We start from the raw sequence: 121,570 nt of genomic DNA on the forward strand, positions 1-121,570 counted from the left end.
TAGTGCCCGAACCTTACCAGGGCCGGCTATAATACAACTAGGGGCACTACAGAGCCCAGCATTCCTCCTTACCAGGGCCTGTTATACTACAACTAGGGGGACTACAGCTGTAGTCCCCCCTAGTTGTAGTATAACAGGCCCTGGTAAGGAGGAATGCTGGGCTCTGTAGTGCCCCTAGTTGTAGTACAGTAGGCCCTGGTAAGGAGGAATGCTGGGCTCTGTAGCTCTGTACAGAGCCCAGCATTCCCTCCTTACCAGAGCCTGTTATACTACAACTAGGGGGACTACAGAGCCCAGCATTCCTCCTTACCAGAGCCTGCTATACTACACACTAGGGGCACTACAGAGCCCCAGCATTCCTCCTTACCAGGGCCTACGGTACTACAACTAGCATCAGGTAACTCTTCTAACCTGATGCCCGTGCCTGCATGATCGGTCTCAGCAGTGCGCAGCATGCCCCAGCCCGCCCGGGTTCCAGCTTGTCATTAGAGACGTCACGTGAGTAAATCAACTCTTCATTCATACTGCATTGTGAGTGTCCGCCTATAACAGTGATTCCAGACTTTAAAATTTGAATGGATCATTAAAGGAGAAGTGGGGGACCCCTGCCTAGTGCCTTGTTTGCTCAAAAGGGAATATATGGAGGAACCCTATGTGGCCTGCTCTACTAAAGGGGAATCTATGAGGGGACCTGCTCTACTAAAGGGGGATCTATGAGGGGACCTGCTCTACTAAAGGGGGATCTATGAGGGACCTGCTCTACTAAAGGGGGATCTATGGGGGGACCTGCTATACTAAGGGGATCTCTGGGGACGCTGGCCTGCTCTAAAGGGGGATCTATGGCGACCCTGCACTAAAGGGGATCTATTCCATAGATCCCCCTTTAGAGCTCAGTTCCCCTGGAATCCCCCTTTAGGGCAGGCCTAGGCTCCCCATAGGATCCCCCTTTAGAGCAGGCTCCCCATAGATCCCCCTTTAGAGCAGGCTCCCCATAGATCCCCCTTTAGAGCAGGCTCCCCATAGTAATCGTGATGCATCGCGGAATCGAATCGTATTGAATCGCGACCCTAATAATCGCATCGAATCGTGAGGTAAGTGAAGATGCGCAGCCTAGTATATGTGTGTGTGTGTGTGTGTGTGTGTGTGTGTGTGTGTGTGTATATATATATAATAAAAAATTAAAAAATATATATAAATTATAGTGTGGTCCCCTAGGGTGGGTGCATTCCGCCTCTAGTACTATTAGCTTTGGGAGAGCACGTTGGTCAAGGGCTGTCACACGTTGGTGGGCAGAGAGACTTCAGCATTATGTAAGCTTGAACTATAGTAACTGATCGCTTACCACAGGGCTTCCTTTCCTCCCCCCCCCCCCCCCCCCCCCAGGGGCTATACTGAGCAGCAGATAGTGAAGGGGGGATAAATGTGAACCTTTTTTCTCCTCCTGGTATGGATGCAGCACAAGTCTATTCTGTCTTCTGACGTCTCTCTCTTCCCGTAGATCAGAGTCTCTCTTGCTAAAGATGAACCGGACACAAACTTGCTCAGTCTGATGAGAAAGGACGGCGTGCAGAGGATTCGGGAGGCTGTCGCCAATTACATCTCAACTCTGAAGACAGGTGAGAGCACTTTAATTATATAATCCTTATTGCCCGTATGAGGTCCTTGAGGATAGATGTAGAACACTGAGCTGCCTGTACTGGGAACAGAACCTGTATAAAACAAAGGGACAGCACATGTCTGCCCATATCGCCATTCTCTTCATTATTCATCTTTCCCTGCAAAATTTAGAATTTTTTTTTTTTTTTTTTTGTCAATTAATGAAGCAATTTTTTTGTTTATTTATCCAGTTTTAGTAACTACCAAACATTTCAGAAATCTCCAGCAAATCCCCCTCCGCAAACATTCTCTAACCCACTCTGATAGTTTGGTGCTCCAGATGTTGGACTTGTCTGTGACGGCTGGTTGGTGGGTTAGGATTCCTCTGTCCCCATTACTTGTCTGCTGATGTATGTCAGTTCTCTGGAGGGTTATAATCGGGTTGCATAATCCCCGGTTCTGATCCCATTTTCCGTCTGCTATTCTAGAGTTCACACAAGGAATGATCCTGCCGGTCACCAATGGTGTCTCGCACATGGCTGTTGACAATATCAAGCAGAAAGTGCCTCCGCCAGAGGTAATTGATTTTTCTAGAATGTGACGCGTTGGGACTCTTTCTGCCACTTGATGTATTATTTACAGAACGTTATGATTTGTTCTCCGCAGACACAGAACGCCAAACCAATAACGTGTCAGAACACAGGAGTGAAGATTCCCACATGTAAAATCTCCATGAAGGAGACCTTCCTGACCTCCCCGGAGGAGCTGTACAGGGTGCTCACCACCCAGGAGGTAACGACTACTTGGGGCAGCCATATCCTGGTCGGAGGGGGGTCCTGAGACTGGTGACTGTTTAGCAGATTTCTAGATTGTCTGCCTTAAAGTGCTGGTTAATCCACACTAAGTTTATATAATCCTCTTTTTTTTTCTAATGCTAGGTGCTCCTGTCACTGTGTTTTTATAAATAAAATGCTGTTTCTACCTATCTTACAGAGCGCCGATTGGCCGTCACGTGACCCGCTGCCTCTCTCCTCTCCCCGCCTGACAGCTGCAGTGGGCAGGGCAGAGATTCCTCTGCTGGCGTCAGTCAGGAGGAGAGAGCCGACCGGTCAGGTGACTGGCCGAGCCACGTTCTGAAAACAGGTAGAAACAGCATTTTTTTAAAATAAAACACAGTGACAGGAGCACCTAGCACTGGGGGGGGGGGGGGGGGGGGGTGAAGAGGATTATATAAGATATAAAAAGATTTTTCAGCAGCAGAAGGGAAGGGGGCGGGCACCTGACACAGGAGGGGAGGGGGGAGGACCGAGGGAGACAGAGGAGGACTGAGCAGGGCTGCAGCTGACTGAGGCACGTAAGCTGACCGCGGTGTCAGGGCTCAGCAGCCATGATGCATTGTAGTCAGTTTACAGTGGGAGGGCAGAAACTGGCAGGATCAGCCAGGTGTTTTAGGTGATAAGGGGGGGGGGGGGGGCAAAATTACAAAGCACAAGCTTTACACGAACAGGATCTTTTATTTATTTTCCCTATAATTTATTTATTTTTTTTATTGTGAAAATAACGCTTTAAACTCCTAGTGTTTCCTGTAATGTTCAGTGTTTTTCTACATACTTTTGAGGTGCAGAAGGAAAACTTGAAAACCAAGATTCATACAAAACAAACGCAATAGACTTGAGGAAAAGGGAACACATGGTAGGAGTTGCATATCTGGGGCCCCTCCTTCATCCTTCACATGAGTCCTTAATAAATTCTCACTGTGGGGGTTACACATCCTAGACTCCCCCTCTTAGTATCTTGGCTCCTATATTAAAATTGCAGACTGGGTGCTCCATACCCCAGGGCCACCCTTTCCTTAGTAACTGGGCTCTTATATTGAAATTGCAGACTGGGTGTTGCATATACTACCCCCCTCCATTGGTAACTGGGCTTAAATGCATGAAGTCCGGTTTTTCAAAGCACTGCACCATAAAGATGGTTGACGGTGGTGTGTTGGGTTGTTAATTAAAACGAATGTTGCTGCAACGCACCACACAGTGTATCATGGCAAACCGTATATTATTGCACGTTATAACATTTTTTGTTGAAACAGAACTTTGTCTAACAGTATATTTCATAGCACTTTTTAGAGATTATCTATTTTTGATACATTGGCATTCTTTAAATTGACAGCACACCATTTCTTATATAATTATCCGAGTTATCTTGTTTTCAGATATAGTGGCTGCAGCAGTATGATTTTTACATACCAAGCACAGTTTGATTTTTCATTTTTGTACATGCTATATAAAGTATATGTAGCCTCAGCCGTGTTCCAGCAGTGGGATGAGAATTTCCCATCTCGGAAAAAACCGAGGCTGAGTTAAGGCTGAGCGTTGTTCAGCCATACATAGGCAGCTTTTTGTTCTTGGAATTAATACAAAGCTTCTTCTGATTGGCTGAGTTTGAGATCGTGATGTCATCTACCAACCTCTCTGCCAATAAAAGGAACTTTTTTATATTTGTTCAAAGAATATAAAGCTGCTCCTGAATGGCTGGACGGTGCTCAGCTTGACTCAATTTTGTTCTGAGTGTGGGAAGTTCCCATCCCACTGCCAGAACACAAGGCTGTATGTCAGTGGTAGGAATGGTGCACCATTGTTGGTTTCAGTGTGAAGAATATTGCCCCATCATTGGTGTCAGTGTGAAGAATATTGCCCCATCATTGGTGTCAGTGTGAAGAATATTGCCCCATCATTGGTGTCAGTGTGAAGAATATTGCCCCATCATTGGTGTCAGTGGGAGGAATAGTGCCCCATTGTTGGTGTCAGTGGGAGGAATAGTGCCCCATTGTTGGTGTCAGTGGGAGGAATAGTGCCCCATTGTTGGTGTCAGTGGGAGGAATAGTGCCCCATTGTTGGTATCAGTGGGAGGAATAGTGCCCCATTGTTGGTGTCAGTGGGAGGAATAGTGCCCCATTGTTGGTGTCAGTGGGAGGAATAGTGCCCCATTGTTGGTGTCAGTGGGAGGAATAGTGCCCCATTGTTGGTGTCAGTGGGAGGAATAGTGCCCCATTGTTGGTGTCAGTGGGAGGAATAGTGCCCCATTGTTGGTGTCAGTGGGAGGAATAGTGCCCCAATCGTTGGTGTCAGTGGGAGGAATAGTGCCCCCATCGTTGGTGTCAGTGGGAGCAATAGTGCCCCCATCGTTGGTGTCAGTGGGAGCAATAGTGCTCCAAGGGCTGGGTAAAGGCAAACAAAGGGCCTCAGTTTGAAGACCACTGGAGTACAAATAGTTGCAGCTTGGCCCAAACAAATTAGTTAAAGGGACAGTAAACCCGGAAATCAGCTATCATACTTGGCACAGAGATATTCTTGTGGCCATCAGGGGGCAGTATTGTGATTGATTTTGTCCTAAAAGGGCTGTATTGCACTGATGTCTTGTTGTCTCTCTCTTCAGCTGGTTCAGGGTTTCACACACGCACCAGCAACACTCGCAGCTGAAAAGGGTGGAAAATTTCAATTACTGGGAGGAAACGTCAGCGGAGAGTTTGTGGAATTGGTGAGTTTTTTTGGCGTGATGATGTAGTAAATATGAGGGGAAGGGGTTGTTGTACATTATAGTAGGGGAATGATCTGTATATTGTAGCGGGGGGGAGGGGGTAACGTACATTGTAGTGAGGGTAGGAAGGGGAAGGGTCTGTATATAGTTGGGGGGAGGGGAAGAGTCTGTATATTATAGTATTGTAGCGTGGGGGGTACTGTACATTGTAGTGAGGGTAGGAGGTGGAAGGGTCTGCACATTGTAATAAAGATCGGGGATTAATATATTGTTGCAATGTATGCTATTAGTGAGTGTGCATACATAGAGCCTGCCTGTTCTCCTGAGGCAATAAGATGTAGGTGACTATAGAAGCCATGGTGGAGGACTGTGGTGGCTACAAATATAATGGAGGGAGGGAGGCTCTGGGTGGGTCCAGAGGCCCTAGCGGAGGAGGAGGCTCTGGGTGGGTCCAGAGGCCCTAGCGAAGGAGGAGGCTGTGGGTGGGTACAGAGGCCCTGGCGGGGGAGGAGGCGGTGGGTGGGTGGTTGGTTGTAGAGGACCTGGCGGGGGAGGAGGCTCTGGGTGGGTGGGTACAGAGGCCCTGGCGGGGAAGGAGGTGGTGGGTGGGTGGGTACAGAGGCCCTGGCGGGGGAGGAGCCGGTGGGTGGGTGGTTGGTTGTAGAGGACCTGGTGGGGGAGGAGGCGGTGGGTGGTTGGTTGTAGAGGACCTGGCGGGGGAGGAGGCTCTGGGTGGTCCTAGCGGGGGAGGAGGCGGTGGGTGGTTGGTTGTAGAGGCCCTGGTGGGGGAGGAGGCTCTGGGTGGATGGGTACAGAGGCCCTGGCGGGGGAGGAGGCGGTGAGTGGGTACAGAGGCAATAAGATGTAGGTGACTATAGAAGCCATGGTGGAGGACTGTGGTGGCTACAAATATAATGGAGGGAGGGAGGGAGGCTCTGGGTGGGTCCAGAGGCCCTAGCGGAGGAGGAGGCTGTGGGTGGGTACAGAGGCCCTGGTGGGGGAGGAGGCTCTGGGTAGGTGGGTACAGAGGCCCTGGCGGGGGAGGAGGCGGTGGGTGGGTGGTTGGTTGTAGAGGACCTGGCGGGGGAGGAGGCTCTGGGTGGGTGGGTACAGAGGCCCTGGCGGGGAAGGAGGCTGTGGGTGGGTGGGTGGGTACAGAGGCCCTGGCGGGGGAGGAGCCGGTGTGGGTGGGTGGTTGGTTGTAGAGGACCTGGTGGGGGAGAAGGAGGCTCTGGGTGGGTGGGTACAGAGGTGGTGGGTGTGTACAGAGGCCCTGGCGGGGGAGGAGGCTGTGGGTGGGTGGTTGGTTGTAGAGGACCTGGCGGGGGAGGAGGCGGTGGGTGGGTGGGTACAGAGGCCCTGGCGGGGGAGGAGCCTGTGGGTGGGTGGTTGGTTGTAGAGGACCTGGCGGGGGAGGAGGCTCTGGGTGGGTGGGTACAGAGGCCCTGACGGGGAAGGAGGCGGTGGGTGGGTGGGTACAGAAGCCCTGGCGGGGGAGGAGCCGGTGGGTGGTTGGTTGGTTGTAGAGGACCTGGCGGGGGAGGAGGCTCTGGGTGGGTGGGTACAGAGGCCCTGGCAGGGAAGGAGGCGGTGGGTGGGTGGGTACAGAGGCCCATGGCGGGGGAGGAGGCTGTGGGTGGGTACAGAGGCCCCGGCAGAGGAGGAGGCTCTGGGTGGGTGGGTGCGTGCGGGGGAGGAGGCTCTAGGTGGGTGCAGGGGGCCTGGCAGGGAAAAAGGCGGCGGCTCTGGGTGGATGCAGGGGAGGGAGTAGAAAAACACTGACCTCTGTGTGGGTTTTTTATGTTTTTATTTATTTTTTTTTAGGAGGAGGAAAAAAGAATTGTTATGTCTTGGAGGTTCAAGTCCTGGCCTGCAGGTAAATCTTGTATTTATAAATACATTTTCCCCTTGGTTCGAAGGGGAAAAAAAAAAAAACCCCAGGACCTTTTTTTAAATCAGTCAGAATCTCATCTGACCAGTAGGTGGCGCCTTGTTACAGAGAGGAATGTGGAGCCATAAAAGGCTATATGTCCTGAGTCTGGTTCAGGAATTAATTCCGATTGGCTGCTGAACTTTGCTTCACCTTCCTAAGCCTGAAGGTGACAAATAGCTGTCATTTCACCTCTCTGCGTCCAGAATGAGAACTTTGATCTGTTCCTGTCCTGTGTGTTTGGATCCATCATGGTCTACATTTATAGTGCCGAATTGTGCTTTAGGGAATGCTTCCTGGTGCCTCAGCCATTCTCCTGATCTATGGGTTGTCATATTGTTCCTCTCACACTCCCATTGCTTTGTTTTACCCCCACAGGACATCACGCCACCATCTCCCTGTCACTGTCAGATAAAGGTGGAGAGACGGAGTTGAAGATGGAGGCGCGGGGCGTCCCGCAGAATGAGGAGCAGCACACAAAGGATGGATGGAAACGGTATTACTTTGATGGCATCAAACAGACCTTCGGCTATGGGGCGATGCTGTTATAACTTGGGGGGGCTCCCGATTTGGGGGGGGGGCGGGGGTTGGGCAGGGGATTTTTTTTTACCAATGCATAAAAAGAAAATATTGTCTTGTGGACTGAAACTCGTATATTTAATGTTTGGGGGAGGGGTGGCTCCGGATTCAGGTTTGTTTGCACTGAGCCCCAGTCAGTGGGGTGTAAGCTGTGTATATTGTCGGTCTGGCATCGCTGTGTATATTGTTACACCAATAAAATAAATTATAACTCTGAGCTGTCTGTTATTATACAGCCTGTGCTGTCCAGTTTCAGCTGGCCTATCAGTTGCTTGAGAAATGATGACATCACAGTGCTGTATGGCTGCTGGGAGTCTTGGCTCTGCCCCTGCAGAGTGCGCCAACAGTTAACGTGTTGTGCAATCCGCCGCTGGGACCACTTCTATGTGAAAAAGCGATTTGCTGCCATAACACTGGTATTTAATGTAAAACTGCGGCGGACGGTCCGAAGTGGTAAAATAAAAAGGCAATTTATTCTTAAATATCTATATGCAGTGGTAAATATAAATAACCAACTATATGGATAGGGAGCAAAATCTCTAATCCACTCTAATAACAGACAGAAGAGATATACTGTATATACTATTAGAGGTTGAATCTGGTAAATATCATCTGACTCTGATAAAAAAATGTATTTATGGAATAAAAAATGGAAAGTCTGTTTTGCCGATTTTCAGACAGAAGTGTAATATATTCTGTATGACAGACTCCCTTGTCAAAGGCCGGTGGGTTGATAAAAAGCTCCCTGCGCCTGCCGTCACTTATGCTGGCCATACAAAAACAATGTCTTCCTTCCAAAAACATTTCATTTTAAGAACTTTCGTTTGATTTTCTAATCGTTAGCGGAGTCAAATTGACCTTGCACTGGTGCGCAGTCATGTTGGAACAGGAAGGGACTGTTCCCACAAAGTTGGGAGCATGAAATTGTCCAAAATTTCTTGGTATGCTGATGCCTTAAGAGGTCCCTTTACTGGAACTAAGGGGCCAAACCCAACCCCTGAAAAACAACCCCACACCATAATCCCCCCCCCTCCACCATATTATTTGGACCAGTGCACAAAGCAAAGTCCATAAAGACATGGATGAGCAAGTTTGGGGGGGGGGGGAGGAACATGACTGACCTGCACAGAGTCCTGACCTCAACCCGATAGAACAGCTTTGGGATGAATTGGAGTGCAGACTGTGAGTCAGGCCTTTTCATCCAACATCAGTGCCTGACCTCACAAATGCGCTTCTGGAAGAATGGTCAAACATTCCCATAGACACACTCCTAAACTATGTGGACAGCCTTCCCAGAAGAGTTGAAGTTGTTATAGCTGCAAAGGGTGGGCCAACTCAAGATTAGGAGAAACCTCTTCTATTCTCTCCTCTTCCGGATTCCAACTGTAAACCGGGGAGATCCAAAATCCCTCTAATATAGAAATCTGCTGTGTGGCCACAGGGTGGTGCTATGAGATGGCATGAACCCAAAGGACTCTACAAAGTGATAAGTATGGCCACAGAATGGCCCTTATATGCTGTATTCTTATAGGGTGATAGCTAGGTATAACCACAGAGTGGCGCCATTGTACTGAAAGAATGCAGAGAAGCTTTTGGAGCATGTTCACTATTAAAGCGGTAGTAGCCCGCTTTTTGACACTTTTACCTACAGGTAAGCCTATAATAAGGCTTACCTGTAGGTACAATTAATATCTCCTAAACCAGCACGGTTTAGGAGATATTTGCAGTGCATGCAGCCGCTCACGCGAGCGGCGCATGCGCTCTGAAGGTCCAGGGGGATCTTCAGTTTTACTTGCCGGGAGCTTGCCGGAAAATCACTCCTGCGCGGCTCCGGCCAATCACAGCGCCAGAGCCGCCGAACCCGGAAGAGGCGACGAGGGATCATGGCAGCACCCACAGCGATGTCCGGGGGTCCGTGTCGGGGCTTCGTTCTAAGGTAAGTAATACATAATGAGCTAGTATGCGATGCATACTAGCTCATTATGCCTTTGTCTTGCAGGGTTTTTTTTTCAATTTTTGGGTTTACAACCGCTTTAAGTGATAGCACCATCCTGTGGCTACATTTAACTATCACTCTATAAATGCAATCCAGAAGACCTTCTGTGGCGTTGTAGTGTATTAGTGCCACCCTGTGGCCATACAGCTGGTTACATCCAATGCAGAATACCATCTCTGAACACGCAACACATCAAACTTTGGAGCAGATGGGCTACAGCAGCAGAAGACCACACCAGCTGACACTTTTTTCAGCTAATAACAGGAAACTGAGGCTACATTTCACACCAGAATTGGAAAAACATTGCCTGGTCTGATGAGTCTCGATTTCAGCTGAGACATTCAGATGGAAGGGTCAGAATTTGGCATAAATGACATAAAAGCATGGATCCATCCTGCCTTGTATCACCGGTTCAGGCTGGTGGCGGTGGTGTAATGGTGTGGGGGATATTTTCTTGGCACACTTTGGGCCCCTTAGTACCAATTGAGCATGGTTTAAATGCCACGGCCTACCTGAGTATTGTTGCTGACCATGACACAGACCTGACAAGCAGCAAGTGGAGGGGGGAGGAGGACAGAGGGAGACACAGGAAAGCTGTGAACTGACCACGGTGTCAGGGCTCAGCATCCATGATATACCGTAGTCCTTTTCCAGGGGGGAGGGCAGAAACTGGCAGGCTCAGCCAGGTATTTCCGGTGTTACAGGGGGGCCAAATTACACAGCACAAGCACTGTGCTGTATAAAATGCTTTAAAAGAGCAGGATCCAATTCCATAACCTAGTCTGTGTTCCTGCAGTACAATAGCGCTACCCAACTGCCACACACATCCAGTTTATGAATGAGATATACAGTGTATATATAAAATATATTTTTCTTTCGTTCATTGACGGACATAGTTCCTAATCTTCTTAACCGTTGGGTTATACTGCCACCTACAGGAGTAGAACACTAGGCAGAAAAAAGTCTGGCTATGCCTATGGGCAGTCCCAGGGGGTATACTCCCACACGAGCTATAGGTACTTTTTTTTTTTCTGCCTAGTCAGGAGTAAGGACCTAGTTCCTTGCTGGGATCTCTGTTCCTGACAATTTTTTTTTTCTTTTCAGATAGAAATTTTTCTACTGTTTGTTTTTTTTTTTTTTTTTTTTTTTTCCCTGTGAGATCTACAATCCTCTGCTGGACTGGGCGACGGGCTGAATAATGTAGATCCAGTGGTCACCCCAGTCTGGCCAGCGAGCACGCACAGACCTTAGCTCTGCGCTAGGTCAGCCGTGACATAGCCCCACCGGACGGGGGGCTCGCCTGCGAGTTAAACGCCTTGCGAGGTCGCATACGTCTGGGCCTGGCCCGAGTCGCAGTGTTCCTCCTGGCCTACAGCCCCCCCCCATTTCGATTGGAGATGAGGTTCTGTCTGGAGCGCTGGTTCCTGGTATGGTGAGTAGCTGCAACCACGCGCCCGGAATACTCACCTAGTGGGGACGAATCCTCCACATCTGCAACCGTGCACAAAAAGGCACCAGCCTCTGTGTGTTTAACCTTTAAAGATGGAGGACGCAGCTGCGACGGAGGCGCAGGTTCCCTTTGGCACTCGCAAGCTATCCAGAGCGGCAAAGGTGTTTCCTTTCCCCGCCTACCTTGACAGAATTGTCACTAAAGAGTGGGGATGACCAAAGCATCCCCTTGGGGTCCCTAAGCGATTTGCTAGGGGATACCCCTATGAGGAGTCCCTTATTAAGAAGTGGACTATCCCACCGGTTTCCAGATTAAACAAGGCAACATTCTGGTTGTAGAGTCCCGGCCTTTAAGGACCTGGCTGACAGGAAGGCGGAAGCTGTGACCCGCAATATGTACACTCTGGCTGGTTCGGCACAGAGGTTGGTATTTACCATTGCCCTGGTGTTGAGAACTTTGAGTGGGTTAAGCTTTTATGTCATGACCTGGAGGGGGACCCCCTCCCCTCGCTGCCTTTGTTGAGCTGGCGGACCTTCTAAAAAGGCCTTAACTAATCTCCCCTTTCAAGGAGATTACCTGTTTGGAGCTACCATGGATGACATCATTAAAGGTTTCACAGGGTAAGAGTACCTTTCTTCCGCAGGCTACTAAGGACAAGGACCCTCGTCATAGACGTGTGCCCTCCTCAGCTCAAATGAAGTTTTTTTTCGTCCCTCGGGGTCCACTGACAAGGGCTTTAAGCCTTTCACAGCCTCCTCTGGAGGAACCAAACATACCTGGTCTAGCAAGGCTCCTTCAGCATGAAGGTACGCCCTCACCCTTATCGGGATGTCTTCGCTAGTTTCTGGACCCGTGGACTTCCCTAGTACAAGACAAGTGGGTCCATAAAGTCATTCGGTCCGGCTACAAGATCGAGTTTTGCTCCTGTTCCCCGGCAAGGTTCTTTCCTTCCAACTTGCGCCTGTCCCCGGACCGCTTACAGGATCTGTTTGCGGCGATACAAGACCCGTTCCTTCAAGAGGTGATTGTCCCGGTTCCAACTTCGGAACGTTTTCAGGGTTTTTAGTCAAACTGGTTTACAGTCCCCAGGAAGGAAGGCAAAGTGCATCCAATCCTGGACCTCAGGGCGCTGAACTGCTTTATTTGAGTTTTATCCTTTTATTTTTAATAAATCAATTTTTAATCGAACTTCACTATGAGGCTTCCTTATATTTTTTCTGCATAAACACCTGCAGTCTGCATATTCTTGGGTGCCATATAGGAGGAACGGGAACCAGGAAAGGAACAAGGGAGATCCAAAGTGCCTCCTTGGTGGAGGAGACCCTCCTGAGCCTTACTGATCCCCCTTGCCGTAGGGCAGGAGGGGATCCAACATTTCTGGTGAGTTTTCCTTACACACCCTTTGAGCATACGGCGGTGCCTTCTTTGACTGTTACCCTCACCACCTCACTTCCTACCCCTGGGAGCCGGTTCCGTCCATTGACCTACAGCCTTGCACGTTTACTTGTATATCACTGTAAAGCTTTGGTGGACTTATTGCAGATCTGTGGACATATATATATTTTTTTTGCAATAGTACTCATTTGTACCATCACACCGATCGTTTGTCTGGTACTGCTTATATTTGGACTCTTCACAGCTTATGAATATTGCATATTATCGCACTACCCAGGCATACATAGTATGTGTGTAGACTAACTACCTATTTTTTTATAGTATATTTGCATATTCCTATGGATATATTTCTGCTACTGCTGGTATCAGTGACTTTCCATAAGCTTCCTGAAGGTATCTGTGCAATTCACCCTTGGGTATTTTCCTTATTTAAACAGCACATTTAAGTATATGGTGCATTAACCATATATCTTATATACACTTGTTCATTTATTCATGTATATCTTGCTCACACCTTTTAGCACATTGTTTATATTTGCAAGCACTGAACCTATTTGCAAGCACTGAACCGTGAGGTGCTATCACCTCTTTTTCTTTTTTATTTCAAATTATCTCCGTGGCAGGAGGAGGTTTAGCAGCTGCTTATTTATTATTTAGAATCATTCACTAGCACTTTATAGTAGGTTTACATCATAGAGGTGATCCATTTGGCACGGGTGAAACCCCCCTTTTTTCATGCTCCTAATGAGACGATGGATGGTGTCCTGAGCAGGGCCATCTTACCGAATGGGCACGCATGGGCATCTTGCCCGGGGGCCCCACCTGCCCAGCGACCCAGCCCCAGCCAAGCATTAGTCCCGATTACCGTGTGCATCCCGCCACCGAACTTAGCAGGTGGCAAGTGCCTGTTGGCCCTGTGCTGCTGTCAGGCCATTTTGGCCGTGAAGAGGGAGCCCACCAGAGATGTATAATAACTAAGTAGAACTACTTCACTACTGTACTTAAGTACCGATAGGCGGTATCTGTACTTTCCTAGAGTAGAATTTTTTTTCTCCTACTTCCACTTTTACTTCACTACATTTTTTTCGATGATTTCAATACTTCTACTCCAGTATTTTTTTTTTGTGCTGCATAGTTACTCGTTACAATTATAAAAATTACCACTGCCAGAACAGTAGATGGGAGGTTTCATGAAGCTCAAAACATGTGTATTATCAGCGCATATGAAAATAAATGCTACTGTATGCATAAATAAAAGCTGCATTTGAAATAATAAAAAACAATATGATGTTCAAACTTTTGACTTCTTTCTTTAATAACTACATAACACAGTACTTGTACTTTTACTTTCAGTACTTGAGTAGCAATTTTTTTTTTCAAAACTACTGGTACTTTTACTTTCAGTACTTGAGTAGCAAAATTTAAAAAAAAAACTACTTGCAATACTTAAGTACAAAAAATGTTGAATACTTTAGTACTTCTACTCAAGTCACTTTTTGATCGAGCACTTGTACTTTTACTCAAGTATGGGTTTTGAGTACTTTATACAACTCTGGAGCCCACAACTGCAAGAATGCCTGTCCGCCTCCACAGGAACAGGCACACACAGGACAGTTGAATCTGACTCCCGTCCCTGTTTGTGTTCACCGGACCCAGCTGCCCAACTTGGAAGCTGTCCTTAGCCTGGCACTGCTGTACCAATAAATATCGCCTTATCGATAATTTGCATTTTTATTCTGGTCGGTTATTGTGTAGGCAGGGCCCTAGTGCACTGCATTGCCCGGGGCCCTTTAATGCTCTTAAGATGGCACTGGTACTGAGGTATTTCCTCCCAGATCTGGACCAGGGCATCCTGAACAGACTGAGGTGCAACCTGGTGGCGTTGGACAGGAACTGGCTGCATACTCTCACCACATGAGGCCGGGAATTGTCGTGCACTAGTAGGAACCCAGGACCCACTGCACCAGCGTAGGATCTGACAATGGGTCCAAGGATTTCATCCCAATACCTAATGGCAGTCAGAGTGACATTGTCTAGCCCAAAGGTCTTCAAACTACGGCCCTCCAGCTGTTCAGAAACTACAATTCCCATCATGCCTAGTCATGTCTGTGAATGTCAGAGTTTTACAATGCCTCATGGGATGTGTAGTTCTGCAACAGCTGTAGGGCCGTAGTTTGAGGATCCCTGGTCTAGCCTGTAGAGGTTTGTGCATCCCTCCATGGAAATGCCCCCACAGACCCACCACCAAAACGGTCATGCTGAACAATGTTACAGGCAGCATAACGTTCTCCACGGCTTCTCCAGACCCTTTCATGTCTGTCACATGTGCTCAGGGTGAACCTGCTCTCATCTGTGAAAAGCACAGGGCACCAGTGGTAGACCTGCCAATTCTGGTGTTCGATGGCAAATGCCAATCGGGCTCCATGGTGCCAGGCAGTAAGCACAGGGCCCACTGGAGGACATTGGGCCCTCAGGCCCCCCTCATGAAGTCTGTTTCTGATTGGTCAGAGACATTTCAACCAGTGGCCTGCTGGAGGTCATTTTGTAGGGCTCTGGAAGTGCTCATCCTGTTCCTCCTTGCACAATGGAGCATATATCGGTCTTGCTGATGGGTTAAGGACCTTCCAGGGCCCTGTCCAGCTCTCCTCGAGTAACTGCCTGTCTCCTGGAATCTGCTCCATGCTCTTGAGACTGTACTGGGAGACACAGCAAACCTTCTGGCAATGGCACATATTGATGTGCCATCCTGGAGGAGTTGAACTGCCTGTGCAACCTCTATAGAGTCCAGGTATGGCCTTATGCTACCAGTAGTGACACTGACCCTAGCCAAATGCAAAACTAGTGAAAAACAGTCAGAAAAGATGAGTAGGGGAAAAAAGTCAGTGGCCTCCACCTGTAAAACCATTCCTGTTTTGGAGGTTGTCTGATTGTTGCCCATCTAGTACACCTGTTGTTAATTTCATTAACACCAAACCAGCGGAAACTGATTAACCACCCCCTCTGCTTCTTGACTGACCAGATCAATATCCGAAGACTTATTTTTAATTGATGCTATACTCTGATCAAAAAGTGTTCCTTTAATTTTTTTGAGCAGTGTAGACTCAGTCCATATCAGTATGGGTATCCAGCATGACATTTCTCCCAGTTGAGATCTGATGTGTTTTTAAAGTGTTTCTTTATTTTTTTTTTTAGCAGTGTGTGTGTGTGTATGTATATATATATATATATATATATATATATATATATGTGTGTGTGTGTGTATATGTATGTATGTATGTATGTGTGTATATATATATATATATATATATATATATAAAATGTGTGTGTGTGTGTGTGTGTGTATGTATATGTATATATATATACATATATACACACAAACACAGTATATTAGAACACACTCCATAAGCTGTGTTCCTGCAGTATAATCATGCCATCCTGTGTTCTGTAATGCGGCCATTGGGTGTCACTATTGTACTACAGGAACACAGACTAGGTTCTGGAATGTGTTCTATAATAATATGCAAACTTGTATATGGCCACAGGGTGGTGCTATTATACAGCAGGAGAACAGCCTCCTGGGTGCGTATTATAACAATAAAAAAATAGAATTGTTTGTATATGGCTAAAGGCTGGCGCTATTATACTGCAGGAACACAGAGAGCCTGAGCTGTTGGAAGTGTGTTCTATAATAATGATAATACAGGATTTGGCTGTGTGTGGCCACAAGGTGGCGCTGCCATGCTGCAGTAACACTAGAGCTTTTGCAGCATGCCCTATTGAGAGTGACAGTCAAGTGTGGCCACAGCGTGGCGCTATTACACTGCAGGAACACAAGAGGATTATCTGGAGTACTTTCTCCAGCGGCCTTTCTCAACCTTTTCAACACAGAGGAACTCTTGAAATAAATTTCTGGTCTCGGGGAACCCCTGCTAAAAATTAAATCTACAACTCATAACACATTAGTGTGACAGTCAGTGGGAAGAATGCTCCTTACTCTTGTCATCATTGGGAAGAATTACCCCCTTACAGATAGCTAAGAGGAACAATGGTGTCATTGGAAACTTATCTGAGAGGCAGAAATAGCCCATTGCTCAAGGAACCCCTAGCAACCTCAGGAGGAACCCTGGTTAAGAAACCCTGGTCTACAGAGACTGACAGGTGAGTGTGGCCACAGGGTGGCGATATTATACTGCAGGAACACTAGAGGAGCCACCAAGTGCATTCTACAGAGCCTGACAGGTGAGTGTGGCCACAGGGTGGAGCTATTCTACTGAAAGAACACTAGAGGAGCCTCCGAAGTGCGTTATACAGAGACTGACAGGTGAGTGTAGCCACAGGGTGGCGCTATTCTACTGCAGGAACATAAGAAGAGCCTCTGGAGTGTGTTCTACAGAGACTGACGGGTGAGTGTGGCCACAGGTTGGCGCTATTCTACTGCAGGAACACTAAAGGAGCCTCCGAAGTGCATTCTACAGAGACTGACAGGTGAGTGTGGCCACAGGGTGGCGCTATTCTACTGCAGGAACACTAGAGGAGCCTCCGAAGTGCATTCTACAGAGACTAATAGGTGAGTGTGGCCACAGGGTGGCGCTATTCTACTACAGAAACACAAGAGGAGCCTCTGGAGTACATTCTACAGAGCCTGATAGGTGAGTGTGGCCACAGGTTGGCGCTATTCTACTGCAGGAACATAAGAAGAGCCTCTGGAGTACATTCTACAGAGCCTGCCAGGTGAGTGTGGCCACAGGATGGCACTATTATACTGCAGGAACATAAGAAGAGCCTGTGGCGGCGTGCATTCTACAGAGCCTGACAGGTGAGTGTGGCCACAGGGTGGCGCTATTCTACTGCAGGTACACAGAGGATGTTGTGTGAAAATACAGTGCTGGATATCTAGATCTGATGCATATCTGCCCCCACATTTTCCACCATATGTGAGCTGTGGGAGGCAGTGAGTGACCTGTGAGCCCGCAGCCCCAGTGCTGGTATCTCATCACACTAATTATAAAAATAATCTTTATAGAGGCTCCCACCATTCAACTGACCCCTCCTCCAATGAGACCAATAACAGACCATAATGGACCTGAAATAAGAACTGTCTGTTTGCAGGAGCCATCTAAATAAAAGGATGAATCTTGACAGCACTGGGCAATCTAGACAGTTTCTATTTCAGGCACATTGACTGATGACACGTCAGTTAACAAAGAAAAGGGACACCATTGTGATTATATAAAATTTGTATAGAAATGGATTTGAATATATTACAACTCCGCTCTGATCCCCCCCTCCCCCGCTGTCCTTGCAAAGTGCCACACGAGAGGTCCTTGGCCGGGCCTAGAACTCGCGGGCCTCCTGCAGCTGGGCCAGGTACTCCTCCTCGGGGGGGTTCTCCGCACAGCCGCGCCCGTTGTTTGGGGGGCGCAGGGAGTGGATTCGGCTCCAGTCACCCTTACACAGAATCCATGGCAGCACATCGGCCTTGTAGTGAAGTTCGGGGGAGAAGTCGGCACTGATGAGGTTGGGGATGGCGGCGGCGCGGCCGCGCGTTACCAGTCTGAGGGAATGGTCGTAGCAGCAGTGCTGAGCCCCCAGGCTGCTGCTGTCTCGGGTGAGTAAAGAGCGCAGACAGAAGCGTGCACCCGGATTGTAGATGTCCAGCCTCTCCCGACCGCCACTTGCGTCTCTCCACCGGAAACTGCGCGCCAACTTCTCATCCCGCAGCACCAACGCGCTGTACACGGCCTCCGAGGGGTAGGAGCAGGGGCAGCTGGGTAATTCTGTCAACACCCGGTGCAAATAGTTACTGAGGAATTCACTCTTACAGGTGAGCCAACGATCGCAGCTGTCCAGGTGAGCTGAGGGCGAGAAAAGAGAGAAGTATGAGATATGGAGGGGCAGATATGAGGGTGAGAAGTATAGAGACAGGGTGACATGGGGGAAGGCAAGTATAAGGGTAGCACATGAGGAGACGAGTATGAGATATGAGGGTGGCATAGGGGGAGACAAGTATAATATGATGGTTGCATGGGGGGGAGACGAGAATGAGATATAAGGGGTAAGACGAGTATAAGATACAAGGGTGGTATAGGGGGAGACAAGTAGGAATTTGAGATATGAGGGTGGAATAGGGAAGAGAGGAGTATGAGCTAAGAGGGTGGCATAGGGGGAGATGAGTATGAGATATGAGGGTGGAATAGGGGGGAAAAGAGTACGAGATATGAGGGTGGAATAGGGGGGGGAGACGAGTATGAGATATGAGAGTGGCATAGAGGGAGATGAGTATGATATATGAGGGTGGAATAGGGGGGAGAGGACTACCAGATATGAGTGTGGCATAGGGGTAAGACGAGTATAAGATACAAGGGTGGTATAGGGGGAGACGAGTAGGAGATTGAGATACGAGGGTGGCCTGGGGGAGACAAGTATAAGATATGAGGTTGGCATAAGGGGAGACGAGTATGAGATATGAGGGTGGAATAGGGGGGAGAGGAGTATGAGATATGAGGGTGGAATGGGGGGGAGAGGAGAATGAGATATGTGGGTGGAATAAGGGGGGAGTGGAGTATGAGATATGAGGGTGGAATGGGGGGGGGGGGGAGTATGAGATATGAGGGTGGAATAGGGGGGAGAGAACCATGAGATATGAGTGTGGCATAGGGGTAAGACGAGTATAAGATACAAGAGTGGTATAGAGGAAGACAAGTAGGAGATTGAGATAGGAGGATGACATAGGGGAGACGAGTATAAGATATGAGGGTGGCATAAGTATGAGCTATGAGGGTAGCATGGGGGAGACATGTATAAGATATGAGGGTGGCATAGCGGGGAGAAAAGTATGAGAAATGGGAGTGGCATAGGGGGGGGGAGACGAGGGTAAGATATAAGGGTTGACGAGTATGAGGGTGGAATAGGGGAGAGACAAGTTTAAGATATGAGGGAGGCATGGGAGGAGAGGAGAATAAGATATGAGGGTGGAAAAGGGGGGAGAGGAGTATGAGATAGGAGGGTGGAATGGGGGGGGAGAGGAGTATGAGATAGGAGGGTGGAATGGGGGGGGGAAAGGAGTATGAGATAGGAGGGTGGAATAGGGAGGAGAGGAGTATGAGATAGGAGGGTGGAATAGGGGGGAGAGGAGTATGAGATAGGAGGGTGGCATTGGGGGGAGAGAAGTATGAGATAGGAGGGTGGAATAGGGAGGAGAGGAGTATGAGATAGGAGGGTGGAATAGGGAGGAGAGGAGTATGAGATAGGAGGGTGGAATAGGGGGGAGAGGAGTATGAGGGTGGAATAGGGGGGAGAGGAGTATGAGATAGGGGGGAGAGAAGTATGAGATAGGAGAGTGGCATAGGGAGGAGAAGAGTATGAGATAGGAGGGTGGCATAGGGGGGAGAGGAGTATGAGATAGGAGGGTGGAATGGGGGGGGGGAGAGGAGTATAAGATAGGAGGGTGGAATAGGGAGGAGAGGAGTATGAGATAGGAGGGTGGCATAGGGGGGAGAGAAGTATAAGATAGGAGAAGAGTATGAGATAGGAGGGTGGAATAGGGAGGAGAGGAGTATGAGATAGGAGGGTGGAATAGGGAGGAGAGGAGTATGAGATAGGAGGGTGGAATAGGGAGGAGAGGAGTATGAGATAGGAGGGTGGAATAGGGGGGAGAGGAGTATGAGATAGGAGGGTGGCATAGGGGGGAGAGAAGTATGAGATAGGAGAGTGGCATAGGGAGGAGAAGAGTATGAGATAGGAGGGTGGCATAGGGGGGAGAGGAGTAGGAGATATGAGGGTGACATAGGGAGGAGAGGAGTATGAGATAGGAGGGTGACATAGGGAGGAGAGGAGTATGAGATATGAGGGTGGAATAGGGAGAAGAGGAGTATGAGATATGAGGGTGATATAGGGAGGAGAGAAGTATGAGATATGAGGGTGGAATAGGGAGAAGAGGAGTATGAGATATGAGGGTGACATAGGGAGGAGAGAAGTATGAGATATGAGGGTGGAATAGGGAGAAGAGGAGTATGAGATATGAGGGTGACATAGGGAGGAGTATGAGATATGAGGGTGGAATAGGGGGGCGGGGAGAGGAGTATGAGATATGAGGGTGGAATAGGGAGGAGAGGAGTATGGAATATGAGGGTAGAATAGGGGGGAGAGGAGTATGAGATATGAGGGTGGCATAGGGAGAAGAGGAGTATGGAATATGAGGGTGGAATAGGGGGGAGAGGAGTATGAGATATGAGGGTGGAATAGGGGGGGGAGAGGAGTATGAGATATGAGGGTGGCATAGGGAGAAGAGGAGTATGAGATATGAGGGTGGAATAGGGAGGAGAGGAGTATGGAATATGAGGGTGGAATAGGGGGGAGAGGAGTATGAGATATGAGGGTGGCATAGGGAGAAGAGGAGTATGAGATATGAGGGTGAAATAGAGAGACAGGTATGAAATATTGGGGGGGAGGGGGCATGGTATGAGATATGAGGGAGGGGGATGGAGCATGGGAGGAGTCAGGTATGAGATACTGGGGGGGGGGGATTGGTGTGCAGGGGGCATGGTATGAGAAAATGGTGGGGGGGGGGTGACAGATCACATGGTGGATGGGTGAGTGCAGAGGATGAGGATATAGAACAGGAAGGCAGCAGAGAACTCACCATTGTCTGGAGTCGGAGTCCCCCTGCTGGCCCACCATTGGGTGGAGTTCTCGGTGTCGTCCTCCCCTGCAGAGTGATAAAGTGACATAATATAAAGGGGCACTGACCATAATATGACATCACTGAGCGCCAAGACAGACATTCCACATCATCTATGAGTAATAGGCGGAGCATGAAATGGGGGCGGGGTCACATGGCTCACCTGGGCACGGGAGGAGGTCACACACACGGGATTCGGTGGCGGTGCAGGAATAGCCGCAGGAGCGCGTGCGTTTCTGGCTTGGGCGACCACAGGTAGCGCTACATGGAGACCAAGAACTCCACTCCTCCTCCTCGTAATCTGCCCAGGAACAACAAAAGCTTGTGTCATACATAACCCTAAAATGGGAGGAGAAAACCTCATGACTGGGAGGAGTCAGACTCCATTTCTCATACCTTCCCCTAGGTCACCCAATAGTGGGAGGAGTCAGGCTCCAAGTCTCATACCTCCCCCTCTGTCATCTTGCAGTGGGAGGAGTCCCAGTACTCCCGCCTCCGGGTGGTTCTGGATATTTCTAGACTCACCGTAATGATATTTGTCTTCAGAGATCCAGTTCTCTCCATTCGGATCTCGCCCGCTCAAGATGTTGTCCTCCCATTCATACTGCGAGGAATAGTCGCCCACATTCTCTGACCCTGAGGGGCCGGGGGTGGAAGTCTCCTCACCGGGGAAGTCATTGTACTCCCAGAAGAGCGGCCAGAAGAGCTCATGCTGAGACACCCAATCCGGGTCCGCCCAGTCCGTCCGTGTATCCGACAAATCCAACTCCACCTCTGCCTGGGACGCCGGATCCACCTCAATCGTCACCTGGAGAACGAGAACCAGAACTGTCACCCCAACAGTGACCTCAAAATACAAGAGTGACATCACCACTCTCCAGATATATGATATATTATACAGGAGTGACATCACTACTCTCCAGATATAAGTTATATTATACAGGAGTGACATCACCGCTCTCCAGATATAAGATATATTATACAGGAGTGACATCACCGCTCTCCAGATATAAGATATATTATACAGGAGTGACATCACTGCTCTCCAGATATAAGATATATTATACAGGAGTGACATCACCGCTCTCCAGATATAAGATATATTATACAGGAGTGACATCACCACTATCCAGATATAAGCTATATTATAGAGGAGTGACATCACTGCTCTCCAGATATAAGATTTATTATACAGGAGTGACATCACCGCTCTCCAGATATAAGATATATTATACAGGAGTGACATCACCGCTCTCCAGATATAAGATATATTATATAGGAGTGACATCACCGCTCCTCAGATATAAGATATATTATACAGGAGTGACATCACCGCTCTCCAGATATAAGATATATTATACAGGAGTGACATCACCGCTCTCCAGATATAAGATATATTATACAGGAGTGACATCACCGCTCTCCAGATATACAGTGGGGAAAATAATTATGTGACCCCCTGCAAATTTTGTACATTTGCCCACTTACAATGAAATGAAGGTTCTATAATTTTATCATAGGTGTATTTTAAAGGATAGAGACAAAATATCAGCCAAAAATCCAGAAAAAACACGATACAAAACACGCCCCTAGGACACACATAATCCCTTCTTCCCCAATAAAGTTAACCCCTTCCCTGCCAGTGTCATTTTTACAGTAACAGTGCATATGTATAGCACTGATTACTGTAGTAATGTCACTGGTAACCCCAAAAGTGTAAAAAATGTCAGTCAAGGGTCCGATCTGTCCGCCGCAATGTCACAGTCCCGCAAAAAAAAATTGCAGATCGCCGCCATTACTCGTTAAAAAAAAAAACAACAAAAATTACAAAAATCTTTCCCTTAGTTAGTAAACGCGATAACTTTTGCGCAAACCAATCAAAATACGCTTATTGTGATTTTTTTTACCAAACATATGTAGCAGAAAACAAATTGGCCTAAAATGTTAAAAAATTTTGATTTTTTTTTGGGGGAATCACATAAAAAAATGTGAAAAATTTTGTTATTTTTGCAAAATTGACGCTCTTTTTTTGTTTATAGCGCATGATCAAAAAATCGCACAGGTGATCAAATACCACCAAAAGAAAGCTCTGTCTGTGGGAAAAAAAGGACGTCAAATTAGTTTAGGTACAGCGTCGCATGACCGTCCGTTAAAGTCACACAGTGCCGAATCGCAAAAAAACCTCTGGTCAGGAAGGGGGTAAAATCTTCCGGGGTTTAAGTGGTTAAGGTCCTGGAGTGGCCTAGCCGGTCTCCAGACCTTAATCCTATAGAAAATGTATGGAGGGAGCTGAAACCTCTACTTGCCAAGCGACAGCCAAGAAACTTTAAGGATTCCGAGAAGATCTGTAAAGAAGAGTGGACCAAAATCCCTCCTGAGATGAGTGCAAACCTAATAACCAACTACAAGAATTGTCTGACCTCCGTGCTTATCAACAAGGGTTTCTTCACCAAGTACCAAGTCATGTTTTGCTTGGGGATCAAATACTTATTTCACTCACTGAACTGCAACTCAATTTATAAACTTTGTTTCGTGTTTTTTTTTTCTGGAATTTTGGTTGATATTCTGTCTCTATCATTTAAAATTCACCTATGATAAAAAATTATAGACCCTTCATTTCATTGTAAATGGGCAAACTTAAAAAATCTGCAGAAGGATCAAATAATTATTTCCCCACTGTAAGATATATTATACAGGAGTGACAACACTGCTCTCCAGATACACTATATTGTCAAAAGTATTGGGACGCCTGCCTTTACACACCCATGAAATTAAATGGCATCCCAGTCTTAGTCCGTAGGGTTCAATATTGAGTTGGCCCACCCTTTGCAGCTATAACAGCTTCAACTCTTCTGGAAAGGCTGTCCACAAGGTTTAGGAGTGTGTCTATGGGAATGTTTGACCTTTCTTACAGAAGCTCATTTGTGAGGTCAGGCACTGATGTTGGACGAGAAGGCTTAGCTCACAATCTCATCCCAAAGGTGTTCTATCGGGTTGGGGTCTGGACTCTGCAGGCCAGTCAAGTTCCTTCACCCCAAACTCGCTCATCCATGTCTTTATGGACCTCAGTTATATGATCCCGTTGGTTATGGTTCAGTGATGCCCTCTTCCCCCCCCCCCGCATTGGTTGTCTGTGTTGGGGTCTCACCTGGATGTTGGGGTTCTCAGAGGTCAGGTTGGCCCCTGATAGGCTCTGCAGGTCCAGGATAAATGGTGCCGCCTCCTCCCGGCTTTCGTCTTTCCCGTGTGATGTCTGGTCGTGGCTCCCTGGGTTGACCTCTGACTTCTGGCTGTCCTGTACAGAAGGGACAATGTCAACATGGATCCCCCACCTCCTACCAGGAGCTTACACTCTAATCCCGGCTTTGCAGATGATTACTTGAAGCAGCCAATCAGAATTCAGCTCTCATCAGCCAATCAGAATTCAGCTCTCATCAGCCACCACCAGAAATCCCCGGAAATGCTTGTTCTAGGAGGTCGCAATCCAATCTGACAGCTCAGATGGCCAAATCAGGAGAAAGATTAAACCACTATGGGAGTGCCAGGCTGGGATTGGGGACCACCTACCCATTGTCATCACCATCCTCACATCACTTGGTGGTCATACACACTTCCATTTATTTATCTGATCAAAACGATTAAATCTGCAAACAACTGAAGAGTCATGACTTTCCTTCCCATCGATTTACACTCTATTTCCACCAAATGGAGTTGATCGCCGGGGAGGAATGTTATCGATCGTTATATATTCATCACCACACTGAGATACTTTGCTTGTGAATACGTTCCTATTTCCATCCATCAGATTATAAGATCTGTGGTGGAAGCAGACATGATCAATGAACTATGAAAGCCACTTCCCTGTGTGTCCCATCCATCCATCCCTCCAACTATTCTATCCATCCAACTATTCTATCCATCCATCCAACTATCATATCCTACCCATCCCTATACTATCCTATCCATCCATCCATCCAACTATCATATCCATCTCTCCAACTATCATATCCTACCCATCCCTATACTATCCTATCCATCCATCCATCCAACTATCATATCCATCTCTCCAACTATCATATCCTACCCATCCCTATACTATCCTATCCATCCATCCATCCAACTATCATATCCATCTCTCCAACTATCCTATCCTACCCATCCCTATACTATCCTATCCATCCATCCCTCCAACTATTCTATCCATCCAACTATTCTATCCATCCATCCAACTATCATATCCTACCCATCCCTATACTATCCTATCCATCCATCCATCCATCCATCCAACTATCATATCCATCTCTCCAACTATCCTATCCTACCCATCCCTATACTATCCTATCCATCCATCCCTCCAAATATCCATCCATCCAACTATCATATCCATCTCTCCGACTATCCTATCCTACCCATCCCTATACTATCCTATCCATCCATCCCTCCAACTATCATAGCCATCTCTCCAACTATCCTATCCTACCCATCCCTATACTATCCTATCCATCCATCCCTCCAACTATCAATCCATCCAACTATCATATCCATCTCTCCAACTATCCTATCCTACCCATCCCTATACTATCCTATCCATCCATCCCTCCAACTATCATATCCATCTCTCCGACTATCCTATCCTATTTAAAAGAAATGGGTACAGCGCTAAAAGGCCAATATATAAACCCATTCGTATAATATCCTATCCATCTCTCCAACTATCCTATCCATCCAACTATTCTAGCCATTGCTCCAACTATCCTATCCTACCCATCCCTATACTATCTTATCCATCCATCCCTCCAACTATCCATCCATCCAACTATTCTATCCATCCATCCAACTATCATATCCATCCCTCCAACTATGATATCCATCCAACAATCCAATCCATCCATCCTATACTATACATCCAGCTTTCCTATCCATCCCTCCAACTATCCTATCCATCCATCCCTCCAACTATCCTATCCATCCATCCTTCCAACTATCATATCCATCCATCTATCATATCCATCCTATCCTACCCATCCCTCCAAGTATCCTATCCATCCATCCATCCATCCATCCATCCATCCAACTATCCAATCCATCCATCTATCATATCACTCCAACTATCCTATCCATCCATCCATCCTTCCAACTATCCTATCCATCCTATCCTACCCATCCCTCCAAGTATCCTATCCATCCATTCCTCCATCCATCCAACTATCCAATCCATCCATCTATCATATCACTCCAACTATCCTATCCATCCATCCTTCCAACTGTCCTATCCATCCAACTATCCTATCCATCCTATCCTACCCATCCCTCCAACTATCCTATCCATCCAACTTTCCAATCCATCCAACTATCCTATCCATCCCTCCAACTATCCTATCCATCCCTCCAACTATCCTATCCATTGAACTATCCTATTCATCCATCCCTCCATCTATCCCATCCATCCTTCCCTCCAGCTATCCTAACCACCCATCCCTTCCCCTAACTATCCCATCCATCCCTCCAACTATCCTATCAATCCATCCCTCCCTCCAACTATCCCATCCATCCCTCCCTCCCTCAAACTATCCTATCCATCCATCCCTCCCTCCAACTATCCCATCCATCCATCCCTGCCTCCCTCCAGCTATCCCATCCATCCCTCCCTCCAACTATCCCATTCATCCCTCCCTCCCTCAAACTATCCCACCCATCCCTCCCTCCAACTATCCCATCCATCCCTCCCTCCAACTATCCTATCCATCCCTCCAACTATCCTATCCATCCATCCCTCCCTCTCTCCAACTATCCTATCCACCCCTCCCTCCATCCAACTATCCTATCCATCCCTCCCTCCCTCCAACTATCCTATTCATCCATCCCTCCCTCCCACTATCCTATCCATCCATCCCTACCTCCATCCCTCCAACTATCCTATCCATCCATCCCTCCATCCCTCCAACTATCCTATCCATCCATCCCTCCCTCCCTCCAACTATCCTATCCATCCCTCCCTCCATCTATCCTATCCTTCCACCCCTCCCTCCCTCCAACTATCCCATCCATCCCTCCAACTATCCTATCCATCCATCCCTCCAACTATCCCATCCATTGCTCCCTCCCTCCAACTATCCTATCCATCCCTCCCTCCCTCCCTCCAACTACCCTATCTATCCATCCCTCCAACTATCCTATCCATTCATCCCTCCCTCCATCCAACTATCCTATCGATTCATCCATCCATTCCTCCCTCCAACTATCCCATCTCTCCCTCCAACTATCCTATCCATCCCTCCCTTCCTCCCTCCAACTATCCTATCCATCCATCCCTCCAAATATCCTAGCTATCCCTCCCTCCCTCTAACTATCCTATCCATCCTTCCCTCCAACTATCCTATCCATTCTTCCCCCCAACTATCCAATCCATCCCTCCCTGCAACTATCCTATCCATTCATCCACCCCTCCAACTACCCTATCCATCTATCCCTTCCTCCAACTATCCTATCCATCCATCCTTTCAACTATGCTATGCCTCCCTCCCTCCAACTATCCTATCCATCCATCCCTCCCTCCAACTATCCCATCCATCCCTCCCTCCCTCCAACTATCCTATCCTATCCTATCCACCCCTCCCATTATGCTATTCATCCTATCTTTTCAACCCCTCCAACTATCCTGTCCATCCATCCCTCAAACTATCCTATCCCTTCATCCAACTATCCTATTCATCCATCCATCCTATCTTATCCATCCATCCAACTATGCTATCCATCTCTCCTATCCTATCCATTCCTCCAACTATCCTATTCATCCATTTATCAAACTATTGATTGAATAATCAGAAGAGAATGATTAGAAAGGAAATCAATAATTCATCAAAGGATCTGTGTCCACCATGACTTCCCCTGCCATCATCATCCCCATCACTATCCTCTCTACTGTCATCACTCACCATCACCCCCTTCAACATCCTCTCTACTGTCATCTCCATCCTCACCATCACATTTTCATAATCCCCTCTACTGTTATCACCATCCTCACCATCATCATCCTCTCTACTGTCATCATTCTCACCATCAACCCTGTCATCATCCTCACTATCACCCTCTTCATCATCCCCATCATTATCTTCTCTACTGTCATCACCATCCTCACTATCGCTCCCTTCATCATCATCCTCTCTACTGTCATCACCATCCTCACTATCGCTCCCTTCATCATCATCCTCTCTACTGTCATCATCATCCTCATCATTATCCTCTCTACTGTCAACACCATCCTTACCATCACCCCATCATCATCATCCTCTCTACTGTCACCATCATCCTCACCGTCACCCCCTTCATCATCCTCTCAACTGTCATCACCATCCTTACCATCACCCCCTCTACTGTCATCGCCATCCTCACTATCGCTCCATCATCATCCTCTCTATTGTCATCATCATCCTCATCATTATCCTCTCTACTGTCAACACCATCCTTACCATCACCCCATCATCATCATCCTCTCTACTGTCATCATCATCCTCACTGTCACCCCTTCATCATCCTCTCTACTGTCATCATCATCCTTACAGTCACCCCTGCTCATCATCTTCTTTACTGTCATCAGTATCCTCTCCATCACCCCCCCCCCCCCCTCATCCTCTCTACTGTCATCACCATCGTCCCCTTCATCGTCCTCTCTACTGTCATCTCCATCCTCACCATCACCCCCTTCTCATCCATTCTACTGTCACCATCACCCCCTTCATCTTTATTCTCTCTACTGTCATCATCCTTATCCTCACCATCATCATCATCCTTATCTGCTTTCATCATCCTGATCAGTATTCTCTATACTGGAATCTCGATCCTCGCCATCATTATACTCATCCTCATCATTATTATACTCATCATCATCTGCACCATCATTATACTCATCCTCCTCATTATCATTATACTCATCCTCATCATCGCCATCATTATACTCATCCTCCTCATTATCATTATACTCATACTCATCATCACCATCATTATACTCATCCTCCTCATTATCATTATACTCATCTTCATCATCATTATACTCAAATATATCATCATTATACTCATCCTCCTCATTATCATTATACTCATCCTCATCATCACCATCATTATACTCATCCTCCTCATTATCATTATACTCATCATCACCATCATTATACTCGTACTACTCATCCTCATTATACTCATCTTCATCATCATTATACTCAAATATATCCTCATTATACTCATCCTCCTTTATCATCCTTATCCTCCACTGTCATCATCATCCTCATCATTATTTGTCATCCTGGTATTTATGCTCTCCACTGTCATCATCATCATCACATTTCTTCCTCTCTCCACAATCTTCCTCATCCCATGTCTGTCATCCTCATCCTCGGCGTCCCTTTTCTCTCTCTCTATGACTTTCTATTGTCATCTCCGTCCTCCTCTCCCTCATTATTCGGGTCACTGTCTCCCCTCCCCCCGGACTCGTACCGGTCGGTATTATCCCGTGTTGTAGCGCTCACCTGGTGGGGCCCCGGGCGGGGGGGAGGGGCCCCCGGGAGGGTCTCCAGTCGGCAGCTCAGGAAGAAGAGGATGAGGATGGCGCCCCACATCACTGATCACCCGGCCGGGTCACTCTGCGCCCATCTCTGTGGGCGGGGCGGGGTTAGGGTCGGTGTCGTCATTCTCGGGGGGAGGAGCCGGGATGGACGGAGAGGGGCGGTCACGTGTGCCGGGAGATGAGGATCGGGATGGGGCGGGGAAACAACAATAAGAGAGGCCCCCCCGCCCCCCAACACTGACATCTGAGTTCCGGTCTCTATCCTCTGTGATGGGTGAAGATCTCTGTGACCTGGGGGGAGGGAGCGGCTCTGCCTGTGACGCCGCCCATATATATCCTCGGGGGCGGAGCTGGAACTCCTTGTGGGCAAAACTTACACTGTGGGTGGAGCTGAAAGAGCCAACACAGCCAATCAGCTGCGGAGATCTTTTTTTTGTTTGTGCATTGTGTGTCACTTCCTCCAGCACACTGATGGCCCATTGGTGTTTTTCTCCCTTAGGTTTGGTTATTCCCCACCATGTATTAATGTGTTGGTTCTCCTCCAATCCCCCGCTCCTCTGCACACCATGTGACCCCAGACAAGGATAGGCATGTCTTACAGCAAGCTCCGCCCCCTCATGGTGGAATGTGAGGACAGGTTCACTTTAACTGGAGCAATCCCCCTGGAATCAGACCTGTGTTCACCTTCCCATGGAACGCTGGGAGGGGGAGGGGGGATTTACACTCAGCGGCCACTTTATTAGGTACACCGTGCTAGTACCGGGTTGGACCCCCTTTTGCCTTCAGAACTGCAATAAAATGATTGTAAATGATCTTTGTATGAAACAATCCATTCTGTTTAAAATAGAAATGAAAGGCAAAAGATTTGTGTATAGATATAAAAAGTTTGTAACAGGAAAAAGCAATACACCGAGCTTCCCAGTGAATGGCTGTGCAACGGGGGCGTGTCAGGACAAGTCTGATCATTGGGGGAGAGTACACTGAGTTCCCAGCATAGCTAGAGAACTGACCACTGACAATCCAATAAGCATATTTTGATGGGTTTGCGCAAAAATTATCGTGTCTACAAACTTTGTCATTTTTTTTTTTTACTAGTAATGGCGGCGATCTGCAATTTTTAGCGGGACTGCAACATTGCGGCGGACAGATCGGACCCCTGACTGACATTTTTGGGGGGACCAGTGACATTATTACAGTAATCAGTGCTAAAAATATGCACTGTTACTGTAATAATGACACTGGCAGGGAAGGGGTTAACACTGTGGGTGATCAATGGGTTAAATGTGAGCCTAGGGGAGTGTTTCTAACTGTATGGGGGCAGGGCTTGTGAAATGATCCTAGAGACATGTGATCCTATATAGAAGGATCACAGGCGCTCTGTGATCATTCCAGGGAGAAGAACTGTCAGCTGTGTTTACAACAGCCGAACGTTCTTCTCAAGGGGGAGCGATCGCGGGTGTCAGGTGGCAATCGGAGCCGCCAGCCCCCTGCATCGGAGTCCCTACTGCCAAATGGGGGCAGGAGCGCGCCACGACCTACGTATACCTACGTCAGTTTGCACAGGAGGGGCTGCTGCGGCAGGCGGTCCTTAAGTGGTTAATAGGAAAGTAGAGGGACTGGTAGAGGCAGCAGAGATTTCACACAAAGGAAGCAAAGAGAAGAGGAGACTTTCTCATACAAGTACATGGCACAGGCAGTCACGTATCTGGAATATGAAGTGTTGGGGTAAGCACCTTCATTCTTCGTGGCATAGATACAAGGTGTTGGAAACATTCCTCAGAGATTTTGCTCCATAGTGACATGATAGCATCACGCAGTTGCTGCAGATTTGTCGGCTTAACATCCCTGATGCCAATCTCCCATTCCACCACATCCCACAGGTTCCCTATTGGATGAGATGTGGTGAGTGTGGAGGCCATTGGAGTACAGTGACCTCATTGTCATGGTGAAGAAACCAGTGGTGAGATGATTGGAGCTTTGTGACATGGTGCATTATCCTGCTGGAAGGAGCCATCAGAAGATGGGGACACTGTAGTCATAAAGGGATGGACATGGTCAGCAACAATACTCAGGTAGACACTGGTTTGGAAAACCATGCTCAATTGGTACTAAGGGGCCCAAAGTGTGCCAAGAAAATAGAGGGAGGTGGTCCATTTTTATCTGATCTCACATAGAGGAGAGCGGGGCTCTGACAGTTCTGTCTCTGCACAGTCATCGGAGACGGCGCAGTCTTCTGTCCGCTGAGCAAAACTGAGTGCGCCCAGTGAAAAGCCCATATGAAAGGACCCATTGACCTAACAGCAGTCTGATTCGCAATCACTATATTGCAACACCTTAGCGAGGGGACATTCCCATTATTCTGTGCTTTTCCCTGCAAGACAGGTTCTCTGTAGGTGTTCAGCCCCTAAGTGGAGCACTGCATTACCTAAGGGGAGAAGAGCCAAAGCAGAGGGCTGAGGGATCTTCTCTGCCATAGATAATAAATCTATCCACACAATGATGAATAGACGTTCCACTGTGGCAGCAAATTCCTTCTTCTCCTGTGACATCGCCAGACTTGTATAAAGTACTCAAAATTTCTACTTGAGTAAAAGTACAAGTGCTCGATCAAAAAATTACTTGAGTAGAAGTGGAAGTGCTCGCAGAAAAAGTTACTTAAGTAGAAGTACTAAAGTATTCAACATTTTTTTTACTTAAGTATTGCAAGTAGTTTTTTCAAAAAATTTGCTACTTAAGTACTAAAAGTAAAAAGTACCAGTAGTTTTGAAAAAAAAATTCTACTCAAGTACTAAAAGTAGAAGTACAAGTACTGTGTTATGTAGTTATTAAAGAAATAAGTCAAAAGTTTGAACATCATATTGTTTTTATTATTTCAAATGATTTATTCAAATGATTAACCTGTGTTTGTTAGTAGTTTCTTGATGCACTTTAAGCGCTGTAGCACCATTTATTTGTTTGTTTCATATTTTCTTTTTATTGGAAAGATTTGGTATAGCAGCTTTTATTATACACAGCCTTTATTTTCGTATGCGCTGATTTACAAATGACATTATACACATTTTTTTGAGCTTTATGCAACCTGCAATCTACTGTTCTGGCAGTGGTAATTTTTTTAAAAGTAACGAGTAACTATGCAGCACAAAAAAAAATACTTGAGTAGAAGTATCGAAATCATCAAAAAAATGTAGTGAAGTAAAAGTAGAAGTAGGAGAAAAAAATTCTACTCTAGGAAAGTACAGATACCGCATTTCGGTACTTAAGTACAGTACTTAAGTAGTTCTACTTCGTTACTATACATCTCTGGACATCGCTAATATTAATGTAAAAATGTTCCATATCGCTACTGCATTATCAACATGTTGAATTTAGGAATATTTGCAGAGATTTTAGTGTAATAAAATTAATTTTTTTTACTATAGTAAGGAAAAATGGGATTTTGGATTTACCGTAAATTCTATTTCTCTGATGTTCATTGACGGACACAGCACCTGATATTCATAACCATTGCGTTATACTGCCCCCTACAGGGGTAGGGCACCAGGTAGAAATTAATTCTGGCTACACCAATGGGTAGTCCCAGGGGTATATTCCCCCTCTCTGCTATAGCCACTCAGTTTTGTTACAAGCAGTGGCAGAATTATAAGTCCACAGAGGGGTGGGTGCTGTGTCCGTCAATGAACATCAGAGAAATGGATTTTACAGTAAGTCAAAAATCCAATTTTTCCCATTCATTCATTCATTGACGGCCACAGCTCCTGTTCTTCTTAACCAGTGGAACGTCCCCAAGCAATGTTAAACATGAGGGGTAAGAACAAAACAAAAAAAAATTCCCAAAGCTAAACATTAGTCAACCAGGCAACAGGCACTCACCTGAAAAAAAAACAAATACACCCTCAAGAGGATCAGCTCCTCCTAAACCGCAGCCTGCAAAAACCTTGCGGCCAAAAGAAGTATCCGCAGATGCCAACACATCCACTTTATAGAACATTGTAAAAGTGGGCACAGGCAACCAGGTGGCCACCTTGCAAACCTGCGTCCGGAAGATTTTGCTGCTTAATGACCAGGCCCTATTTTGCGATTCGGCACTGCGTGACTTTAACCGACAATTGCGCGGTCGTGCAAAGCTGTACCCAATCTAAATTGAAAAAAAAAAAAAAAAAAACAGTATTTTTCACATTGTGCTATACAACATTCTCAAAAAAAAAAAGTAAAAATCTAAATTTTTTTTAACATTTTAGACCAATTTGTTTTCAGCTACAAATTTTTATTAAAAAAAAAGAAAAAAAAAAATCGCAATAAGCGTATTTTGATTGGTTTGCGCAAGAGTTATTGCGTTTACTAACAAAAGGTATTGCGTTTACTAACTACAGGAAAGATTTATGTAATTTTTATTGCTTTTTTTTTTTTTTTTACACTAGTAATTGCAGCAATCTGTGATTTTTTTGCGGGACTGCGACATTGCGGCGAACAGATCGTACCTCTAACTGACATTTTTGATCACATGGTCTCTGTGATCATCTCAGGGAGAAGGACAGACGGCTGTGTTTACATCAACCGTCCGTCATTCTCTGTCAGCGGGGGGGGGGGGGGGGGAGATCGCGAGTGACCAGCGGCCATCAGAGCCGCCTGTCACATGCACTGGCTCCCCAGCTGACGAGCGGGGGTGGGAGCGCGTCGCGCGCTCGCCCCCTAGCTCCTCCCAGGTGAGAGCCGTACATGTACAGGACTTTGCCTGGGAGAGCCAGCCTGCCGCAGTACATCTGCGGCGGCTGGACGTAAAGTGGTTAAGGACTGCGGTCAGTGCATGGATGGATGGTTGGGACCCAAAGGGCCCCGCAGCCTCAGAGAGGGGATCAGGTGCGGAAATGTGCTCCAAAGACTCCATGAGTCACTAGGGGGAATTCCACAAAAAAAAGTGTTACACACTGCGAAGGGACAACCCCCACAGCGCTGGCAGCACCAACCGGTGGCCAGGCACAAAGCACCAAGCGATCCTCAGCAGAGAAGGAGAGGACCCCACCAGACTCGCCATCCACAAGGAAAATCTGCACTACACATGCAGCGAAGAGGAAGTAAAATGATCCAGGAGTCAGCACCAGGAGATGAGGAGGGGCTCCCATCACCGAAATCACCACCCACAGGGCACAACTGTCATGGCCGCCGTGTATAGAAACACACGGGCTACAAATAAATGACGGCACCACAAGGCTTACAGGGACCCAGGAGGGAGACAAGGCCTCAAGGCCAGATCCAGGCAAGACTGGGGACCTTGGCAGGAGCCCCCACCAGGTAAAACCCCCCACCCCACACAGTCGATCTTCTGGTCCCTGGTGGTGCACCCCCCCAGCCCCCATCGCCAGTTAGCACCCTGCCCCCATCCCATCCCATGAAAGTGGCCAGACCACCCAAACAGCCCCAGCGTGGAGGGGGGGGGGGGAGCAGGATGAGGGACTTGGCAAGGGGGGGGGATGCCTATGGGAAGGAGGGGAACCCGGGGGTCGGACCGTCCCAAGGAGGGGCCCACGTCCATCCCAAAACTATCCAGTGGGAGGGGACAGCTACTCAGCATACCAGGAACCAGGTGGACACCGCTCCAGGACAGAACCCCTCTCCATCAAAATAAGGGGGGCTGTCGGCCAGGAGGAATGCTGCCTCCTGGTACACAATGCTGTTTAGGCCTGGGACACAAGGAAGGCAACACAATGTCTTCATTCAAATGAAAGTCAGAGATCACCTTAGGAAGGAATGACGGACAGGGGCGAAGCGCCACCTTATCCATGCGATTTACCAGCTAAGGTGAACGACAGGATAACGCTGCCAGTCCATACACCCTGTGCGCTCAGGCAACAGCCACCAAAAAGGCCACCTTCTGGGACAGCGTAAGCAGACCATTTTCAAAGGGAGGTTTCTGTAGAGCTGAAATCACCAAATTAAGATCCCAAGGTGGCAAATGAGCCCGCACTGGAGGAACCCTGAATAAAAGTATACACCAGGGAGTGTGTGGCCAAAGGTCATTGGAAAAAGGCCGCCAAGGCCGATACCTAGCCCGTGATGGTACTCAAGGCCAATTTCTGTTCAACCCCCAGTGGAAGGAAGGTTAAGATCTGAGCCACCGAGAAGGAGCGAGGATGAACCCCAAGAAACTCACACCACGCATTGTACGTCTTCCACGTACGATGGTAAATCTTCCTAGAAGTAGATTTCCTAGCCTTCAACAATGTAGGAATCACAGACTCAGATAAACCTCTATGCTTTAGCACCTAGCATTCAACAGTCATGCCCGTCAATGACTGTAAAGCATGATGGATGATCGTTTCTTGGGACAGCAGATCCTCCCTGAGAGGAAGCTTCCAAGGAACGTCGGCGACCAGCCACACCAGATCAGCGTACCAAAGCCCGGCGAGGCCAGTCCGGAGCCATTTAGATTACCGGAATCCCTTTTGCCTCGATCCTGCGTAGAAGTCTTGGCAGAAGCTTGAGAGGATGGAAGGTGTAAATCAGAGGATACTGACCCCACGGGGCCACCAGTGCATCTGTGGTGTCCGCCAGAGGATTCCTTGACCGAGCCACAAACCTCTGCACCTTTCTGATGAGCCGAGATGCCAACTGATCCACTTAGGGGGGTGCCCCATTGGGGAAGCAGCTGATGAAACCCTGCCGGATGAAGGGACTACTCGCTTTGGTCCAACGCCTGCCAACTGAGGTAATCCGCCTGACAATTTTCCACCCAGGAATGTGCATGGCGGCGAGAGCTGGAAGGAACCGTTTTGCCCACCTTAGAATGCTGGCTACCTCCAGAGCCGCCAGGGCACTTTTTGTGTCCCCTTGGTGAATCATATAAGCCACAGCCGTGGCATTGTCCGATTAAATGCGCAGAAGGCATCCCTGAAGACGATCCGTCCAATGATCCAGACACAGTTCGCTCGGAGTTCAAAGACATTGATTGGTAGATTGGACTCTTCCAGTGTCCAGATCCCCTGAGCAGGATGTTTGCAGAGGATGCCTCCCCAGCCAGACAGGCTGGCATCTGTGGTGACCACTGTCCAATACAAGGGGAAGAAATATTTTCCCAGCCGAAGTGCCAGAGAGCGAAGCCACCATATCAGGGACTCCTTTGTTCCCCCGACTCAGCCGGATCTGATTGTCCAGAGACTGTGAAGTCTTGTCCCATTTGGTCAGAATCTCCTTTTGCAGGAACCTCGTATGGAACTGCGCAAACTGAATCGCCTCGAAGGTAGATACCATCAGACCCAGCACTTGCATGGAAGGGGTGACCCGGAGGGATGACCATTTGTTGGGCAGCAGGAGCCGAATTGCAGCCTGCAATTTCTTGAGTTTGTCCAGAGGAAGGAGTCAGAGTCCAGAGTCAGGCTTAACCACTTAACTACTTGCGGCGGTCAGCCCCTCCTGGGCAAAGTGACGTAGTACTACGTCGCTCGCCTAGGAGCCTGTAGGGGGCGAGCATGCGCCACCCATTCACTGAGGTCCCCGCACGAGTGACCAGCGGCTCTGATGTCCGCTGGCCACTCACTATCTCCCGCTGGAGAGGGAGAAAGGCAGGCTGCTAATGTAAACAAAGCCGTCTGTCATTCTCCCTGGTGTAACAGCAGAGACTACACGACCCTGCTATGTAGGATCGTATGTCTCTGTGGTTACATCAAAAGCCACGCCCCTCTACAGTTAGAAGCACGCCCCTAGGGACACACTTAACCCCTTGATCTCTAATAAAGTTAACCCCTTCCCCGCCAGTGTCATTTTTACAGTAACAGTGCATATGTATAGCATTGATTACTGTAGTAATGTCACTGGTACTCACAAAAGTGTCAAAAATGTCAGTCAGGGGTCCGATCTGTCCAGTCCAGCAAAAAAAAAAAAAACCATCGCAGATCGCCGCCATTACTAGTTAAAAAAAAAAAAACAATAAAAATTACATAAATATTTCCCTTAGTTAGCAAACCCAATAACTTTTGCGCAAACCAATCAAAATACGCCCATTGTGATTTTTTTTTACCAAAAATATGTAGCAGAATACAAATTGGCCAAAAATGTTAAAAAATTTTGATTTTTTTTACATTTTTTGGGGGGGGGGAATTTCATAGAAAAAAAAAGTGAAAAATGTTAATTTTTTCAAAATTGACGCTATTTTTTTGTTTATAGCGCAAAAAGTAAAAATTGCACAGGTGATCAAATACCACCAAAAGAAAGCTCTGTTTGCGGTAAAAAAAAGGACGTCAATTTCATTTGGGTAAAGTGCCGCAAGACCGCGCAATTGTTGTTAAAGTCATGCAGTGCCGAATCACAAAATAGCCAAATCCTCCGGGGCTGAAGTGGTTAAATAGTCCAGCTTTGTGGAACCAGGACAGACTTCTGAAAATTCAGAATCCAGCTGAACTCCTGCAGAGTTTGTATTGAGATCTCCAGGTTCGCCATCAGAGCAGATGGACGATCTCCTTCTGCGAGCGGAGTCTCCAAGAAGCCCAGTGCTGCGATCCCCTATTGGTGCAGCAAAGCTAGCACCGGAGCCAACACTTTTGTGAAGAGCTGAGGAGCGGAGACGAGACCAAAGGGTACCACCACAAACTGATAATGCTCCTCTCCAACAGCAAAGTGGAGAAAACGCTGGTGACTGGCACATATTAGAATGTGAAGGTAAGCATCCTTGATGTCGATAAGAGGCAAGAAAATCCCAGACGCAGGGATGCCACCACTGTTAGAACAGACTCCATTCTGTACCCGCGCAAAGCAGTTTAGCGCCTTGAGGTCCAGGATTGGACGCACTTTGCCTTCCTTCCAACTGTGAACAGGTTTGAGTAAGAACCCTGAAATTGTACCGAAGTCAGAACAGGGACAATCACCCCTTGAAGGAACAGGTCTTTTATCGCCCCAAACAGACCCTATAACCAGTCTGTGGGCAGGCGCAGGTTGGAAGGACAAAACCTTGCTGGGGGACAAGAGCGAAAACAAAATGGCAGCACCACGAGGCATACAGGGACCTGGAATGGGCGGGGGGCACCAGGCCTCAGGACGGATACAGGCAGAATGGGGGGCCCTGACTGGAGCCCTCACCAGGTACAACCTCCCTGCAAAATCCATCATCTGGCCATCACCGGCACACCCCCCCCCCCATCAGTGACCTGCCCCCACCCCAGAAAGGTGGCCAGACCACTCAAAAAAAACATCCCCAGTGTATGTGGGGGGCAGAATGAGAGATTTGACGGGGGGGGGGGGGGTGTGACTGCGGGAAGGAGGGGAACCCGGGGGTCTGACCGTTTCAAGGAGGGGCCCACGTCAACCCAAAAACCCACCAGGGGTAGACAACTACTTACCATACCAGGAACCTGGGGGGGCACTGCTCCAGACAGCCCCCCATTTCGATGGAGAGGAGGATCTATCGGCCAGGAGGATTGCCATGACTCAGGCTGAGGCCAGGTCGCATGCGACCTTATGAGACGTTTAACCTCGCAGGGCCAGCCCCTGTCCAGTGGGGCTATGTCGCAGCCAACCTAGTGTGCAGCAGAGGCCTGCGCTCGCTCGCTGGTCAGACTGGGGGTGACCACTGGATCTAGATTATGCAGCCCGTCGCCCAGTCCTGCAGCTGATTGCAGATCTCACAGGAAAAATCCAGGAGAAAAAAAAAAATGTATCGAGGCGTTACTTTGACCGCCGATCTGCCCTGTGAAATCAGCTGGAAATTGGCATCTTTTGTTACAAAGGACATAAACTGCAGCATAAGAGGCTTTATAACAGAGGATACTGTGTGTAGTTTATGAAGTGGCTTAACCACTTTAAGCAGACCATACATGGTGCAAATTTCTTTGCTTTCTTCATGGGTTGCAGGAAAGAAATTTGGTTGATTTCCCCATCAATACAGACAGTGCTGACCGGGGAATCCATCCTGCCAAGTCATGTATTCTTCCAGCGGGGGAAGCAGTTCTCACCGGGAGAAGACAGTGATTATTGCTAGCGGCTGAGGCCACTAGCGGTAATGGCATGTTCGATCCAGCAGGCTGGTTGTACCCAAATTCAGCCTGCCCACACATGGGTCAAGTCTTGGCAGGCTCAGCAGATTCATTCTATGGCAGGCCTTAGAGCAGCACAGATTACACATAGGCACACATTTAACCCCTTAATCACCCCAATGTTAACCCCTTCCCTGCCAGTGTCATTAGTACAGTGACAGTGTATAGTATTAACACTGAATTAATGTCACAGATGTCGGTGTGAGTCAGTCCCGCCCCCCCCCCGGCATCAGTGTCAGATTGCCCATCACATCATCACAGTCCTGTTAGAAGTTGCTGATTGACATTCATAGTAAAAAAAAAAAAAATAATAATTCCAGTATATATCCCATAGTTCGTAGGCGCTATAACTTTCACGCAAACCAATCAATATACGCTTTTGATTTACGCTTTTGACCAGCCGCGGCAGATATACATGTATGGCGTTCGCAGGAAGGCCGCTAGGGGGCTCGTCCCTGGGGAAGCCAGCGTGTGTCAGGCCCTGACACCAGCGATCTCTCCCCGCTGAGGGAGAAAGACGGTCGGCTGATGTAAACACAGCCGTCCTTCCTTCTCCCTGTAATGATCACAGAGACCATGTGATCCTGCTATATAGGATGTGCATGTCTCTAATCATCTCACAAGCCCAACCCCCCCCCCACAGTTAGAATCACTCCCCTAGGCTTACATTTAACCTCTTGATCACCAACAGTATTAACCCCTTCCCTGTCAATGGCATTATTATAGTAACAGTGCATATGTATAGCACTGATTACTGTAGTAATGTCACTGGTCCCCCCCAAAAGTGTCAAAAATGTCAGTTAGGGGTCCGATCTGTCCGCCGCAATGTCGCAGTCCCGCAAAAAAATAGCAGATCGCTGCCATTACTAGTAAAAAAAAAAAAAAAAAGACATAAGCCTTTCCCATAGTTAGTAGACGCGATAACTTTTGCACAAGCCAATTTAAATACGCTGATTGTGATTTTTTTTACCAAAAATATGTAGCAGAAAACAAATTGGCCTAAAATGTTAAAAAATTAATTTATATTTTTTGGAGAATCATATAAAAAGAATGTGAAAAAAAAAATTTGTCGCTCTTTTGGTTTTGAACGCAAAAAAAAAAAAAATCGCACAGGTGATCAAATACCACCAAAAAAATCTCTAATTTGTGGGGGGAAAAAAAAAAGGACGTAAATTTACTTTGAGTACAGCGTTGCACAACTGCGCAATTGTCCGTTAATGTAACGCAGTGCTGAATAGCAAAATAGGGCCTGGTCAGGAAGGGGGCAAATCCTTCCGGGGCTAAAGTGGTTAAAACAGACATGTAGCAGAATACATTTTGGCCTAAATTTTTGAAGGAATTAGATTTTTTTTTTTAACTGGATGTTTTACAGCAGAAAGTAATTTATTTATTTTTTTTTTTTTCATTTTCGATCTTTATTTGTTTATATAGCAAAAGAACCACAGAAAAACCCACAGGTGATCAAATACTACTAAAAGAAAGCTCTATGTGCCGGTTCACACTTGTGCGGCTGCGGAGATCGCATGTAATTCGGAGCTCCTTCATTACATGCGATCTCATGTGCGGTGTGAATTTCAGCCATACACTCTGTATGGCTGAATTCGCACTGCATCCGCACAGGAGGCATTTTTTGAGCCGCTTAAAAATCGGATCGCACAGTGGTTTACACTAGTGCGATCCGATCCTGTGCGAACTGTCAGATCGCACTGCGATATGCAATCAAACTGGGGGTGTCGTTAACATTTAATTGACACCCCCTGCGTATCGCATATGGCAGTGTGAACTGCCAGATGTGCGGAGGCGATGCGGGAACACGCTGCATATTCGCAGCGTTCCCGCATCGCACAGGTGTGAACCGAGCCTATTTGTGTGAAAAAAAAATGATAGAAATGTGTGAAGTCAGTAAAAATTTTAGCATCTACAAAACTAGGAGATATATATATATATATATATTGTTTTTTACTAGAAATGGCGGCGATCAGCGACCTATAGCGGCAGACAGTCGGCCACTGACACCAATACAGCGATCAGTGCTAAAAAATATGCATGGTCACTGTATTGACACAGGCTGGGAAAGGAATAACATCAGGGGTGATCAAAGGGGTTAACTGTGTGCCTAGCTGGTGTTTTCTGTGGTGGAGGTGCATTTACTAGGGGAAGGCATGGATTGGTGCCTCTGCTTTGCAGGAACACAGGATCCATGCATTCGGTACAGAGGCAGAATGGCGATCTGTCAGTACAGAAGACTGGGTGAGGTGCCAGCAGACAGAGTCCATGGTACCCGCCAACCAGCTCCTGTTGTGTAAAATCACAGCAGGAGTGGACCGCCAGCGGCGCACGTGCGTGCCCCAAACCCGGAAGTGATTTGGCACAGACTGGGGGAGGTTTCTTATACTTGGTGGTGGATACCTACCTGTTCACAGATCCTTATCAAAGTTACATTGAAGAATTAATCATTTAAACTATTATTGATTGAACTATCACAGGTGTTTAACTCACCGTTGTTTTATTTATTGCAATATTTGTGACCGTCCTGTGCACACACACACACTTTTGTTTTTTTTTGCGCAACTTTGCCATTTATGTTTTGTTTGGGTGATATCTCACTGTATAGTTGTAGCTTTAGGCCCCGTTCAGTTCAGTCGCGTCAAAATGTATCCGTTTTTCATCCATTTTTCGTCCGTTTTTCATCATCCACTACCAATGCAAAAACGGATGAAAAACGGACCGTTTGTCCGTTTACATCCGTTTTTTTGACGGATGAAAAATAGGGCATTCATCCGTTCCAAAAAATGGACATTGACGGGAGCGGATGAAAACGGATGTTAATGGATGATCATCCGCTGTCATCCGTTTTTACATAGAGATGCATTGATGTCCGTTTTTCATCCGTCAACGGATCAATAAAAAAAACGGACAAACGGACCGTATGTGTGAAAGGGGCCTTATTTACCATCAGCTTATTTTTGTTTAGCGCAGTTATTGTTTTTCTTTATAAACTTGAACTTCCTGATGCTTTATCTGGAACCCCCCCCCGTGTGTCTCTCTGAAACTAGAATTCACTTTTTTATGCCACCGGGTGGAACTACCGTCAGAAAAAGGGCACAGATAAAGCAAACATCCCCCCAAAAAATTGTTCTCTGGCTTCAGAAAATCAATAAAATGGAGAATCTTATTGCGATGGCACAACATAAAAGTGATAAACACGCTGACAGATGGAGGCTCTGAGATTTATTCATACCTCTGGGGAGGGAATCACCCTATTGGGGACATCGCTCCATACCCAGAGGACTGGAATTCTGTGGATACGGCGACATTATCGGTGGGCAATCCTGCAAATCACCTGATCGGGGCTAGATGACCCCTCATCCGCCCTATTCCTATCCCCCCCCCTTCTTTGCCTTCCCTCCCCCTTTTTTTTTCTTCTCCCTCTCTGCCTTCCTCTTTCTTCTCCCATTTTCTCCATTCCTTTCTCTGGTGTTTTCCCCGCTTTTCTTCTTCACTTCTTATAAAAAAAAAAAAAAGGAAACCCTCTGTAATGGGTATCTTTCATTACACATATCTGAGGAGTTTGTCCATCTCCGTCCCTTACACTTACGGACTTACTACTGTTGTTGTAATACCTGTACGATGGAAGAGGTTTATCTCTGTTGATATTATCTACGATCTTTTATTGTTATTGATGTACCCATATTCCACATGTTAATAAAAACTTTTTTTTTTCAAATATAAAAGGGCACAGAAGGGTTTCTAGGATTTCTTTTCCATGGTCATAAATGGACGGGTTTCCATAATAATGAGACAGAAGAAGTGAAAATAAATGTGTTTTTATTTATTAGCAGCCAACAAACCCCTCCCCCCCAAAGCGGAGACGGTGTCAGAGGAACCCAAGTTCATTGGCCAATGAGAATCTTCCAGGGGTTTGTAGAAACTGAATAAAAGACATCAGACAGACAATCACAGTCCGTTCTTCCAGCTCGGTCCATCCTTACGTCATGCCGAAAAGAACGGTCAGTTTAAGGCCACTCTGTCACCGAAGCCCCTTCCACAGCGTCAGGAATGTGATGTCATCTGGGAAGGCAGGCCAAGGGGGCGCTCCATTCCAGGTGTTCTGGTCCCACATGTCCGGCCTTGTTGGACCTCCGCTTTCAGCCAGGCTGACTCTCAGAATAGAAAAGTAACATTAATGGTTTAATCCGCCATCTCTGGGTCGCTTGCGCATCACTCCAGTGCCAGACTGAGGAGACGCGACATAAATGATGGCCACACCCGCCTCACCAGAGACTCAGACAGCCGCAGGGAAAAGATGGCCGCCTCTAGAGGAAGAGACATGGAGACGCATGAAGACGGGAGGCAATAGCTGACAATCCGCCTCAGTGACCCCATACATCTCCAGCCCCTCCCAAAATGGCGGGACGTTTAAAGCAGCACCTTATTAGCACCTGTGCTGCTTTCCGCCACCTGCGATGATACGAATGCTTTAAAAGACGTAGTAGAAGTGATGTGAATAGCTGCCCAGGGATCGGTTCTCCGCAGAGCGAAGCCGGATCCAAATGAGCCGTGCAGGGAAGCCTCAGACTTGGAAACGTGCAGTCTTCAATGGTCCCATCCCAATAAATAACATATAAAAAGAAAAAAAAAATATACATATATATATAAAAGTAACATCTCCACCCAGATTGAGGGGGACAGAGGGCAGAACACGGCTCATCTCTCCTGACACAGAGGACCCAGCTGATGGAAGTGGCCCCGCACAAGGAGTCCCAGTGATCACCCAGCGGACATCAATCTTCAGTCTCCTCATATGTGGTCTCATCGAAGGGCCGGTCCAGCAGAGGCACAAAGTGGTGGCGGGAGTACTTGAGCTGAAGGAGGTCTCCGACTTCACTGATCTTATTCAGCGCCTGGGGAGACAGTGTGGGGTCAGAGTGCAAAAGGTTGGAGGTCAAAGAAGGAGAAGCACAGAGAACAGGGGACACTCTACAGGAAGAGGGAGGAGAACAAAGATGGGTGGGACAGTATACAGAAAGTGGGAGGAGCACAGAGGACACTATACAGGAAGAGGGAGGAGCACTGATGAGAGGACACTATACAGGAAGAGGGAGGAGCACTGATGAGAGGACACTATAGAGGAAGAGGGAGGAGCACAGATGAGAGGATACTATACAGGAAGAGGGAGGAGCACAGATGAGAGGATACTATACAGGAAGAGGGAGGAGGACTACAGATGAGAGGACTATGCAGGAAGAGGGAGGAGCACAGAGGACAAGGGACACTATACAGGAAGAGGGGGGAGCACAGAAGACAGGGGACACTATACAGGAAGAGGGGGGAGCACAGAAGACAGGGGACACTATACAGGAAGAGGGAGGAGCACAGAGGACGGGGGACACTATACAGGAAGAGGGAGGAGCACAGAGGACGGGGGACACTATACAGGAAGAGGGAGGAGCACAGAGGACAAGGGACACTATACAGGAAGAGGGAGGAGCACAGAGGACAAGGGACACTATACAGGAAGAAGGAGGAGCACAGAGGATGGGGGACATTATACAGGAATAGGGAGGAGCAGAGGACAGGGAACACTATACAGTAGGAGGGAGCACTATACAATAAGAGAGAGCAGACAATAATGGAAGACGGTAGGACTAAGAAAACTCACCAGGTCCAACATCTCTCTGGTATGTGCAGCTGACACACAGAAGCGAGCTCTGGATTCAATGATGGGGGTGGCTGGAAATCCCACAACCACTACACCGATATTTCTCTTTAGCATCTCTCGCCCGAATGCCCTGTGTATAAAAAAAAAAAAAAAAAGAAGATGGATCAGCCTTGTGAACCTGGCAGGGTCTCCGCAACCTACAGGTGGGGGTGAGCCACAACAATCAGAACCATTAATATTTCCTTCTTTGGGGATGATCATACACATCCACACCCTAAACCTGACTCTGCTGGATCAAACATAACCAGGACCTGTCCCCTGACCTATGTAGTTACTAGAGAAACGGTCTCCAATGGTCAGGCGCAAATCACTGTCATTCCTCATCAGCAGAGATAAAGACCGCTGTCATGGTGCCGGCTTGAAGGAACCCTCTCAGGAATTTATGGGCAGTAGTCAACAAGCTTTCTGAAAATGCTGGCTGTACTGCGGATCCCCCCCCCCCCTAGAGATCGGGGTCCTGACTTTACTGACTGCATGCTTGCTCTGGATCAGCATTTCCTTGTTTAAGAAAAGCAACATTAAAAAGGATTTTCCAAACCCCCCAGAAGTGCCGCTCAGCACTGACAGGGAATGCCGCACTGTGCAATTCTGGAGGATCCGCAGTTCCCTCACAAGAACCGGCATACACATAGCGCTCTACTGAGTCTTACAAACTAAAGCCTTACCCGATCTTTGCTGGCATGTAAAGCATCAATGGGACCACCGGAGAGTCACTGTTGCCATAAATGATGAAGCCCATCTCGGTCAAGCGGCGCCTGAAATATCGCGTGTTCTCGGCTAACTGCTCCACCCGCTGCCGACCTGTATGGAGAAGAAAGATCGTAAGTCGCCATAACAGAGTAGGAGATGTCCACAGAACAGCAAGATTTCCATTGCAGCACCAAGCGGATACCATTCAGAAATCAAATACAAAAGAGGATACTATTTATTCAAATAAATGATTAACAATTGATAAAGATTTCATTAAAATTTGTTAAATTTTTTGTATTTAAATAAAAAATATTTTAGATTAAATTTGTATGAACTTATTAAAAAACCTAAAGGATTCACAAATCATATTTGCAAATTTACTGATCAATATTCAACATAAGACTGGATGGAGGACTTTCTCCCACCTGGAGGGACAACATTCTCTTCCACACCGCCGACATTCTGCCACTCGGAGGGACACACCGCCAACTTCCTCCCACCTAGAGGGACAACGTTCTACACACAACTGACTTCCTCCCACCTAGAGGGACAACGCTCTCCTACACACCGCCAACTTCCTCCCACCTGGAGGGACAACGTTCTCCTACACACCGCCAACTTCCTCCCACCTAGAGGGACAACGTTCTCCTACACACCGCCACCTTCCTCCCACCTAGAGGGACAACGTTCTCCTACACACCGCCACCTTCCTCCCACCTAGAGGGACAACGTTCTCCTACACACCGCCAACTTCTTCCCACCTAGAGGGACAACAATCTACTACACACCGCCAACTTCCTCCCACCTAGAGGGACAACGTTCTCCTACACACCGCCACCTTCCTCCCACCTAGAGGGACAACGCTCTCCTACACACCGCCAACTTCCTCCCACCTGGAGGGACAACGTTCTCCTACACACCGCCAACTTCCTCCCACCTGGAGGGACAACGTTCTCCTACACACCGCCAACTTCTTCCCACCTAGAGGGACAACAATCTACTACACACCGCCACCTTCCTGCCTCCTGGAGGGACAACAATCTACTACACACCGCCAACTTCCTCCCACCTGAAGGGATAACATTCTCCAACACACTGCCGACATTCTGCCACTTGGAGGGACAACGTTCTACACACCACCAACTTCCTGCCTCCTGGAGTGACAACGTTCTCCTACACACAGCCAACTTCCTCCTATCTGGAGGGATAACCTCCTACACACCGCTGACATCCTGCCAATGTTTTATATACAGTAACTGGACTTCATGCAGATCAAGGCTTAAAAAGGCCACCCCCCCCCCCCCCTTAAACTTTGAAGCCCACACCACAGGAGTCTTCAGGAGGGGAGGAGAGGAGGAGAGTTTTCCTGCACACCCTCCTGCACGCATGCTTAAGCTACGGGCAGATGGATTTCAGAAAGTAAATGCTACATGAATCATTTGCCCTTACTCGACATGGCCAAGGCCAGAAATGCTGGGGGGAGATTTTCAGGAGGGGAGGAGAGGTGTACTCAGCTATGCACAACCTCCTGCATAAGGGCAGATGGATTCCAGGAAGTAAATGCTACATGAATCATTTGCCCTTTACCCAAGATGGCCAATGCCAGAAGTGCTGGGGGAGGGGGTGTATTTCAGAAGGGGAGAGGGGTTTCCTCAGCTAAACACACCCTCCTGCATGCATGAGCTAAGGGCAGATGGATTCCAGGAAGTGCTACGTGAATCATTTTTCCTTACTCAAGATGGCCAAGGCCAGAAATACAGAGGGGGGGGGGGGTTTCAAAGTGATTTCAACTAATAATAAAGACATTGATGGATAGGAGAGTTTGCTTTGAATATATAAAATCAACTAAATTGTGTGTTTGGTTTGTAGCGCTCAGGCATTATTTACTGTGACAAAGCCCAGCATGATCTTCCCATACAAACTGGGGGAGGGGGGGGGGGTCTCTTCTGCTTTATTTTTGAGAATCCAGCAGGAACCCCTCACGGTTATCTCTCACCAACCAGCAATAAATCAGTCTAGCTGGTCTCAGTGTATTTTATATCTTCCCAACAACATAAGAGAAGGATGTGGGTGATCTCAAGGCTGCAGATAACAATCCACAGTAAAGTTTCTAGTGTGCAGTTATTTTAATATGGAATTCACATAAAAATGGCATTTTGGACTTTTCTCTAACATGGAATAAAAGGGAACACTCCTATAGCGGATGCGGAGTTACTCCTTACATAACCGGAAATATTCAGCAGTCCGCTATACACAACAATGGAGACCTCTCTGCACAATCCCCATCGATATTGTCAGTTCAGGAAAACGTAAATCGGATTTACCAGCGATTAATTAGTAATCCTATTAGACGGGGTCAGAGGTCACCTGGAACTGCGTCACCGTGTCAGCCCTTGGCGAGGAGAGGCAGAGCTTGTGTGTCACCTCTCAGCGGGCGCAGCTGTGAACAGGAATGCGCATTGTATGTAAGGGGACGCATGACTACACAAGGTAAGACGGAAGATAACACGCAGCAAAAACACTTTGTTCTGATAATGCTCAACTATCGGAAATATCAGAGTGCGTGACAACGGCAAGAGTCCAGAAACATTCCAATCCCGTACCGGACAACTGTACATCCAGAGCCGCTGGGCTATAACCCAGATAAAATACACAACCATTTATCCAACTGTACAATGGGAGTGTGCCATGCCGTGGATTAAGTTTCATTCAGATGGGCAAATAAGAGTGGATAGGTTGCTGCGTGCTGCACTCTGCGCTGTGGCTGCATGCAAACTGCACAATTATCGTGCCACCCCTGGACGCAAACGCTCTGCCTCCGGGGCATACTAACCCACGGCTCAAAATGTCAATTCCTGAGCTACTAGCTAGGCCTTAGGAGTTACTCAACACCAGATTCTCCAGCCAATTCCTACCCTGCCCCTAAACACGCCATTTAAATGATCTCATGAAATGACACTTAAATGTTTCATGCAGAAATAAAGATGTTGTTAAATTTTTATGTTTGTAACTTCTCAGTGCCCATCCAGCACCAGCCCGCCAGCGCCCATCCAGCAACAGCCCGCCAGCGCCCATCCAGCAACAGCCCGCCAGCGCCCATCCAGCAACAGCCCGCCAGCGCCCATCCAGCAACATCCCACCCAGCAACAGCCCACCAGCCCCCATCCAGCACCAGCCCACCAGCACCCATCCAGCACCAGCCCACCAGCACCAGCCCCCATCCAGCAAAATTTTAAGGGCTGTACTAGTCTATTATGAAAGGCTTGTAAAACAGATCGCTGTCACCGCTGTCCTTCACCAGTCTTCCTTTCAGATTCTCAGGCTCCGGCTGTTTAAATGGCCGAGCTGCAATGACCTCACTCCCAGGAGTCACAGTTGCACCACAGCACTGGGTTGAGGGGTCCATGCAGTGTGCATGCGTCAGTGACATCACTGGCTGCAAAACATGCAATGGTGCACATTGAGGAAATATTAATTTTACCTACTAGTAAGATTATAAGCTTACCTGTAGGCAAAAGTAACAAAAGCAGAGTTTACTGTCACTTTAATCACATGCAGCCGCTCAAACAAGCATTTACATGTGAGCAATGGTGGTGGCGATAATAGACTTGTACAGGGTACAAATCTGGCCATGGGCTGGAGGCAGTTTCTCTTCCTGGCAAGCAGCTTCTCACTGGGGCCCTATGAAAATGGGCTCCTAGATGTATTTGAGGATGTCAGGTAATGGAGCTCTGTGTATGTGAAGTGAAGGCAGGACTGAGACTTCAGGCATCCTTAAAAAGGAGAAATACAGCCAAAGCTCATTTGACTGTACTTCTCCTGTGGACCACAGGAGTCCAGTCCATTCTGCACTCCTGTGACCGGTTTTCAGCAGAGCGGCCTGAAGTCCGCTGTCAGCTGATATCACAGACCCAGGCAAGATCGAGACAATGGAGTCAGGTTCCGCCCACATGCCTGGACTGACACCAGGCCAGGCCTCTCAGCGAGCCGCCGAGAGCCTGAGCTGGCCGCTCCCGCCCCAGCCCAGCGCTCCAGTGGCAGTCACCAGCTCTCTGCTCAGGGGAGTCTGAGAACCGAGTGATCGGTGGTGTTTGATCGCTCGGTTCTCCGTGTTCAAGTTGGCAAGTATGAGTCAGAAAAAATAAATAAATAAAACATACTTCTCTTTTAAAGTGGAACTTCACTCTCTCACTCAACTTTAATTATTTTATTCCCTATGCTGCTAGCATTAGTAAATAGATAGAATAGTATCTCATATCCTTTACTGATTTTAAACTTTTTTTTTTTGTTACTTTTTGGTTTCTTGCCTTGACAGATGTCATACATTCCAGGAGTCTTCAGGAGGGGTTTTCTCAGCTAAGCACACCCTTCTGCCTGAGCTAAGGACAAATGGATTCCAGAAAGTAAATGTTACATGAATCATTTGCCCTTTCTCAAGGGTGTCTCTTGGGTGGGGTGGCATTACCGTTGCAGTTTTCACCCATATTGAAAGCGGATTTTCACTGCATCCGAGCACCAAAAACTATTTAATTCATTTTTTAATATTCAAAGCAAAATTCCCCATTCCATTCATCTGTCCGCTTTATATTGTTGAGAAATCACTTTGAAAAATAACCCCCCTAGACTTTCTGGCAGTGGCCATCTTGATATATCCCAGGGGTCTTCAGGAGGGGGGAGAAGGTGTTTTCTACGCTAAGCACACCCTCCTGTCTGCAAACCTGAGCTAAGGACAGATGGATTCCAGGAAGTAAATGTTACATGAATCATTTGCCCCTACTCAAGATGGCTACGGCCAGAGAGTCTACGGGGATTGTTATTTAAAGAGATTTCTCAACAAAATAAAGCACAGAGACATGGATGGATGGATGGATGGATGGGGGAGTTTTGACAATTAAAATGAATGTGTTTTTGGTTTGTGGTGCTCCGTGTGCTGCAACTGTAATACCACCCCTCCCCATCCCCACCCAGGAGACACCAGAGGACAACTGTGCAGGGCAATAAAAGGTTAACCCACATCCACTAAGAGGATCATCTCCAGACTCTGAGCACTTCACCGCACCAGTTATGTCAGCAGATACAGAGCATCTCCTTACGTCACATGACCCTGCCATCTGCATGCGATTATTCTTCATTTCCACCGTCCTATTATCTCCCTGAAAAGTAATGCTGACAGCAGGCCATTACTCCACCAAGAATGACAGCAGATGAGACATCTGCCGATCCTTGACGCATTTCCACTACCGGTGGGACCCCGCTGTCATCTTCTGCCTGACCCAGCCAATGGCTGATCTACGCATACAGGAAAATCTGCTCCCTTTGCGGTCAGCTCACGCACAAGGATTGATAAATGGGAAGAATAAAATATAATCCCTGGCAATTCTCAGTTCTTCCGATACCCAAAGGCGTCTTATAAAACTTTACCTATAGACTGCAACAATGATACAATCAGCTACAGTGCAAAGATCTGTCCATGTGTGGTCACTACGGTAATACAGATACTCAATAGTGAGAGTTCCAATAGATGGAGAGAAGACAGATGGCATGGGGACCAACCAGAGTCTGAGGATCAATGAGGGAGGGAAAGAAGAGTTAGTCATGCAGGAGTTCTCTGCCAACAATGACAACTGCACCAGAGGAGCTTACACTTTAACGTCCAACCAGTCACACACTATTATACATTTTAATAGCTCTGACACATTCTGCGGTGCTGTACAGAAGCCATTGAGCTTGGCACATTAGCCTCTGCACCAGAGAAGCTTACACTCCAATGTCCCCTCCAGTGTCACACAGTATTCTTCTACATTTACATATCTCAGGAAAGTAAGTACACCCCTCACATTTTTGTAAATATTTTATTCTATCTTTTCATGTGACAACACTGAAGAAATGACACTTTGCTACAATGTAAAGTAGTGAGTGTACAGCTTGTATAACAGTGTAAATTTGCTGTACCCTCAAAATAACTCAACACACAGCCATTAATGTCTAAACCACTGGCAACAAAAGTGAGTACACCCCTAAGTAAAAATGTCCAAATTGGGCCCAATTAGCCATTTTCCCTCCCCAGTGTCATGTGACTCAGTGTTACCAGGTCTCAGGTGTGAATGGGGAGCAGGTGTGTTAAATGTGGTGTTATCACTCTCACTCTCTCATACTGGTCACTGAACGTTCAACATGGCACCTCATGGCAAAGAACTCTCTGAGGATCTAAAAAAAAAAAAAAAATATTGTTGCTCTACATAAAGATGGCATAGGCTATAAGGAGTTTGCCAAGACCCTGAAACTGAGCTGCAGCACAGCAGCAAAATTTGGCAGCGATTACGGCCTTGCAAATTGGGAAAGCAGGCTACAAGATGCCAATGTCAAGGATGCCAGCTGGAAGGAAAGGAAACTCTCTAACAGGGAAAGGATTGACCTGATTAAAACTTACCTGATCCCAGCATGCTTGTAGGTCAGCTTTGCCTGCGTTTTGCCAGTGTCTCTCTACGCGAAAATCCAGCTGATATGGGGGAACAAACAACCTCATTAAGAGGTCTGCAACCTATCTTCTCAGGCGGATGGGTGGCCTAGGTATGGTCAACCCAGGGGTATTTTCTTCTCTGTTTTGAAACAATTTTAGTAACATGCTGGCAGAGGAACCACCTGGGTGGGTTGGTATTTTTCAGTCCGGGTTTAGGCCTTTTCTGCAAAGCTGGGAGAATGGTGGGCCAGTGAAAAGCCTGAGGGTCCGACATGGTAAGCTCCCAGCTTACATTACCCCTTGCCTGAAAATGCTTTGGCAGTGATGAGTGACGGTGGAGGAAATTCAGTCTCTTCCTAGGAAGGCCCTGGAGGGGAGGGTTGTTGAATCTGCCTTTAGCGAGCCACTGGCCTTGAGGGATTGTCCAGCTTCCTTTTATGAGGGAGGGTCTGCGTTTGATTTATCTGGAGAGAATCTCTTTGAAGTTTCAGGATTTGGTCTGGCTCTCTTTTCATGGCAGGCTCTATGTGAAGGGCAACTTGAAGCATCGTTCTGCGGAGAACCGTGGTTGTACAAGAGTGGAGTGTGGTGGTGTGGAGGAGACGATGGACCATTTCTTGCTTCAGTGCCCCTTTAATACAGAGGTCTATAAGAGGTTGGGTGGAGCTCCGTAGTTATGCGGAGTGGTCATACGGGTTATTTGAGACGCATAGGGATTTTGAGTTTGAGACCATTTTTCTAGTTTGCTTAGTAGCCCGTTACTTCACATGGAATGCATGGCGTCAGGTTTCCACTTAGAAAAAAGTCCTTCCTGTTGAGGTGGTGGTGCACAACATTTTGGGTGAGGTTGGGAAGACTCTGGGTCTTGAGAAGGACAGGTGGTGGCCTGGGACCTGGACAAAGGCGTGGAGGAATGTAAGGTCCCCGTAGTTGCTGTCTGTCAGTCTCTCAGCGTGCAGCTTTTCTGTCCTTTCACGTCCCCTAGATTTTTTATAGGATTGGATTTTTGGAAAAATGCTGCATGCATGTGTAGCAGGATTTCCAGGCATTGGGCCTGATGTGGGTCTGCCATGGTTACCGTAAACACCAACAGCACATTTAAGTCAGACAATGACCAGTCCGGCATCTTTGGTTTGTTTTGTTTATTTTATATGGGGATGGGAGAAGGGAATGAGTGGGATACTCCTCTGGCTCAACTAGGTACAAATTGGGACACTTTGAAGAAAAAAGGCCTTCTAGCGCTGTCTTGGTGCCTGCTGAATGCAGACAAACGCTTGCTGGCGCTTGAAATCACTGACTTGCTGTACTGTACTGAAAACTGACTTCTGACACTCTAGCTCAAAAGTCCTTGACACGGCTTCCTCCAGTCCTTTCTGACTGAGGTGGCCTCTATTAGATACTGCTGCAACTTGCAACACTAACTCTGAACACTTCAGGGCCCAACCGCTGGCACCCCCTTTACTCTTCAGGGTTAAACTCTGGCACCCCCTTTACTCTTCAGGGTTAAACTCTGGCATCCCCTTTACTCTATTTCACCACCGGCTAGCTAGCTCCATGATCCCTCTGACCTTCTCCGGAGTGGTCCCCTCTGACTAGGCAGACCCCCAGGGACAGTTCACAGTACTCGCGACTCAAGACTGCTTTCCTGGAACTCAACCCCCACAGCTCCGCTGGTCCTCAGGATCCTTCCTGCAGCTCAGCTTAGCCCTGTATCCCCTCAGGCAAGCCGCCTGGGATACCGGATTCTTCCTGACAGGAGGAGAGACAGCCGTCGCCCTCCTCCTGGGACTCTGCTTTCCGAAAAAGACAACCTGTCATGTGCTCCCCACAGACTTATACCCCTTCCCAGAATGCTCTGCGGCAGAATCTGCCCTTCCAGGAAGGATAAAAGCCCTGGTGTGCTATTGGTCAGGTTTCCTCCACTGCCCAATGAGAGCCCTCATTGGGACACAGTGGGGAGACTCCCCAACTCAACAGGCACAAATCATGGCCCTGCTGATAAGCAGACAAGACCTACTACACTTTTCCTAGCACCTACCTTGGAGGGTGCTACACATGGGATAAAGGTGTAATCGTTTTAGCCTGAGGGGGTGTTAAGGTGGAGGTTAGGGCTTTCGTGTGCATTATAACAACATATATGTTGGTTTGTATATTTGGCTCTATTTAGGTTTTCTGTCAAAAAAACTATTTTTTTATGCTGAAGCTGCTTTGTTTATATATCATTTATTCTGTATATACATAAATATGTTTTTATTAGGTTTGTAAGATTTTAAACAAAATTTTACACTCCTGTTCCACCATAGTCACAATATACATTATATATTTATATAGCTCCGACATATTCTGCGGTGCTGCAGAGAAAATACTGATCTGGGCACATCAGCCTCTGCACCAGAGGAGCTTACACTCTAATGTCTCACCAGAGTCAGAGACTGATGCGCCCAGCTAAATGTTTCTCTACACCATAGAATATGTCAGAGGTATATAAATATATAATAGTCTGTAACTGTGGTGGAACATTAGTGTGTAAGCTCCTCTGGTGCACACAGTATTCTATACATTTATGCAGCGCTGACCTTCCGCAGCACTGTACAGAGAGCACTGAGCCAGTCATGTCCGTCTCTGCACCAGAGGAGCTTACACTCTAATGTCCTACACTCCTAATATACATTTTATAGCTCTGGCATTGTGTAGCTTATATGAATTATCCCAATTGCATTGGTTTCCCCCACCTCATAAGCGGGGCTGGCAGCTCTACTCCCTGTTCTATGGGAATAAGGATTGCAGAGAACTCATGTTTATGTATGGGGATGTGGATGGTGGGGTTGGTTGGATCACCCCGAGAGGGCCATGTGCACCTTAGGTCCAATACAATTCTGGATTTCGTACAATGGCGGACAACGCACAATACTGTGATGAACAGAGAAGTAAAGGCTGTACACAGATAGAGCGGCTCCTCTGGCTCCCGGCCTGTCTTATTCCGGGCCCCACACAATCTGGAATCAATTTTTTTCTTCCTCTGATCTTGCAGGCTTGTAATTGCATGAAGAGAGGCCCCTCCGTCTGCCCTGGGGCAATTATCAGAGGATGTGACGGGTCAGGGATAATTCCTGCCATCACAGAGGAGGAAAACAGGAGCGCCTAATACACTGCCCCCTCCCATTACACCAGGTACCTTATACATAGAATGACGACCCCCCCCCCCCAATGTACATCAGACAACCTTATACACAGAATGACGACCCCCCCCAATGTAGATCAGACAACCTTATACACAGAATTATTACATCCACCCCCCACTACACCAAGCACCTTATACATAAAATATTACCACCACAATGCCAGAAATCTTATGCAGAATATAATGACCTCTCCCCTTAAAACACCAGGCACATCACACACAAAGTAAAGGCACCCCCCTCCCTCCACTACACCAGGCACCTTATACACAAAGTAAAGACACCCCTCTCCCTCTACTACACCAGGCACCTTATACACAAAGTAAAGGCACCCCCCTCCCTCCACTACACCAGGCACCTTATACACAAAGTAAAGGCACCCCCCTCCCTCCACTACACCAGGAACCTCATACACAAAATAACGACCCCCCACACTATACCTGGCACCTTATACACAAGAAAGAAAGGGCACCCCCCTCTCTCACCCCATGTTAGGCACAGAACAACCCCCCCCCCCCCCCCCCAACTTGATCAGGCACCTTATAGCGGCCATAGATGTGATTTTCTTTATTGCAGCCACGGGTTGCAGGAAAGAAAAATTGCTTAATTCTACCATGGATACAGTCAGTGGGGCAGAGAACACAGCGATTATTTCTAGCGGCTATAGGTGCTGGCAATAATTGCATGGAAAATCCGACATGCTGGTTGTACCCAACTGAATTGCTGGATGGACTTTGGTAAAATCAGCCTGCCCATAGATGGTTAGAATCTCAGCGGATCCCTGCTGAACCGGCCGAGATTCAAACCATCTATTATACTACAGGACTTTCTCCTATGGTATAATAATAAAAGGCTGGCTTTATATAGAGAATAATCCCCCTGCACCCCCCTCATGCAAAAATTTTTTTTTCTTTTTGTACACACACTATCCCCCCCCCCCCCTGCAATTCTGCTGCCATTAGTTCTAATGCAACCACACAGCCACCATTCTTAATGGACAAATTTCCTCTTCCGGCAACCAAATAAAATCTTTATCAGGGCCATCGATATTCCCCAAGTGGGCAATTTTTGTTACAGATGAACGGGATGGGTACTACACACACAGTGTAAGATGTAGTCCCCCCCCCCTCCAGAGTGCGGGAAAGGGTTAAGAGAGGCGGGGTCTCCTCCTCTAGCTTTATCACATCCAGATGCTGGGGATGGTGGGGTGGCCCCTCTAACAAGTATCCACTTTCCTCTTTGATGTGGACAATGTTTACAATTCCTGGCTGAGTCCAATCCTCTCCCTCCCCGGGGAACATGTCCGGCTCCAAGGAGTGTAAATCACCCGTCCAGGAATTCTCTCTCCCCCCCCCCCCCCCCTACAGACACAAGAGCTGATCATCACATTCTGCTTACATCCTCTGTAATAAACTTCTTCGGCTTCCTCCAGAACCCTTTGCACACCATCAGCTCATGCAGGCAATATTGTACATGTCAGGGCACCTTGACATCTTCATTTAAAATGACCGCCCCCCCCCCCCATCCAGATGGTTAATGCAGCTCAAATATCCCCCAAAAAAATGAAGTTTAACCTTCGGTGCTTCCATAGCCTTTGCTCTGAAGATTGTTAGAAGTAACCGTCATTCTCAGGATGAATATGGCATTAAGCCCGCGCTCACACCAGTATGGCTTTGAGATCGTGCTACTTCAGCTCAACTTCAAAGCCTCAGTGCGACCTGCACCTCCGATTTCATTGCAGATTCTGACTTCATTTAAAAGGGATTGTAAAGTTTTTTTTTTTTTTTTCAATAACAAACGTTATACTTACCTGCTCTGTGCAAGGGTTTTGCACAGAGCAGCCCAGATCCTCCTTTTCTGGGGTGCCTCGATGGCGCTCCTGGCTCCTCCATTGGGTGCCCCCACGGAGAGCTGCTTTCTATGGGGGGAATCACGAGTCCCGCTGCTGATTCCATTGACTCAGCCCCCCCCCCCCCTCATTGGATTTGATTGAGATCAGCTTTCCCCAAGCGGTAAGGGGAAGTTTCCTATGGGTGTGGGACACCCGTTTCAGGGACAACTGTCTGGTACACACAATGAGAACAATCAGACGAATGATTGTCCATTTTTTTTTTCTTGAATGCCCGTCGCATATCAAAAATCATTAGATTATTAGTTAAGAAAATACTCATAAGACTGAATACAACTTCCTGCAATCCATTGTTTTATTTCATTTCTGGGCATGAACTATCTTGGTCACTCACTTTTTTTTTTTTTTTTAATGGACGACTACGGCTTTGATTAAATGAAAAAAAACATTTCCTCAGTGGTAAAAAAAAAAAAAAAAAAAAAAAAAAAATGCATCTCGGAATTTACAAGCACTCAAATCAAAGAAAAAATAAATGTCACTACTTCCCACCCAGGCCAATTCTGACATCTCTCCTACATGTAAAAGTCACCGTTTTGTCAAAAGAAAAATTACTCAGAACCCCCAAACATTTCAAAAGAAAAATTACTCAGAACCCCCAAACATTACATATTTAATCAGAGACCCTAGAAAATAAAATGGTGGGTGTAGTAATTTTTTTTTTTTGTCACACAGATTTTGCTCAGCGATTTTTGAAATGCAATTTTTTGTGAAAAAATACACTTTAATGAATTTTAATGCAAAAAACACTTTATAACCCAATCTTTTTCTAAAATATAAAGGTTATGGCGAGCAAATAGATACCCAACATGTCATGCTTTCAAATTGCGCACGCTCATAGAATAGTGACAAACTAAAATAAAAAAAATAAAAAAATCCATAGGCAAGGCTTTAAAATTTTTTACAGGTTGCCAGATTAGAGCTACCCAGGAGGTTTAGCGCTAAAAACCTTTTTGCGGCAAAACCTCACGCATGGTGCGAATACAGTTTACATATGTGTGCGCGACCTCTGTATGCGTTCGCTTCTGCGAACGAGCGCAGGGTGATGGGGGCGTATAAAAAATGTATATTTTTTTCCCCCCTTTATTTTTACATTGTCCCTTTCGTTTTTTTTTTTCTATCACTTTGATTTCTTTTACAAGAAATGAAAAAATAAGGCATTACAAGACCCCAAGCCTGAAGAATGCTACCCTTGGAGGGGTGGCCAGAATGACCCCCCTTGAAGTCACGCCGCTGGCTCTGCCAAGTGGCATTAGACCTGGAACTATGCAGGCACCATTAGATGGGAGGACAGTTCACCACAGCTCAAGGAACCCCTGGCCAACCCTGGAGAACCCTAGTTGAGAATGGCTGGTGTAGACAATATAGGTTATTGAACGTGGGCTCCTGCAGATCTTCAGAATGAGAGAAGGAGCCAACGTGCTACAACGTTGCTATGAGGGATGACTGACATTGTGTGATGACCCCATGTATGGGACACAAGGTGAGAGGTTTAGGCTGTGGAAGTGTAACCCCCCCCCCTGGGGGGGCAGACAATTCAGAGCTTTTACAGGTTCACACCTCGGGGAGTACAGGACTGCCTGTGGAAGACAAACATTTGCTGCTCTCGTAAAAATCACACTTCTCAGTGACTGAAGAGTCACACGGCAGGTCAGTTTACAGGCCAGAGAGCGGATCAGAGCACAATCTACACGGCCATTGACAGCGGTAAATCTGAGCGTTTTTAGTGACAAATGTGAAATTCCTTCTTCATCCCACCAGACAAGACGCCAAGAAAACATTCCACAATGGCTGCAACCAGCCAATCCCAGAGCAGCCTGGGGACACCCAGCACAGGGGATACAGGCGGTACACCCCGCTATTCAATAATCAGCTCCAGCACCAGGCTGGGGTGCAAAACAACTAAACATGGGGTTGATTTACTAAAACTGGAGTGCAAAATCTGGTGCAGCAGTGCAGGGTAGCCAATCAGATTTTAGCTTCAGCTTGTTCAATTAAGTTTGGACAATAAAACCTGGAAGGGGATTGCAAAATCTGATGCAGCTCTGCGTAGAAACCAATCACCTTCCAGGTTTTATTGTCCAAGCTTAATTGAACAAGCTGAAGCTAAAATCTGATAGGCTACCCTGCACAGCTGCATCAGATTTTGCACTCTCCAGTTTCAGTAAATCAACCCCAAAGAGTTAATGAATGAAAAGGGGGAGGGGGGGGAGGTATGCTTGAAACCAGGTCTCTATCCTCACAGCACAGGTGTCAGTGTGGCCCCCACCTGTACAAACCGACCTTATCTATGGAATACACAGCTGCACAGAGAGAGTTGCCAGGACCTGGAGTCACCGTTCACAATCCTCACTAGCTCTTATCAGAACAAGAACAAAGGATATTGTTGGGTCATGACGCCGATTGTTATTCTGGGTAATCATTCTCAGAGTGCAAGCTCTGCAGGTTAGACACAAAGTGAGGCGCTCCAAAAACAAATGCAGCCATGGTGCTCATGTACTTTTTTTTTATGCACTCCTTTGTCTTCCTTCCAGGCATTCGAGTCGGTCCTCGGCACTGTAATATAAAGGAGACTGCACTGTAATGAGAACAGTGCCCCTTTACAGTGCAGTCCCACATCACAGTGCCCCTTGCAGTCATGCCCCTGCCCCCTTTTTTCTCTGCCTCCCCTGCACAGTCCTACCTTCAGCAGGGCAGAGGCAAGATTCAGCCTGCGTCTCCTCACCAGGGTCTCCAGCACCGCCAAGGTCATCCTATCAACAGGGCAGGAGCTGCAGACCTGGATTCAATGAACTAGTGGGTGATTACCCGCTTGTTAATATGAAAAGAGACCCATTCTCTGTGCAAAGTCTCCAGCTCCTCCTGCCCCCTGCTCTGATGATAGGATGGCATCGTTGCCGGAGCGGAGACAAAGGCATAGCGGGAGTTGAGCGTCAACTGCGGTCCGCGTTAGCCTGGAGGCCCAACGGCCCCAGCCCACCGAGCAAATGTCCTATAGCTAGTTCAGGTCTTGACTGATCACTATCCAATGCGGTCTTTAACCACTTGCCTACAGTGCACTTTCACACTTTGAATGACAATTGCGCGGTCATGCTACACTGTACCCATATGACATTTTTATCATTTTATTTCACACAAATAGAGCTTTCTTTTGGTGGTAATCACCTCTGGGTGTTTTATTTCTTACAAAAAAAATGAAAAAGTCAGAAAATTTTGAAAGAAAAAAAAAAAAAAGTTTCTTATTTTCGGTGAGTAAATGTTGAAAATAAATACATTTTTCTCCTTCACTGATGTGCGCTGATGAGGTGGCACTGATGAGGTGGCACTTATGGGCACTGATGAGGTGGCACTTATGAGGTACTAATATGCCGCACTGATAGGTGGCACTGATTGGCAGCACCATCAGTGCCCATAGTGCTGCCAGTCAGTGCTCATCAGTGCCTAGATGAGCAGGCACTGACTGGCAGCACTATGGGCACTGATGGTGGGCAGTTATGGTAGTTTATTTCCCTCTTGTGTAATCAGGGCACTGGTGATCAATGCCCTAATTACATTTCTCTGTGTCCCCAATGAGGAGGAGCCGCTGATCGGCTCTCCTCGCCTCTCACACTGACAGTGTGAGCCGAGGAGTGCCGAATAACGGCACTTCCTCATTTACATGTGACCGGCTGTGATTGGACACAGCCGATCACATGGGTAGAGAGTAATGTCATTGACTCTTTACCGAGATCAGGATCGCGCTGTGGTCACGATCGCCGCTCCGTGCGCCCCCGGGGGCGCGCGAGAAAGGCTGTTCTGGTGCGCCGTCATATGACGGCGTCCCAGGATAATAGGTGCACCGCTCCGCCGTCATTTGACGGCGGGCGGGTAGTAAGCGGTTAAGCATGATAAAAGGGAACCTGTCAGAAAAGCTGGTAACAGACACAGCTCCCACTGTCTGTGCTCATCTCCTGGTTAGCATGTCAATGTGTGCATGCCCCGAGATTAGCATTGTTTCTGGGATTTGGGCAGAACTAAAAGTGGAACTGCACTGCATCTGGACACCACAAACAAAAAATGCTATTTCATTTATTTTAGTATTTAAAACAAACTCCCCCAACCATCCATGTGTCTCTTTATTTTTCTGAGAATTTTTTTTTGAAAAAACGCCCCCTGGTGACTGGCAATTGCCAGATCATGGAGATCACCAACCATTGCGTTTGATCTGGTGAAACACAAATTAACATAGATCATGATCAATGAACGCCTCCCGGCAACCCTTTTGGACAAAAGAGCCCAGTTTGACAAGACATGGGAACCCTGGATCAAATACCTGTCCGACCCATTGTAACTTGAGATTGTTCCAATAACAAAGTCTTATAGAGTGCATCATCTTCTCCTGGGATACTGCCTTTTCCTTTTAGGCTTGGTTCACACATCTGCAATGGTAGACATCGCATGTGTTTCGGAGTGCACTGCTCTGAAAATCACATGCGATGTCTGTGCGATGCAAATTCAGCCATACAGATTGTATGGCTGAATTTGCATCCGATTCAGCACAAACATGCACAGGACCCTTTTTTGGGTTCACAGCAGAACTTGATCGCATAGTGGTTCACTATGCAAATCCGATTCATGTCCAAATGTCAGATCGCACTGCGACATGCGAACTGATCTGGGGGTGTCGTTAACTTTGAATTGACACCCCCAGCGAGTGGCATATGGCAGTGTGAACTGCATGCGCTTGGAATACGATGCGGGAACCCGCAGTAGATTTGCAGGGTTCCCGCATCGCATAAGTGTGAACCGGGACTTACTATTACTTTCTTGTACCTTTCTTTTTTTCCTACCGTTTCTTCCTTTTTTCTTCTCATCTCCTCATTGTTCTAAAAAATGTTGTGGTTGGAGGGGGACGCCATACCCCTTCGAAGTTTTAACCGCGGTGTCCCCCTTCCTCCTTAGCCAGGTTTGGTTTTCTCGGTTCGGAAGGGGGGGGGGGGGTCCGTGCCATTCCAGAGTGCCTTGATGACAGGGTGATATAGCGATTGCCGGGCGCATATGGTATCTGGATACATTCAGTCATACATTTGGCAAATGTGATATCTATGTGCGAATGATGAATATCCTGCTTGTCTTTTTTTTACCATGTTGAATTGTCATAGAACTATGGAAGCTTATGTTTTCTGTACAATATGCATTTATTACTTTTTGTTTAAAACTCAATAAAAATAATTGAAAATGAAAAACGCCCCCTGGCGTTTCTGGCATGGCCATCATTTACTTCCTGGAATCCGCCTCGGGCATTGGCTGAGCTGAGAACCTTCCCTCCCTAATGGCACTTTTCCACTGCAAGTACCGGCTCGGCTCTACTCGGCCCGGTTTGCTTTTCCACTGCTGATACCGCATGGTACGGTGTTGGAACGGTTCGGTACGTTACGGTATGGTTTGCTTTTCCACTAAAGTAGTACTAAAGTTAAGTGGGCGGGATAACAATGATTCTCTGACCAATCAGTGGCTAGTAGTGACTGCATGCAAAGGATTGTGGGATATGGTACCGGGTATGGTACCTCTTGGAACCACAATCAAGGTGGTACTGTTTTTGAGAGCCGTACCGTTCGGTTCCATGCAGTGGAAAAGCGCCGCTGTGCCGTACCGAACCGTTCCTACACCGTACCATGCGGTACCAGCAGTGGAAAAGCGCCGCCGTACCGAACCGTTCCTACACCGTACCATGAGGTACCAGCAGTGGAAAAGCACAAAAGCGAGCCGAACCGTTCGGTTCCATGCAGTGGAAAAGCGCCATAAGACACCTGGGATATATGACATTATTTGCCGAGGCATGGAAAACCGGAAGTAAAAAAGTAAAAACAAGTAAATATGATCTACTTTCCTTTCCTATATATTTACTAATGCTAGCAGCATATTGATTAGAAATAGTCAATGCTGATTGAGAGAGTGAAGTTCCACTTTAAGTCTCTGCTATTGTGACAAGTCCTCTTGAGGCTCCCCGTGGCTTTGAAATAAAGTGTGTTTGCTCTGGAGAAGTTCTGTATAAATAAGTCTGACATACAATGGGACAGAGAAGCAGGGAAGGTCCCAGGTTAAGTGGCTGATTACACGCTCCACCCCACAGCTTTAGAAGTGTAAGTAGAGCCTCTTGTTTGTGGAGTCAGACAGAGGCCCGCGTCCTGATCTCAGGAGGTCGGAGGTCATACAAAGGGCCGAAATCATAAAAAGGTGTCATCACAGCTTATACCCCAAACAGTAGTTGACATTACAGATGCTTCCTAGGATCATATACCCGGTGTGTGACTTCGTACATAGAAATCCACAGGGGTCATTTCCCCCAACAGTTGAGAGAGGACTTCCTGAATCATAAAATAAGTTCTTGTATGATTTGAGGACTCCAAAAAGGTAAAAAAAAACTCCCTCCACACATGGAGTCCCCCATCTTTTTCTACATCTCAAAGCTTATGCTAAAATCACTTTAAAATAAATCACAAATTAAAATTCAGCATGCAGAGCAAGGTGGAGGTGGAAATCCATGTCCACTAGACTCCCCCCAACACTACAATAAGCCTCCACTGGATTTAATCTTTTAGTTAAATGTGTTCCGGCTGCTATGGGTAAAATCCATTCTTTCGTGGAAATTCCCAGTGCTGACAGTGCCATAAGTGAGCCAGGAAAGGATGATGAGAGTACGGACGCCAGACAGTCTGCATAGAGTGCCTACTATTAAATGGCAGCTGTCACACCAGCACCACCTAGTGCTCAATACTTACCAGTACGTGAATGAATCTCTGCATGTACAACAATGAAAATACACTCACAATGTGAGGATCCACAATTTAAATAGATAAAGTTTAAACAGCAATCTACATTGTCTAGATTTTGCCTTGATAACTCCCAAAAAAACAAAAAAAAAAAAAAACAAAAAAAAAAAAAACAGTGTGCTTCCTGTACCTTTGCGCTCCGGTCCTGCAGCCCAGTATTTCTCAACGTTTTCCCAGTCGGGGCACCCATGAAAAGTATGTTTTAGGCCCCTTTCATACATACGGCCTGAACAGATCCGCCTGTCAGTTTTTCCGGAGGACCTGATCAGATGTTCTATGCCCTATGGGGCAGCGGATGTCAGTGGAGACATCTCTGCCGACACCCGCTGCCATCCGTTCCCGTCCATCAAATCCGGACAGATGGAAACCCTATTTTCCATCCGTCTGGCGGATCGGATGAGAATGGACAGGCGGTCCATTCTCATCCGATTCCCCCATGGAGGACAGCAGGGATCTGACAGCTCCGTCTCCGCACACAGAGCAGAGATGGAGCTGTCACCCGCCTGCTCAGTGGGGGGGGATTGGCGGATCGATCCCCCGCTGATAAGAACAGAGTCCGTCGGCGGAACAGACAGGTGTGAAAGGACCCTTAGGCTTGAGGCACCTCTATTCAAGGCTTGGTTCATGTTACTGTATGTCACGGAACACGCACAAAATTGCGCTCGTTCCTGACACAAAAATGCTCATTTGGGGTGCCATTAATTCTTAATGGTAGCCCACACATTGGCAAATGTGGGGTGCTTTTGGTGCAGCGCAATTTAAAACAAAACAAAAAAAAAAAAAAAAAAAAAAGAAGGGGTCATGAACTTCTTTCCCTGCATTTTTGCGGGTATGGAAGCCGATTGAAATTAATGGGCTGCCCTGCACAGTCACACAGATGCGAACCAAGAGCTTATTCACATGTCAGGTTGGAGGGGAGGTAAAACACATACAGACACATGTACACACACACACACACACACACACACATACTCAAAATAGACATGTACACACACACACGTAAAAAGCCCTCTTAAAACATTTTAGCACAGTACCTTTCCTCATTCATCCAGGTATTGCACTGTAAGGGGAAGCAGAGAGCACAGCAAGCTCCCCCCTTTACTTTCCCTTTGCTGAGGCTGACAGAGTTCCCTCACAGTGCTGATGTGCAGTTCAACAGGGAATCGGGAGATCTGGCTCATCTGACAACCCTTCTCTCCCATTATCCCACGGCACACCTGAGGACCCCTGGTGGCACACTGGTTGAGAAAGGCTGCTGTAGCCTCATAGCTGTATTTCTGCAGTGAGAGATCATCTTAGGCACTGCTGCCTCTGACTGCTAGTCTCAACAGATTTGGTGACGTCACTACTGTGCTGCTCACCCTTTTCCTTGCTGGAGAGGAAACCGTACCTGGGAACCTGCAGTTCAAGGTTCCTCCTGCTTCTGTTTTAGCCATTCTGGCAATCTGTGGTGCCACAACTCCCATTAAAGTGGTTGTAAACCCTCTATTGGAACTTGTACCTATAGGTAAGCCTTTAAAGAGGTTGTTAACTCGTTTAACTTTTTTTTTTTACAACCTGAAAGACAAACACATAATGAGCGAATATGCATCGCATACAAGCTCATTATGAAATACTTACCTTACAATGAGCCCCCGCCGTGCCGCTCACTCACCTATATGACGGGGCGACATGTTCAGTCGCCCGTCTTTGGGGATCGCGGCATCCGGCCATCTGATTGGCAGGAGCCACGGTGACGTCACTCCCGCGCAAGGGAGTCGATGGTCACAGCATGGGACTCTGAAGGAACGGCACCAGCGGCCGTTCCTTCAGAGCGCATGTGACAGTGACATCACTGGCTGCATGTAAGGTAAATATCTCCTAAACGGTACATGTTTAGGAGATATTTACAGTACCTATAGGTAAGACTTATCATAGGATCACCTATAGGTACAACTTGCAGAGGAGGGTTTACTTCCTCTTTGATAAGGCCTACCTATAGGTACTGTAAATATCTCCTAAACTTGCACCGTTTAAGGAGATACTTTTAATGCAGCCGATGACGTCATCGTCGCATGCGTTCTGAAGGAACAGCCACCCATGCCGTTCCTTCAGAGCCCTGTGCCATGTACGGCGGCTCCGATGTAATCGTGCCTCCGGCCAGTCAGATGGCCGGAGGACACGAACCAGGACAGCCAAACAGGTCGGCCGTCCTGTCGCTGAGGGTTGACTTCCTCTTTAATACCCCACCCATCAGATCACCAGTTAAAAAGTTGGCAGCTCTGACTTGAGAAAAAAAAATAATATAGCCCTGCCTTCATCAAGATGGCCAGTTCTACACAAGACAATGCATTGCAATTCAGTAATAGGCAGAGGATCAGCTACAGGGAGCACAGGTAAGACCGGAGACTAATCATTTGTCCTCTGCTTCCACAGTACAGGTCCTCTAATTCTGAGCGGTGTGACATGTCCCCTGTAGTGAGGTGTAGGTTGCATGCGTTTGGCTAAGAGAGCAATAAGAGCTGCAGATCCCTCTGCTCAAATAGCTGCTTTGGATGATGTATCCCCAGGTGGCAGACCATTACTGGATAGGATAGGCCCTGACATGGTAGTTGCCAGCATACACCCCCAGTGACACTTCCGGCCAGCCATCACCACTTCCAACCTGCCTGAATTATATCCTAGTGGACGACCACTGGGCAGGACAATCAGTGCCGTGTCATGCCATACACATACTGCCTATAAGCATAGGTGGTCTGATGTTTTCTCTAAGAAAATCGGAGTGTTTGTGTTCACCCTGGGATGGGGTGAAAGCAGCAAATATTTCACCGCAGGAAGTGGTTAAGGGAGATAATCAACCGCACTGTCACCAGCTGGCGGTGTCCATATACACTAGATTACAAAAGTACTGAATGTCTGCCTTTACACGGGCATAAACTTTAATGGCATCCCACTCTTAGTCTGCAAGGTTCAATATTGAGTTGGCCCACCCTTCACAGCTATAACAGCTTCAACTCTTCCGGGAAGGCTGTCCACAAGGCTTATGAGTGTGTCTAGGGGGAAAGGTTTCACCATTCTTCCAGAAGCGCATTTGTGAGGTCATGTGCGGACGTTGGATGAGAAGGCCTGGCTCACAGTCTCCGCTCCAATTCATCCCCAAGGTGTTCTATTGAGTTGAGGTCAGGACTTTCTGTAGGCCAGTCAAGATCCTCCACCCCAAACTCGCTTATCCAGGTCTTTATGGACCTTGTTTGTGCACTGGTGCGCAGTCATGTTGAACAGGAAGGGGCCATCCCCAAACTGTTCCCACAAAGTTGGGAGCATGAAATTGTCCAAAATGTCTTGGTATGCTGACGCCTTAGGAGTTCCCTTCACTGGAACTAAGGGGCCAAGCCCAACCCCTGAAATACAACCCCACACCATAATCCCCCCGCCACCAAATGATTTTCTATTGAGTTGAGGTCAGGACTTTCTGTAGGCCAGTCAAGATCCTCCACCCCAAACTCGCTTATCCAGGTCTTTATGGACCTTGTTTGTGCACTGGTGCGCAGTCATGTTGAACAGGAAGGGGCCATCCCCAAACTGTTCCCACAAAGTTGGGAGCATGAAATTGTCCAAAATGTCTTGGTATGCTGACGCCTTAGGAGTTCCCTTCACTGGAACTAAGGGGCCAAGCCCAACCCCTGAAATACAACCCCACACCATAATCCCCCCGCCACCAAATGATTTGGACCAATGCACAAAGCATGGTCCATAAAGACATGGATGAGTGAGTTTGGGGTGGAGGAACTTGACTGGCCTGCACAGTGTCCTGACCGCAACTCAATACAACACCTTTAGGATAAATTAGAGCGGAGACTGTGAGCCAGGCCTTCACGTTCAACATCGGCAGCGGACCTCACAAATGCGTTTCTGGAAATATGGACAAACATTCCCATAGACACACTCCTAAACCTTGTGGACAGCCTTCCCAGAAGAGTTGAAGCTGTTATAGCTGCAAAGGGTGGGTCGACTCAATATTGAACCCTACGGACTAAGGGCTCTTTCACACGGGCGAACCGATCAGATCCGCCTGTCAGTTTTTTAGGCGGATCTGATCGGATCCTCCATGCAGCTCTATGGGGCAGCGGGTGTCAGCAGAGGTCACCTCCGCTGACACCCGCATCCAATCCTGTGCTGAAATCTGGACGGATGGAAACCCTATTTTTCCATCCGTTCAGTAATCGGAGCGGAGCGGATCTGATGAGAGCGGACAAGCGGTCCGCTCTCCTCCGATCCCCCATAGAGGGCAGCGGGTGCTGAGACACCTCCCTCTCCGCTCTGCAAGCGGAGACGGAGCTGTCATCCGCCCGGCTCAGCGGGGATCGCGGATCGATCCCCGCTGAGCAACACGGATCCGCCTGCGGAGGCGGACCGTGTGAAAGAAGCCTTAGACTGGGATGCCATTAAAGTTCATGTGCATCTTGATTCTCTCTAGGTCCAGAAGTGATGAGTCCGGTCTTTTTACTTTTTCTATTTTTCTTCTCTCTGCTCTTTCCATTGCTTTTTTTTTTTTTAATCCAGTAGACATTTGATTTACTTTTTTGGGTTTTTAGTTGTGGGAAAAGCTTCCTTAGGAACCTACTGTACTGTTTCATCGCAACTAGATTGCTTGATTCTCATGCAATATTTGCATTTTCTGATATCTGAGCCTTGTTACGTAGTTGGTGAGGTTGAAAAAAAAAAAAAAAAATAAGACATCAGTCCATCAAGTTCATCAACCCATAATGTGTGTGTGTTTACTGCTAACCGTACTTTGTATACCCCTGTATGTTGTGGTCTTTAAGGTGCCCATCTAATAGTTTTTTTAAACTATCGATGCTCCCTGCTGATACCACTGCTTGTGGAAGAGAATTCCACATCCTTACCGCTCTGACAGTAAAGAACCCTTTTACGTATTTTAAGGTTAAACCGTTTTTCTAGTTTTAGTGAGTGGCCTCGTGTCTTATTGTATTCCCTTGCTCTGAAAAATGTGTTCCTTATGCTAGGGTCACCAGTTCAGTATTTGTACATTGATATCGTATCCCCTCTCAAACGTCTCTTCAGAGAGAATAGGTTCAATTCTTGCAGTCTTTCCTCATAGCTGATGTCCTCCATTCCCCTAATTATCTTTGTTGCCCTTCTCTGGACTCTCTCCAGTTCCAGCACATCCTTCCTGAGGACCGGTGCCCAGAACTGGACGTCATATTTAAGATGTGGCCGGACCAGAGAGTCTTATAAAGTGGGAGAATAATCTCTATTTCTGGAGTGAATCCCCTTTTTATACATGCCAGTATTCTGTTGGCTTTGCTTGCAGCTGCTTGGCATTGCATGCCACTGCTAAGCCTGTTGTCCACCAGTACCCCCAAGTCTTTTTCAATCTTAGTATCACCCAGAGGATCATCGCCTAGCAAGTAACTTGCGTTGTAGTTCTGTTAGCTCTATTTGGTATCCAAGTACTTTTATAATGCATTAAGGACTGATCGCTATTGGAGTCTTGCATGACTGTGTCTGTTACTTTTTTCTATTTTTGTATGGTTAAATACAAAACTTGGCTGTGTGTTGAGTTATGTTGAGAGGACAGCTAATTTACACTGTTATACAAGCTGTACACTCACTACTTTGCTACAATGTAAAGTGTCATTTCTTCAGTGTTGTCACATGAAAAGATAGAATAAAATACTGACAAAAATGTGAGGGGTGTACTCACTTTTGTGAGATACTGTAGGTCAGTCCTTTCCATACATTCTTCACAACTCTCATTAGACATTATCTGCACATTTACATAGCAGACAGGCTGCATGCAGCGTTCTGTGCCACCCCGGCGCCCGCTGTATAAACGCACGGACAGGCAGACAGAGGGCGGATGAATGCTGGAGTCAGCAGAATGGAACAAAGACACAGATTGTTGTAACGTGCAATGTAGGGTGATATCTGACACGTTACATACATACATATTCATGCTACTCACTGGCTGATGTATACAGTGCTATGCAGCCTTCAATTATTAACTGCACATCTCCCCCTAGTGACCAGTCTGCACAACTACACTGGGGCTCAGTGCCCACACTGTCCCCCTACAATCGGATTCTGAGGTCTAAACCTACAACAGAAATGAAAATTCCATTTTCAAAAGCACAAATTTAAAGCAAAAATGGCTCAAATCACCCAACACAAAATTCGAATTGTCAATAAAGTGTAAGTCGGGGGAAAAAAAATTACGCTAAACCTGCTCTCTGCCACATTCTAACCCTAATCTATCTAATAGGGATAGACCGATAGATATTTTGGTCACAACGTATCGGCCAATTTGGGTCGATATTTTGTACATTTAAAGTTTTGAAAAATAAAGAAAATTTTTGACAAATCTGGTACTGAACATGTTAATTTTTGTTTAATGCTTGATGGCTGGCTTGCTGGCACCCTGTGGATGTGGGTGGCTGGCTGGTACAGGGTCTGTGGATGAGGGTGGCTGGCTGGTACAGGGCCGGCGGATGCGGGTGGCTGGCTGGTACAGGGCCGGCGGATGCGGGTGGCTGGCTGGTACAGGGCCGGCGGATGCGGGTGGCTGGCTGGTACAGGGCCGGCGGATGCGGGTGGCTGGCTGGTACAGGGCCGGCGGATGCGGGTGGCTGGCTGGTACAGGGCCGGCGGATGCGGGTGGCTGGCTGGTACAGGGCCGGCGGATGCGGGTGGCTGGCTGGTACAGGGCCGGCGGATGCGGGTGGCTGGCTGGTACAGGGCCGGCTGGTACAGGGCCGGCGGATGCGGGTGGCTGGCTGGTACAGGGCCGGCGGATGAGGGTGGCTGGCTGGTACAGGGCCGGCGGATGAGGGTGGCTGGCTGGTACAGGGCCGGCGGATGAGGGTGGCTGGCTGGTACAGGGCCGGCGGATGAGGGTGGCTCGCTGGTACAGGGCCGGCGGATGAGGGTGGCTCGCTGGTACAGGGCCGGCGGATGAGGGTGGCTCGCTGGTACAGGGCCGGCGGATGAGGGTGGCTCGCTGGTACAGGGCCGGCGGATGAGGGTGGCTCGCTGGTACAGGGCCGGCGGATGAGGGTGGCTCGCTGGTACAGGGCCGGCGGATGAGGGTGGCTCGCTGGTACAGGGCCGGCGGATGAGGGTGGCTGGCACCGGGCTGCTGTGGGTGGGTGTATGGCTGTGATACACTCCCATGAGACTAGTCCTGACTCCAGACGACGCTGTCCAAGGCGAGGGAGGTGGCCTAAGAAGGAAGAATGAGGCCACAAAAATATCGGCAATATCGGCCAGTTCCAGGGGCCGATACCGATATATATCGGGGAAAGTGCATATCGGCCCCCGTTAATCGGTCTATCCCTACTATCTAACCCTGTAAACGCAAAAATTGCTGTACTTGCCTATTCTGCAGCTGATCCGGTCTCAAGCGATGGAAGTTGTGTGCAGGAGAGGACCAACAACGGCTGTGAAATGCCTGGGAAGTGACGTCACCCATAGACTTACTATGGGGCTTTCCTTGTCGGCTGCCTCTCCTGCACCCACCTCCACACTGAAGCGATCACTGACAGCTGAACCTGGGACAGGCCTGAATCGGCTGCAAAATAGGCAAGTATAGCGATTTTTCCTTTACATTGCTGCATTACATTACATTGTTTTGCTGGGGTTCAATTCCACTTTAAGCAGCCTTTTTTGGTAGCCATGTGTTGAATGGCAAACAGCACATATATGGCAACTTCAGGTAAACTTCTCCCACTACTGAAATTATTCTGGAATACTCACCCAGACTGGTGCCATCTTCTCCCATGATACACTTCATAGCGGTAATGATCTGCTCTGCCACAGGCGGAGACATGGAGGTAGCGTATGCAGTGCTGTGCGAGTGTTTTCGTAGATATTCTATGAGGACCTGGCGAGGAGACAAACAGACATGGAGGTATAAGAATCCACACTGATCAACTGCCAAATATAGAAGTGATGATCACTATCAGGAACCCAAATATACTTCCATAGTTGTAAGCTATTCTAGAACAAAGCTGAACTCCAGACAAAATTCAGTATATGGTTTATTGCAGGGGTAGGCAAACCTGTGAGAGGCGGAGATCTACCTGATCAACATTGAAAGATCAAAGATCACCAGGGTTCGGCATCTTTTTTTCTTTTCTTTGTAAAGAAATGAACTAGCAAGGCCTAATTAAATAGTATGGAAAAAAACTAACTCCACAGAAAAATCGCACTGTAAAAAAAAAATAAAAAAAAAAAAACACACACACCCCAAGGGAGGACGGCCCTTAGCAGAGGCAGAGGACGGCCCTTAGCAGAGGCAGAGGACGGCCCTTAGCAGAGGCAGAGGACGGCCCTTAGCAGAGGCAGAGGACGGCCCTTAGCAGAGGCAGAGGACGGCCCTTAGCAGAGGCAGAGGACGGCCCTTAGCAGAGGCAGAGGACGGCCCTTAGCGGTTTATTTTTACAATTATTTTTTTTACATTTATTTATTTTTTTAGCAGACCCCTGATGTCTAATTTTTGAGACCGAGAAAGGGACTGAAGACGGATTACCCAGTCGCTTTCTCTGCAGCCTCAGCTGCACTGAACAGTGAATGAATGGGAAGTGCTCTGTGTTAAGTGGCTTCCTGTTCATTCACAAACTGAAGCATAGTAAACACAGTTTACTATGTATCAGTTATGAATGAACACAGTGAGTGATCGGTAACCATTAATAAGGAAGGAGCCGGTAAATTACATATTTACCGGCCCCTTCCACCGCTCTAAACCATGAAACATCCCTCCTGGCAGCAGCCGGTGGGAGAGGAGGAGAGGGAAGCTGGCAGCATTGCAGGGGGAGGGGACATTGGGAACACAAGGGGCACTGGGCAGCTGAAAGGAGGAGGAACAGGGAAAGGAGGGGTTGCATTTACTGGTACCAATCAATTTTCCGCCTACAGCCGATGAATGCCAGCGGAAGGGAGAGGAGGAGAGACGGCTTTCAGCAGCTGCAGGAGGAAAGGGGATCAGTACCAGTAAATGCCGCTCCTAGAGTCCAGGATCTGGTTGGCAAAGAAGGTTAGCAGTGTACCCGTCTGTTCAATGGGTAGATCGCGGTCGAAAGACTGCCAACCCCTGGTTTACAGGCAACCCTTCGAAATTACCAACTCTGTTCTAGGTAAGGGCATTGTCAATACTAGAGCATACAGACATCTTAGACAATAGTGCTCTTCCAACAGTTTGGGGAAGGCACTTTTCTGTTCCAGCATCATTGTGCCCCTGTGAACAGAGTCAGAACAATCAAAACATGGTTTGGTCAGTTTGGTGTTGAGGAATTAAAGTGTCTGACCTAAACCCTACCTTTGGGATGAATTGGAATGCCGACTGTGACCCAGGTCTTCTCATCCAACATCAGTTACTTACCTCACAAATTGGTACAAATTACCTCAGACACTCCAAAATCTTGTGGAAAGCCTTCCCAGAGAAGTGGAGGTTGCTGCAGCTCATATAAATGTGATAGTCCGGGGTACACAAAATTTTGGACACAGAGTGTATTAAATAGTGGCCCATCATTGGTGTTCGTTGGGGGGGGGGGGGAATAGTGGCCCATCATTGGTATAAATGGGAGGAATAGTTCATCATTGGTGTCATTGGAAGGAATAGTGCCCCATTATCGGTGGCAGGAGCTTTGCCCCATTGTTACCGACGGGGGGACGGGGAGATTATGCCTCAAGGGCTGGATAAAATCAAGCATAGGGGCGCAGTTCGGAGACCACTGCAATAAGGTAAAAAACATTCAGCCCTTAGAACACTTTTAAAGATCACTATATAGCAGCACTCAGAGGTGGAGCAACACTAGGAGCCAATCAGGTTTTACTGCAGGGCACAAGTGTTGACAGGAGGGGAGAGCAGAGAGTGTAGAAGGATCATTTCTTCAGTCTGCTGCTCCTTTATTTTCCAGTCAGCTGGGTGGAAATGTAATGACCAAGCAGTACTGATGCCGCAGTGCTGAGGTTCTGGCTACGTTGTCCGGCAGGGGTGAGGAGGGCATCACAAGACTGACCAGGAAAACTCCCCCTACATATTGTAATGTAATTGTATAATTCCATGCTTATCCAGAGTCTAAATGTTCTGCATGAAGTGAAACTGAAAAACCTAACATTTTGCATTTACTGTCAGGTCAAACAGTCCTGTGGGATGTGATGTTCCATGAAAACATTTAATGACAAAAGCTTTTTCTACCAGGCAACACCAAATGCAATCAACTGCTTGCCGACCGCCGCACGACTATTTACTGCGGCGGTCAGCCCCTCACAGGCAGAGCGACATAGTACTACGTCGCTAGCCTGTGAGGGTCTAGGGCAGTGGTCCTCAACTCCGGTCCTCAGGGCCCACTAACAGGCCAGATTTTAAGTATTACCTTAGGGAGATGCAGACTAGAATACTGCAATCACTAAGTAGCAAATTATATCACCTGGGGTGCATTTCAGTTATCTTGCAAACCTGGCCTGTCAGTGGGCCCCGAGGACCAGGGTTGAGGACCACTGGTCTAGGGAGCGAGCGCGCACCCCCGGAGGTGCGGTCACTGACCCCCCACGCGTGTGACCGGCGGACCCGATGTCCGCCGGTCACTCGGCGATCGCCGGTGCAGAGGGAGAAAGGCAGGAGGCTGATGTAAACAAGCCGTCTGTCATTCTCCCCTGTGTAGAAACAGTGATCATATGGTTCTAATATGTAGGACCGTTGATCACTGTTCCTACACCTCAATCCACAGCCAATCACAGCTAGAATCACGCCCCTAGGGAAACACATAACCCCTCCTGCTCCAAAAAAGTTAACCCCTTCACTGCTAGTGTAATTTTACAGTAACAGTGCATATGTATAGCACTGATTACTGTAGAAATGTCACTGGTAACCCCAAAAGTGTCAAAAATGTCAGTCAAGGGTCCAATCTGTCCACCGCAATACCGGAAAAAAAAGAAAATCGCAGATCGCCGCCATTACGCGTTAAAAAAAAAAAAAAAAAAAAATCTTTCCCTTTGTTAGTAAACGCGATAACTTTTGCGCAAACCAATCAAAATACGCTTTTTGTGAATTTTTTTTACCAAACATATGTAGCATAAAACAAATTGGCCGAAAATGTTAAAAAATTTTGATTTTTACATTTTTTGGGGGGGAATTTCATAAAAAAAATGTGAAAAATATTATTTTTGCAAAATTTACGCTTTTTTTTTTGTTTATAGCGCATGATCAAAAAAATCGCAGGTGATCAAATACCACTAAAAGAAAGCTCTGTTTGTGGGAAAAAAAGGACGTTAAATTCGTTTAGGTACAGCGTCGCACGACCGCGCAATTGTCCATTAAAGTCACGCAGTGCCGAATCGCAAAAAAAACCCTGGTCAGAATGGGGGTAAAATCTTCCGGGGCTTACACTATGAAACCAGTGAGATGTTCTGCCTGGAAGAAGACGGGCCATACAGAGTGGCTATGAGAAGATGTGGTACACTCACCTTACTGCCACCAATGTAGCCTCCAGCACCACCAAAGCTCTTGGTAAATGTCCCCATCATGATGTCCACATCTTTGGGGTCCAAGCCAAAATAGTCCACCACCCCTCTGCCATTTGGTCCCAGCGCACCAATGCTGTGAGCCTCGTCCAGGTATAAGTAGGCTTTGTACTTCTTTTTCAGGGCAACAACTTCAGGTAAGCGGACAATGGAGCCCTCCATGCTAGAAATGGGAAGAGAAGGTTCAACTCACATTAATAACCCAGTAAGAAATGCCCAACATTCAGCCCTCTCAAACCATCACAGCATCAGCTGTCCAATCAATTATTGTCCCCTCACCTGTAAATCCCTTCCACCACAATGAGGATCTTCTTCCAGGGTCTATGTGTGCGAGGCTGGCCCTGTACAATGGCATCTTTCAGCAGCTTCTCCAGGCTTTGCATGTCTGGAGAAAAAAAGAAAACAAGGTCTTATTTGCAAGCACAGAGGGACCTTCCTGTTCTAAGATCTAAAATTTCCCTCTCATCACTGCACTTGGGTGTGTGGTTTGGAACCCACAGAAATATCAGTTAAGGCCAAATAAAAGCAGTTATCTCTAGAAGGATACGAAGAAAATATCAGTGTCAGATTAAGGTTTGCTGCACTTACTATTATGCTTGAAGATGCGTATTGTTGCCCCGGAAAGGCGGGCCCCCAAGACCAATGAGGCGTGGTTCAGCTCATCACTTAGTATCAGACAACCCTGCAAAAATTATGACAAAGGGTAAGAGGACTATAAAATTAGCAAAGAACCTAAAGTGTTGGAGAGACCTCCGATACCCACCTTTCCAACCAGTGCTGGGATATTCATGGAATTTGTAGCAAAACCCATTCCGTATGCCAAGGCAGCCTCCACTCCAAGAAAGCGAGCAACCAGGCGTTCCAGCTCCTCGTGTTTATCGAGATTACCTGCAGAGACATATTAGGGATAGGCGTCAGAAAATACCACATGGAGTCACCACCGAAAACAGTGAGTTAGTGCCGATACTAGGTCTGGGCCAACCAGAGAGGGCAAACACCCGGGGGAGCAGACCAACCCCAAGGCGGAGCAGACCAACCCCCCCCCCCCCCCCCGAGAGGGCAAACCCCAGGGGAGCAGACCAACCCCCCCCGAGAGGGCAAACCCCAGGGGGAGCAGACCAACCCCCAGAGAGGACAAGTCCCCAGGGAGCAGAACCCTGGGAGAGCCAATCAAGAGGAATGGAACTACATAGCAAGACCATCCCTAGGAGAGCAAAGCCTGACCAAACTACAGGGTCAGATACAGAAAAGGGCCTGTACCGGGGTCAGACCAGTCCCAGGGTAAAGGCAGCCAGCACACAACTCTCATCTCACATTTGGCAGAAGCATACGGCTCTTCATGTGCTACTATCTAAACGTTGTATAAAAGAAATCAGGCCTATTGATAAATAGAAATAGAACAGAAATAGAACAGATTTGGTTCCATACATTACCCAATTTGGCCTCAAACATTCCACAAATCACACATTAACACAAATGAATACAAAAAACAAAATGTCAAAAAGTCCATATGCTGGGTCAGAAGATAATGTAAAGCAAGCAGCCAATTATCCAACTGTGATAAAAGCTATAAATAAGAAGATAAAAAATAGAAAGCAGTGCCAAAACATCAACTTAAATAAAGACACAAAGCGCAAAAACATATAGAAGTTATCTATATAAGAAGCTATGCAAATTCAAATATCTACACACTGCAAAAGTGAAAAGACAAACATTGAGATTGGCCTGTTTAAATTCTATAACTTAATAAAAAAAGGGAAGGTTTAAAACGGGCTTCACTATGTGTAAATATATGCACCTGCATAGTTTCTTATATAGATAACACATATATATATATATTAGCACTTTATGCATCTTTCTGTGTCAATCTATTTATTCAAGTTTAGATTAACAAGAAAGGACATTGTTGGGTAGCACACAGCAGTACAGAACAAAACTAACATAAACCATACATAAAAAAAAAAAAAAAAAGAAAAGAAAAAAAAGTGATGACTATGGACAGTTAGGTAAATAAATTCATCAACGAAGAATTCCAATAAAACTTCCTTCTCTAGGAAGAAATGATCTGTAAAACAGATTCCGCTCATCGTAAACAAAATTGTGTAATATCTATTCTGCCCTACAGAGGGAGACAAATACACAAATGTAATGGTATCCCGTCACCTGCAAGGCAGAGCTTGTCTAGCTTCAACTACAAGTGACACCACTGCGCTGTACCTAGCAACACAAATCCCTTGAAAATAGCAGCTTCCATCTAAAGATTCTCACGTAAAACAATTTTTTTTTTCTTCTCACAGGTTGTCTCAAAGCTGATCTCTGGGCAAATACCTACCCCTAAAAAGAATTGTAAAAGGCAGAAGGTTTATATTAATGCATTCATTGTATGAAGATCAAAAAAAAAGTGTGTGTAGCAGCCCCCCCTCAGCCCCGCTAATACTTACCTGAGCCCTCCTCTATGCAGCGATGTGCAGGAGTGCCTCGGCCCTCCTGAGACAGCAGTGGTGCCATTGGCACCTGCCAAAGTCTGTTTGCCAATCGGGGGGGGGGGGGCAAACCATGGCTCCATGTCTGAAAGGACACAGAGCTGTGACTTGGCTCGGGTGTCCCTATAGCAAGCTGCTTCCTGTGGGGGCCAGGAGCGCCAGAGAGGGAACCGAGAAGAGAAGGATCCAGGCTGCCCTGTGCAAAACCAACTGCACAGAGCAGGAAGTATAACACCCCAGGCAGACATCATATGTGACGAAACGCGGTCATGGCGTGCAGACATCACCAGCGTTAACCGGAAGGACGGGCAGAGCATTAAGCTGGCTGGCTTATTCTTTTTAGCATATATTGATCTGCATTGTGTAAGTGGATTACTTTTATTTTCTTAATAAATACCGCAATTGTTTTACACTATGGAGCCCCTATTTTTTCATATGGTGGCTGTTTGGAGACCCCTGGATTTGTGAGTGTGGGACGATTGTTGACTTATTGTTGGATCTTACTGCCCTCCCCCTTGTCAGTGGGTGCTCTCCTGAGAATTCCATCTTGTCGGAAGTCCTGCAGAGCCTTGTCAACACCGGCTTATCTTGACCTCCCTAGTGGCTGTTTGGTAAGCAGACTTGCATGTGGTGGTGGATTGGTGCACAGGCGGTGGAGGACAACACATCACGTGTCTATATTCATACTCAAGTATCAATATACTTCACCATTCACTTTTTGGGATTTTTTGGGGGATTTTTTCTTCAGTCATCTATGTGACAGCTTATTAATATATCACTTGGGACATTTTTCATTTATTTTTAATTTATTTGCATACTTATTACTGTACGTTTATGCTTATTGGTCAATTTGTGATATTTTGCATTTGATTTTCACGTTTCACTTTATTATCATTCTTTAGCGCAGCTTGCATTATTATAATTCTTATTTGTGCTATCTCACTGGAAGCTTTTTTGTTTTTTAGTCACTAGCGCGGTTACACTTTACTTATAGTTTGTCATTTTTAAAGAAAGAAAAGAAGACTTTAGTATCACTAAGGCCGGCCATACATGGGTCAAATTCTGAAACTATTTTCTTTTGATAATCTTATCTAAGAATTTCCTTTTGAATTTCGCACCATTAGTGGGCCACAAGCAACAGACGATTTTCATGAGGACATTGAATTTGAGCAATCAGGAATGTTGGAAATTTTTTGAAAAACAAATGATTTTCTAATCAATGATGGGAGAATCGTGTGAGAAATACAAATCAGAAATAGAAATGCATATGTGCACAAGTAAAGAAAATTCCCAGAAAGAAAAAGAAGATTCCCAGCCATGAGAATTATTTTCTGTAGCAAAATGAGGTGAAGTTGAAGGCTTGGTTGGTCGAATTTCAAAATCAAATGGTGGCACCATCAGATCACAAAACGCACAACATTTCTGATTTTTTAAAAAAAAATAGTTTGGAATTCGACCCATGTATGTCTTGCATAAGTTATATTCCAACTTATCACTGGAATTGAAGGGAAAAAAAAAAAAAAAAACACAAAAACTAAAACCGCTTGGTCTTTTCAAATGAGGCAGAGTCCTTCAGGTGTCCACATCACTGCCTGCATGATATTGTAGACGCTTCCTTTCAAACATCCAGTGGCGGGTACCCCAAAAAAGATCTCAGGGTCCAGAAAAGAAGCAATGGCAATGCAAAGGGCCTGGCTGGCATGTACACGTGCAGCACTGGATTAAGGGTCCCCTGCACCCAGAAATAGCCCTAGTAAGGGACTAAAATAGGAAACTTAGATAATGGGGGGGGGGGGGGGGTAATATTTGCACAGAGATGGGTTTTAAAAAAGAGCATGTCAGAACAAGAGACCCTCTGCTGAGGAGGCAGTAATGGAAGGAGGGGTGCATTATGGCTGCCTAGTACTCACCTATTTCTTGCCGTGTGCTACACACCCCTCCTCCGTACTGAAGCAGCATACTGGATGAAGCATCTGCACATACTCCGTGACTTCTTGCAAAACCCAGGTAGTTATAGGAGCCCATATTCATCACACCCTTCAATACCCGGCCTGAAAACCTGAAGAAAAATAAAAAATTGTCAGCCAATCACAATGCTGCGCTGGCACAAACCTCAGGTTCTCAATTACCGATGCAATGAGCAATGCCAGCGTTCAAATTATTTGTAAAGCCAATATTGTAAAAACATAATAAAAAACACACACACACACACACACACACACACACACACACACTTAAAACTAATCCAAAGTCATTATAGATTTCCCTTGGATAGACAACGTACTACAATTTCACACTTGTGCGACTTGTCATGCGATTTGGGACTGCAAAAATTGCATGACAAGGCATTCATTATTTCCAATGAGCCCCATTCATATCTGTGTGATTTGAAGTCGCAACGACTTCAAAGTAGTCCCTGCACTACTTTTGGCATGATTTTGGTGCGTTTTGAGGAAAAAAAGACATAAGCCCCAGTCAAACTCATCAAAATGGCTGTAAAAACGTGCGACTTTGAAGCCGCACAAGTGTGAAAGGGGCCTTAGAGCAGCCTTTCTCAAACATTTTACCCTAGAGGAACCCTTTAAATAATTCTCAGGTCTTGAAAAACCTTGGCTAAAATGAGTACATCTACATATCACTGGACATTAATGACATCCGTAAACTATAGACGGTTTTAAATTGAAAAAAAAAAAAAATACAAAAAAGTGGCATCCCAAGGGTATAGGTAAAGTGGCAAGGTTTCATAGAACAAAGGGTATAATAATAGGTCTGTGACGGATTTATAAAACAAAATTCTTTTCATGGCCCATAGTACAGGAAATTAAAAGAATAATTGCCAGAAAAAAAGGCAGGGAAGATTGTAGTAATCTTATTTGGTGTTAAGAAGAGGCCCTCCTTACATTGGTGGGTCAATGGGAAGAACGCCCCCTTACATTGGTGGGTCAATGGGAAGAACGCCCCCTTACATTGGTGGGTCAATGGGAAGAACGCCCCCTTACATTGGTGGGTCAATGGGAAGAATGCCCCCTTACATTGGTGGGTCAATGGGAAGAACGCCCCTTTACATTGGTGGGTCAATGGGAAAAATGATCCCTACATTGGTGGTCAGTAATGGAAGGGCCTCCTTATATTGGAAGAGAATGGAGAAATGCTTCCATACACTGGGGGTCAGTAAAGAATGGACCCCATATATAGGGGGGGTCAGCAGGAGAAATGGCCCTTTACATTAGGAATCGGTGGAAAAACACCCCCTAACATTGGTGGTAAGGGCAGGAAATAGATCAAATTATCAGTGCTCAAGGAACCTCTAGCAACCATTGAGGGGAACCCTAGCTTTCCACAGATCCTTCTTTGAGAAAGGCCAAATGAAAGTCTGTGTCAATCCTCTGGCTGTGCTTACTTGAAGGTCCAGTTGTAATCCTCGGTGTATCTTTCCAGAATATCTACCCGTTCACCAGGAACGCTGCAGATCGGTCGGTTCCAGGTGTCTCGGATCCTCATGTATAGATTCCGCGTGTAGAAGTTCTCAAAGTCCTGGTAGAGTGGCACAAAGTCCTATGGAGGTGAAACAGGTCATGTGATCCAGAGCCAAAACCTGGGACTACACCTATACACCATCCAATCCACGTAATCTTTCTCTGAGCGAAAGGCAGCACTAAATCCATTATTAGCAATGAAGTCTCACTCTGAACCCAGCACCCATTTACAGTATGGAGGGAGAAGCTTCATTCTTACCAGGAACTGACCAGCAGCTGCCGAGCAGCCACAGGAGCTGCCGCCTCCAGCTCAGGATTAAGACTCAATCCCCACCAACAAGCTGACTTAGACCAATCCCAAAAAATAGTTGCAAAGTTGTCATGCTGACCCTCTTTTAATACATGGAGTCACAGATGTGGAAGTCCTACCTTGCCATTCTCATCGAAAGATGAAAGCCTTTAAATCGCTCTTTTTTGCAGATAACAAAATGTGCATATTTTTTCTTCTAAGGAGACTGCAGAGCATTGCACCTGCACAGGTGCAATGTCAGACTCCAGTAGATTCTCAGGATAGCTGTATGCATGTACCTCAGATACAGGGAGGTCGTTACTTGAAAACAGAGCGTTTACCAGTGCCTTCATAGTTCATTGAGAACTACAAGCCGCCAGCTGCAATGGCCAACAGTACTTGTAATCTACCCTAAGGAAACTGAAGGAGGCACAGCCGCATGTTTTTCAAATTGTGACAGCGGGTACAGGGAGAAGATCCCCTGCCCCCCCTGTAACAATTGGGGGGGGGGGAGCAGTTAGTTGGAAAATGGAGGGAGAAGGTGCAGATGCTGGAACATGTTAATGGAAAAAAAACACACGAGGGCGCAACCACCTAGTGCATTACCATTAATAGGTTTTATTATATCCACATACAAATGGATACTCACACGGCAATAAAAAACATCAAACAAAACTGATCTGCTGCAGTTTGAACGGAATGCAACTTGTCCTAGGAACAAATGGATGGATGGCGGATGTCTTCTGGGGGTTCCTCAAGGCTCTGAGGAAAAGTGGCATGACCCATTTATCCATTAGTCTATAAGGTTTTAATAAAACGTATTAATGGTAATGCACGAGGTGGTTGCGCCCTCCTGTGTGTTTTTTGCAGTTTGTTTGGAGGACTTCCTGGTCGGTGGAGGGCTGCACCCTTGATGGGCATTGTGGAAAGAAGCAGGACTGAAGACTCCCCTTGGGTTTAGTGCTAAAGTCTTTTTTTTTGGACTTTGTGAGAACAGGTTACATGTTACACCCTAAAAACAGGTGGAATATGTAACATGTTCCAAAGATGAACTTATCCTTTAAAAGGCATGGGTGCTCAACCTGTGGTCCCCCAGCCGTTGCAGAACTACAATTCCTATCATGCCTCTGCCTTTCAGAGTCATGCTTGCAATGGTCAGACTTGCAATGTTGCATGGGACTTTTAGTTCCGCAACAGCTGGAGGGCCACTGGTTGGACACCCATGCTTTAAGGACTATTATGCATACGTGTCCTGGCCTGGGACTTAATTTACTGAGAGGATCAGCATGAAAGCCAGCAAAGGGTCAGAAATGACACCTCCCAGATGTCTCAGTACAGTACCATGTTAATATGTGCACTTAGAAGAATACTATTACCAAAAGTATTGGGACGCCTGTCTTTATACGCACATGAACTTAGACCTTGCTTTGCACACTGGTCCGAATCATTTGGTGGTGGTGGGGGGGGGGGGGGTTATGGTGTGCGGTTATTTTTCAGGGGTTTGGCTTGGCCTCTTAGTTCCAGCGAAGGGAACTCTTAAGGTGTCAACATACCAAGACATTTTGGACAATTTCATGCTCCCAACTTTGTGGGAACAGTTTGGGGATTGCCCCTTCCTGTTCCAACATGACTGTGCACCAAGCAAGGTCCATACCTTGACAGGCCTGCACAGAGTCCTGACCTCAACCCGATCGAACACCTTTGGGATGAATTAAAGCAGAGACTCTGAGCCAGGTCTTCTCGTCAACATCAGACCTCACAAATGCACTTCTGGAAGAATGGTCAAACATTCCCATAGACACTCCTAAACCTTGTGGACAGCCTTCCCAGAAGAGTTGAAGCTGTTATAGCTGCAAAGGGTGGGCCAACTCAATATTGAACCCTTCGGACTAAGACTGGGAAGCCATTAAATTTTGTGCGCGTGTAAAGGCAGGCGTCCCATTACTTTTGGTAATATAGTGTATATATACTGTAGGCAGCCAGGGGTGTACATTACATAAGCAGATTTTGCTTTCTGTTTAGTACTGCCACACAGTGACTATCCTCATCTCATTGCATGTCTGTATCAGCACAAACTTAAAATGGATTTGGACCAAAAAAAAAAAAACACACACTAACACATACTATGAAGTAGTTAAAAACATGTGCTGACTGCACTGGCTGTCACATGCACAGTCGCAGAACCTAAAAACTATATATGTAAAATTCATATTTGCAAAATGAACAGTCATGTTACCAGTAAACCTCTGGGATACATGATAGACCCTCACAGGGGTACAGGGCCATAGCCTGCTAATCGAGGGGTTCCTTTACTAATGATCACATGTAAACAGAATTAGGTTGAGATTTTTAAAAGGTACATTTCTAAAGTGAAGCACATTTTATACTCTTAAGGAAAACTTCCCAGTTGGACTGGCTATAAAACTACAAGTGTCATTCTCCTGTCCAATGAGATGCCCTTAAAAAGGGATTGCAAAAGGCAGTTTTGTTTTTAAGCTTAATGCATTTTATGGATTAAAATGCATTAAAAATGGGGTGAAGTCATACTCTAGGAAGAACCGTGCACTGTACAATACACAGCAATGCTCTATAATGCATTACAGGAAATTACACTTTCATTTGCAGGAAGTAACCGTCATATGAAACAATCTTACTTTCTGCTCCTCGCGCTCAGTGGCGTTGTGGCACTTTTCGATCTTCCAGGCTCTCAGGAAATCTCTCATGTACCCAAACAGGGTCAGGATCCCATAACCCATGTACGTGAGGACGGCAACCAGCATAGGGGTCTCTTCAAAGGCTTCGTGGAACGGCCGCTTGTACAATCCGCCATTGTGAATCTATTGGAGAAAGGAAAACAGCCAGTCAGCTAAAGAACAAAACATCACAGAATTTCTAGCATCTCTTCTATATCAGTCTTATAAGACATTACAGAACTGAGCCAGGAGGTGTACAATCAGACAAGGTGACATTGTATAAGATCGGGTGATGGCAGCTATCAGAATTAGAATGAGCAATGACTTTGCTGGGTCTACATAGTCTACAAGACAAGAACTTTTTTAGTTTTTTTTTTGTACCAAGTTCACTGCAGAGTGTCCTACCCTGGGCGACACCAGGAATGGGGGGGGGGGGGGGGGCCCAACTACACAGGATGGCACCAGACAAGGGAAGAGTGTGAGGGTTTGGGTATAAGGGGTTGTACTTCACCAGTAAACAGCAAATGGTGGGGGGAGTGGGTTACACAACTTAATAGCACTAGCAGGGGGGGCTCTCCACACAACCCAATAGCACCAGCAAGGGGGTGCCCGCTACACAACCCTAATGGCACCAGCAGAGGGGTGCTGTATTTGTGCAATGGTCTTTTAAATTCAATTATTTCTGAAAAAACCCAATGGCACCATCAAGGGGGTGCCCGCTACACAACCCAAAGGGATCAGCAAGGGGGTGCCCGCTACACAACCCAAAGGCACCAGCAAGGGGGTGCCCGCTACACAACCCAATGGCACCAGCAAGGGGGTGCCTGCTACACAACCCAATGGCACCAGCAGGGGGGGGGGCCCGCTACACATCCCAATGGCACCATCAGGGGGGGGGGGGGGGGCCCGTTACACAATCCAATGGCACCAGCAAGGGGGTAGCCCGCTACACAACCCAATGGCACCAGCAAGGGGGGGGGGCCCGCTACACATCCCAATGGCACCAGCAAGGGGGGGGGCCCGTTACACAACCCAATGGCACCAGCAAGGGGGTAGCCCGCTACACAACCCAATGGCACCAGCAAGGGGGAGCCCGCTACACAACCCAATGGCACCAGCAAGGGGGAGCCCGCTACACAACCCAATGGCACCAGCAAGGGGGAGCCTGCTACACAACCCAATGGCACCAGCAAGGGGGAGCCCGCTACACAACCCAATGGCACCAGCAAGGGGGTGCTGTATTTGTGCAACGGTCTTTTAAATTCAATTTCTTTGGAAAAAAACCAATGGCACCAGCGGGGGGGGGGGGGGGGGGCGCTACACAACCTAATGGAACCAGCAAGAGGGGGCCCCCTACACAACGGCACCAGCAAGGGGAAGCCCGCTACACAACCCAATGGCATCAGCAAGGGGGGTGCTTTATTTGTGCAGCGGTCTTTTAAATTCAATTTCTTTGGAAAAAACCCAATGGCACCAGCAAGGGGGGGGGGGGGGCTGCTACACAACCCAATGGCACGTACATGATATACAGGAGGAACTCTCACTGAATGCAAAGTATGTATATTGAACAGCTAGAACTTCTTCAATCATAGATCTTTCCTAGAAATATTGCTAGTTTTCAATATAGAGCAGCTGCACTATCACCTTCCATTTCTGAGAAAACCTCACAGTTCGCTGGTTTTCAAGTTAATAATTTATTGAAATGCAACATTTTAAAATGCAAAAAGAAGGTTCCTTTCTCTATACTTTTACATTTATTCACACCAAAACTCATTTGTATTGCAGCTGCTCCATCAACCAGTGTGTCTGGGCCATGTTGAAGGTTAGAAACATCCATTACCTTATTCCAGCTCATAGCTTTCTGATCTCAATCTCCCCAAAAGGTGAGCCTTCGGGTTCTCCGCTAACACCCTTATACCATTAAGTATGAAACAATCATGACTTGTGGTCTTGCAGACAGTTTTGTATTCATTTACAGACTGCTCCTCTTATACCCATTAGACCTCAACATACACATTAGCCATCGGTGAGGAACAAAGTTCAATATCTACACCAACAGCCAAAGCTTTTGAAGACTTAATTGAGATTACTTTGCAAACTATCATAACTATCAGCTAGGGACATTGTATATATTTTTAAACTCTATTGATGAAGTAGTAAAACATCAGTACAGTCAATCAATTGCTCAACATGAGCATGAAAAAGGTACAATAGATGTAGAATGGACATGAATCAAATCAATGAAAATCAGGAATATATTTATGTTCGGATCACTAGTAAGGGGCTCAACATCTACGAAACATCTGGGTACATCAAGTATTTTAGACAGCTGGAGAGTGCTCCATGGTCCCAATATGCAGAGATGCATTAAAATTCCCTGGGTTACAGAACAAACACACTCCAAAACAATTTTATGTTAAGAGGAAGCGCACCATCTGTCCCAGATCTTACCATACTTCATGGAACAACATCTATGCTCATAAATGATTTTTTCGTATGGTAGTATACGAGTCACCATTCGCATCCAGTTGTGAATAGATTAGGGGGGTAGGCTGAATCTATTGGCACTTTTCCACTGTAAGTACCGGCTCAGCTCTACTCGGCCCTGCTTGGCCCGGTTTGCTTTTCCACTGCTGGTACCGCATGGTACGGTGTTGGAACGGTTCGGTATGGTTTGCTTTTCCACTTAAGTAGTACTAAAGTTAAGTGGGTGGGATAACAACGGGGTGGGTGGGATTCTCTGACCAATCAGTGGCTAGTAGTGACTGCATGCAAAGGATTGTGGGATATGGTACCGAGTATGGTACCTCTTGGAACCACAATCAAGGTGGTACTGTTTTTGAGAGCCATACCGTTCAGTTCCATGCAGTGGAAAAGCGCCGCCGTACCGAACCGTTCCTACACCGTACCATGCGGTACCAGCAGTGGAAAAGCACAAAAGGGAGCCGAACCGTTCGGTTCCATGCAGTGGAAAAGCGCCATATCTAATCGCTATAGCCTTTTGGGCCAAGAATAATCTCTTAGCATGGTTCTATGATATCTTTGCCACTGTTCCTCGTCTAGAATGCCCAGAAGACATACTTTCGGTGGGTTTAGCACCAGTACCGAGAGAATGGAGGAGAGAATATCAATCACTTTACCCCAATATCTAGTAATTACAGGGCAAAGCCACATAACATGAGCGAAGTCAGGGTTCGTACTAGGCATGATTGTACAGTTTGGAGCAGGTATACGGTGCATGGCATATAACCTCGTTGGTGTGAGGTACGACTGAAGTATCATATAGAGTTGTATTAATCTACTAATAGCCAGAGAGACAGATAAATGAGAGGAACAAGCCTCTCCCCACTCCTCTTCTGATAGATCTGGGATAGGCTGTTACCATTTGGAGAAGATCGTTAGTAGAGTTTGATTGATGGTAGCTGACAGCAAATGGGAGTATATCGCTGAAATAAGACCTTTGGGGCCCTGCGACCTCAGTATCCCTATTAATGGGTAGTTAGAGAAATTAGTGTTGTTTACTCCAAACTGCGTGTGTTATGCCTCGTACACACGCAACGATTATCGGCCGACCGATCGTCTGACTTTTGTCCAGAGTGGTGTTTTGTTGGTTGGAATGTGCCTAGACTGCACACAAATTTTCTCGGCCAACAAAAATCTACTTCAGAAGTGATGTCATGTGCTGGTTTACTTTCCGTGCGCTTTTTCTTCTCTGAGCATGCCCAGTCTTGCTCATCAGATTTTTGTCTGCCGAAATCTGTACTGACTGCACGAAAATCGGCCGTTGTGTTGACGGCCAACAAAAATTTTATAGCCTGCACACCAGATTTTTTTCGGCCGAAAAGTCGGAGTCGGTTGTCGGACGCATCATACTAAAGCCGAAAATCGGCCCATCGGACGTTGGCTGAATTCACGGCCAACTATCGACGCGTGTGTACGGGCTTAAAGCGTGGCGATACCTATAAAATGCGCTACCAGTTAGATCATATTTACTTTGCACCTCAACAAAGGGAGATAGGACATCATATACATGTCTTTAATATAATAAGACCTCTTTGCTGCCAGAAAGAACAAACAGTCAGAGGAGCAGAGTAAATGGGGTACCATAGAATTGTTCCAGATAGGGAGATCAAGGATATCTGTAAACTCCGTTTTATGTTCAGCTTCTCGCCAAACTGCACGGGCTAAATTCAAAATAGGTAGATACACCTTTTTCAGCGCTGTTATTGGCGCTTCTAGTACTATTAATAGATGGTGCAGTTTGAGAACAAAAGCCAAATGTGACCCAACCACTGCTGGAGTGATCGGTGTCAACCAGTCAGGCAGAGGTCTCAATTGTCCAACCAAGTAATAATAGTACAAGTTAGGTAATGCCATACCGGCTTCGTCTTTAGGGCGCTGTAGTGGCAAATTTAAGTTTTCGTCTGTTATTTGCCCAAATGAACGAACCAATCATTGCATCTAAACTCTTAAAAAATGCTTCAGGTACTATAATCGGCATAAGCAAAGTCACATACAGGCATTTAGGCAAGAGAATCATTTTGATCAAATTTAATTTTGCCCGCCATCGACAGCGGGAATTAAGCCCATACCTGCAACTTATTCTTAACATGTAGTAAAGGCTCTAAATTTAATTTCAAGGAATCTGAAGAAAAAAAATGTAGGGATGCACCGAAATGAAATTCTTGGCCGAAGCCGAATAATAATGAAATGCTTGGCCGAAGGCCGAATACCGAACGCGGTGTTTCGCATTTTTTCCATTTATTTTGCCAATTTTTAGGGGGCACGCTGATGGGCACATTTTATGTTAGGGGCACGCTGATGGGCACATTTTATGTTAGGGGGCACGCTGATGGGCACATTTTAGGTTAGGGGGCACGCTGATGGGCACATTTTATGTTAGGGGGCACTCTGATGGGCAAAACAAAACATTTAAATCAGCGTTGCTCTTAACAAAATATGCCCATTAGCGTGCCCCTTAACATAAAATATGCCCATCAGAGTGCCCCTTAACATAAAATATGCTCATCAGCATGTCCCTTAGCATAAAATAAGGGGCACGCTGATGGCCACATTTTATGTCAAGGGAGCACTCTGTTGGGCACATTTTTTTTCTTTAGGGGCACTTTATAGGGCACTCTAATGAGCATGGCAACATATGGCAAAATATGCCAGTCTGCACACTAATGCTTGTGCAGCTACCGTATTCTCCCCCAAATGTGCTCCACATACCTGAACTTCAGCCAGGTCGGAGCCAAAAGCCGCGAACAGGGGGGCGGGGCGTGCACATAGTGTCACGTCCTAGCTCGCTGGACCGAGTGTGAAGGAGCCGCAGTCAGGAGCAGGGGGCGGGACGCGCGCGTGACGTCACACCCCCTACTCGCGGTCGGACAGGACACCGGCGGCGTGTGAGCAGGGAGCCGGGTCGCCGGTCGGGACATTATTCGGCCTTTTTACTTATTCGGCCGAACACCGAAAGTGCTTTTTTTGCTATTTTCGGCCGAATAATGTTCGGTTGCCGAACATTCGGTGCATCCCTAAAAAAATGTAATAGTTATCCCCAAATATTTAAATGATACAAATTTTAATAGGGCTTGCTGCTCCTTCCCAGGAAGTGGGAGTGGAGGGGCATCAAAGCCGGACTTTTGCCAATTGATCTTAAGGCCAGAATAAGTGCCATATTGATCTATATTCTGTATAGCGGCCCCTAAAGACACTGAAGCATCCTGCAAATAAAGAACAAGATCATCGGCATAAAGACCTATAGTGTCCGATCTGTTGCCTAGCGAGATACTTGTGAGGGGACTGCCGAAACCTTAATGCCAAAGTCTCAATAGCCACCGCAAATAGTGGGCATAGAGGACATCCTTGCTGAGTTCCTCTACGCACTGGAATGGAGGTAGAGAACAGTCCATTGACTAAAAGCTGGGATTCACTTACAAGATAACCATTTCTGAAATTTTCTTCAAAGAAAGCTGAATGACGGAAGTGCCGACAAAAAAAAAAAAAGGGCCATTCCATCGAGTCAAAGGCCTTAGCAGTGTCTAAAAGGAGCCAAGACACTTGACTCCGGGAGGTATTTTTGAAGCTGGACAATTTGTGTTCTTCAAATATTTATGGACTTAAATTTTCCAGGCATAAATCCAGTCTGGTCCAGGTGAATACTAAGAATGGCAGCATTCAGTTTCCTGGCCAATATTTTGGTAAGTATTTTATAGTCTATGTTAGGTAGCAAGATTGGGCAGTAGGAAGCACAAACTGAAAGGTCTTTGTAGGTTTTATTTCTATTTTCAGTATCAGTACTACTGTGGCAGCATACAGACGGTGGCAGTTCCTCCTCCTCCTGAAAGGCCTTAGAATAAATTTGTACTAGAATAGGTGCAAAAACATCTAAATATCTGCAGAAAACCTCCAGAGGCAGGCAGGCCGTCTGGGCTGGACGCCTTGCACGCCGCCATGGAGGCCACCGTTTCTCTAACCTCATCTTCTGTAATGTCTGCATCCAGTTCTCTCACTTGGTCTAGTGTCAAAATAGGAAATTGCACATCAGAGAGGTACATTGCTATTTCCTGATTATTATGCGTAAGAGTAGTAGCATACATATTGGTGTAAAAGGCATGAAAACACATAAGAATCTCTTTGGCTATACGTAGTGATGAACCATCTGATCGTACAATTTTAATGACTACAGAGCTATTAGTTTGCTGTTTAACCATATGAGCCAACAGTTGACTGGATTGATTCCCATATTCAAAGTATTTTTGTTGGGCATGAAAGGCTTTGCATTCGTTGAAATAGGAGCAGAATACATGCGGAATAGTTGTTCCAAGTGTATGCGGTTACCAACAGTGGGGAAATTTAAGTAATTATCCTCTGCCTCTTGGTGAACTCGTAATAAATCCTCCTCTTCCTAACGGGAGGATTTTTTAATGTATGAAATATTTGAGGGGACCCCTTAAATCAACTAAGCCTTGAGGGTATACCAAAATATTCAATCTCTGGTAGTACCATGAGCCTCCAAAAAGACACTTAACTAATCCAGGATTCTATCATTGGAACCGATCAAAGGACAGCCAGAAAGGCTGCATCCTCCATGTTCTATGTATACCAGCTGGCTCGATATTTATAGTGACCAAAAGTGGGGCATGGTCCTGAGACTCCCCTAAGGAGGCATTGAATACTATCCAACTTAGTTATGATTTAGTCCTTGCCCAGGGCCAAATCAGTATGTGATGAAGTCCCCCTACTGGGGATTGACCATGAAAAAGCTCTGGTGCTAGAGTTAAAATTTTGCCAGAGATCACTCCATCCAAGTTCTGTAATAGGTCATTTAAATGCAGAGGGGCCTTGGAGGAGATATCAATGGGTCGCCTCGTCTGTCCAAAATTGGATCCAAAAGAAGAGTAAAATCCCCAATATCAATTACATATGCCTCAGGGTAGATCATGGCATTACCTGTAAATTACCTGGGGGGAGGGTTGTATATGCCCATAATAAACAGTAAAGCGTGGAATTGAGCCCTAACAAATACATATCTCCCCTGTGTATCAGCTTTAACTTTAATGCACTCCCATGGTACAGATCTATGAACTATAATAGAGACCCCCCTGGAATAAGAGGAGCAGGAATGGCCAAGTCCACTCTATCCATGGTTTCTGCAAATGTTCTAGGTGATCAGATGCGTCTCACAAGATGAGCCTTGGATTTCAAGATAGTGGTAAACACCTGGGGATCTTTTATGAGGCGCACCAAGACCCCTCACATTCCAAGAGAGTATGTTGCTAACATTTGCCATTACACAGATAAAGTAGATGCAATGACCCCTGGAACACCTCCAGTGCCAGAAATATCCAGATATATGTTGAATGCTTCATGTCTTGTATGTAGCATTGAACCAACTGGCTGAGTTTTTCCGGACCATCTCCAAACTATTTACAAAGTAATTCATCGTTATAGACAAAATCAAAGACAAATGAACATCTTTCAGTGGGGCTTTGGCTGCACATTGCAGCTACATATGTGTGGACAATACGTGAGCAGAACTGCCCCCAGGGCTCCCTTAGGAAACATACAATCTTTCCAATAAGCCATCTAACGTAAGAAAAAGAAAGATATAACAATATTGTCAGTGAGCGGGAAGCATTTGCCTTGTAGAAGCATGAAAGATCTGGGAGTATATCCCATAAGATGTGTCACCATACTATGTCCAGTAGATGGCAGTCTTAAAAAAGAAAAAAAAAAAAAAAAGTGGGTGTTTTGCAAATGTGTCAGAGAAAAGAAAAAAAAAAAAGAGCGAAAGTAAAGAGGCAGGGAGGGGGAGAGAGAGAAGGGAAGACTAAAAGTAAGAGGGGAAGAAAGTGATCCAAGCATTGCTCTGTTTTAGATAATTACATTTTCTGCATTCTCTGAGCTCAACTGCACATTACTGAACTATAAGAGTCCAGAACACTACACATTCTTTACTACCGGGGAGAAGAACAGTGTACAGCTTGTTCTCTACTGAAGCTGTGAGTTGTACAGAAGTCAGATTACCCAGCAGATAAATCACTTGGGGAAGAGAAGACATCGAGGTAACTGAATAACGAAGGGATGAAATATGTGGAACATGGCCAGGAACAGGTGTGTAAGAGGGTGAGGCTTCTAGAGAAACCAGATTCCCTTCTATAAAACACTGGAACACATCCAACTCCCTGTAACTGAGTGACTTCACATATGGGAGAAGGAGAGGAGAGAGAAGGGAGACCAGAGCGGGAAGGGAAAGGAGAGGAGAGAGAAGGGAGACCAGAGCGGGAAGGGAAAGGAGAGGAATGGAGAGGAGAGGAGAGAGAAGGGAGACCAGAGTGGGAAGGGAAAGGAGAGGAGAGGAGAGGAGAGGAGGAGGAGAGGAGAGAGAAGGGAGACCAGAGTGGGAAGAGAAAGGAGAAGAGAGGAGAGGAGAAGGGAGAGGAGAGGAGAGGAGAGGAGAGGAGAGAGAAGGGAGACCAGAGAGGGAAGGGAAAGGAGAGGAGAGGGGAGAGAAGGGAGACCAGAGAGGGAAGGGAAAGGAGAGGAGAGGGGAGAGAAGGGAGACCAGAGAGGGAAGGGAAAGGAGAGGAGAGAGAAGGGAGACCAGAGAGGGAAGGGAAAGGAGAGGAGAGGAGAGAGAAGGGAGACCAGAGAGGGAAGGGAAAGGAGAGGAGAGGAGAGGAGAGAGAAGGGAGACCAGAGAGGGAAGGGAAAGGAGAGGAGAGGAGAGAGAAGGGAGACCAGAGAGGGAAGGGAAAGGAGAGAGAAGGGAGACCAGAGAGGGAAGGGAAAGGAGAGAGAAGGGAGACCAGAGAGGGAAGGGAAAGGAGAGAGAAGGGAGACCAGAGAGGGAAGGGAAAGGAGAGAGAAGGGAGACCAGAGAGGGAAGGGAAAGGAGAGAGAAGGGAGACCAGAGAGGGAAGGGAAAGGAGAGAGAAGGGAGACCAGAGAGGGAAGGGAAAGGAGAGAGAAGGGAGACCGGACAAAGAAAAAAAAAAAAAAAAAGGAGAAAAAAGGGAAAAAAAAATGGAGAAAAGGAGAGAAAAGACTACATTGTAGAAAAAAAAAAAAAAATGTTATAACTGTTTTCTGTGTGTCCCATTCACACTGCAACGCAGTATGACTGGCTGCGCTCCAGTGAGCTGCCATAAAATGCAGCATTTGTGCATTTTATCAAAGCTATGTGCAGAGCAGCCAGTCATACCATACAGGGTCACATGTCACTGCACAGCGCTCTGTAGTGACATGAATGAAGTGTACTTTTGTACGTTTCAAATAAAAATTCAGGGAAAAAAAAAAAAAGCTGTGCGATGCGCTGAATCCCGCACCACACCCCTACCGCAGTTGGAACAGAGAGCTGCTGGAGAGGAAATTGCTGTGGTTTACCTCCCCGGCAGCTGCCCGTTCTGTATGAATTAGCCCTTAGGTCTCATTTATACGGGTGTACCAATCCGCACACCCATGTAAAGGGCTATCTTCACCCATGTGGGATGCAGAGGCAGCATAGACTTAAGACGAGGAAAAGGAAGCTTCATAGTATCTGGTGTGCAGTACACACCTGCATGGATCTCCAAGTACATCCAGGACTGTACATCCACACAGGTCCAATGCACAGATCAGGATGCATCAGACCTGCTCGGATATACACTCTGATATGCACTTGGAGGACTGTGCAGCCTGCCAACCGTCACTGATGTGAAAAGGCCACCTACACAAAACAACTGTTCATCCCACCCGGGGGCGGGCTTGGAGGACAGGCCTTTACACGCGTGTAAACATCGGTATGCTCAGGTGAATGGAGGCCTTCTATATTATTCTTTGCCCCTAATAATATCCTAAACTCCTCAATAGGTTTGACAACACTAAAACATATTGGATCCTTACAATAAAGCTTATTTGAAGTTTAAAAGAAATAAAAAATTGAGAAAGATGGGAGACAGCTAGAAATTTATATATTATATATATATATATATATATATATAGGGAGAGAGAAGGAAGTGTGGAGACGGACAGGATGATACAGGAAATAAGTCAGTAGGAAATGAGGAGGTTCTATGAAGAACGGCTTAAATAAAGAAGCCGCCATGTCAATTTCATTCCCCTTACTGCTAGTGCCTATATTATCCTCTTTACATCTTATTATCTGACATGGCCCTGGCTAAAAAAAAAAAAAAAAAAAAAAAAAAAAAAAAAAAAAAAAGGAAATGGGCAGCTTACCCTAATCTCTCTGCAATGTCACCCTTCACCCAAATATTTCCCAGGATTACCTCCATCCACATTTTCTGCAGAGTGGAGACGAGGACGCACAGGGGGAAGATATACAAAAGCTGGAGCATGTGGTGCAGGTGTGCATAGTAACCAATCAGCTTCTAGGTTTTATGGTCAAAGATTTATGGCCCTTTCACACCAGCAGACAGAACGGGCCCGTCTCAGTTTTTCAAGCGGACTCGATCGGACCACCTATTGATCTCCATGGGTGGCGGATGTCAGTGGGTACATGTGTCCACTGACACCCGCTGGGCATCCTAAAAAAAAAAAAAAAAATCCATTAAAAGTAGACATATGGCGATGTGTTCGTCATCTATCCAGCGGATGGGATGACAATCGGGTGCAAATGGCCATGCAGTCCGTTTCCATCCGACAGCCCATAGAGAGGTTATATGGTTAGTGTTATCTATATTATGCACCGGGGGTCTAAGAGTAACGCAATTTTGATTCTCTGTATGTATGTATTGTACATGTGGAAGAATTGACAATAAAGTAGATTTGACTTGACTTTGACTTGAGGAGCGGGCTGTGTGTGTCCTCTCTGCACAGCGGAGCAGAAACAGACCAGTCGGTTGCCTGCTCAGCAAAGACCCCCGTTGAGCAGGCAGATTCTGCTTGGACAGATCTACTCCATCTGAAAGGGTCCTAACTACACAAGCTGATTGGTTACTATGCACAGCTGCACCAGATTCTGTGCGCATCCATTTTTATTAAATCTCCCCCACAATGTTCTAGATCAGCAGCATGCTGGGAATTGTCTGATGCGGCCGAGTATAGTTACTGCTTTGCACCACCCTCCACCCCTATCTGATTCTACTTCACACAGGGGGTATCTGTAAAATAATTCCATTCTAATTCGGTCCAGTCTTCAGATGTAAATCACATGCCGGGGAGGAGAGGCAAGGGAAAGGGGAGCAGCAGGGAAGGCGGTGGAAATGGGAGCGGCAGGGAAGCGAGAGCGACTAGTAAATCAATCCTCTCTGGCAGCCTCCAGGTTGTTGCTAGCGACAGTTTCTGTAGAGCAGCAAACTATGACCTTTTTGGCCAAGCCAGAGCTATCAGAATTACTTTCACTCTTGAGGATTTGACTTTCAGAATCCCCTTTGGTAGGAGCCTGAACGGAGGGAAAGCGTACAAGGGATCCTCTGACCATGGAAATGCAAAAGCATTAAGACCCAAACTCCAAGGGTCCCTGTGTATCAAGAAAGTTTTCTACTTTCGCATTTTTGGATGAAGCGAACAGGTCTTTAACCACTTAAGCCCCAGAAGATTTTACCCCCTTCCTGACCAGGGCCTATTTTGCGATTCGGCACTACGTGACTTTAACGGACAATTGCGCAGTCGTGCGACGCTGTACCTAAACGAATTTGGCGTCCTTATTTTCCCCACAGAGCTTTCTTTTGGTGGAATTTGATCACCTGTGCTATAAACAAAAAAAAAGAGCGTCAATTTTGCATAAATAACAATATTTTTCACATTTTTTTTTTAGATGAAATTCCCAAAAAAAATAAATGTAAAAATCAAAATGTTTTAACATTTTAGGCCAAAAAAAAAAAAAAAAGCGTATTTTGATTGGTTTGCGCAAAAGTTATTGCGTTTACTAACAAAGGGAAAGATTTGTCATTTTTTTTAACGCGTAATGGCGGCGATCTGCGATTTTTTTTGCGGGACTGCAACATTGGGGCGGACAGATCGGACCCTTGACTGACATTTTTGACACTTTTGGGGTTACCAGTGACATTACTGCAGTAATCAGTGCTATACGTATGCACTGTTACTGTAAAATGACACTGGCAGGGAAGGGGTTAACTTTTGAGAGGGAGGGGTTGTGTGTGTCCCTAGGGGCGTGTTCCCAACTGTGATTGGCTGTGGCTTGAGGTGTAGGAACAGCGATCAACGGTCCTACATAGTAGAACCGTATGATTACCATTCCTACACAGGGGAGAATGACAGGCGGCTTGTTTACATTAGCCGTCTGCCTTTCTCCTGCTGTCACGGACGATCGCGATTGCCCGGCGGACATCGGGCCCGCCGTTCACACGCCGGGGGGGGGGGGGGTCCGTGACCGAGCAGGAGCGCGCATTCGTCGGAGCACGCTCGCTCCCCAGAGCCTCACAGGCTAGCGACGTAGACCTGCGTCGCTTTGCCTGTGAGGGGCTGATTGCCGCAGTAAATATACTGTGAGTAGTCGGCAAGTGGTTAAAAAGGACGACCCCACATCTCCGAGATTGACGCAAACACTTCCTGATTCAAGCCCCATTCTGTGTGACAAATCTTTTCCCTGCTCAAGAAATCCGCCAGAGAATTCAGCTCCCCTTTGAGATGAATGGCTGCTGGCGAGAGGGTGTTTTCTTACGCCCATGTAAGGATCAGTTTTGCCACCCCCATGCGGGAGGGAGCCCGTGCACCCCCTTGCTTGTTTATGTAGGATACCGCTGCCACTTTGTCTGATAGAACTGAAACATGTTTTCCTTTTATGTTGGGTCCTAAGGAGAGAAGAGCCATACTGTTTTTAGTTGCCTTACATTGGAAGAACAGGCAGCCTCTGATCTCTGATTCCCTGTGTAGCCAGACGTTCCATGTGTGCTCCCCAACCCCATGCACTCGTGTCCGTTGTTATCCGGACCAGATTTTCCTGCATCCAGGATCTCCCTTTTGCAAGTGGTCTTCCTGCAGCCACCAATGCAAAGACTGTTCTACTTGCCCTGGCAGGGTTACTCGATCGTTCCAAGGTACTCTGTTGCCCATTCCGCACGGACAGGGAGAAATTCTGCAGTCTTCTCATGCATGCCTGCAATGCCAATACCGATATTTTGGTCATCAGATATTGGTATCGGCCAATATTTTCGGACATGGGAAATAAATATATATTTTTTTTTTTATTTTCCCCGGTACTCCTTCTGGAGGGATCTGGGGGTCTAAAAAGACCCCAAACCCTTCCTCGGCACTGAAAAGCATTTAAAACTCCAAGTTTGGCTGTTTTGAATGCAGCCAGTTTTTTGTATTTGGCGCCGAGTACCCGGAAGTGATTTTATGACATCACTTCCGTTTTTTTACATGGAGACCTCCTACATGGAGGTTTCTCAGCCGCATCGGATGTCATTACAAGACAGCCGACCGTCGCGTCGGCTATGGACGCCGGTACCGGGGTGATGCCTCTAGCTGCAGCCATCACTCCGGTACAGCACCTTCCCGAAATATCGGCAATATCGGTAACCTCAGGGGCTGATTCCGATATACCGGGGAAAGTGCATATCGGCCCCCCGATATATTGGTGGTGCAGATAATCGGTCGATCCCTAGTACAGAGGTACGGGCACAAAGCTGGAGGACAAGTCTGGGGAGCCCGACATTGCACCTGAGGTCCACTAATCACGAGTGCAATGCTCTGCAGGGGTCCACTTGTCGGCTCTGTCCACCAACTCAAACAGCCAATATCTGAACTTATATGCAGCCTACCCTGATACTAAACTGCTTCCATCAGAGGCTTCAGACACGGGTGAAACTTGAAGTATGCCGAGTAACAGAGGCCCCATCTCTTCCTCGGCTCGCACAAACCTCCCACAGGCTGTGGAATGTCTCTGTACCATACCAGGCAAGGCGCAGGAAATGCACAATGGTGAGGATTTCACACCCGCATCTCCTGTGTGCCAGGCCCAGCAGGTCTTAACCAGTAGCTGGCCACGAGTGCCGAGACTTCCGCCTGACCCAGGAGGAGAGGTGCATAAACAGAACTACCTCCCTTCAGGGTCCCTGCAAGCCGTTCCCAGACTAAAAGGGAGTTGGTGGAATGCGCTGTTGATTTGGCAAGTTTCCCTTCCAACTAATGTCACAGGAGTGATTGGACAACATTAAAACGCACAAAAAAACTTAATATTCCTCAGTAGCCACAAAGAATATGAATCTACTTTGGGTTTGCAAGGGAAATTTGGTGCACACAGGATTTACCTTGCAAAAAGTAGCAGTGACATCATCACTGTGCTGTACATAACCTGTGCAGTGCTGTGGGTGGGGTTTAGCAGTCCCCCCTCCCCCCCACTACAGGCTGCCTGCATATAACTACAGGAGGGGGCGGAGACCAGACCAGTCACCCTGCACAAGGAGAGAGCAGCAGTGGGAGGGACCCAGCAGACTCCACCCACTACAGGCTGCCTGCATAAAACTACAGGAGGGGGCGGAGACCAGACAAGTCACCCTGCACAAGGAGAGAGCAGCAGTGAGTGGTGGGAAGGAACCAGCGGGCTTTACCCACTACAGGAGGGGGCGGAGACCAGACCATTCACCCTGCACTAGGAGAGAGCGCAGCAGTGAGTGTCGGGAGGGACCCAGCAGTCTCCCCCCACTACAGGCTGCCTGCAAAAAAAACTACAGGAGGGGGCAGAGACCAGACCATTCACCCTGCACAAAGAGAGAGCAGCAGTGGGAGGGACCCAGCAGACTCCACCTACTACAGGCCACCGGCATAAAACTACAGGATAGAGTGGAGACCAGACCAGTCACCCTGCACAAGGGGAGAGAGCAGCAGTGAGTGGTGGGAAGGAACCAGCGGGCTTTACCCACTACAGGCTGCCTGCAAAAAACTACAGGAGGGGGGCAGAGACCAGACCAGTCAGCCTGCACAAGGAAGAGAGCAGCAGTGAGTGGTGGGAAGGACCCAGTGAGCTTTACTCAATACAGGAGGGGGCAGAGACCAGACCAGTCACCCTGCACAAGCGGAGAGAGCAGCAGTGAGTGGTGGGAAGGAACCAGCGGGCTTTACCCACTACAGGCTGCCTGCAAAAAACTACAGGAGGGGGCGGAGACCAGACCATTCGCCCTGCACAAGGAGAGAGCGCAGCAGTGAGTGTCGGGAGGGACCCAGCAGGCTCCACCCACTACAGGCTGCCTGTATAAACCACAGGAGGGGGCGGAGACCAGACCAGTCACCCTGCACAAGGAGAGAGCGCAGCAGTGAGTGGTCTTTATTGCAGGAAGCTCCTCCACAGAAGGAAAGTCTCACACTGGATTGCTGCACATATCTGAAAGAAATACACAAAGAACCGAGATTCAAGGAAGAATACACCTAATGAATGGATTTAGAAAATATTTGATCATATTAGATTTATTGATCCAAGGATGCTCCTCTCACTAGTACACCGACCAGCAGAGACAAGCAATCAAACTTTGTTGAATACCAGCGCTGACTAGTCACCGAGCAGCAAGATCCAAGGCGCCATACCCAGCAACCTACAGCCAATCAGAGCTTCACGTGCACGGCCAGATCATGTGCAGGCACTGGGGACAAATGCTGCAGAATCATTTATCACAAGGTGTTCTCACTGCAGGCAACTAATAACCCACCTGAGGGGGCTCAGGTGAGTATAAGGGGGGCTGTGGGGGACTGGAGCAGCACACAAAGGTGTGCTTGAATGTAAAAAAAAAAAAACTTCCGCCTTTACAACCACTTCCGCCTCTCAAACATTAAATTCTAATTATCATCCACATAAATCTTTTAAAAGCTTTAACAAAGTAAATGTTATTTTCAAGTCATTTACAATCTTGTTAAATCTGCTGCTCTTTAACCCTTTCGCTGCCAGAGCTGTTTTTGCGAGTTAAAAAATAAATCGTTTTAGGCCTGAAGGATTATACAAACCCACAAAACATTATATATTTTTTGAAACTATATATATTTCTAGGAAATGCAAACTTTCAGTAAAAAAAAAAAACAAAAAAAAACACACAAGTTAATGTTGGGGCATAAAAACGCAATAAGTAACCCAACTGACAGTCCTGGCCGTGAAAGGGATTAAACCATTGATAAAAAAAAAAAAAAAAAAAAGGCCCTGGGTGCTTTATGCCATAATGTATCAGCATGAACGGCATATTGGCACATTATGGCAGACTTACTTCCACGCGATCCTCTCCAGAGCTGTGGTATCGGCACTCTGAGCTGTCACAGGAATATATATATATATAAAAACACATGCCAGTTGTTTATGATCTATAGAGCAAACTAAATGTCATCCAGTTAGAAAACAAGCTCCAGGATGAGCAAATATTGTTTAAATCACAAGAGTCAGGTGTATTCTTACACAAAGCACACCAAGATCCAAGTATTTCTTCCAGATCGGTGCAGTAATCCACTGAGACTTTCCCTCTGTAATAAAGACCTCTCACTGCTGCTCTCTCTCCTTGTGCAGGGTGACTGGTCTGGTCTCCGCCCCCTCCTGTAGTACGTGGTGCCTGCTTGATCCCTCCCACAGGTAATATCTGGTTTTGCAGAGGCATTTGATGCACACAGGAGTACCTATATACATTTGTAGCTATTGAGGAAAATAAAAGGGTTTGTGCCCTGAGCTCTCGCTTTAACCACTTGCCGACCAGCTGCTGCAGATATAAGGTGGCGGGTTCCCGCGAAATGACGTACCCATACGCCACTTCGCGGGAGCGATCGTGGAAGTGCGCGCCCATAGGTCCGTGGGTAAGCTGATCTGCGGGGCCGCGATTGCGCCGAGCATCCGCAATCGCTCCCCGTGGAGACAGAACGGCTGTCTGCTGTTGTAAACACGGCAGAACGCTATTCAGTCAGCAATGAACACAGGGCTCCTGTGTCCCTCCTATTTAGGAACAAAGGTCCCTGTGTTCATTTCATAAGTACATCCCCCACACAGTTAGAAAGCATCCCCTACGGACACATTTAACCCTTTGATCACCCCTGGTGGTAACCCCTTCCCTGCCAGTGTCATTAGTACAGTAACAGTGCATATTTTGTCAGTGTCAAAAAATGTCAGTTAGTAGTCCGATCTGTCCGCCACAATCCGGAAGGGAAAAAAAAAAAAAAAAAAAAAATCGCTGATCACCGCCATTACTAGTAAAATTAAAAAAAAAAAAAAAAAATCTTTCGCCTAGTTTGTAGATGCAATAACTTTAGTGCAAACCAATCAAAATACGCTTTTTGGGATTTTATTTTACCAAAAATATGTAGCAGAATTACAAATTGGCCTAAAATTAAAAAAAAAAAAAAAAATAAAAAATTTGATTTTAAATTTTTTTATTGGGAATGTTATATAGCAGAAAGTGAAAAATATATATATTTTTCAGAATTGTTGCTGCTTTTTGTTTAAAGTGCGCAAAAAAAAAAAAAAAAAAAAAATTGCAGAGGTGATCAAATACCACCAAAAGAAAGCTTTATTTTATCAGAAAAAAAAAAGGACATCAATTTTATTTGGGTACAGCGTCGCACAACAGCACAATTGTCTAAAGAAACGCAGTGCCGAATTGCAAGAATCGCAAAAAAATGGCCTGGTCATTAGGTGGAAAATCTTCCGACCCAGAAGTGGTTAAGAAAGGTGGAGCTGATGAAGTTATTTGTTGCCAGAATGAATCAATCATTTGGAAAGCATTATTGCCGTCTCAGCAACCATAAACTGCTTGCAAAAGTCAAACTCTGTGCAAGGAAAATGCTTAGGTCCTTTACATTTACTGCAATTAGCCAATTTTACCAGGAAGGAGCTAAATCACTAAATATTTATAGGCGCTTAATGGTAGTGCCAGCATGCAACAAAGACACACATCCCACAGTTCTTACCATCAATGCTTATTGTATTCAGTCTCCAGACAGAGAGCAGCACTTTGCACAACACAACAGTTATTGTATAGAGGAGGAATATAAACAAGAAGCTGCCCAGGAAGGAAAGGATCAGCATAGCGATCTACAGTGCAGATTGTACAAAGCTGAGTGGGGGACGGGGGACGACTGTGCAGCGTGCAGTGGGTACAGTGGACACAGCGTGTATGGCTGACTAGGGGTGAAGACCCTCTGTGTGCAGCATGCAGTGTGTATGGCGGACTAGGGGGGACCCTCTGTGTGTAGCATGCAGTGTGTATGGCGGACTAGGGGGGACCCTATGTGTGCATCATGCAGTGTGTATGGCGGACTAGGGGGGACCCTCTGTGTGCATCATGCAGTGTGTATGGCGGACTAGGGGGGACCCTCTGTGTGCAGCATGCAGTGTGTATGGCGCGGACTAAGGGGACCCTCTGTGTGTATGGCAGACTAGGGGGGACCCTCTGTGTGCAGCATGCAGTGTGTATGGCGGACTAGGGGGGACCCTCTGTGTGAAGCATGCAGTGTGTATGGCGGACAAAGGGGACCCTTTGTGTGCAGCACGCAGTGTATATGGCGGACTAGGGGTCCGGACCCTCTGTGTGCAGTGTGTATAGCAGACTAAGGGGACCCTCTGTGTGTATGGTGGACTAAGGGGGACCCTCTGTGTGCAGCATGAAGTGTGTATGGCGGACTAGGGGGGACCCTCTATTTGCAGCATGCAGTGTGTATGGCGGACTAGGGGGGACCCTCTATTTGCAGCATGCAGTGTGTATGGCGGACTAGGGGGGACCCTCTATTTGCAGCATGCAGTGTGTATAGCAGACTAGGGGGGACCCTCTGTGTGTATGGTGGACTAAGGGGGACCCTCTGTGTGCAGCATGAAGTGTGTATGGCGGACTAGGGGGGACCCTCTATTTGCAGCATGCAGTGTGTATGGCGGACCGCAGGCATGCAGTATGTACAGTGGATGAGGACAGATATGATCAAATACACTGCAGTGTGCGCTCTTCCTGCAGCTAAGTGAACAGCAACCATGATGTTGATCACCCGAAGTGACGCTGCACCTCCTCCATGGAAAATAAACTTTGCTCATGCAAGGAGAATGATTCTAGGTCCCAACACCACCAGGGGAAGAAGCCATTTTGTAGCGGTTTCATCTAAATACGGATGTGGAAATAGGTCCATGACCATGTAAAGAGCAGAACACAAGGTAAGTGTGATTTCAGATGGAGGATTAAAAAGGAGCTTACTTTGATTGTTCATCAATTATGGTAAATTAAAACTAAGTTTAGGGTTTTGCCCAGAGAGACAATTTAAAGCTTACAGAGGGATATAGGGTGGGATTCACTGCAGAATTTCCTGCTATGCAGAGTACTGCCTCACTGGATGCGTGGAGTACACATCAACTGGCTGGGCAGACAGGTCCTCTTACGAGCCTCACCTCAGAATTTAGCTCCGGGGTGTTGGTGTATACAATGTTTTAGTATCACATGAATATCCGTCTCATGCATGTCTGCAGGAACATACTCGTGACACAAAATCATGGGACTGTTCCTTGCAGATTGGCCGGCTGCACAGAGGAATCCCATTTCCTTCCCGTGGCTCCTAGTCATGTGATTGCTCCTATATACAGATCAGGATGGAGGTGACCTAGGAATGGAAGGGACTTCCACCGCCTTGTTAGCACAGAATTTCAGTTCCAAATGGTTCTCTGCGGTTAAAGTTGAGCCGGTAATGCACAGGCCTGTAGATTATATTTAGTGTGGCGAGTCGTAATAAAGGAAAAAATAATTTGGTGTGGTTTACATCATGTATATTCCATAGGGACAAATGGAAAACATGTCGCAAGACAATCAGAGATTGTAATGCAGCCCAAGTTGGTGTTTACACGCACCATCCCAAGCGAATGGACCGATCTCTGAATGCATTCTACAGGTGGGAGAACCCCGCGCCAAGTCTCCAGGTCTGCACACACCTGCTGCATCTCTACAAGGGTCCCCCACCATCATTGCTAGATTTCTCATTAGCTCTATACTATGGAATGTGCAGCAGCAGAAGTGAGAACACTCAGTGGGCAGGAAAAGTAAGGAACTACAGCAGGGAGATAGAACTTTTGGTGTATAGTTATATGCAGCAGACCCACCCTTGAAGCATCTATTTTGGCAAGAACGCTCACTAACAAGCCCGCTCTCTAGCCCTGGAGAAAATATAATATGACCCCTCCTATGGTAAATGCTGGAACTAAAGCTCTCCCTGGAGGACTAAGAGTTCCTGCCTTCTCGTTGGCTCAGAGCCCGAGTAGATACTAACATGACAGTGAGGTGTGAGTCACGGAGAGAAACCCAGACAATCCAACACCAAGGTGAAACATTTCAGACTTCATTACTGACGAGTGCTCAGTGCTGGAGATGCAAAATCCGGGACGGACACAAAGTGTAACCTGCCAGAAGAGAGGACTGCCTACACGACATCCTGCCTGGTACCCTCAGAGGAACGGGAGGGGTGCCAGGAGAGATGACCCCATATACATCTTCCTGACTAGAACCTTCAGATACTTCCGTGAAGAGGATGGGAGGGTGCCAGAAGAGATGACCCCCATATACATCTTCCTGACTAGAACCTTCAGATACTTCCGGGAAGAGGATGGGAGGGTGCCAAAGGAGGGGACCAAAAGTGAGATTTCTTGTCTGGTATCCTCCTCAAATATACATCAAGGGAGTAGACTGGATGCCAATGAGATTACCTTGTATGTTACTGCAGGTCTCTATACCAAGATAGATCCAGGAAGAGGTCCACAGGGTGCAATGAGATTACTCAATGTGTAATAAGAATAAAAGATTTCTCCTCTAGGTGGGATTTTGTGGGCAATAAACAAAAAAAAAATATATATATATATATATATATATATATATATATATATATATATATATATATATATATAAAAATAAATAAATTTTTATTGAACAATTTTACAAAAAACAACATGTTAAAGTTGCGGAGCAATTGGCTCCTAACATTGAAGAGGATACCAATACACGTCATGGTATGACCCCTAGGTAGAGGGAAAATCCAACGCGTTTCAAAATATACTTTGAACTTGTAGTTCTACTCTTCCTCAGGGATTGTTTCCCAACTCACATGGGGAGAAAAACTCCAAGGGAACTCCTTCCTCCAAAAAGTCAAATGAACACTATTCAGACAAGCCGTTATTTCCCAAAGGGGATTGTGGTTATCATTGACTGGACCGCTCCAGATCCACCTGTAGGACCGCAGGATGAGACACCGATATCCCAAAAAGACACGGTGACCAATTTCCCACTAAAGCCCCGTACACACGTACTGATCGTCGGCCGAACGATCGGCCGTCTTTTGTCCAGGGCTGTCGTGTCTGCTGAAAACTGCAAAAGACTGCACAACAGCCGACTGCAGAAGTGATGTCATGTGATGGTTAACTTTCCTTATCTTTTTTTTTCTGAGCATGCCCAGTCTTGCTAATCTGCTGTCTGTCGGCCAAAATCTGTACTGACTGGCGAACAATCGGCCGTTCTGGTGACGGCCAACAAAAATTTTAATGCCTGCACACCCGATTCTGTTCGGCCGAAAATGCGCTGTCGGCAACATCATACTAACAAGCCTACAATCGGCCGAACGGTCGTCGGCCGAATATTTACGGCCGACAATCGGTACATGTGTATGGGGCTTTAGAGATCCTTGCAGAGGAGGGGGATCTCCAACAAGATGGTTGGAACTTAAAGTGGCTATTATTCAAAAAAGGCCATAACAAAATAGACTTCAACACGAAGGAAGGAACAACAATCGCAGTCCTTCAATGGAGAGGAAACATCTTCTCTCCACGAGGACTGCACAGGAATAGCCAATGTGTAACCTTGTTTGGAATCCTCAGATACCACCAGTATCTGTAGGGTGCCAGGACTGACGACTTAGATTTCCTGTCTAAAATTCAAAACTACCCACCAGGATGAGGACCAGAGGGTGTCAGCAGAGATGACCGTGTGTACCATTTCATGTCTGGTATCCTCGGATACCTTCAAGTGGACAGGAGGTTGGAAGGGAGATGTGTGTGAATTCCTGTGTGGTATCCTCACAAATCTCCATGAGAATGACTGAAGGGTGCCAAGAGCTATGACTCCGTGTGGGACTTCCTGTCTGGAATCCTCAGATACCACCAGTAACTGGACTGTAGAATGCCAGGAGAGCTGATTTCATGCACAATTTCTGTCTAGAATTCTGAGCTACCCCCCACGATAAGGACCAGAGGGTACCAGGAGAAATAACCCTGTGTACGACTTCCTGTCTGGTATCCTCAGATACGGCCAAGAGATAGACCAGATAGTGCAAAGACGACCCTGTATGTAAATTACTTAAAATGGAATCCCCCGATACCTGCAGAACTAGACCAGAGGGTGCCAAGAGAGATAACCCCAAGTGCGATATCTTGTCTGGAATCCTCACATACCGCCAGTAAGTGGACTGTAGAGTGCCAGAAGATAGGACATCATGTGTGATTTCCAGTTTAGAATTCTGAGCCACCCCCCAGGATAAGGAGCAGAGGGTAACAAAAGCAATAACCCCGTGTGCGGCTTCCTGTCTGATATCCTCAAATATCTCCAGGATCTAGACCAGAATGCATTGAAGATAATCCCGTGTGAATTCCTATAAATTATCCCTAGATACCACTGGAACTAGACCAGAGGGTGCCAGGAGAGAGGACTATGTATGCGACTTTGTCTGATATCTTCACAAAGCTCCTGGAAGAAGAAGACTGCAGATGGCTGGAGAGAGAGGACTCCATGTGGGACTTCCTACCTGGAATCCTCACTTACCACCAGTAAGTGGACTGTACCGTGCCAGAAGAGAGGACTTCATGTCAAGAATTCTGAGCTACCCACCAGGATAAGGAGCAGAGAGTACCAAAAGCAATAACTCCGTATGTGACTTCCTGCCTAGAATCCTAAAATACCTCCAGTAACTAGACCAGAGAGTGCATCAAAGATGCCCGATATGGGAATTCTTATATAGTATCCCAAGATCCCACTGGAACTAGACCAGAGGGTGCCAGGAGAGATGACTCTGTATGTGACGTTCTGTTTGGTATCCTCGCATAGCTCCAGGAAGAAGACCAGAGGGTGCCAGGAGAGATGACTCTGTATGTGACGTTCTGTTTGGTATCCTCGCGTAGCTCCAGGAAGAAGACCAGAGGGTGCCAGGAAAGATGACTCCACGTGGGACTTCCTGTCTGGAATCCTCAGATACCTCCAGGAATTAGACCAGAGGCTGCCAAGAAAGAGGACTCCCTGTGAGAAATCCTGTTTGGAATCCTCAGAAGCCTTCATGAAGAGGACTGGAGGGTGCCAGGAGTGCAAGCTTGAATACAGCCAGGACAGACAGACAGACAATGAGTGAAAGGCATCCTTTACCAATGCAGAAGAAGAAACAGAAAACGGTCACAAAAACAGACCAGTCAAGATTTACTGCCAGGGTTAGACATCACCTAATCAATGACAGATGCCGATCAGGAATTTGTGTGATGGGAGGGGCTGACTCCAGCAGAAACCACAGCATTGTACACAACCACATGTCATGGAGCAAAGTCAGGAGCTAAGAAACACCGCCCTAGCCCTCAGCCATGGGAGGCATCCTAAGGAGGACATTTCAGCTAGATACTAATGCTGGTCAGAGATTTACCAATACCATTAATCAATCATTTTAATAAAAATTGATCTTTCAGAACATAATAAATCCATGACGAAATGAATGGTTCCAAACAAACATCCGCAAGCCAAAAATAATCTAAGGCAATCAACTGTCATTAAGGTCTCCAGAGGATCCAACTCAGCATAGGAGGGCCTCATCAACACACACCTGAGACTAGGTGGGGGCTTGGAGCAGATTTCTGATTGGCCTATATAGGTTTCCATACATCCTACAATTAGAAAAAGAGGGGGGGGGGGGGGCTGGAGCCAATTGGCTGATATAGGTACATTAGACATCATGAACATGGTGCTGCTTTAATGAATCTGCACACAATCCAGATCCAGCCGTAACAAACCATACCATAATAAAGAAACGGGGACGAGTGGAGCTGGCTCCTTTTTCAGGTATAGCTATGTAAAACATTATAAATAAGCATCTATACAGTTTATAATCCAGTAATACATCGTCTCACCCTGCTCTGCACATGCTCAGGCTATTTTTAGGCACTGTGCCGAAAATGTAGAGGCCAAGCTGGTGACAGCCTAAAGATTTACTGCTGCTCAAGGCTTCAGCAAAATGGCAGTCTCCAGCAAGAAGAAAGAGGAACAATTTTGGTAGCAGAATTATCAATGTGGAATGTATGTTCCTAGCTAAAGAACATAATTTTTTTGTCAAGTTGTTATGGGTAAAGTACCACTTTAATCATTTCGCTGCCAGGTTCGTATCCACTCTCCTCCCCTTCTTGCTGTGACCTGAAAAGTGTTGTCACTTCCGGGACAGCTTCTAGGTGTCCCTGGATAGCTCAGCCAGGAAGTAATGTTTTGCAATGCGATCTGCGTTGCAAAACATTCAAATGGAGTCCAAAGAAGACCCTCCATATCTCGATAAAGAGAAAATGTCACATAATCATCCCATAGGGGATAAATCCCCTACGTAATAAGAAAACAAAAAATGTATTATATATATTAAATAGGGATCGGCCGATTATCGGCATGGCCGATACGCACTTTCCCCGATATATTGGTATCGGCCCTGGAGGTTACCGATATTACTGTATGTAATATTAGTGTATGTAAAATCCTAGTATCCACTTTATTAATGTTTTATATAATATGCAGTGTCTGTTTTTTGTAATCCAATAGTGTGAAATATCTTCATTACATCGCTGCTCGGCCCTTCTGTGACCCCCAGCTTTCAGTGAGGGGGGGGGAGGAGAGAAGAGCGGGAGATGTAACGAAGGTATTTCACACTATTCTAATCTAATACCCGGCGTATCTGTGTACACTGCAGAGGGGAGGGGCTGAGATCCTCCTCTGAGAGGAGAAAACAGCAGAGCGGGAGATTAGCGAGGAGAGCCCGGAGCAGCGATGTAATGAAGGTATTTCCCTCTATTCTATTACAAAAACACACACCTGACATTATATAAAACACTAATAAAGTGGATTCTAGGATTTTAATGACACTAAACTAGGTTCACACGGGATTCCTGGCAGGCAGGGATGGGAGGGAAGACCGCACATTACAGCTAAAAGACCTACCCCACATGTTCAGTACCAGATTTGTATAAAAAAAATTGTCTTTCAAAACTTTAAAAATTTACAAAATATTGTCCCACACCGATATGCAATGGCCAAAATATCGGTAACGTAAAACCAATATCGGACGATCCCTAATATTAAATGATATATATATATATATATATATATATATATATATATATATATATATATATATATATATATATATATATATATATAATCTACACACACACACACACACACATATACACATACACCCCATATATAAAAACTCCAATTCTCTGGCCTTTGCGCCTTGTGGGGCAGGGTGGAGTGATGTGGGCGGTGTAGAACGGCTATATAACATTCTGGGAATCGATGGTGGGTCAGTGGCGTTTTTGGCTCCGAGGAAGAGGGTTCTCCCTCGAAACCCGTCAGGCAGGTCATTGTTGACGCCAACGCGCCACACATGCAGTATACAAGTGTCCTGGAGGCGATTGGTTCCCATTTCCTACATGCATGTATACATCTTTCACTTGCGAGTATAATTTATTCTACCCATTTGGATTTTAATAAACTTTTTTAGTGGTAATGCACAAGGTTGGAGTGCCCTTCTCTTGTTGTTTTACAATTCTGACCTACAAAGGTTACAAATCGCAGGGGGAAGGATGAAACCTAGCTGGTAGCTCGACTTCCACATGATATAAAGCACCTCACAAGAGAAAGCTGCAGCCCCACAAATACTGGGTACTACAAATATCAGCATGCCCAACAAATGCTGTATGACAGATCGATAGTACGTGGTAAACTACAAGTTCCAGCTTGTCTTTGACAATCTTAACAGAACTGATATGCAACCGGGTGTCTGCAACAGAACTACAAGCCCCAGCATGACCAGACAAACTGTAAAGCTGGAAGTTTTAGCGTCACTGCAGCTAAAGAGTCACACAAAGCCAGCGATATTACAGTGTGTGTGTGTGTGTGTGTACACGGTGTATATCTATTGCAATGTATACAGTATTATCACGTTATCATTTAACCTTGACTGCTGTACAGATCTCGCTGGTGTCCTTCACACCATTACATCCAACTACAGCCATAGAAGGCCATGCAACCGCTATGTGGCCCAGAAGTACAGGGGGGGCCCCTGACACTAAAACTGGAGCACTCAGAATCTGGTACAGATGTGCAAATTATCCAATCAGCTTGTTCAGTAAAGCTTTGGCAATAAAAACCTGGAAGTTGATAGGTTTCTATGCAGAGCTGCACCAGAATTTGCACTCTCCAGCTTAGGGATAGACCGATATGTTTTTTTCAGGGCAGATACCGATGCCAATATTTTGGTCACAACGTATTGGTATCGGACGATATTTAGTACATTTAAAAGTTTTGAAAAATAAAGACAATTTTTGACACAAACCTGGTACTGAACATGTTAAATTTTGTTTAATGCTTAATGGCTGGCACCCTGTGGTGTGTGGGTGGCTGGCTCGCTGGTACAGGGCCTGCGGCTGGCTGGCTCGCTGGTACAGGGCCTGCGGCTGGCTGGCTCGCTGGTACAGGGCCTGCGGCTGGCTGGCTCGCTGGTACAGGGCCTGCGGCTGGCTGGCTCGCTGGTACAGGGCCTGCGGCTGGGTGTATGGCTGTGATACACTCCCGTGGGACTTCCCGTGAGACTAGTCCCGACTCCAGACGAGGCTGTCCAAGGCGAGGGAGGCAGCCTAAGAAGGCAGAATGAGGTCAGGAAAATATTGGTAATATCGGCCAGCTCCGGGGCCAATACCGATATATCGGGAAAAGTTGCTATCGGCCCTCCAATAATCGGTCGATCGCTACTCCAATTTTAGTAAATAACCCCCAGAGTGTCAGGTAGCAATAACATTTGGCTTATATCTACTTGGCAAACACTCGCCAGCAATGAACTGCAAATGATTCACGGCTGCAACCTGCTGATTGGCTGTGTGCAATCACAGCCTAGAGCTCTGTGTTGGTAAACAACATAGAGCTCTGTAGAGAGGAGGGAAAGATCTGCAAAGCAGTTATGAGAAACTGAAAGATCTTTAAAGAGGTTGTACACCGAGAATTTTTTTTTTCTCTTCTTTAAATCCTGAAAGAGAAACCCATCGCATACTAGCTCATTATGAAATACTTACCTTAGAACGAGCCCCTGTATTACCTGTATGACGGGCGACATGTATAGTCGCCCGTCTTCCGGGATCGCGGCATCCGGCCATCTGATTGGCCGGAGCCGCGGTGACGTCACTCCCGCGCACGCGCGCGGGAGCCGACGGTCACGGCACGGGGCTCTGAAGGAACGGCACGATCTGCCGTTCCTTCAGAGCGCATGCGCCAGTGACGTCACTGGCTGCATTAAAGGTAAATATCTCCTAAACGGTACATGTTTAGGAGATATTTACAGTACCTATAGGTAAGCCTTAATATAGGCTTACCTATAGGTACAACTTCCTGAGGAGGGTTTACTTCCTCTTTAATAAAAAGCAGCCCACTGTACACACATTACACAGAGTAAAGCCTCGTACACACGATCAGATTATCGGACAAATTTTCGTCCGTTTTTTTGGTTGCATCCTAGCCTCCTATGGAAAGTGAAGAGGATACGAAAATTCTCGTAAGACAGAATTCAACTTCAGAAGTGACGTCATGTGTTGAGTTGTTTTGTATGTATTCTTTTGTTTCCAAGCGTATGTAGTCTTGCTCTTACGATTATTTTCGGACGTAAGCTGTACTAATTAACGCAAGTTGTGTTCACGTACCATAAAGAAATGTTACAGCCTGCACATTCAGCATTTGTCGTACGAATATTCGTAATCGGCTGTCAAAAGCAGCATACTAATGATCCGAAAAATCGGCAGATCGCTCGGATGAAATTTTACTTCCGATTTTCTTAGCGTGTCTTTTAGGCACACATCGAACCCCTTGATTGCCCTAGATGTTAACCCCTTCCCAGCCAGTGTCATTTATACAGTGACAATGTATAGTATTATCATTGTATAAGTGTCACCAGTGATGTCGATGGCAGTCAGTTAGTGTTAGACTGTCCACCACACTATCGTAGTCCCATTATAAGTCACTGATCACTGTGATGGATAGACAGGATAGACCAGGGGTAGGCAACCTTGGCTCTCCAGCTGTTGTAGAACTGCAAGTCCTATAAGGCAGTGCAAGACTGACAGCCAGAGGCATGATGGGATTTGTAGTAACAGGGTGGATTTGATTTAAATCAAGTCAATTTAAATCACTAGTAAAAAGTCTTGACTTAAATCATAATTTTTAAAGAACTACTGTCATCTCTGTTCTGCAGGGGCTCCTCCTCAGACACGCTGTTGACTCTGACAGTCCCATTCACTTTAATGGGACAGCTGGTGATGTGGCAGTGACACAATAAGGTGAGGGACGTGGCGGCAGCAGGTGAGTGGATGGCCGCAAATAGGCGCTGCCATGATGGATCTGATACGACAGGTGCTCTTAAGCGCTTGCCGACCGCCGCACAACTATTTACTGCGGCGGTCAGCCCCTCACAGGCAAAGCAACGTAGTACTAAGTTGCTAGCCTGTGAGGGTCTAGGGAGCGAGCGCCCCCGGACCCCCCCCCCCCCCTGCCGGTCACTCGGCGATCGTCGGTGCAGAGGGAGAAAGGCAGGCGGCTGATGTAAACAAGCCGCCTGTCGTTCTCCCCTGTGTAGAAACAGTGATCATACGGTTCTACTATGTAGGACCGTTGATCACTGTTCCGAAACCTCAAGCCACAGCCAATCACAGTTAGAATCACGCCCCTAGGGACACACACCACCCCTTCCTCTCAAAAAAAAGTTAACCCCTTCACTGCCAGTGTAATTTTACAGTAACAGTGCATATGTATAGCACTGATTACCGTAGAAATGTGCCTGGTAACCCCAAAAGTGTCAAAAATGTCAGTCAAGGGTCTGATCTGTCCGCCGCAGTACCGGGGGGGGGGGGGAAGAGGAAGAAAAAATAAAAAAAAAAAAAAATCGCACAGGTGATCAAATACAACCAAAAGAAAGCTCTGGTTGTGGGGGAAAAAAAAAAGGACGTCAAATTTGTTAGGTACAGCGTCGCACGACCACGCAATTGTCCGTTAAAGTAACGCAGTGCCGAATCGTAAAATAGGCCCTGGCCAGGAAGGGGGTAAAATCTTATGTAAGGACTCATTCTTGCTGGTAGTTCGTGCGAAATTGTGTGAATGAGTTTACCAAAAATTTAAATTTTGCAGAATATACAGCCTCATGCGACAAAACTAAGCTCCATTTCATGCTGAATAAACTAAATTATTGTATATTAAATAGAAAAATCTATATTTAGGCTTTTACTCCAAAAGCATTTTATTAAAATAAAGTTAAAGGGGGGGGGGGGGGAGAGATTTTTATACAGATTCATACACACATCCCTCTACTTATACATATAGATATACACACACCATAGTTTGTAGACGCTATGAGTTTCACACAAACAATATACACCTACTGGGATTTTTTTTTTTTTTTTTTAATCAAAAGACTCTAGAATAAATGTATGTAGCAGACTAAATTTTGGCCAAAATTTTTTAAAAATTTCGATTTTTTAAACTTTTTTTTTTTTTTATTCGATGTTTTATAGCAGAAAGTAAAACTTTTCCCCAAAATGTTACATCTCCTAAAATTGTGACAAGTCATATTTTAATTGAAAGTTATTAAAAATTCCCTTTCCTTTTAAGTGTGCAGCCCTGTAATTTTCTGAAAAATGGGATATCGCAACCTGGAGGTGTCCTGTATACTATCTGTGTACAGAACGCCCCCCCAGAAACATTCCCTGCTTGTGTGATTGGCTCACCAATTTTCCCAGAAGTCTGCACTAAGCTACAAGTCAGATTTCTGGCATCCCCTGCAACACAAATGTCATTTTTGGTGAGATACTTCCAATATGAAATCATGTCTAAGGGGATGCAGGCCCAGCAACTTTGGAGCCCTTCAGATGCAGCAGCCGGTGGATAATTATGAAACCACTCCCATTACACTCACTCTGAACATGGACACAGACAAACGCACAGGGATTACTTCAGAATAACAAAAAGGGAAAGAATCTGCAACAAAGTTTGTTGAAATCCTTGTAATGTACAGAGATCACCCAGAGGGGGTTTTGTTTTCTCTCAACAAAAGTGGAGCAAAGCCCCGTACACACGTACCGATTGTCGGCCGTAAATATTCGGCCGACGACCGATCGGCTGATTGTCGGCTTGTTAGTATGATGCTTCCGACAGCGCATTTTCGGCCGAACAGAATCTGTTGTACAAGTATTAAAATTTTTGTTGGCCAACACCAGAACGGCCGATTGTTCCTCAGTCAGTACAGAATTCGGCCGACAGACAGCAGATTTGCAAGACTGGGCATGCTCAGAAAAGAAAAAACACAGGGAAAGTTAACCATCACATGACATCACTTCTGCAGTCGGCTGTTGTTGGCCGACAAAATTCGTGTGCAGTCTTTTGCAGTTTTCAACAGACATGACAGCCCTGGACAAAAGACGGCCGATCGTTCGGCCGACGATCAGTACGTGTGTACGAGGCTTTACTCTTTAATGGTTTTTGCTATGGTGCACCATGACAGAGCCTTCTCCTGACTTAGAGAACGGTGAGTACAGACAGGCAGAGGTGACACCATGAGCAGTGGCCGGTAACATGGACTCCCCAGGATGACGTGTAATCAGCTCTTATACTCTAATTACTTATTTTTGAATTGGTCTTGTATTGGTGAAGGGGGGGGGGGGGGGGCACAATTCCCGTGTCCTGAATTGGTAAGGGGAGGAGGGGGTACGATTCCTGTGTCTTGTTTTGGAGAGAGGGGGCCAACAATTGTTGAGAGAGAGTGTACGCAATGTACAGTGGAGTATGAGTATACATATATAAGTACAGGGGGAGTATACCTATATACAGTATCTCACAAAAGTGAGTACACCCCTCCCATTTTTGTAAATATTTGTTATATCTTTTCAAGTGACAACACTGAAGAAATGACACTTTGCTACAATGTAAAGTAGTGAGTGTACAGCTTGTATAACAGTGTAAATTTGCTGTCCCCTCAAAATAACTCCACACACAGCCATTAATGTCTAAACCACTGGCAACAAAAGTGAGTACACCCCTAAGTGAAAATGTCCAAATTGGGCCCAAAGTGTCAATATTTTGTGTGCCCACCATTATTTTCCAGCACTGCCTTAACCCTCCTGGGCATGGAGTTCACCAGAGCTTCACAGGTTGTCACTGGAGTCCTCTTCCACTCCTCCATGATGACATCACGGAGCTGGTGGATGTTAGAGACCTTGCACTGCTCCACCTTCCATTTGAGGAAGCTCCACAGATGCTCAATAGGGTTTAGGTCTGGAGACATGCTTGGCCAGTCCATCACCTTTACCCTCAGCTTCTTTAGCAAGGCAGTGGTCATCTTGTAGATGTGTTTGGGGTCGTTATGTTGGAATACTGCCCTGCGGCCCAGTCTCTGAAGGGGGGAGATCATGCTCTGCTTCAGTATGTCACAGTACATGTTGGCATTCATGGTTCCCTCAATGAACTGTAGCTCCCCAGTGCCGGCAGCACTCATGCAGCCCCAGACCATGACACTCCCACCACCATGCTTGACTGTAGGCAAGACACACTTGTCTTTGTACTGCTCACCTGGTTGCTGCCACACACGCTTGACACCATCTGAACCACATAAGTTTATCTTGGTCTCATCAGAGCACAGGAGATGGTTCCAGTAATCCATGTCCTTAAGTCTGCTGGTCTTCAGCAGACTGTTTGTGGGCTTTCTTGTGCATCATCTTTAGAAGAGGCTTCCTTCTGGGATGTCAGCCATGCAGACCAATTTGATGCAGTGTGCGGCGTATGGTCTGAGCACTGACAGGCTGACCCCCCACCCCTTCAACCTTTGCAGCAATGCTGGCAGCACTCATACGTCTATCTCCCAAAGACAACCTCTGGAGATGACGATGAGCTTGTGCACTCAACTCCTTTGCTCGACCATGGCGAGGCCTGTTCTGAGTTGAACCGGTCCTGTTAAACCGCTGTATGGTCTTGGCCACCGTGCTGCAGCTCCGTTTCAGGGTCTTGGGAGATCTTCCTATAGCCTAGGGCCAGTGATGGTGAACCTTGGCAACCCAGATGTTTTGGAACTACATTTCCTATGATGCTCATGCACTCTGCAGTGTAGTGGAGCATTATGGGAAATGTAGTTCCCAAACTGAGGTGCCAACGTTCACCATCACTAGCCTAGGCCATCTTTATGTAGAGCAACAATTATTTTTTCAGATCTTCAGAGTTCTTTGCCATGAGGTGCCATGTTGAACTTCCAGTGACCAGAATGAGAGAGTGAGAGCGATAACACCAAATTTACCACACCTGCTCCCCATTCACACCTGAGACCTTGTAACACTAAAGAGTCACATGACACCGGGGAGGGAAAATTACTAATTGGGCCCAATTTGGACATTTTCACTTAGGGGTGTACTCACTTTTGTTGCCAGCGGTTTAGACATTAATGGCTGTGTTGAGTTATTTTGAGGGGACAGCAAATTTACACTGTTATACAAGCTGTACACTCACTACTTTACATTGTAGCAAAGTGTCATTTCTTCAGTGTTGTCACATGAAAATGTATAATAAAATATTTACAAAAATGTGAGGGGTGTACTTTTGTGACACACTGTATATAGGTATACTCCTCTCCCACTGTGGGGAGGAGGAGGAGTATACCCAAGTACAGGGGGGGGGGGGGGGGGGGAGGAAGAGGAGAAGTATACTCAAGTACAGGTGGGGGGGGGGGAGGAGGAGTATACCCCAAGTACGGGGGGGGGGGGAGGAGGAGGAGGAGTATACCCCAAGTACGGGGGGGGAGGAGGAGGAGGAGGAGGAGGAGTATACCCCAAGTACGGGGGGGGGGGGGAGGAGGAGGAGGAGTATACCCCAAGTACGGGGGGGGAGGAGGAGGAGGAGGAGGAGGAGTATACCCCAAGTACGGGGGGGGGGGGGAGGAGGAGGAGGAGTATACCCCAAGTACGGGGGGGGAGGAGGAGGAGGAGGAGGAGGAGTATACCCCAAGTACGGGGGGGGGGAGGAGGAGGAGGAGGAGGAGTATACCCCAAGTACGGGGGGGGGGGGGAGGAGGAGGAGGAGTATACCCCAAGTACGGGGGGGGAGGAGGAGGAGGAGTATACCCCAAGTACGGGGGGGGAGGAGGAGGAGGAGGAGGAGTATACCCCAAGTACGGGGGGGAAGGGGGAGGAGGAGGAGGAGTATACCCCAAGTACAGGTGGGGGGGGAGGGAAGAGGAGTATACCCCAAGTACAGGTGGGGGGGGGGGAGGGAAGAGGAGTATACCCCAAGTACAGGTGGGGGGGGAGGGAAGAGGAGTATACCCCAAGTACAGGTGGGGGGGAGGGAGGAGGAGTATACCCCAAGTACAGGGGGAGGAGGGGGGGGAGGAGGAGTATACCCCAAGTACAGGGGGAGGAGGGGGGGGAGGAGGAGTATACCCCAAGTACAGGGGGAGGAGGGGGGGGAGGAGTATACCCCAAGTACGGGGGGGAGGAGGGGGGGGAGGAGTATACCCCAAGTACGGGGGGAGGAGGGGGAGGAGTATACCCCAAGTATGGGGGGGGGGGGGGAGAGGAGAAGTATACTCGAGTACAGGGGGAGGGGCGGACAAGGAGTATACCCCAAGTACGGGGAGATCTATATACATACAGGGGGAGGAGAGGAGTATCTATATACATACAGGGGAGGAGTATACCTTTCTACATGGGGGGGGGGGATATACATATATTAAGGGAGGGGTCAGGTGGGAAAAGCATATATGTGTGTATATGGGGGAGGGGGAAGAGTGTACAGCACCGGGGTCCCGGTCTCACCTTCTCCTCGGGCGGGGCCCCGTTCCTCACGTATCCGTTCTTCAGACCGCCGTGGTCACTTTTGCAGACGCCGTTCATGACCGCCTTGTAGTTGTTGTGGCCCCCGGGGCCCTCCGCCGTGTTACACCGCGGCATCTTCGTCCCGTCTCCGCTCCTGTCAGTACCGCCACGCCCAGCCGCCCCCATACCGGAACTCAGCCCTGCCGCCTCTACCAATCGCAGGTCGGATCGTCAGAAGGGCGGGGCTGAGCCCGAAACCACACAGGGCGTCCAATCGTGGCTTTGAAGGGGAGGCGCGTAGCAGGGAGCGACCGAGGTGACGTCACTAACACATCAAGGTGCACGTGTTCGAACTCTAGTAACCTTGAGCGGTGGGCGGAGCCGGGCGGGAAATGAGCTGTAATGTCAACATCGCTTGAGAGGTCCGGGTCACGTGACCAGGGCTACCCTCGGCGGGCGGGAGTCACATGTTCCGGGAATAGCGACATCACGATGGTCGGTGTTTCGGGAAGGGAGGTGTAGAGATTGATTGGGTAGATGGCAAAATGCCAGACATCTGACCTCAGATAATCCCGGATGGTACTGATGGGTGTGGTTTCCGATGTTATTAATAGGAATATGATCATAAGGGCGGACATGATGACAACCTTATACCAGAATGCTGGGTGTCATGTGACCCCTTATAATCTGAGAGCAGTGGGGTCACTAGGGGGGGTGCAGAGCGCACCCGGGTGACACCCAGGGCTGGTGCTACCACTAGGCAAACCAGGCAGCTGCCATGGCCTGTCACCTCCTCATCCCTGGTGGATGTCACCTCCTCATCCCTGGTGAATGTCACCTCTGGAGCCGCCGTCCAGCCAAGTTGGGATCCCACCTGTCAGCTGAGGGCGGTGCGGAATTCTTAGAAATTCATTTTTTTTATGCAGCCACTAAACTGAGAAATTGGGTTGAAAACTGCTCTGCCCAATTCCTACCAGTCAGGACAGCGCTACATGAGAAACCAGATGCTACCCTGATCTTTGTCAGCTTTTTACTTTTATCTTTAGACTTTTAAATAGATGTAAAAAAGTGCTGTTAGCTGACAAAGATCAGGGTAGCATCTGGTTTCTCATGTAGCGCTGTCCTGACTGTGAGGAATTGGGCAGAGCAGTTTTTAACCCAATTTCTCACAGTCCTCTGCCCTGCTGTCACCCAGTCCTCTGCCCTGCTGTCACTCAGTCCTCTGCCCTGCTGTCATCCAGTCCTCTGCCCTGCTCTCACCGAGTCCTCTGCTGTCACTCAGTCCCCTGCCCTGCTGTCACCCAGTCCTCTGCTGTCACTTAGTCCCCTGCCCTGCTGTCACTTAGTCCCCTGCCCTGCTGTCACCTAGTCCTCTGCCCTGCTGTCACATAGTCCTCTGCCCTGCTGTCACCTAGTTCTCTGCCCTGCTCTCAACCAGTCCTCTGTGGTCACTCAGTCCTCTGCCCTGCGCTCACCGAGTCCTCAGCTGTCACTCAGTCCTCTGCCCTGCTGTCACCCAGTCCTCTGCTGTCACTCAGTCCCCTGCCCTGCTGTCACCCAGTCTTCTGCCCTGCTGTCACCTAGTTCTCTGCCCTGCTCTCAACCAGTCCTCTGTGGTCACCCAGTCCTCTGCCCTGCTCTCTCCCAGTCCTCTGCAGTCACCCAGCCCTCTGCCTCTGCAGTCACCCAGTCTTCTGCCCTGCTGTCACCCAGTCCTCTGCCCTGCTCTCAACCAGTCCTCTGTGGTCACCCAGTCCTCTGCCCTGCTCTCACCCAGTCCTCTGCAGTCACGCAGCCCTCTGCCTCTGCAGTCACCCAGTCTTTTCTACCCTGCTGTCAACCAGTCCTCTGTAGTCACCCAGTTCTCTGCCCTGCTCTCACCCAGTCCTCTGCAGCCACCCAGTCTTCTTCCCTGCTCTCCACAAGTCCTCTGCTGTCACCCAGTCCTCTGCCCTGCTCTCAACCAGTCCTCTGTGATCACCTAGTCCTCTGCCCTGCTCTCACCCAGTCCTCTGCAGTCACCTTGTCCTCTTCTGGGCAGCAGGTTCGGTGGTTACAGAAAAGGGAACAGAACAGAACTTCTAAATACAT

General features: G+C 47.0%; 3 protein-coding genes across 4 annotated transcripts in view; 1 reads left to right on the top strand and 2 right to left on the bottom strand.

The window, feature by feature from the left end:
* The window catches only part of AHSA1 (activator of HSP90 ATPase activity 1), a 24,654-nt gene extending 17,036 nt beyond the window's left edge, over positions 1-7,618 (top strand). The window contains exons 4-9 of one of the 2 annotated variants that reach the window (XM_082275294.1): positions 1,499-1,616; positions 2,085-2,173; positions 2,263-2,388; positions 5,032-5,137; positions 6,961-7,009; positions 7,442-7,618. In XM_082275294.1, the coding sequence (XP_082131420.1) occupies positions 1,499-1,616; positions 2,085-2,173; positions 2,263-2,388; positions 5,032-5,137; positions 6,961-7,009; positions 7,442-7,478 (525 nt within the window). In that variant the 3' untranslated portion in view covers positions 7,479-7,618. Of the gene's footprint in view, positions 1-1,498; positions 1,617-2,084; positions 2,174-2,262; positions 2,389-5,031; positions 5,138-6,957; positions 7,010-7,441 lie in introns of both variants that reach the window. The other variant, XM_082275293.1, reaches the window with a different exon arrangement.
* A 10,135-nt stretch (positions 7,619-17,753) lies between these two features.
* On the bottom strand, positions 17,754-29,848 carry ISM2 (isthmin 2). Its single transcript, XM_082242905.1, has 6 exons — positions 29,683-29,848; positions 24,312-24,458; positions 21,689-21,971; positions 21,327-21,464; positions 21,125-21,190; positions 17,754-18,338 (listed from the first exon to the last, which is right to left on the bottom strand). The coding sequence occupies exons 1-6, from the start codon at positions 29,770-29,772 to the stop codon at positions 17,818-17,820; spliced, it is 1,245 nt and encodes a 414-aa protein (XP_082099031.1). The 5' UTR covers positions 29,773-29,848; the 3' UTR covers positions 17,754-17,817.
* Positions 29,849-44,157: 14,309 nt separating this feature from the next.
* SPTLC2 (serine palmitoyltransferase long chain base subunit 2) lies at positions 44,158-119,678 on the bottom strand. The gene is made up of 12 exons (XM_082242496.1): positions 119,480-119,678; positions 84,934-85,116; positions 81,915-82,069; positions 80,425-80,573; positions 76,795-76,919; positions 76,620-76,713; positions 76,311-76,416; positions 75,975-76,194; positions 72,264-72,390; positions 46,127-46,262; positions 45,402-45,531; positions 44,158-44,643 (listed from the first exon to the last, which is right to left on the bottom strand). Exons 1-12 carry the CDS (start codon positions 119,663-119,665, stop codon positions 44,524-44,526), a joined length of 1,731 nt encoding a protein of 576 aa, XP_082098622.1. The 5' UTR covers positions 119,666-119,678; the 3' UTR covers positions 44,158-44,523.
* Between the last annotated feature and the right edge of the window lie 1,892 nt (positions 119,679-121,570).

This window comes from Pelophylax lessonae, assembly GCF_965119305.1.
Source record: "Pelophylax lessonae genome assembly, chromosome: 13".
Taxonomy (NCBI): domain Eukaryota; kingdom Metazoa; phylum Chordata; class Amphibia; order Anura; family Ranidae; genus Pelophylax; species Pelophylax lessonae.

What these genes read in the sequence shown, in the direction of transcription:
- ISM2 (XM_082242905.1), bottom strand. Translation starts at nt 29,772, where the DNA reads ATGTGGGGCGCCATCCTCATCCTCTTCTTCCTGAGCTGCCGACTGGAG. An exon ending in CTGAGAACCCCAACATCCAG is followed by an intron (nt 21,972 to 24,311) that starts GTGAGACCCCAA and finishes CTCGTTCTCCAG; the next exon opens with GTGACGATTGAGGTGGATCC. An exon ending in TGAAGACAAATATCATTACG is followed by an intron (nt 21,465 to 21,688) that starts GTGAGTCTAGAA and finishes GTTCCTGGGCAG; the next exon opens with ATTACGAGGAGGAGGAGTGG.
- SPTLC2 (XM_082242496.1), bottom strand. Translation starts at nt 119,665, where the DNA reads ATGGGGGCGGCTGGGCGTGGCGGTACTGACAGGAGCGGAGACGGGACG. An exon ending in GCTACATTGGTGGCAGTAAG is followed by an intron (nt 72,391 to 75,974) that starts GTGAGTGTACCA and finishes TCTCCTCGCCAG; the next exon opens with GTCCTCATAGAATATCTACG. An exon ending in CCAGAGAGATGTTGGACCTG is followed by an intron (nt 44,644 to 45,401) that starts GTGAGTTTTCTT and finishes CTGTCTCCCCAG; the next exon opens with GCGCTGAATAAGATCAGTGA.